General features: G+C 45.2%; 1 protein-coding gene and 3 pseudogenes across 1 annotated transcript; 2 read left to right on the forward strand and 2 right to left on the reverse strand.

Annotated features, from left to right (window-relative positions):
* Positions 1 to 36404: 36404 nt before the first annotated feature.
* LOC146202285 (uncharacterized) lies at positions 36405 to 37342 on the reverse strand. Its single transcript, XM_084584339.1, has one exon. It carries the CDS (start codon positions 37340 to 37342, stop codon positions 36458 to 36460), a length of 885 nt encoding a protein of 294 aa, XP_084440465.1. The 3' UTR covers positions 36405 to 36457.
* Positions 37343 to 38302: 960 nt separating this feature from the next.
* Positions 38303 to 38685, forward strand: LOC146202286 (kinesin-like protein KIF18B pseudogene; annotated as a pseudogene).
* A 9155-nt stretch (positions 38686 to 47840) lies between these two features.
* Positions 47841 to 94742, reverse strand: LOC146202287 (protein roadkill pseudogene; annotated as a pseudogene).
* A 12008-nt stretch (positions 94743 to 106750) lies between these two features.
* Positions 106751 to 113053, forward strand: LOC146202288 (kinesin-like protein KIF18B; annotated as a pseudogene).
* Positions 113054 to 125806: the final 12753 nt, after the last annotated feature.

Genomic DNA, 125806 nt, shown 5'->3' on the forward strand with positions numbered 1-125806 from the left:
AGGGTTTCAATACCCGCTCTCATTGTACAGTGGTGATCCATTTGCTTTTCAACGCAACCCAGATTCAGCGGCTCGTTTAGCCCTCTTGACTCTTCTGAGCCTTTCTCTCCTCTAAGTTCCAGAGGGCAGCTTGCTGTACCATCTAAGCAACTGGTAGACGCAAAGATGCACGGATGTGGCTACAGGCAAAAAAGTACGATCGAAGCTGTGTACGATGTTTCAGCGAACTGCCAGGGGCCACTGCATCCCGAGTCAGACAAGTTACCCGAATGCCGCGACTTGCTTAAATATGAGCTTTATGTGCAAGTGCTTGCAATGAAGCGAGTAACAAAGTACATGTGCGGGAACAAGAATTCGCAAGATAAGCTATTAATGCTGTCGCTTAAAGAAGTGTCCTCGAATCTTTTTAGTCGCGTTGACAAACCGGACTTTTGATAGTGTCTGACGATGATATTATTAGGCTCGAAATAAAAGCAAGAACGCTACCTGGATCTGACCCTAAATAGAACCCGGCTCTCGTCTACTATTCTTTCATTACAGAGGTGCGCCAATTCCTTATAATATAACGGAAGGTTACCCCAATTTGGATAATATCGATAGGATGCAGCTAAAAACTTTCGTTACGAATTTTCACCGTAAAAAATTTGTAACCAGTATTAGGGATCAGCAATATTTCCTTTCTATAGTAAACGGCTGTTTCCCTTTCAATTTCTATATACTCGGCGATTTCTATGATCAGCGGGCACTAACAGCTCACAGGAGATGAGAACGAAGTAAGGGGAATTTGGATGAAGGCACGCGCTACTCTTAAGAAGCTTGCTCCCATCTCAACGCTATGAGCTCGCCATCTTTTCCAGGTATGTGCTGCACCGGACACTTTCCCTGCTGGCCTTGATGTCCCCAAGGACTTCGGCTGGACATGGGCAGCTCCGCAGGACCATGTAGCCTCCGTGCTGCTTTCATTGCCTGTCGGCTGGCGACAAAGTAGACTAGCCCGACGTACCAACTTCTCGACACGCACCTTCTCTTAACCATCCCGGTAGCGAAGGTGGAAGCCCTAATTGAGAGGTAAGACACTGACGCGTCAAGATGAAGTTGCAGGTGCTTTTGTAAATTTCGAACTGCTATTCTGTTTTTCCCGACGCGAAGCCAGACGTTTTTTGCGACGATTCTCCATTGCGCTACTTCGCTTCCACTAAATGAAATGATGCATAAATTAACAAATTAACTGTGTACTGTGTCTCAATGTGTAAATTTACTGGCCAACAGCTAAAAAGCACGGGTCGCAACACAGGAATTCTAGCGACATCTGTCCATGCCTAACTCTAGAGGTTTGGTTTTGTGGGCACGAGGAGAGCGAAGTGAGGGGAGGAAGGATCAAGAGGGCGAGCGTGAAACTTGCTGCGTTGTCTGTGCCGAGAAATGGATATACCGACATCAGTTTGGTATAGCGCACATCTACTCATCGCTTCTGTGCGTGCGTACGTCGAGAGCAAAAGCGGATTCGCTACAAGATTCTTGGATGTGACGTGGCGCCATCTGTCGGCAGCACCCTCGTGACGATGGAATGGGGATCATGTGTGTCGCTCTCTTCATATTTAGTGCGTCTCAAGTCATTTAGGTATGCATTTCTAGCTTCGCTGTCTTTTTACGCTGCACTTTTTAAGCACACTCACCTGTTATACGCACACAACTGCAGCAGTTAGCGTCCAAATGACTGTTTTTCATTACTTTAAAAACGGGCTAAAAAACTCAGTCACAGGCTGCAATAGTGCTAAAGGTGTTATTATCATCATCTTAACGGGTCCACGCCTGTCCCCATTCTTCACTAGCGATCAAACCTCCAAAACTACAAATTAGCTTCTGATAACGATAAATGGATACTGCGTTCCCAGTGTGTTCGCGGTGTTTCATAAAATCAGGTCTTTAATGACAATCTCAGGTGAATGTTATATGGAAAGAGACAGCCCAACAGACTACCTTCAGCGATTCCTCTTCCACACATCAGCAATATAATTGAATTGCGCTGTCTATTCCTCAACACTGGGAAACATCCTGGGGAAACGGCGTAACATCTTTTCATCCCACGTTTATTTTCTGGTTGACAGTGACATTCGGGGACTGCTGAATCTACTTCCGCATTATTAAATGTAGCACAAATGTTCACTCTAATGCTGGGGGTCTGCCGAGGCATCAAAATCGTCTACCCAGCGGGACAGCGGCTTTGACAGTTACCAGTGGCCACATACATAGGAAGACACCAGAAAACAATGATCTCACTAAACGCATTCAATGCTCTCCCACCGATGAGCTTCCTTTCGAATATGAGTACGTTGTGCCTGCTTTGTTTCTCTTTGTAATTCTGTGTGCTTGGGGACGTAGAGTTCTCCACAGTGGAACGTAGCGCATACGAACGACATGGCATTTCTGATGTGCACGGTTCCATGATAAATCCCTACACTTAGGTACATCGGCGTCAAACACATTAAAAAGAAATTTCTCCGCGTTTCAAAATGCGCAGATATGAAGCCAATCTGACGCGCAGTCGACTTCACCGGGTATGGCCAATTATACTGGTATGCCCCTCATCACCGGGAAATGTACCGTAGGGCAAAAAGTGGCGCTATGTAGGAAACGCCTTAAATATAGACACAAACGAAACAAAACTAAACGGACTAAATATGCCAATCAGCTCCACAATTTTTACAAAAAAAGACGTCGTCTCCTTAGAAATGTGAACAAACTACACGATTTGGAGTTTCTGCACCCAAAGCTCCCTTGTCTTGAGACTGCTGACAATAGGTAGAAAAGTAACCATAGCCTTCCGATTTTCTATCTCTCACCCTACAGAAAGGTACGGAGCAGTTCTTGCCTCCTTCCTTTTAGCGCCAACACTTTGGATCGGGACATACTGATCGGCCAGAGCCCGTTTGTCAAACCTCCTTCGCGCTCGACCGCAGTTTTCTGATACTTCCTTGGTTCTAAAGATCCGTTCATAATAAAGCCTATAATATTGAGTTGTCTTAAAAACGCCTTCGTATATGGGTGGCTAGCTCACGCCTAACACATGAACGCTACATGCGGCTAGCTTTTTTTTAAGCGTGTAAAGGCTGGTCCTTCGGGAAGTTTGTGTTCCTTGTTTTTTTTTTTTCTTTTTTGCTCCGTCTATACTTTCAGAGTTCGAAACGAACACCGTGAAGTCCTAAAGACCGCTGTCAGAAGGAGAGTAAAGAGAACCTTCCTGAGGTATGCAAGTTCCAGCGTTCGAGGCACGGCATTGAGCCAGAGAACTTGCAGCTAACAAAGAGGAAAAACAGAAACGTCTTATTTACGTCGATCCGCAAATATGAAGTCTAATTTAGTTATTATTAAGACATGGTAAAATTCCCACAGCACTGAAGAATATTTCGAGTCCACCTTGCGAGCTGTTCATCGCAGTAAATCCACAGTGCACTGACATCACTCGACGTCTTCGTGTCGTCTTGACGGGTGTGTCGAGATTGAAAGCCGGTGCCGTTCGCATTTATTTCGCAATGTACAGCCTTTATCAAATGTGCACAGCCCAAGGGGTCTGCTTCCGAGCGATACTGTGTGGCTCGTAATGCATTCCCAGGTTTCCATACTTGCTGAAGGCAAGAAGAATTTTCGTCCTACCCTCTCCAATGGCTACGACTTCCACTATTATTACATAATTCATAATATACGGCTTAAAAGCAAACCCTCTGGACTGCTAACTTTTGATAAAGGCTGTACGTCCTTGTACTGTACGTCTTTGCCAATGGCAAGCATACCGCTTTTTGGGCCTAAAAAATAAATCGGCCTATATTATCAACATCTTGGCAGGAGGTGGCATACGTGTTTCTAGCAGTGTGCGCAAAAAAAAAAAAAAAAAAAAAAAAACATCAGGCAGAAATAAATTTCAGATTTCTAAAAATCGATAATGGAGTATAGCTATCCGAGAGAAGTGCATTAGTTTTTGATTTTTGTGCTGCCTTATGTTGTCCAACCAACCTTCGCTCTACATCTCAGAGCATCCTGCTTTATTTCTTAGCATTTTCACGATTGCCACAATTCCCTGGTCGTGCAGATGTTTTAATGCCAGCTGTTCTCGCAGGTGGCTTGCCTACATCACGTGGCCCTTGGCGAGGCTGACTCTGAAAGAACCACTAAAGACTCGGAGCCCACTCTACCGCTTTACGTGCCCACACCGCTTGAGAGGCTCGCGCACAGAGAGGATACGAAAATCGAGACGCTCGAATAAAATATATGTTTTATAAATGCATCCTCATCATGTCATTGCTTGTTACTCTGAAGACGTGTCATTGCGCTACGATGACAGGTCAAACCATGCAAACTTGTCTTTCGTGGATTATATCGATATGTGGACGTAAATTTCACAAGTTAGGGAAATTCCTGGTGCGACGCTCATAGAGTATTCTGCGTCACCATTTATGGAACTATGATTTTTCACGGTTTCCAAGTGCACACTAACCTTTTTTCTCGTCTTTGCCTATTCCTAATGCATGGCACTTGAACGTTGATCGGCATGCGGGTATGTTAATCATATGCAGTGTTTTTAGGCCATCGCGCCCATCCCTCTCTGTGGAGGCGTGGCCGATATTTGGTGCTGCTATGGCAGCATGCCCTATCTGAGGAAAATAAAGTGCCGCTTCTACACTCGGCATTGCAGCGCAACTTTGCTGGGTTTTCTAGCTTACTGAGCTGTTTTGCCTGGTTTGCAAAATTAGAACTTCCTTTAATGTGTACAATACTAATTTTTCCGAAGTAAGCTGAATGATTCTAAAATTGCAAAAGAAACAACTTCGAAACATAGACCGCTAGACTGAAATCATAGGTGTTTTACGTGTAACATCGGCTATGGCTGTAACTTCAAGGGTTGGTTCGCCAATGTGCCCCCAGATATCAGAACCGCGCAGATATGGTATGTGCATTAGTCAAAACGTCTAAGAGCGAAAAGCAGATATTTAAAGACCACTGAGGCTTCAGAAGGCGATCTGTTGTACGATTTTAGACCAGAGCCGCACTTCGTGCACGAATAGCAGTCGCAACAAATAGCCGAGTCGCTTGAGGGGTCGCGCTCCACCAATTCTCATAGAACTTAAAATGTACCACATTTTCCTGTATATTTGCTCAAAATTGACGGCCGGAATTCGTCCACCTGGTGGCTTCGAGGGCCTGCTGAGGTAGTATAACGCTGGTTCAGGACATAATTACAAGTATCTGTTCAACGCAACCTTAAATGGTCCGAAGGCTTCTCAAGGCACACGTTGTTTTTATAATTAACACTTTAGGAAAAACTCTTCCGAGCCCACCTGGAGGTCGGTTGGCGCGGCGGTTAGCTTTTGGTGACCCCTACGAGAAATATACTGGATATCATGCCCACTGTCGCCATTCACGACACACCTATACACCGCAAGAGAAGTGCGTGCCATGATTCCTTACTGCCACGCATAAATCAGAGCGCGCCTGAGCAGGTTTCTTAAACAATAGACGGGGTAGAAGGTTACTGAGAAGCATTTGATATTTTGAAATTTTTTTCGTGTGATGTATTACGTATCACGTGCAAATTTAATGAAATATACTTTTTAAAGATTACGAACAGATACTAAACTTTGCTTCTGGACCAAAGTCTTAGTTATGAATAGACAAAATAATAAGACAATAGGCATAAAATGACTCGAAAATCTATGCTGCAGTTCTGAATACTAGCAACAAGCATGGTGAATAAATAAAACAAAAACGAGCGTTCCCCACCACTCGTGCTACGCAGACGTGTAAAACCCTATAAAGCACGCGCACCTGTGCACTAGGCATAACAGATTAACGCAATTAAACGCTACAACCAGGAAGCTCATTCCACGCTCCCACTGCACACATCCCAAAGGTGGATCAGAGCTGCGATATCTGCCACGAGAACTTGCATACCAAATATCGCATGTAGCAGATTGTGGCAAGCTCTCCAAGAGATGGGAGTTCCAATTCACCTCATCTGTCTCCTCAGGAACGTGTATGAAGGGCGAGAGGCCACAGTCAGAACTGGGCATGCTCTTACTGATTGGTTTCCGATTGAGAAAGGAGTGAGGCAAGGCTGCATACTGTCGCCCTGCCTATTTAGCCTATATGCATCATGAGGAAGGCCGGTCTGGACGAGTCTTCAGCTAAAGTGAAGATTGCTGGAAAACGTGTCAACAACCTTAGATATGCGGATAATACCACTGTAATGGCAGAAAGTGAAGTGGAACTCAAGAGGCTTCTGATGCGCGTACAAGAAGAGAGTGAGAAGTTTGGGCTTAAACTGAACATTAAAAAGACAAAGATCATGGCGTCTTGCCCTATCAAGTCCTGGAGCATCAATGGACCAGAAGTGGAAGCCGTGACAGATTTTCTCTTCTTGGGCTCCAAGATTACCTCGGAAGTAGAATGCAGCCATGAAATTAGGAGACGCCTGCTTCTGGGAAAGAGAGCAATGGTTAGCCTTGACCGCCTAGTAAAGAGCAGAGACATTAGTCTGCCAACCAAGATTCGTATAACTTGTGCTATGGTCTTTCCAGTTGTGATGTATGGATGCGAGAGTTGGACTGTGAAAAAGGCTGACCGCCGAAGAATTGACGCGTTTGAATTGTGGTGCTGGCGAAGACTCTTGAGAGTTCCTTGGACTGCCAGAAGATCAAATCAGTCGGTATTGTCGACCAAAAACCCTGACTGCTCATTGGAAGGTCAAATTCTAAAGTTAAAGCTCAGTTACTTTGGTCATCTGATGAGAAGAGAGGAGTCGCTGGAGAACGATTTGATGTTGGGAAAGGTTGAGGGTCGCCGGAGAAGGGGTAGGCAGCGAACGCGATGGTAAGATGGCATCCTCGAGGCACTGCAGATGAAGTTATGTGATGTTAGGAAGATAGTAAGAGACCGGAAAGCGTGGCGTGACATGGTCCATAGGGTCACGAAGAGTCGGACACAACTGAACGACTGAAATGAATGAATGAATGAATGAGATGTGAATATATAACTACTGCATTGCTGCAAACACAATTGCTCGAATATGAACAAGCCTGGGTACTTTGCACATCCCCACTATTCGCTCAATATCTAAACTTGCAAAAGAAACATTAGTTATGGGCATCAATGTGCTTCCAAAACTTTAAAAAGAAACCTTCCGGGTTATATCAGCGCATTCTCAACATTTTCAACAGAAAGCTAAAATAAAAATACACGCAACTAAGCAATGATTACAATGGTTAAAACTGCCAGTGCACCTTAGTAGCGTTTGGTATGGCAAAGTAAATTGGAAGCCTTTCTTCTCGTACATATCCGCCCCCCAGGTATTCTGAGGGGCGGTCAAGTCTTCGATTAATATACCTGGAAGTCATAAAAAAAAATGTCGGCAGCATACGCTGCAAAATTAATTTTCGGAACGAATTGAATTTTATTACTAATCACTTTGCTGAAATTTGCAGAAATGCAAGAAAAATACATTGCCAATTTCTGCTGACCAAAACTAATTACATTGCAAGTTACTCTCGCTGAGTAGTCCAGGTGCTTTAAATTACTTCTTAGTTTTCCTGCACACAAAAACTTACTAAACCTAGCTAACTGAACAAAATATTCTCTCCAGACGCTCCGCACATTTTCTTTTGTCTCCCTTCCAAATTTCATCCCAGAAAACTATTCCTTCCCGCTTACCTTCAGCACGCGCCATTGCAAAGCTAAGACATGCAGCAACAAAGCAACAAACTCAAAAGCATGGTCCAACGTACGCCAATATCATTGCGATTGGGACGGAAACAAGCGGTGAACCCAGCGTCTTCCTGGCCCGGAGCTGGCTTGATCTTTATGAAAGCCCCGAAAAAGCAAGGTTATTTAAAGCTTCTGTGGTCGGAAAAATCAACTTCGCACATATGGTCCAGTAATGCTCACGCCATGAGCCCTTCCGCCTATCTACCCAAACCGTATACCCTTTCTGGACCCGTGATTACATGTGTAACCAGGCAATACTGTGCCCTAGCCGAAGCAACAAGAGAGTTGCACTGCTTGCAAGAAACCAGTTTCCAACTCAGGCCACCTTGCATCATCTGTCCGTTCGGCGGCCCCTTCACGTCTTACATCCTGCTGTTTGGGTAATGGTTGCAACTTGCAACTACCTGCAACACAGCCGAAGTAAATGACCTAGCTACGCAGGACACCGCAGGTCTAACACGAAGAATTGTACGGAGTAATCTCCCCTTTTGCTGGCCTTGTCACACGTCGTTCCTGCTTTCGCGCTCCTGTACTGTGTTGTCTGTTTATACAGCAGTGTTGCATTTTAGTAAACGCAATTGCGAATATATTTCATTATTTTGCTGTAAAATTACTACCTTAAAGTAAGTTATTACATCACGAAGTACCGCGAAAAGTAAGTTAAGCAGGTTAATTCATTACTATAATTCAATTACTGCCACATCTGTCCTTCAGTAACATTTTCCCGCTCCAAGCACTTTATCTCTGCCGACATTTGATTAAAAGATATAAGCTGCGTTCTCGTTTATGAAACATCAACTAAATAAAACGCCTTTTGTTATAAATCGTTTACGGCTGCAGTCTGAAGCATAAAATGTCATCAACTGGTGCTGGGCCTCAGATGTTTAGAAAACCCCTTCGCCAAATATTTAGAAAGGCCCCTAAAGGCTATGTCACTCAAAATGAGAGTAAAGAACTGCGAAATGCGCGGCGTCAGAATGCTCTTGCCGCCTTCACGTGGTAGGCGACGGCAAACACTGCGCGCAACAGTGGCGTCCGGCACAGGCTCCCTAAAGGTCGAGAATTTCACTTGGTTCTCTTGCCCTACCGCCTTATATATTATATACGAATGATAGGCACGGCTTTTAAATGGAGGCATTACACCTATATGAGGACGAATAAGTGCATGAGATCCGAAATCGGGAGAATTCGGGTGCTGCGGATGCCCAACATAGCAACGAAATAGAAACTTTCAAAGAACCGTGCCCACGTCAGCTGTACACCATAATTATAGCTAAATATGGCATAACCTACTGTGGTTAGCCACATAACGCTCGACGCTTGAAAAAAAATCAAAAGTTCAAGAAGAGGAGAATGCGTGGTAATAAGAAGACCGGAAACAGAAAGGTGGCGGGGAACGTCAAGCCTACTGCCGATTTCCTGCGGTCGGATCACCCCGGTGGTCCTGTCTACAGAAAACGGCGGCCAAAGCTCTGTGTTGCCTCCGCTGGAGGGCTTTGAAGGACCAAACACTCGGCATCCAGTCACTCTCCCGGATCCACTTTTCTCTGGACACGCATGCTACGCACGGCTAAGCGCAGCTGCTCGTGTTCCGCGGTGTCACACAGTGCATGCAATCATTCGGTTTAGCAGATGCCCACTGCAGAATTTCAGTATCCTCTGTCGCTGTACATTGGATATCAATTTGCTTTTAAAGGCCACCCAGGAGTCCTATAACAGCAACAAGCACTTGGTTCATCTGTTCGCTTAGCCGCCTTCAACCTCACGAGTTTTTGTCTCTCTACGATCCAGCGGGCAGCTTTTTGTACACCCTAAGCTACTCGAAGGAACGAAGACGTAGGAATAGGCTTACAGGAAGGAAAATACAATCGGAGCTGAGTTCGATGTTCCATCGCATTCGGAGACCATTCGATCCCGCGGGCCAGACACGTTACCTATAGGCCATGCAGACACGTTGTTAGAGATTTTTTAAATATGAGCTTTATACTTACGTTGTGTGATCCTGCGCATACAGTCGTAGCACGCGTGAGATACAAAAAACACAACATAAAGTGCTCGCGACTAATAGAGTTACAAAGTTGATGTGCGTCAAGAAGAGTCCGCAAAATAAGCTATCTACGATGTTGCGTCAAACAAGTGTCCTCGAATCTTTAAAAGCAAAGTTTCAGGACCTAGAATCCCCCACTGTCCACCTGAGAAGTAAAGGAACTCTGCAAGGCTCGGTGCTCTCCCCCTTCCTCTTTAACGTGGTGATGAGAGGCCTTCCCACCGCTCTTAGTCATAAAAGATATAAAGTTCAGCAGTTACGCGGACGACGTTAATCTCTGGATGAACAATGGCAGCGACGGCAGCATAGAGGAACGCCTACAGGCATCGGCGGACACCATTGTGTCTTACGCGGCCGAAAGGGGTCTTGCGTGCTCTTCGCAAAAATCCGAACCTTTCATATTAACCCAAACCCAGTGAGGTGCAAGGGCGGCTTTAACGTAGAAATTAAGGTCGACGGCAAAACGGTTCTAAAAGTCCAGCAAATCAGAATCTTCGGAATTTTTATTCAAGAGGACGGGTATAACGACAGAACGATAAAAAAAAAATAAAAAGAAACTCACTACCTACGAGGGGCAAGTAACAGGGATATTTAGGAGGATTGCATTCAAAGGCAGAGGCCTCAAAGAGAGAAGCCTTTTGAGACTGATGCAGGCGTACATAATAAGCCGAATATGCTATGCCACACCATTCCTCAACATCAGGACCGATGAAAAAGATAAGATAGATGCACTCATCAGGCGTTGCGTCAAGAGGGCGCTGGGTCTACCCATCTCCTTTTCTACGGAATGCCTGATAGAAATGGAAGTGCCTAATCGCTGGACGGAACTTGCTGAGGCGGTGAGAATCGCCCAACATGAGAGATTAAGAAGGTCGATCACGGGTCGAACAATCTTAGAATGGGTGGGTCGAAAAATAGATAGGGGCACAGCCGACATGGTTGCCCTACCGCCACAATGTCGCGAGCACATCATTGTCCGTCCTCTCCCCCGCAACATGCACCCAAAATACCACAAGGAGAGACGGGAGAAGAGAGCAGAAGCACTGAATAAAAGAGCAAAAGAATACAGAGTAAAAGATGTTCTCTACGTAGACGCTGCAAGCGGCCGATCAGGGGTGGCAGTCGTCGCGGTAATCGATAGTAGCGGCGCACCAGTCGTCTCCGCCACCATCCGAAGCAGAAACATAGACACGGCTGAAGAGGTCGCAATAGGGCTCGCTTGCGTCGGAACGAAGGCTAGATTGATCTTTAGCTACAGCAAAACTGCTCTCTGGAATATCGGAAAAGGCAGGGTCTCTCAAGAAGCCGCCCAAATTTTAACAACTGTAGTTAAAATCGATCGCAAAATCACCCTAATTTGGGTCCCAGCACACACATCCGTCCCCGGCAAACTGGCGGCCCATGATTTAGCCCGAGATCTCTACTTTCGGGCAAACGCGGAGCCGCCCGACTGCCCGGCGACGGACGAACGTTTGCAAACCTATAAAGAAATTATCGAAAATTATAGATTAGGAAGACGTCTGATGCCACCACCGGATCCTAGCTTAAAAAATAAATAGGCCATTGCCTGGCGGCGATTACAAGCCGGAAATTTCGCAAACCCTGTCTGGTCGTTTCACACCCAGATAGATAGAGAAAAATGATAAATGTAAGGCCTGCGAAGCGAAGTGGACCCTCGACCATATACTTTGGGAATGCCGTAAGTCTCCGGGCTCTAGGGAAAACATTAAAAGTAGAGAAGCCTGGGTAACCCTCTGCGAAGCGACGTCTCCGCTGACCAGCAAAACGCCGTCCGCCTGGCGACTGAGGCCAGAAATAATCAATGTATATTCGTCAGTCCTTAATCGGGGAGGTTCCAGCCCCCGTTCCTCAGGCCTGCGTACCAGGAGCGGGTAGTAGGGGGCCTCCTAAATCGGTGGTAATTAGAGTTTTAATCAATCAATCGATCAATGAATCGAATCTTTTCAGTCACGTCGACAAACATGAAAGCTTCTAGCGTCTGGCGGTGATACTTGGCTCGAGAGGAAAGGATGACCGGTTCGTCGATCTGAACCTCCGGCGCCTTGACTCATCTTCATCCATTAGAAAGATGTGCCAGTTCCGTATACTATAACTTAACGCTATCTCATCATCGTCATCATCCTCAGCCTGACTATACCCACTACAGGGCGAAGGCCTCTCCCATATTCCTCCGATTAACCCGGTCCTGTGCTAGCTGCATCCACTTGACCCTTGCGAACTTGTTAATCTCATCCGCCCACCAAATTTTCTGCTGCCCCCTGCTACGCTTTCCTTCCCTTGGAATCCAGTTTGTTGCCCTAAGCAACTATCGGTGATCCTTTCTTCGCGCTACATGTCCTGTCCGTGCCCATATTCTTTAGAATGTCAGTGACAATTGGGTTATTTATCTGACCCACTCTGTACGTTTCCTATCTCGTAACGTTATCCTTACCATTTTTCTTTCTCGGCGTTGTCCTCAACTTAAGTAGAACACTCTTTGTTAGCTTCCACGTTTCAGCCGCATAGTTGAGTACAGGTACGCTGCAACTGTTGTATACTTTCCTCTTGAGCGATACCGGTAAGCTGTTAGTCATAATCTGGAAGTGCTTGCCAAATGCGCCCCATCTCAGTCTTATTCTCTTTGTCATGTCTCTTTCATGGTCCGGATCTCCGGTTACAACCTGCCCTAAATATATATTCACCTACTACTTCCAGTGCTTCGCTACCTAATGTAAACTGCTGCTCATTCCCTAAGCTATTGAACGTTACCTTAGTCTTCTGCATATTGATTTTCAAGCCTACGTTTTCATTTTTCCTGTCTATGTCATCAATAATTATTTTCAATTCATCCCCTTAGTTACTTAGCAAAGCAATGTCATCAGCAAATAGAAGAATACTGATGTATTCTCCATCTACTCTTATCTCTATAACTTCTCTCATTCCAAGTCTCTGAATACTTCTTCTGAGCAAGCTATAAATAGTACTGGGGAGATCGTGTCTCCTTGCCTAACACCTTTCTTATTTTGCTTAACGTTGAGTCAATGTTATCTCATTAACGTTATCTCAATATGCATTATACCTTTATCCAGCCTAAAGTTTTATTTTACGAATTTTCGTCGCGAAGCCTTTGCAACCAATTTCAATGATGAGCAATATTTTTTCCCATAGTTAACAGCTGCTGCCTTTCAAATTTGCATTTGCTAGGCGATTTCCAGGATGAGCGGCCACAGATTCCTCACAGAAGAGGAGAACGAAGCGAGGAGAATTTGGTTCAAGGCACGTGCTACAGATTCGAATCTTGTTCTGATTCCGACGCCATGAGCTCGCCACCGAGCTCCAGGCATCTGCTGCGCCGGGAACCTTCCTTGTCGGCCTCCCTGGGGACTTCGCCTCCGCGTGGGCAGCTCGGCACGACGACCAGCATGCCATCGTCCTGCTTTCAATGCTCGACGCTTCGCGACCTCGTGGACCAGACCGACGAAACGTTTAAGCCTCCTCCCCGCCATCGCGGAAGCGAAAGTGGAAGTCCTAAAAGGTAACACACTGATATCTTAAGATAAACTTGCTGATGCTTTTCCCCACTTGAGACTGCTGTTCTCTTTTCCTGGACGCGAGTTCAGACATTATTTGCGACAATTTAATTTTGTGCTTGCTACTTCAGTTGCACTACATTGAAAGGTGATTAAATTGGGTACCATGTCACATAGTGTTGGCTTACCCGCAAACAGCTGAAGAGCACAGGCCACAGGAAGAATGCTTTTGCCGACGTATGTTCGTTCCGGACTCTCGAGATGGCGACTTGTGTACACGAATAGAGCGGTGCAAGGAGAGGTAGACAGAAGGGCGCCAGAGTGAAACTAGCTGCAGTGTATGTGCCGAGAAATGAATATATCTACGGCGATAGCTAGCGCGCTCTACATACCGTTTGCGCGTTTGCATCGAGTGCAAAAGGCATTTTGGTACAAGGCTCGAGGACATATCGTGTTGCCATCCCTCGGCAACACCCTCGTGAAATAGAAGGGGGATCACGTGTGTCGCTCTCTTCCTTTGTAATTCGTCTCAGGCTATTTAGATTTCACGTTTGTAACTTTATAGTTTTCTTACGATGCAGATATCAATACAGCCACGTGATATACTCACAGCTCTGCAGCAGTTATGACTCAAAGGACTTTATTTCCGCGCTTCTATACGAGCTAAAAAGCTCAATTAGCTGGCTCCCACAGTGGTAAAACTACCAATATCCCCTTCATGATTCCACGCCTGTACTTACATCTTCTTTCTAGAAGTTCATCCCTCCAAAGAGAGCATTTACATTCTTATAAAACGTATTAGACGCTCAGTCTCCAGTGTAGCTGGCCCTTCCTTATAACCTTGTCGTAGTGCCAATCTCAGGTTAATAATACGCGGAACCAATCAGCCGAAAAAGATGTTTAAAGCGATTCCTTTTCCACCCACTATCAATAATACAATTCGCTATTTGCTATTCCTCTTCTTCGGAAAATTGCGCAGCGATTTTCATTCATGTTTCCTTTATAGTTACAATCATTTTTTTTTTTCTGCGCTCGCTGTACTTGAGTATTGACTAATGCACGTCCGCATTTACTAAACGTGCGTTCACTAATGGGCACGTTTAATGCAGGGGGATAGCCAAGCCATCAAGCCTATCTACCAAGTGGGACTGCGACTGCGACGGCGACCAGCGGTCATGCAGTACCCAGACTGAGGAGGATGCTGAAAGCAGCGTCAGCACTAAGTGTATCTACAGCTCTCGGACCGACGAGCTGCTGTTCGAATACGAGTATGTTGTCCATGCCTGCTTTCCGTCTGAAATTTTTTGGACTTGCAGACATAAAGTTGCCTAAAGTTGAACGTATTTTCGTACGAAGACACATAACTTCGTATGTGCAGTGGCCCTTGAAAAATCTCTACACTGAGCTGATTAAGCATCACTCCCGTTAAAAAAGTCTCTCCGCATTTCACAAGCACAAATGTGCAGTGAATCTGCCGTGAAGTAGAACCCAGGACAATTAATCTGGTACACGCATCATTCCCGGGGCAAAAAAACTCAGTTTTGTTTTATAGAAAGCGACTGTGTGGACATGCACAGCACACATTTTATTGAGCGCAGAAAGCGGACACGTATGACGATTTCATGCAAGTGTCTGGAGAGACTTAGCGCGCTGCTGAGTACGATGTATAGATACTGGTGAAGGCAGTATGAACCCCTGCAGCGAAACGACATGGTTTGAGAAGATGCGAAATCCATTCAAAGCGTGCAACTTGCAACATCTTTGGGCGGTCCCAGCATGTTCTAAGTCGGTTCTGCACCGCAGTTCGCCTTCAGAAATGTACATAACAGTGATAGCGTCGTCTTTTTATTTCTTCCCAAGGTGTTGCCAAGTATACCGGTTGTGATTTGCTGGCACCTTCGGCGTATAAAATAGTAAAAGGAAGAAATAAGGTCCCGTTGACATTTGAGCTATGCAGAAAAGTCACGACGCAGGATTTCACGACGTTGCTTCCGACTCCCCTAATAGTTCTGTTACGATAGTGCAATTCATCAATAGAATTCCAAGACCAAACTTTTTCCCAGCTTTAAAAGAGCGAGGACAAACACGCCACATTGTGATCTGTCCGACTACACTAATGCAGTGAAATTCTTTAAATGAAGACACGTATTTTTCTAAAATCTTCTTTTCCGGCGCACTTTAAGTTACGAGCAGTCTCTGTCATAAGTGTACCCTTACAAAAATGAGTTTTGAAACTCTATTGTTGGACTATTGACCGCCTTTTGAATTTATTGAATTTCGATAGACATTCAACCCCAGCTGAATGCAATCTTTACAGGGCCAACAGAATTTTCATTGTGTTCTACCCAATAGACTTTTTGTGCAATTTTTTCTATGTGCTTTTTGTTGTCAGTTTTCAACGTTCACGAACAATTAGCGTGTACTGTTCATGCTGACCCATGTTTTTAAGTAGTTTTAGGCACAAATGATAAGAGCATGATGTGACAATTTCGTTATGAATTTTTGGTCTCACTTGTAATCAACTATTGGCCACATTCTGCAAAGGGAAATATAAGAGCAGCATGCAGTTGCGTGCTCGTTCATGTTATATAAAAGTACATATTAACGGTGCACACTTAGCTCAAGCTTCGCAACACAGTGAAAATATGCCCTAAAAACTTCATGATGGCAAAGCCTCCACTAATAATGCAAATACATCGTTGAATGTCAATCAGAATCCGTAATGGATCAGCTTCTGTATGTCGCAGAAGGTAACTTTAGTGGTAGGACATATTTTATATTTATCATAAAACAAGTTCAGTGAGTCATCATACTAACAAACAGGATCCTAGATTGAACCTACCATGTAGGGCAGGACAGAGCTTTTTTAAACCAGTTCCAAAGTTCACTATATATATGCTTCAGGGTCTGACATTCTGCCCAAGCATAGGTATTTTTGCCCGTAGCTTATTGCCGCAAAATGAGGTGCAGTCTGTATTGGAATCCTCCACCGCTCTATGTCTTTGGAGAGTTTTACTGTAATTTTTTCTTTTCTTTCCTTTTTTAAAGTGTACACCATGCTAAAATGAAGTCACTTTAAACATTGAGGGGTTCTAATAATCACCGATTGATCCCACGGATACTATAGAGTTAACACGCATAGCAAAAACATTCGCGTATGAAAAAAAAGAAGAAAAAAACAAGATTGCATGCGTCTTCTAACGGCGACTCTTCTTTTCAAGGACGCATTCGGCCGCCGCCTTGCTTCTGTCCGCATCCCACTTCCCCCGTGCCCCGCGAACGGCGCCAGCATGTCCGGAGAGGTCGAGGGTCGCTTCCTGTCGGCTGGGGGGAAAAAGGGGGGAGGGAGGAGGGGTTGCTCCCACTTGGTCTCCGCTCTGTGCCTTCTCCGTGGTTTGTTTTCACGGAGATGACCTTGGCTTCAGCAGTAGCGCAGTGGGGGTGGCGGCTTTTCACCGAAGCTGTTCTTCTGCGCCCCGTTTTCTTTGCACGCAGACGCGGGTACGCTGAGTGCGGCGATGTGCCAGTTCAGTTGGCGTTTTCCCGCCACCGTGGTCGCATCTTGCACTGTGAACGAAGCACCGTATGTAGGTTTTTCGCTGGTGATTATCACGAAGATCGTTTTGTTCAAATTGGAGCGCGAACGTACGAATTTAAGTCTTCGGAGGACTCCGCTCTTGGGCGGCAGCTTCTGCGCAAGGAGGACGTGTTTAAGAAGTTCAACAGTCGCAGGCATTTTGGATTCTAAGCGAAAAGCCGGCGCGGGCGGAGGGAGCGTCTGCACTTTGGTGAGTGTTTTACTTTTTCCTGTTCGTGTTTGTGCCAGTCTTGTACAGTGTGTGTTACAAGGTGAAGCCCGCATGTAAATATTTCTAGCAGACAAACCAGCCTCGTCGGAAAAAGAAGGAGGGGGAGAGAGAGAGAGAACGAGGCTTGTCTCTACGCGGACGCTGGGGCCGATGGAACGCCAGCTGGAATGGCGACATTTTCTTTCTTTTTTTTAACCGGTGACCGTTCTTGACGGATTGTTCGCCACAGTGCTGTACTCTTTCGATACGCTACTCGTGCTGAGACGGACACATTATCGAGATCATAATATGCCTCTGTCACACATTGTGGATTATTGAATCTGTGCAGCTCCGCCATTTTTGCAGTGTTTGTTTTTGTTTCCACTCATTTTAGTGCCTATAGTTGGTAATTTTGCTTCAAGTTTTCTGGGTAGTAATGCTTGTGACCTGCGCATTTGCTATTTATATTCACAATGGGATCTTTGACGGCAGCATATATTGTTTATCAGGGAGAAATGAACGATGTGGTAGTGCTGCCGAGCTGTGGAGGCGGCGGTCGATGCCGTCTAAGCAGTGAAAGACAGTGACAACTCATTTTAGACAAGAAATTTCTTGAGCTATGACGTGGAGCAGCGCACAAATGCCTTTGCTCTATTTTTAGGTTAGTATATACCGCAGCTTAATTATGATTTATATTGTTTATTTCAGCATCACATGCGAGGAGTTCCCGGACGTATCAGCGTTTTACGCAAAGAACAGCCTGGCGTCATACCTTGCACATGAATTGAAATAAAGCAAATAAACAACCCAGCTCATGTTATGGGTTCACCAAAGATGCATATTTTTTCTTTCTCATTAACGCGCATTTTTTATTTTGTGTTCCCTTTCCGCTGCGGATTAACAGAAAATGCTGCGTGATCAACGGTTAGCCAGGAGCAGGCACGAGGTGGTTTACATTAATGCAAAAGTAGCACAGCACATATCCTTGCTGCGGTCAGTCAACACATTCTATGTTCTGCTCGACCAATCAACAATTTAGTCAGTTTAGTGTAGGTTAATGAGTGAGTAAGTATATTGGGGCTTAAAAAATCAAGATCTGTTTTGTTCTTTTATGCCTCACTATGCTTATCATTAACCAGCACTGATCAGACAGGATTGTTGATTGGTCGGGCAGAACATAGAATGTGGTGACTTATCGCAGCTAGGAGATGTACTGTACTACTTTTGCATCAATGAAAATCACCTCGTGTCTGCTCCTGGCAAACCGATGGTCGTGTACTATTTTCTGTTGTTCAGGAGTGGAAAGGTAGCAGAAAATCAAAAAGCGTCACTTGCAGAGTTTCTGAAGCATTTGAGCCTGAAATCAACAGAATTTCAGTTGCGCGAATTCCAAAAGCGCTCTTAAGAAACACATGGGCCACTATTTCATAAGCGCTCAACAAGAGGTCAACACTGCATCATCCAAGATGTTGCCGATTATCGACAGACTTTCAACAGCGTGTATTGACACAACGCTTTCGAATTTCTATAGAAACCCTACATGCATTTTTGTAAGGGTAGAGCCCAGGAGGGCGGCTTCTGAGCCACTTCGTGCTGCTTTTAATGCATTTTCAATGTTTCGGACCTGTTGATGGTGAGGATACGCTTTGTCCTACCCTCTCCAATGGGAAGGACATCCAGTAATGGTGAATCAGCGCCACTACACGGCTCAGAAGCAGACGCCCGGTCTCTACATTTTTGGCAAAGGCTCTACATTGGCTAAATGGCTAAATGCACATCGCCTACTTCGCTGTAATTAATTTACAAGCATGGTATTGGATGATAACGCCATCTGAAAATTAAATACAATGCAGTCTTAAGATTGGTTGAAAGCGAGCGTAACACAGACCGAGAACTATGCTCATAATATGCTCTTTGCACACGACTGATTCGAAGATTCTATAACGCATCCTATCACCTCCTTTCAACTTGAAAGTATTAACGGACCATGAAGATGTTCTGTGTCCATAATGCTGCTTGGTTTTCACCAGCCGAAGTATTTCCTTGCTCACTTGCATCCCTGACACCAGCTACACAGGTTACACACTAGAACTTCCTCTCACTTTCATACTGAGTCATACTTGGGCCTTTTGTTCCCGTGCAGCAGTGGCTCGGAGTTCTCCATCTGGCGGCTCCTGGATTTTCACCGGAACAGGTCTTTCCTGGCATCTCTGGGAGTGCTTTCTACCGTTGTATTCTCCGTGGCAGCAGTGGCAACTCTCTCGGCAATATGTAAGCCGTCTCATGGTGACTACTTCTGAGAGGAAACAACTTGTTCGGCAGTTTGGGGAAATAAGTGGGTATTGATTGACCTCGTCACCTCAGCCGCATTCGCTCGAAGGTTTCAGAGCTATTCCCAAATTTGAGGATCATAGGCTCACCACTCCTACACTGTATTTCTGCTGAATCACAAGCTGACACGGCAAATAATGCAATCGCGAAACCATTGTGCTCAAGCCTAATGGAATAGAAGGACGACGCCGCTCGGCATTAATGCCATACTAACAAGCTGATGTAGCCCTATCGATGCTCTGTCAGAAGTATTTATTCCACTTTTTCGCGTGTTGAATATGGGCATTCGTATTAGGTCGAGTTACCACGAAACAGGACTCTGGTCATGAAGCCTGTTTATACTTGAAAATTCTGTAGGGTCACTGACCACTTGTCAAAATAGATGGTTGACGTTTCGGAACCCCTACGGGTTCCTTGTTCACAATGAAGAATCGGGCGATAGAAAAGGCGCTTAAATAGCTTCAAAAAGGTGATGTAATGATTTTGCGTAAGCCGGGGGAAGGCTTCCCTTTGTACTGTTGATAGTGTTTGCCGTTGACTGGATAATCAGATTCCAGGTGCAGTCGTGATGACAAGGAACCCGTAGGGGTTCCGAAATGTCAACCATCTCTTTTGACAACTGTTCAGTGACCCTACAGATTTTTCAGCTGTGCTACTACCTAACCAGACGGCGTTCCGTCAAACCTTGGATTACACCTGTTTATACTGTTTCAGATAAACCGGACACGCTGATGGGCTTCTTTTGTGGATGCAGCCGACATAGTTGACATGAGGACGTCTTAGTGCATATCCAACAAGAAGGCTCTCGCGAAAATTATTGCATATGTCTCGCTTTATTATTGATGTTCAAAAATCTAACGTACCGGTTTGTGCCAAAAGTGGAGGAGCAAGCACGAGGCCGAGCGGCAGCGCTATCGTCGCCGTCGGTGGCTGGTGCGTACTCGCGGCGAGTGTAAAGATAGTTGACGTAATTCGGCTTCTTCACTATGTTTCTTGGGATCTTGGGCCGATAAAATGTAAGTGGGTAACATGTGGCCTCTGATTTCACACCTTCGGAGCGCTGTGCTACTGAGAAAGGCCGCTGCTAGCAGCAAAACTCGCTCGATAATCATTTTTGACTGGTGTTGTGAACCATGCGCTCTTTGCTAGAACACCTTGCACGTTTATTATCAGTACGTACCTCCTGCACTTGCAAAACACCTGCTGTTCTCCTGTTAGGAGTGCTTCCAAAGTAAGATGGGGTGCGGTTCTCAAAATATTGATGTGGTTTTTCTCACGATTCCATTATCTTCGGCTCTGACGCTCCATTGAGCGTGAGGAGAGAGACAAGCTAGGCAATATTTCCCTCTGTTTCATGTCCCGCTCTTGCTACATAAGTAAAGTATTGAATCCGCCATTGACGCACTTGGATCCGCTCGCTAAAGCAGAGGAGTACTGTCTTGATGATTGTAACGTCAAACCGATTGCGGGAAAGTTGAGTAGAGAGCATACCTGCCTCAACCATATTAGGCATGTAGCAATGCGTGTTGTATACGTTGATGTGCCCTAACATATGATCCCTAATAATTCATGAAAAAGAAATGTTTTTCTAGTTTAGTTGAATCTCCCGCTTAACTCGATCATGCTGCGGCCAGGGTCTTCGACAAAGGGCGGGAATTCAGGTTCCGAAAATGATTTTGTGCGGCACTTCAAGTTTGCATCCAGCAGTATTTTAAAATAATTACCGATGTCACCACTCTACTAGCGGACACTGCACCAGCACTCAAGTGTCTCAGTAATAAGGAGTAATATTAAACTAGTTCGCAGTCCTTGTCCGGTTTTTTGTGATTTCCGGAACATATTGCTATTATGCTCGGAATATGTTTCCGTAAAGAAACAGCCTCACGTATTATTTCAGTGATGTAAGCTAGAGGCGCGAGAGTGACATTGTTTCTCGCATTCTGAAAATGAGTCGTGCATGTCAACACAAGGTTACTCACGCAAAATGTACTGCGCTCTTTTTTTCACATCATCAGGGGAAATTGAAATGGTTGGAAAACTTGCCTGAATTTTTCTCACCTCCAGCATAAAGGAAAGGAACGCCGACCGAAGGTTGTTGTTAATAATACGAAGACGTTTCAGCTTTTATAAGGTTCACACATAGGAAACTCCAAAGCACGAAGCTTAAGGGCGTCGCAGTAATCTACTCCCAGTAATCTAGCACATGAACCTACAATCCAACCAGACGAGGGTTTGTCAAACGTTAGGTTTCATTTCTCCAGCATAAAGAAGCGACACAACACAGCAGGTCATATACAAAGAAGTATTGCAACCCTAGGAAACAGTGCGTAGAATTTTGGAGATCCGATCAACGCGATTACTTTTCCGATATTCCAAAAGATCAGCAAGGAAAGTATGTGCACTACCGATCCACCTATAGCAGCTGCGTGCTTATATTAAATGCACAAGGTGTTGTATGACGGGCGCAGCTTCACAGCTCCAGCGTAAAAGGAGCGATGAGCAGTTACGCTATTCGGGCGCCCTTCCTTAGAAACACAGCGCCCCAAAGGCGCAAAATCACACGCTGCACACCATTACGCGCTTACCTTTTATACCACAAAAGAGGGTGAGGGAGCAAGCTTACGTCAGCTAGGTCGCCCTCGCTGCCGGGAAGCTGAGGTCAGCGACAGCGACCTTGGCGCACAGAGTAGCATATATATAAAGAGAGGACACTCTACGCCATTTGCGGCTCAGCTCCGAAGTTCTATGACTCCACCAGACGACGTTGCACCTGCAAAAAAAAAAAACGTTTTTTGCTTCAGGACCGTGTGTAATTAAATATAGACTGCAGACAGGTCGAAGTAACGGAATGTAGATCATTTGGTTACTAAAAGTAAAGCAAGGGTAAGTGCAAATAGTATAATAATTGTCACGGCTAGGTGACATGCCCCGCAACTTCCCGTTTCAAATGGTTCTGCTTCTTATCCATAGCCCCATATGCCCGTGCGAACACTTTTTGCGTCCCTGTCATGCCCTATAAAAGGGGCGCGAGAGTGGGTTGATGCCTCCATAGAGTACCTAAAGAACGTGACTGGTCCAAGATTAATGTCTGGTCACTTATTGCGCAGAATGCGATTAAACAAAAAACAAATTGCAGTACGCCAGACGGTTTCTCGTGTACGACTGCATACAAGGAGCAGCAGCTTTCATTATTGATTCCGGTACTGCCTCCGCACTTTTAAACAATGTCGGTAACTTTTTTGCGTAAGTGGTGGAAGCGCCTGTGTATCAAACTACGGGATGCATGCTAAAAGCCGAAAGTAAAATTGCGGCCACTGAGATTTGGTATTTTGAAGCGCCCAGCTCTGAGGCTGGCACGTTTCGCCGACTCCGCTGTGCGCTGAAACCACAAAGTGGGCCGTTGAAGCCCAATGAGAGTGCCCTCTCTTTATATATATCTTACTCTGTGCTTGGCGCAGCGAGTCGGCCCCGCCTGCTTCGACGGCCTTCGGGGATACGCGGTTACTTTTGGCAAAGACGGTACAGAATTTTACCGCTGTGCAGTTCAGTTGTCTTATGCCGCAAATGGCAACCCCTTTTGAACATATTTTTGTTGCAGTTCAGGTGAAGTAATGTAACTCTTACCAGCCATTCACCTGACTTGACACCACGCAACATCTTATTCTTTTGCAGCCAACGTGAACACGCTTGACAGCCTCGATCTGGTGCCCTCGTCTGAAAGGGAATCTGACTCGTCGGAGAGCATTGTTGTCGCCACAGAGCCCATCACAGGTATGCGGTACAGGCTATGTACCGCGTTTCAGCGAGAATGGAAAAATTAAACAGTTCAAGGTCATTGGCAGCACCCGCTTAACACTACAGGGGTCTGTAATTGCTGGTGATTAAACGAAGATTCCTGCAGCAGTCCACTCTTAGAGATCCAGAGCTTATAGCGGGACATAGCATATGCGTCATAACCAAGCCGTTCAAGGGCGTGAATGTTATGAGGGCTATCTGTATGCAATACCCACATGGCCGGTATTGCATACAGATAGCCAAGTAACTTGTCAACGTCTACGAGTGGGCCAGCCGCCAGTAATGATAGAGATTGAGACTTTAGCCAAGTGCCATCAGTAAAGAATTCGCCTGCATTGTGCTGCATGATTTTCCTATATAGTCTCGGCCTTGAGCGCGCTTTGTCAACATTGGCGTGATTCGGTCATGGCTCTCAACAGCGCGCCTACAAAATCGAGGGACCCTGAAAAAGCTGAGGTGGAGAAACGGTAATTAATCGCGTGAATAAAGGCAACGCAAAAAAGAGACCAGCACAACATAACTTGACTGCGCTCGGTACGCAGCTCAAAAAACTTTGACTGTACTCCGATCGAGGGATGCCACGCATGGACGCACCTACCGGAGATTGGATCGTGACGCGCGCAGGAAGACCAGGCATCCGCGCTGGCACCTAAGGACAAAGGCGAAGGAGCACAGTGCATTCCCCTCTCCAGGAGCCAGCTCACATCATAAGAGTGGGGGCCTGTCGCCGGCACTGTCCACCGTCCGGCAGCGAAGTATGTACTATAGCGTTCTAGAATTGAAAAGTCTGCCGTCCGCCACCGGCGAGCTGGTCGTTTTAGTGATGACCACTTTGGGCGGCATGAGAGGGCGCTTTGTGTACGAGGAGCGCAATGAGTTCCGAACAGATAGCTGGGTGAACCGTCTCCGCCACCGCTAGTTCTTCGGACCCCGAAGGCGCGCAACAATAAATTGTGTCGCGTTAGAGTCCATGCGCTTGACTAAGTGTATTAAACCGGTTCTGTGGATGAATAAAATAACTAGTTTCGTATAAAAACGGACGTCATCGGGGAAAATGTGTAAAAGCGGCAAATGTGACACATACAACCAATGCGAGATATATCCAGATCGCCAATTTCCTGACCGTGTTAGGCACTATATTTCTGCAACGTAAACGGTGGGTCCGATGACGAATGTCCTAAGCACATATTGGATAACATATTTTTATGACCACAAATATAATATCGGATGCGCCAGTTTATGTGGGTTACACTGAAGTCCACCATTGACACTTGCTCGCACTGAAAACGCAACGGAGGATGTTTTACGGTAGGCTAGTGTACCTTGTTTGCGTCGCATCTATAATAGAGGTACGCCAAGATTGCTTGGAGATAGAAAAATATGTCACGGGCTGTTGAAAACTTTATTTGAGTGTGGGCGAACAAATATTGTCTTGTGATGTGGTCCGCGTGAACTCCCGGCCAGCCCGGGTGTACTGCGGTACCAAGTATTTTGCTGGTGGTATGCAGCTGCGACCAAGCTACCGCCGCACCGTCATTGGAATCACAAGGAAGAACCACTACAGGCGGGGACACGCAGCTGGCTGATCCCATGTTCACGGGCTCCAAAGTGGGCAAGTGGCGACCACCACAAGAGCAGTAGAGGGAGACGCTCTCCTCGCACGTATGGCATCAAAGATGGCGCCCACCCCCGGCACAATATCCTGGCCCCCCCGGAAGCGGCGATCCAACGATCTCGCCCCGAACACCACGACTCCCAAGCGCCACCGGTAGGGCGCCCAACCATCAGAAAGCGGGCGGGTCAACGTTGCAGTTCGCTTGCGCCCTCTACATGAGCGCGAGTCCGAGACCGCCGCGCTTGGTGGATGAACGGTGCCTTCTTTGACCCCTAGGTCGAAGCGGGCCCTTCTACTTCCATGGGCAGAGGTCGTGCGGGGGCTTAGTCCAACAGAACAAGAATCAAACCTTCATGTTTGATAAGGTTTTTGCTGAAACGAGAGATAACACATGATAAGTCCTTATTTATTTATTTATTTATTTATTTATTTATTTATTTATTTATTTATTTATTTATTTATTTATTTATTTATTTATTTATTTATTTATTTTATCAAATACTGCCGCTGCCCTTCGGCGGCCAAGGCAGGAGTGGGTACAAGCAAAATGCAATAAAAATGCACTATTTCAGTTCACATGAATTGTCCCGCCATGGTGGTGCAGTGGTTAAGACGCCTTACTACTGTGCCGGAGTACCCGAGTTCTATCGCGACCGCAAAACGAAGAGGCGTCTGTGTGCTGTGCGATGTCAGTGTACGTTAAAGATACCCAGGTGGTTGAGATTACTTCGGAGCCATCCACTAGTTCACCCCTAAACACTTTACCCTTTCACTCCCAGCTTCCTCCCTTCCCCCACGGCGCGGTTCAAGTGTCTACAAAACAAGTGTGACAAATGCTGCGTTTTCTCTCTCCTGTGAACCAATTATTGTTGTTATTATTATTGTTAATATTCACATAAAATTTCAAAATGAACAATATTCCAGAATAAAAGAACCTTAAAATTAGTTAAGCAGCACATGGCAGATCTGCTATTAGGACAGAAAATCCGAGCAGCAAAAATTGTGATAAAGCACGAAGGAATCACATGCACAAGCAAACGCACATTCAAAAAGAAACCAAAGAAAAAGTACAGTCGAATGCCGCGGATCGCTTCGCGCAGTTATCAGAAAAAGCACTTTCAGTGATACTTATGTACGCGAAAAACGTTTTGAGATATGATTTACAGATCAGCTCAAAAATGAGTCGATTGATGGCATGTTTACAATTTTAGGTGGATGTGGATTCCATTCTGCTATGGTTCGAGGAAAGAAGAAGCGGTGCGCGTTGGTTCTATTTAGTGGCAAAACTATTGTTTTATCATGTTTCCACCAGGTTTCTCTGATTCTGTTAAACTGTATGTAGGTGTTAGCATTCATTTCTGTTATATTGTTGATTATGTTGTGCCTCATCATCAGCCGATGAATCTTGGTCTTGTTTCCAGTGTTGGAATGCAGTTTCTTTCCGTGAGGTTTGTAACCGATATGTGCCACCCATGCGCGTTGCAGATTAATCTTATCGCTCTTCTCTGGGCACTTTCAATGGAATTATTGTCGAATTCAATGTGTGGGTCTCAATGTCGCCATATTCCAATAAAGGTATCAATGATGTCTATGCTACTAACATGGTCTCAAATGTGCAATGTTCCAGGCGATGTTTCAAGAGCCAGAGCTAGCCGCCGAACCAATATTCTTAATGTGACTACTCTAGTTTAAAGTTGAGGTAATGTGTATTCCCAGATATTTGAACTCAGAGACAGCTTTAAGTGGGACATGAATTATTTTGTAATTATAGGTTAGATTTCGGTGCAATTAAAAGTATTTAGTTTCGTCTGCCACGTATAGCACCAGCTATTAAGTCCAAGAAGTCATTCAGGACGAGTTGGTCTGTGGAAGTTTGTATCCTAAGGTACACTATGGAATCTTCGGCATAAAATCGACAGCGGACAGGTGAATTCACTAACTTACATAAGAAAGAGAAACGGTCCAAGTACCGAACGTTGATGAACCGCGGAAATAACTGATGCTAGACGCGAACGAATATTATTTACCTCAACGTATTGGTGGCGCTGTGTGAGATACCCTTGGATCCAGTTCGCGATTTAGTCATATTTTAGAAGACTGCGAAACTTTGATAATAAGTTACTATGTAATACTCTTTTAATAGCTTTCTCGATGTCGAGGAAAACCATGCCAATTTGCTCACCTTTATCAAGTAGCTCCATCAGTTCATTAGTCATGTGAATAAGTTGTGTTACCGTCGACAGACCACGGCGAAATATATGCTTAGCGCTAAAAAAGAAGTCATTGCTTTTCAGAAATGATAAGTGCTTGAAAACAATATTTTCCGTAACGTTGCTACGACAGCACAATAAGGAGACCGGTCTATAATTCGCTACACCGAGTCTGTCGCCTGATTTGTGAAGAGGTCATATTTTAGCAGTTTTCCAATCTTCTGGGAACGCCTGCTTTTCGCATACCTACGTTAAATATAACAAAAAGATACTTCGCGCACCACTCTGCGTATCTGTAAAAGAACATATCTGGTATGCCACATGGGCTTGAAGACGTCTTAGTGTTCAGGTTAAGTAGGGCTGAAAATGCACCTTTCTCAGTGATGGACACTGGGTATTTCAATTCAAGTCTGATCAAATACATTTACTTTGCGATTACATGGAAGATCAGTTCAGTTCAGGCGTTCAGTCGTGTCCGACTCTTCGTGACCCTATGGACCATGTCACGCCACGCTTTCCGGTCTCTCACTATCTTCTTAACATCACATAGCTTCATCTGCAATGCCTCGAGAATGCCATCTAACCATCGCGTTCGCTGCCTACCCCTTCTCCGGCGACCCTCAACCTTTCCCAACATCAAATCTTTCTCCAGCGACTCCTCTCTTCTCATCAGATGACCAAAGTAGCTGAGCTTTAACTTTAGAATTTGACCCTCCAATGAGCAGTCAGGGTTTATGGTCGACAATATCGACTGATTTGATCTTCTGGCAGTCCAAGGAACTCTTAAGAGTCTTCGCCAGCACCACAATTCAAACGCGTCAATTCTTCGGCGGTCAGCCTTTTTCACAGTCCAACTCTCGCATCCATACATCACAACTGGAAAGACCATAGCACGGGTTATACGGATCTTGGTTGGCAGACTAATGTCTCTGCTCTTTACTAGGCGGTCAAGGCTAACCATTGCTATCTTTCCCAGAAGCAGGCGTCCCTTAATTTCATGGCTGCAGTCTCCTTCAGAGGTAATCTTGGCGCCCAAGAACAGAAAATCTGTCACAGCTTCCACTTCTTGTCCATTGATGCTCCAGGACTTGATAGGGCAAGACGCCATGATCTTCGTCTTTTTAATGTTCAGTTTAAGCCCAAACTTCTCACTCTCTTCTTGTACGCGCATCAGAAGTCTCTTGAGTTCCACTTCACTTTCTGCCACTAAAGTGGTGTCATCCGCATATCTAAGGTTGTTGATACGTTTTCCAGCAATCTTCACTCCAGCTGAAGACTCGTCCAGACCGGCCTTCCTCATGATGCACTCTGCATATAGGTTAAATATGCAGGGCGACAGTATGCAGCCTTGCCTCACCCCTTTCTCAATCGGAAACCAATCAGTAAGACCATGCCCAGTTCTGACTGTGGCCTCTTGCCCTTCATAAAGGTTCCTGAGGAGACAGATGAGGTGAATTGGAACTCCCATCTCTTGGAGAGCTTGCCACAATCTGCTGTGATCTACGCCTGTCAAACGCTTTCGCATAATCAATAAAGCAGAAGTAAATGGGTTTCTGGAACTCTCTTGCTTTTTCCATGATCCAGCGAAGGTTGGCAATTTGGTCTCTAGTTTCTCTGCCCTTGCGAAACCCAGCTTGCACGTCCGGAAGCTCCCGATCCACATACTGCTGCAGCCTATCTTGCAGGATTTTTAACATCACCTTGCTAGCATGCGAAATAAGCGCGATCGTGCGGTAGTTGGAACAATCTTTGGCACTGCCTTTCTTTGGAATGGGGATGTAAACTGACCTCCTCCAATCCTGTGGCCACTGCAGGGTTGTCCAAACCTTTTGACATAATGTATGCAGTGTGTTAACAGCGTCGTGGTTGAGGTTTTGAAGCAACTCAGCTGGAATACCATCAATTCCGCTAGCTTTGTTCTTAGCAAGGCTGGCTAAGGCCCATTCAACTTCACTCTTCAGGATGCCCGGCTCGAGATCAGTAATCACAATCGTCCTATGTTGGGTATGCACATCCGGGTCCTTCTTGTACAGTTCTTCTGTGTATTCCTGCCACCTCTTCTTTATCTCTGAGGCTTCAGTGAGGTCCTTGGCTCGTTTGTCCTTTATCACGCCCAGCTTAGCACAGAAGCTTCCTTTGATATCTTTGATTGTCTTATACAGAGCTCTTGTGTTCTTTAATTGGCTGTTGTCCTCAACTGCTTGACACTGTATGTTCAGGAAGGCATTCTTATCTCTCCTTGCTATTTTCTGAAAATCCGCATTGAGAACCTTGTATCTTTCTCTTTCCCCCATACCTTTTGCCATCCTCCTTTCCTCAGCTATTTGCAAAGCCTCATCAGATAACCAGTTTGCTTTTTTTGCATTTCTTTTGCTTTGGAACTACCTTAGTAGCAACTTCTTGTATTATATCACGAACATCAGTCCACAGCTCTTCGGGCTCTTTGTCTTCTAGATCTAATTCTTGAAATCGATTCCTCACTTCCACAGCATATTCTAATGGAATCTGATCCAGATCATACCTGAGAGGCCTTCTAGTTTTCTGCGTTTTCCTCAATCGAAGCTTAATTTTGGCAACAAGAAGCTGATGATCGGTGCCACAGTCGGCCCCAGGCCTTGTTTTTACTGCTTGTATAGCGCTTCTCCATCTCTGCCGGCAAATAATATAATCGATCTGATTCCTGTACAGACCGTCCGGTGAAATCCATGTGTACAGGCGCCTCTTGTGCTGTTGAAAATGAGTATTCGCTATGGTCAGGTTGTTTTCTTGACAGAACTCTACTAGCCTCTGACCAGCTTCATTTGGCTCACCAAGACCGAACTTGCCTGTAATTCCGGATATTTCTTCACTCCCGACCTTAGCATTCCAGTCTCCTATGAGAAAAACGACGTCTGGTGATGGGGTGCGGTCTAAAAGGCATTGTAGGTCCGCATAAAATCTCTCAACGTCAGCTTCTTCAGCAGCAGCGGTCGGTGCATAGACTTGGATAACTGTTATGTTGAAAGGGTGACCTTGGATCCGAAGTGAAATCATTCGGTCGTTTTTGGCGTTGTACCCTAGCACTGCTTTGCCCATTCTTCTGTTTACTATGAGAGCGACCCCATTCCTTCTCTTGGATTCGTGCCCACAATAAAAGACATAATGGTCGCCGGAGTTAAATTCTCCCATTCCGGTTCACTTGAGCTCGCTGATACCCAAGATATCAATGTTCAATCTGTCCATTTCTCGCTTGACGATATCCAGTTTACCTTGCGTCATAGATCTTACATTCCATGTTGCTATGTGATATATCTCCTTGCAACATCGGACTTTCCGGTCGCTTCCCGACACATCCACAACTGAGCGTCCTTTTGGCTTTAGCCCAGCCGCTTCATTCGTCCTGGAGCTACTAGGAATCGCCCTTTGTTCATCCCCAGTAACATGTGGGACGCCTTCCAACCTGGGGGGGTCATCTTCCGGCACCATATCGATAATGGTATTGTGACTGGCCATAGGGTTTTCTTGGCAGGAAATACTGGAGTGGGTTGCCATTACCTTCTCCAGTGAATCACATTTTGTCAGAACTCTCTGCCGTGACCTGTCTATCTTGGGTGGCCCTACACAGCAGAGCTCACGACTTCATCGAGTTTCGCAAGCCCCTCCGCCACGACAAGGCAGTGATCCATGAGAAAAGTAGTCGTTAAAGGTAGCAACTATAGAATAGTCGTCACTTTCAACACAGTCGTATTTATTGCCCGAACGCAACAGACGTTTGACGCTCCGCTTCAAATAAAGGATTTCAGGCGTGATCTACGGGTCTTGCCTTGTCAGCTTTGTTTCTTAGGTACATATCTTTCGATGCACTCATGCACGATGCTATAAAAAAAAAGCCACACATGATTAACACTCGGAGTTCTAGCGGTTTGATTGTGCTCGAGAATGCTTTCGGCTTGGGTGTTTTGGAAATTTAAAAAAATATATGACTTGGAAGTCTTTCGGGTCCCAGGTCGCATCGTATGGCTGGTCCAAAGTACAGTTTTATGGTCCGATATTCCAGCTACAGTAGTTATTGAGTAGCCCAATCCAGCCATTTTGTCGAAAATCAAAACGACATCAAGTATTGATTTCGTCTTGGAAGTCGTGCGTATGGATGTTTCGACAACGTGTATTAAATTGATAGAAAATGCAATATCTAGCGTCAGTTGACAATGACGCCAGGACGGAGGCGTGCGAAACGCGCTCCAGTTGATTTTGGGTACATGTATTTCCCCACACAAAATAATATGTGAGTAACGCTTGCAGTGCGCCAGCATGAAATCATGCAACGATTCTCATAAACAAACATAGCAATTGGGGGCCCGTACACTAAACCCGTTAAAATACTGCGAGCACAGGAAGGAACCAGTATCCAGAGCATTTCAACACTGGTGATATTTGCGGTATTAATGCGCATCTGATGTCTTTCCTTAGTACAGTTGCGACACCACCGCCTCACTAATTATGGTCGCGGAGAATTATTTCGTGTGATTTGGGTACTACTACTTCATCGGGAATACCATCATGCAGCCATGTTTCGGAAAGGACGGTGGCACCTGGATCATATGCAATAAATAGCCCTTCGAGAACCTCTATTTTATTCGCAATACTGCTAGCACTATTCACCATTACAAAGACTTTGTTGGTGCCAGGGTCAGATGAAATTGCCCTCTTCACAACGTCCTTTTGTAAACTTTCAGCATAAACTGCAGGAATATTTCATCATTCTCGATGAGGAGGTACCATCGCGTTCCGACTATCATTCCATCCGAAATATTTTCCATTTACTTCAACTTTTTCAAAGGAACAGAAAACCTTATCACCCTTGTCTCTGTTTTCGTTCATGCTCATCCAGTTTTTTTCTGTATGTCCTGAACTGGAGGTGAAATGTCCTCTGAGAAACTGTAATCTGAGACTGACTTTGTTACAACTATTATTTTCGTCTTGTCTCTTCCGTCCAGCAATTTAAATATTACAGGACAGCATTTGTTTTCTGCGGCTTTTCCGAGGCGATGGATACGCTCTACGGTAACGTCAGAAACTTTCAACTTGTGCTTAAAAAGGTCGTTAGAAACCATCTCTTGTAGTGAGTCGGGTGTTTCGCCAGTGTACTCCTTGATGCCGTAAATAATTAGACTTTTCCTTCCGCTGCGATTCTCTAAGCCATCTATATTTATGTGAAGGTGGTCTACTTATTCTTGCAGCTTTTCAATCTCAGTGGTTTAGTTAAGAACCTTAGATGAAAGTTCATCAAATTTGCTCTCAATATAATTCAGCTTCTCTACTCTTTCATTTCGACGACGGTTTAGAGTTTCCTAGAGTTGCTTCACGGCTTCCATAATTGTCGCATTCATCTCTGCTGTGTTTGGGCCGGGATTAGACTCAACCTCACCACATGATGTCAGCAGATCGATTAAAAAGTGGTATGGTGTGGAAAACAGCAGAAATCGCTCGTCGCGGACACGACACAAGCAAGAGGCATACCTCGTTACTTTTATAATAGGGAACTAGACTATCGTCTCTCACCTCCACAAGAAATAGAAACGGGTGTTTCAGACGCGTGTCTTCAATGCCTGCGCCATGCCTACTGACAACAGTCCAGGTAGAGCAATTCAGGACATCAATTCAGGTGACGTTGGCATTGTCGAAAGTAATTTGAACTATGTGGCATCATGGTGTGGGTGCTGTGTCGAAAATGCGCTTGAATATCAAGAATTGTTATGTTTAGTCTACGCGAAACCAACAGCCCTTCCACTCCAGTATGACATTAATGACAACTTCCTTAACCGTGTTGATAATTTCAAGCATTTAGGCGTATACTTCTTGTCCGACCGTCCATGAAATAAACATGTAAGCGACTGAGCTCACAAGGCTAGAACTGTATTGAATGTTTTTAGGCGAAACTTCAAAACTACACCCCTTACCCCCAAAGAAGCATTCTGTATCACTAATATACGGCCTATTGTATAACATGCATGCTCAATCTGGGACCAATATACGCATAATTAACAAACTAATACGTATCCAGAACCGCGCCGCACGTTTCGTTACCAACAATTATAACTTTGGCTCCAGCATAACAAACATTAAAACAGAGATGGAAAACAGAGAAACAGAGCCGCAGTACCTAGGAGAAAATTTATTTATTTTATTTTATTTATTTATTTCAGTACCCTCAGGGCCCGAGGGCATTACAGAGGGGAGTGGGGTACAATAAAAGAAAAAAAAAAAGGAAAAGAACAGCAATCAGTATTAAAACAAATTTGAACAGTAATATGGTTGAAACACATAAGCAAGTTACAGCAAAATAAGAATACAAATTATTAGCTATTGACATAGACGTACAAGCAAATTGTATAAGCACACAAAATATACCACGTGAGCAAAACAAACAATTTTACTAGCAGGCAGGAAACAAAGTTGCTGAAATATATCATCATACACGTAATCAGCAGCATGATTTGGGGGGAAAAAGAGAAAAAAAGTTTATAAAAACAGCAGATGAACTAAAAACAATAAACAAATGGCAGTGTGGGAGAATTCAATGTTCTATGTTAACATCAGATTAGCTAAAGCAGATTTAAACGCAGAATGGTCACTCACTTCAACAACCGATGGGGGAAGGCGATTCCATTGTGCCGATGTGTTGGAGATGAATGAGTTGTAGAAGTGATTTGTTTGGCACGAAGGAATACCAACCTTATGACGGTGATCGATCCGAGCAGACATGTAGTAAGGAGGCGTAATGAATTTTCTCTTAAGGATGGGGTTATTATAGTAGATCTTATGAAATAGACAAAGACGGAATGTATTTCTACGTTGAGACAGTAGTGGCAGTGATAAGCTTGATTTTACAGCAGTGACACTAGAATTACGATGATAGAATGAAACGGGCCGCACGGTTCTGAATAGATTCGAGTTCATAGATTAGTGTCTCTTGATAAGGGTCCCAGATGGATGAGGCATACTCCAGTTTACTACGAACCAACGATTTGTAAAGGAGCAATTTTACAGAACTGGAGGAAAGACTAAAGGTACGACGCATGTAGCCTAGCATGCGATTAGCGTTGTTGGTTATGTGATCTATATGAGCCTTCCAGTTAAGATTATGGGAAATAAATACACCTAAATATTTATAACAAAGCACAGACTCTAGGCTACTATTATTAAGAAGGTATGAGGGTAATAAAGTGTTACGACGAGAGACACGCATATACTTGCATTTGTTAATATTTAGTTCCATGTTCCACCTGTTAGTCCATTCAAGGGCATGATGAATATCGGATTGAAGGAGAGCAACGTCAGAATCACTGTTAATTTCACGGTATATGACACAGTCATCCGCGAAAAGATTTATTGTTGAGCATAAGTTATCAGGTAAGTCATTGATATATATAAAAAAAAGAAGAGGCCCTAGCACGCAGCCTTGTGGCACGCCTGATCCAACTGGAGAAGTGAAGGATGATGTGTTATTAGCAGTGACAAACTGTGAACGATCTGTAAGAAAAGAATGCAGCCACCTGAGAACGTTAGGGTCAAGGTTAAGTTTACTTAGTTTCAGAAAAAGCAGTTGTTGAGAGACCTTGTCAAAAGCCTTTGAAAAATCAAGAAATATGCAGTCGACAACGGAACCCCTGTCAAGGAATGAATTTAGATCATGCGTGAAGGTTAAAAGCTTCGTTTCACAAGAAAACAACTTTCGAAACCCATGTTGACTGTCAGTAAAAAAATTATTAGAATCAAGGAATGATGCAAGGTGAGAGTAAATAACATGCTCCATGATTTCACACGGAATGCTTGTTAGTGAGATTGGTCGATAATTATGTGGGGAATGTTTATCTCCGGACTTATGCAACGGAATCACCTTCCCGACCTTCCAGTCCCCCGGTATGCAGGCTGTTTGAAGCGATTGCTGAAATAGGTTAGATAGTATTATTGCGCTGTACACTTTGGTTTTAATCAAGAACTTGGAATTAATATTATCAACACCACATGATGAAGAAATGTTTTGTTTTTCGATTATTTTTTCCACACCAACAGAATCAAAGACAATAGAATCCATTGGCAAAAAGTCAGCACTGGTATATGCAGGGGTTTCAGAACGCACATATTTAGAAAACGATGAAACGAATACACTGTTAAGGACATTTGCACACTCATTTGGGTGGACTAGCTCGTCACTAGAGTCTTTAAGGCTGATGGATGAAGTGTCGTTTTTGTTAACTAAGCTCCAAAATTGTCTAGGGTTATTGATTAAGAGGGAAGGTAATGTGTCATTGAAAAATACATCCTTGGTGTGCTTGAGTGCAGCTTTATATTCAAGGGCCGCGGCCTGATAAGCAGTCCAACGTTCTTGGGAACCGGTTAGTTTTGCAGAGCGGAAAATGCGTTTTTTCTTATTGCAAAGCCGTTTTAACGATTGAGTGAACCATGGTGATTGTCGATTAGAGGTGATGACTAAACGTGGAACATATTTTTCAGTGAGCGCAGCAACGTTTTCTTTAAACAAGCTCCAGTTTGTATTCACGCAACGATCGTGAAAGCTTGGTAAGTAATCATCTAGAGAAACAGAGAGTTCATGGTTAATGGCATCAAAATTAGCATTTTTATAGTCGGGGGTACATTTTTTGTGGTTACTCTGATGAGGTACGGTGCAAGATAAAGAAAAATGAAGCAGCAAGTGATCACTTAGCCCTGGTAGGAACGATAAAGGCTGAAAAAGATCGGGCGAAGTGGTAAGAAATAAATCAAGCATGTTAGAAGTAGTCGACATGATCCGAGTTGGCTGTATCACAAGCTGGGACAAGTTGAAGTCACTGCACAAACTCAAAAATCTATCGCCTTCACTGGAAAAAGGATTACAATAAGAATTTACATCACACCACACAATGTTAGGTAAATTGAAGTCGCCTAGTAAAATGAAGGGACTGTTTGGATGCCGCACAGTAATCATATGGATGACATCATGAAGGTCGTCGGCAAAGGTTGGTGAGCTGGAAGGCGGACGATAGCAAGTACCCAATATCAATTTCTTTGAGCACGTGCGAATTTCAACCAAGACTAGTTCTAAATCGGTTGTACAATGGATAGGAAAAGACTAAATAGCATCACAGACGGCGATAAGCACGCCTCCACCCCACCGAGCACCCCTGTCACATCGATAAATGTTGTAGCGCTTTTGACAGTCAGAGTTCACTGCTATCAACCTTCGCAGACAGCCAGGTTTCAGTAAGGCATACTATGTCGGCATCACAAGCATTGATAACAGAGCAAAGATCGTCGTGTTTTGGAAGTATGCTCCATATATTTGTGAATAAAAATGAAAGTTGGTTACTGACGGGTAACTTTATTCCACTGCCCCTCGCGTAGTGCTAATCAGTGATGGGCTGAGCGGATGAGGTGGAAGGAATAGATAGTGCATGCATGTCATCAGAAGATTCGACCAGTGGCGTAGAGACATTGGAAAGTACATGCACGCAATCATCAAAGGGATTGTAGGTGTAACACGTTTTGTTTATGTACAATTTATTGAAGCGAAGTTTGAAGGTTAATGGTTGGGTTTTGCCAAATTCAACCAGTTTCTTCCTAGCAAGACGAGTAGCGACGGAATAGTCTTCACTAACTCCAATTTTTTCTTCCTTCAGCTTAGAACTGGCGACGAGTATTTTCTGTTTAAGCTTGTAAGACGAAAATTTAGCAATAAGTGGCCTGCATTTATTCGGAGTATACACGCCGAGCCTGTGTGCTCTTTCGACCAGAATTTCGGTGGGTGGAAGTTTCAAACAGGACGAAAGCATGCTAACCAGTTTTTCCTCTGACTGAGCCCAGGATTCGGACTGTGTGTCTGATAGGCCGTAGAAAAGAAGGTTGTCTGGCCGCTGCCTGTCTTCAAACTCAGCCTGCTTAGAGGGCAGTTGAGAGTTTTCAGTTGAAAGACGATCAATCGACTGGCGAAAACGCTGTAGCTCTTCCTCAACTGCCTCAAGGGTGACGGTTTTGCGTTCAACCCCTGTTAGCCTTCTTTCTATATCTGCCAGATTTTCTTGATATTTAGCCTGTGTTTTTTTAAGATCGTCAACAGACTTGATTAAATCATTCTGATCCCTTTCCATTTTTTCAGTCCGCGTGTTCACAGTTTGCAATATTGCAATTATATCGTCCATTTGCGTAGAACCAGAATCTGACGGAGAGTCCTGCGCCCTCGATCTCGTGTTCGGCGGAGGCCCAGGGTTGAGCTCAACATCACCGGACAACATAAGCAGATGGGTTGTAACATCAAAGCATTCACATGAGCACGGAAAGCAAAACTCCCGGGCGTGGGAACAGAAGCAGACAAACGTTATTCGATTTCTTAGCGTATAGAGGTGTAACAGGACTAAGCTGGACGAGGAAGCAGAGCGGGTTAGAAAACCGCATCGTCGTGCTGTTCACACGCCCACTAAAGGCGCCGTGATCCCGCCAGCTCTTCATATAGGCAGCAGAGGGTGATGTTGCCGTCGATCCGGATCTTTGAAATGATGGAGGGATGACCGTGAAAATCCGGGTGTCGTGAGGCCAGGCGGATCCAATTCCGTTGTTGAAATGACAGCGCTTGCTGGCGTCAGTGGTGGGTGAAGATAGCGGTACGGCGCTGAAGTGAGCCCATGCGGTAACCTGGACGAGGAAGCAGAGCGGGTTAGAAAACCGCATCGTCGTGCTGTTCACATGCCCACTCTTCCTTGGATTGAAAATTTTCCAAATTGTATTTAATGGCGACACTGGAATAGACAAAGGTATTTACCTGAAGGCTTCAGCCGCTTCATACTATGTTTCCGCTGAAAATGATCCCCCCAAAACAGTTAGAGAGAGTACTTGCCGCATAAATGTTTTTGCCCATTCATTTTTTCCCTTTAACGGTAAACTAATGGAATCGACTGCCCGAAAATGTAGTGAATTTCCGATTCACCATCTTTTCATTAGCCCTGGTTAAAGTGTGCTTTCTGTGATTTTTGTTACATTTTTCACTGTTTATTGTGAATTTCATTGTATAGTGGATCATTATTTTTTGTTAATGTTCTTGGTGTGCTTGGTTTTTTTTTTTATCTTCGACTTTTCTTATTTATGAGATACACTGTTTGAAATTGCCCACAATAATGCCCTACGGGCGATGTAGCTATATGCATCAGTAAAGTTATTAATTTATTTATTTTTATTTATTTATGCCTGCCTACGGTGCGATGGGTGTGGGCAGGACGTTCACTATGCTCGGCACGGAACACTGCCCAGGCGTAGTGACCCTCATCGTGAGCCACTTGTACGAGCGCGTGGATCAGCTGCGCTCTGAGGGCAGTCTTGCGACGTTGCAGTGGCCTACCTCGAGGCCTACAGTGAGGTGGTGCGCGACCTGCTCTCTGCCTGTGGAGCACCGCTCGTTGAGTGCGACGACCCCGCCAAAGGCATCGCCATCTCCAACCCCTCCTTCCACAAGGTGAAAGAGGTTGACGCTCCTCTAGACCTGCAGCAGAAAGACAACAAAACTCGAACTCAGCGCGACACTGACGCCAACGCTGAATCGTCACGGTCACATGCCATCTTCCAGGTGTATGTGATGCCGACCTAGACAGTGACGGGCACAAGCAAGGGCATCTACGCTTGAAAGATGAGCTTCAGCGATCTCACAGGCTCAGAGCGCGCTGCCGCGCGGTCAACAGGAACATTGGGGTAAGGCTGCGCGAGAGCACCAAGGAAAAACCTGTCCATCCTGGCATTCGGCAAATGCGCAGATGCCCTTTCCAAGAATGGGACGCAGCGGGTTCGTTACAGAGGCTCGAAGGTGACGCAAGTACAAGCAGAAGGTCGACAGTGCAGAGGCGAAGAGGCAGTTCTGGCGGCCAAGGTCCTGGCGCTCGAAATGATCCTGGAGTTGGCGTTGATCAAGAGTGCCGCCTTGCCGACATGTACCTCGCCGGCAATCCGCAGCACTGAGAAAATGAGGCCAGCCACTCCTGTCATGTCGCCCGAGAGATGGCAGATGACCGTGAGATGGTTTAATGAATCGCAGCAAGCCTATCGCAAGGGCCTGTGCCTGCGCCACCGCCCGATTCTTTCTCGTCCGTAATAATACGAATACGCAATTGTATACAAAACGAAATAGATCCAGCGAGAGCTCATACAAATGCACAAAACTACATAGCATCATCATCATCATCAGACGGACTATATCCTCGGTCCTGAGCTAGCTGCATACACTTGACCCCTGCGAATTTCTTAATCTCACCTACCCACCTATCAGTCTGCCCCCACACCCCCCCCCCTTCTACGCTTACCTTCCCTGGAATCCAATGTATACTCTTATAAACCATCGGTTATCACATCTTTGAAATACATATCCTGCATATCCAACATGGACATGTAGTGCACAGCGATGCAAGCATACAATCCTGTGAAGCAAAAACAGCAATCTACTGTTCATGGAATCACACCTGAATCACACCTCTACGTTTTGACTTTCGGAACCACTCACAACTTTCTGCCCTGAGCTTGCGGCAGTTCAGGAGGCACTCTTCTCCATGGCTACCATAACCATGCTCCCTGTGGCCCACGTTGTCATCCGCTCTGACGCACTTGAAGCAATATGTTTGCTCCGTCGTGTCAGCCATTGCCCAAAATATGTCAAGACATCAGCCAACTTGCGGCGCGCATCCCGCAGTCAATACGTGTTGAGTGGGTCTCACGTGACCTTCTGCCTTCCCAAAGTCAAGCAGATTCAGCGACCCACCTCGTGCCTCAAGACTCATGAATGTCACGGTTTCTTAAAGTTTACGACATTAGCATCCTTTAATCAACACCTCCGGCGCCGCACACCTGCTCTTATCCTTCCGTGTGCGATATCCCTCCCCCGCGGTCTCACCCGTGCAAAGGTTGGGCTTAGTTTGATTTGGGTCGGTGTTGCCCTCACACCAGCGGTCACTAGGACGTGGTCTCACTTCCAACACTTATATCCGCGCCCAGGGTGTCCGATCTGTAAAAACGAAAATGTTGAAGCCGACATTCACCACTAGTCGTGGGACTGCCCAGCACTGCAACCGACACGAATCCGAAACCTGACGACAGCTGGCCTTTCAGCAAGCAATCCTGCCTCATATATCGCTTGGACGCAAGTATCTCACCATCGCTCACTCCTGGAGTTCATAAAGTCAGCCAACCTTTTTTCATTCATTTAATCATTTAATCTTTCTTCATATAATACCGTACTGATGCCCTGAGGCAATGAATATTGCCAACAAACTACATATCCTGCCCATCCCCATTTCGTGTTCTTAATTTCGACTAGAATGTCAGTAAATTGAGTTATTTCTCTGACCCATTCTGCACGCTTCCTATGCATCAATGTTAGACCTACCATTTTCCAATCCATAGCCCTCTGCGTTGTCCTCAACCTAGGTAGAACCCTTTTCGTTAACCTCCATGTTTCAGCCCCATGGCTGAGTACCGGTAGGATGCAACTGTTATACACTTTCCTCTTGAGTGATACTGGTAAGCTGGTAGTCATAATGTTTGAGTACCTTCTAAATGCGCTCTATCTCAATCTTATTCTTCTAGTTGTATCCCTTTCGTGGTCCGAATCTGTGGTCACTACCTGTCCTAAGTAGACATATTCGCCTCTTTCAACCCTTCGCTACCTATTTTAAACTGCTGTTCCTTTCCCAGGTTGTTCAGCATCAAGTTAGTGTTCTGCATATTCACCTTCAGGCCTACCTTTCGGCTTCTCCTGTCTAAATCATTTATCATTAGTTGCAGTTAGTCCCCTGAATTAGTTAACAAGGCAATGTCATCAGCGAATCGCCGTTTACTGAGATATTCTCCATCGACCCTGATGACTAACTGCCCCCATTTCATGCCTTTGATTACACTCTCTAAGCAAGCTGCATATAGCACTGGAGAGATCGTGCCTGCTTCTCTAACACCTTTCTTAATTGGAATTTTATCACTTTTTTTGTGCAGAACTATGGTTGCTGTGCAGCCACTATAGACATCTTCCGGTACTTTCACATATGACTCACCTACACTCTTATCTCACAATGCCTGCATGACCGCTGGGTTTCGACCGAGGTAAATGCTTTCTCGTGGTCAATGAATGCTATGCGAACGACCTCAAAACCAGCAGCAGAAAAACGTCACAGCCTATGTGAAAAAAAATAAATAATTCAAGCGTATAGTACCAACATATAAAACACTACGAAATTATAGGAAAATGCCACAGAACTAGGAGCACATGAATGAATTAAGCTGCTAAATTTGAAAACACACAAGACACAGGCAGAGATAATAAATTGAGCCCTCAAAGCCAATTATTTTCATCTCCTCAGATTCGGAGACTTTATCTGTTCTAATTTCGAGCTCTGCTGTTGGTTTAGTGACCTCACATAAAAACGAAATCGCATGCACACATACAATAGCGCTATTGCAAAGCGTCATTTCTGTCATGGGTAGGACATCCAAGCTAGGAGATCCGGGCTTTGCAAAAACACCACAAATTCATGCATATGCTGTTTGCATTAATTTTCCATGAACTGCAAGAACAAAATTTGAAAGGATTTTCCAGCGTATTTACGAGCTAAGCTCCGCAGACGGATAAAGAAGACCTCCACTTTCGAAGTCAGATAAATTCATTTTCTTCTTTTTGGGCCGCGCAGATTTGCTCAAAATGAGATACGCACAGTACTGCATATAAATTTTTTCATGACCTTTCCAGCTACATGTACTGCAATATGAGCACTGGGACTGCGACAACTGTGCAAGGTGACGTAGTTATCATTCAAAGGGCATTCAAAGTAGCTTGAACGTCCTCTAGCCTTCCTTCGTCAACCAAGCGGTCAAGCTCATCAATCGAACTTTAAAGAAGAAGGGTGTGTTCCTCGCTTGTACGGCTAACGTGATTCCCCCACCGTACGGAGACAGTGTATTTCGAGAAGAGCAGGGCTCGAATGGGAAAGACAGCCGAAAGAATGCGCAATGAGCAAAAAAAGGAACAAAAAAGAGAGCGTTCAGGAAGGGTGGGGGGTGAAAGCCCAACGAGACAGACTGGAACTGTGTCTGCGCTCTTTGCAGACATGTTTTCCTTCTTTATCAGTCATCAACAACGCACCATATCCGATGCAACGGAATTGACGCAGGACACGTGTCACAGAAGCCGACGCCCAGAACACTTCCTCTGCGGCGGGAGCGCGTCTGATGCGCTCCTGCGACTGACAGCGCCACCTACGTTTTTCATCGCTCCGGCGACCACTTCGCTATCATTCCCGAGCGCTGAAGCCGGCACACTACTCAATTCTAGAGCACTATACATGTGCCACTCGCGCCCCTCATTAGGAACTTATACCTGTGTCACACGAGCAAGCAAAAACTCTTTCACCTCAGCGGTCTTTTAGCGAGTTGAAAGACTTTTATTCAAAAGGAGTGGCATAGCAGACATGGCCCTGCATATGATCCTCTGATGCTTATTCGTCAAGGCAAGAAAAGTGAAGTCAAAGTCCAGTCTTGCCGAAAGACGACAGTGTCGGGTTTCTTTCGGATCACCTGGTGCCTTTGAAACCCGTGTGAACCGATGCCGTAGCTGTCAACAGCGTCCGCGGCTGGGACGAATTGAAGGAATTCTCTGTTACAGTTGACAGTGAATAGCTCGACATCTCATGTATCATCTAGCAGAGGGAGTAGCTAATGTACAAACCTTAAAAGCATAGGCCTTGAACGGTAATGAAATGGTTTGGCGGAGTCGGGGGAGGCGGTGAGAGAGTGCAACCCCCCCCCCCCCCCCCCCCCCATGCAAGAAATTTCTCATAGGTAGTGGGTGTTCATGCGCGCTTTGTCTGCGAGGAACGTCGTTGAAATACATGATTTAAATGCGACCGCCCGTGTCAATGGTCTCCTCTACGAGCCATCGCTATATACTCTCCTGGTGAACAGTACTATTATTCTCTGAGGCATGTGCGCCATGCTGTCTGCGGTAAGCGACGTTCAGGGACTATTCTGATCGTCGCCTTTCTAGTGATGCTTTTTTATATTTACCAACTGAGAACTATGGCGTTGGGTAACGTTCAGGTGTCTTCCTCCTACTCTCATATCGCTACACTTACTTCTCAGCGTTTCAGATGTATTAACTGATCCGATGAAAACTGTGCCTCTAGGACCTTTGTAGATATGTTATGACGGAACAGCTGGTAATCGCAGTGCAGTCGCATGCTCCCTGTTACTTGGCTGGACAATGTTTCTGGAATAGTATATTCAGGTTGATTTCACGCTGTTTGCTTTGTGTTTCCCCCTGTTGAATTTAAAAAGTTAAGAATTTGATTCGCTTCTGACGCCGCTCTCCCTGTTCTCATTGTTGTAGTTGCCCGTTTTCAACGGAATGGTGATGGATGATGAGTAAGGCATGGTGATGGAGTGGTGGAAGATGGTGTGTTAAGTACTGAGGATCCGCTATGCGAGTGACAGACACATTATCGTTCAACGGATTTCTGGCGAAACAGGCATCGTCAGCCAACTGCAATTCGTGACACTTTGATGCACATTGCACGTCTCCAGAAAGGGTGAAATTTCCCATGCGCAATACATTTACGTTATCTAATCACGTATAGGTCGAGTTGTATTTTTCAAGAATCATGTTCTGAAAACTCAGAGGTCGACCAGTACGAATATCACAGCCAATGTGACGCTAATAATGGTGTTGCGAGGGTAGCGCAATATCCGCCTGCTAGACTTCGAAATTGTGCAAACGATGAAAACCTTTAATTTTTTTAGTTTTGAAATAAGCTGTCGAGAAAGTCGTCAGGTGAGGCTGAAGTGCCATTAGCTTACAATGAAAGGCGCGCAAATAATGATGAATTGGACGGGCGATTCTTATGGAGAGTTATTAAATTCATGGCGCTTTTACAATAAACGCCGAAAAAAGTAGACTTTTTCCTGACACTAAGATACCCGTGAGCTGAATAAATGGAATGCATTTTTGAGCGGATTAATTTATGAATGTTAAGCATATGGCATGAGCACAGACAGCTGCAGACATTCTCTTGTCAATCAAGAGGCCGTCGTACATTCCACTGGAAGGAAATAAAGACACAGTATATCACGGAGCGCATTATCATCTACAATATCAGCGCTGCTCGCGCTGGGGCGCTAATCAATGTTACTTTGGTCTTCTTATTTTCTGCTTCTTCCTGCCAGTGACGACCACGTTACGGCCCCCGCGACGAATCGTAACGTCCTGGACGCAAGGCATGAAGTATCACCCATGCACCTGTCTGCGACCACGGGGACGATGTCATGAAGGACGGCCGTTTTGGATGTGTGCGCACTAGTTGCGTCCAATTGTAGACAGGCGTTCGTGTTGAGAGCGCAGGATTAATTAAATATTTTTGAATGCTTCTTTGTCTCTATGCCTTAAAAGGAACGTGTACTGTTGCGAACCTCTCACAGGTGTCTGATGTGGCTCCCTCTTCACTGCACGGGTAAGTTTAATAGTCCTATATTATAGCGATGACCTGCAGGTCCACGTTTCCATTGGCACACTACACCCTCTATGGTGTCACTGCTCGTGATAGCGACCAGAAAGCACAGCTGTCCCTTCGCTCTCGGCTAAAGCATGGAAACGAGGAGATTTGGCGGATGTCATACAAATTGACAGTGACCAACAGCGAACTAAATGTGCTACCCTCTACATGGCCGTAGGAATCACCCTGAATTCGACTTATATTATGCACGTATGATTATATTCGCGATAAATGCTTTTCTATACGCTTTTTAATCTATTAGAAACCTGTTTCCCTCCCTGTAGTTACGCGGCCGATCATCGCGCGTCAGGAGAGCGCCGGATGAGCGATGGTTTGATTGGCTTTCGTATACGGGAAAAATGGAAGTAGCTACGGGAATGCCACCTAGATGCCTACTCGGAATGCTGTCGAGAGTCGAAAAGGTCTTTTGGATCTCGCCAGAGACGTGAACGACTGTGACCACAGAAACCGCCTCCGTCGCAGGCGTAGCGTCTAGAGAGCATTCTGCAACCGGGCAGCGAAGCGCCTCCTCAAGCATGTGCGGGTATTGCTACTCTTGAAGATAGCGGCACCGATTAATATACTCGTGGCACACTGCCAGGAATCCCGATGAGGGAAGCTTTCCGCAAAACGTCGCTCTTAAACCCCAGCCGGTAAGCCGGAGATTCTTGTTTCGCTATCTTGCCTGTCGTAGGGTTAATTGCCTGCCTATACGTTACCTGCCTACACTCTTACCGCTCTACGTACCTACTTACATACTTACCCTACCTCACATAATTACTTACATACTTACGCTGCCTATGTAAGTAATTCCATGATTCTGGGCGTAACTCTCGACAAGCACTTGAGGTTGAATCGCCATGCTTAATCGCTCATGCTTAAAGGTTCGTTCGGTATTCACATCATAATAAAAACCCGTGAATATTTTCAACCTCACATAATAAGTTCATTATATTATGCCTACATCCATTGTCACCTTATCTACTGTTTGTCTTGTTGGGGAAATACATATTAGACGCACATTGAAAGACTTAAACGCCTCCAGAATCAAGCCATCAGGCTCGTGTCATTCAGTTCATTCCAATCACACTCTCTGCCGCTGTACTAGAGGTTGAATATGCTTCCACTTCAGCATTTATTCAGACTAAAATTGTCCATGATTATCTATAAACTAATAAATCATCATGCTCATATTGATGACATTACCAACCAGCTTGTAAATACTAATCTTAAAAGGTTTAAACAGCGCAATAATATTCTTTTGCCAAAAGTCGGGACTAATTACGGAAAATTTGCTTCCTTGTTTGCCGGCATATCCTACTGGAATTCTTTACCTCCAGAAATTAAAGCATCGCATACTGTTCACTGATTCCATTTCGCAAGAAAGATTATTTAATAAATATGTTACATGTTAATCTTCTTCAACTATTTTAGCTCATTTTTGAATGTGTTATTTTGTGTGTTCTATGCACTGTAGTTGATTATCTGTATATCTATCTTCTTTATTTTCATTGGTGTATATTCTAACGTTGTTTTGTAGGTTGTACTTTTATACTAATTACTTGTTACACTGCTTCCCATTTTTTTAACGTTTCTGTCTCACTTGCTTTTATTTGGGAGGTCCCTCCCCCCTAGTATTGTAATACGGGACTTCCTTCTGTACAACTCTTACGGTATTCATTTTTTGGTTGTATGTATGTATGTATGTATGTATGTATGTATGTATGTATGTATGTATGTATGTATGTATGTATGTATGTATGTATGTATGTATGTATGTATGTATGTATGTATGTATGTATGTATGTATGTATCAATCAATCAATCAATCAATCAATCTTTATTTCAGTTTGTACATGCAAACTGGGGATGGTGAGAAAAAAGCAGTGAATTATGCACCGCTTGACGGGCCTCACCACCCCTACAAGTCAGCAGTAGGCACAAGGCAAAAACAACCACTGGTAAAAAAAAAAAAATGAATACAAGTGCATCTACAGAACAAGGTTGACAGAACATATCTGACAACTGGCAGCAATAATAGACGCAGAAGACCGTGAGGCTATAACACAGAGTGGCACAGTACGTTCAAACACAATTGACATCACTGTAGCATAGATTGCTGAATAAAGCTTTTACGAATGGAAGAAAAAGACATAATATTCACTTGGTCACTCAAAGGGGTATTTAGGAACTTTGGCACAATAAATCTCAACATACAAAACCAATAGTTAGTTCTGCACTTTGGTAATGCAAACCTACTCTGCAGTCTGATGTCGTATGATGAGTGGCGACATGTAATAGGAAGAATTTCAGAAAAAAATGAATCACCCTTTTTTATCGTTGATTTATAGAGACATGCAAATCTGTAGTCAATTATAATGTAGGTAAATGTGTCTAGTAGGCGAATCATACGTCCCGTTGACAATTGCGCGAAGCATTTTCTTTTGTAATGTTTGCAGTTTAATGACATTAGATACCGTTGTATGGCCCCAGACAAGGAGGCAATAGCTAAGGTGCGAATAAAAAAAATGCATAGTATAAAGTAATTTTAGTTTTGATAGGTAGAATATGCCTGTTACGTGAAGTAATTCCGACAATTCTAAAAAGCGTTAACACAATATTATTAACATGGGCATCCCATGTCATCGTACTGCTAAACGTTACACCTAATGATTTGAATGTGTCCACGTACTCGATTTCACTGCCATTGAGGTATAACGAGGGGCGGTAAAGTACTTGTTTTCCTTTAGGAAGGAAGAGTACTGCTTTAGTTTTTTCTGCGTTTATTTTTAATGAGTTGGCTGATGACCATGTGGCAAGCGATAAGAGCGTGCGGTTCGCGGTGTCTGCTAAGCTTTGTACGTCATTGGAAGAAATAAAATATGAATGTATGAAATAAACTTGAAACTTGGAAGCCGCAGGATCGAACCACGGCCCATGGCGGCCGCATTTTGATGGAGGAAAAAACAAGGCGCCCTTGTGCTGAACGATGTCAGTGCAATTTTAAGAACCCCGAGTGGTCCGAACTTCTTCAGCCCTTCAATACGACGACTGTCACATCCTGAGACGCTTTCAGATAATATACTCCAAAAATCAAACCTAACCTTCTTGCATATTAGCAGACTAGCGAGAGAGCACCGTGAGCGAAGAAGACGAGCGCGTGCCAGTCTCCCGAGCTCGTCAGATGGCGGCGCCAGTAAAAACATTGCGGCAATGTTATGTTACTCTATGCAGCCCCACCGGCCGGTAGAGCGGGCACGGTGTAGATTGGCGGCGCTGCGGTCGCCGTCGGTGGCCGTTGCCAGAGAGCAAAGCTGAGACACAAAAAAAAAAAGATTCTCACTCATGGAGGAAGGAAACAGCTTAGGAGAGGCCCTTGCCATTCCCAATGTATTAGAGAAAGTGTGGCGGAAGTGACGTCAAATGGTAGGGTTAGCCAAGTCGGGCCATTAGCAACGGCGACGCTGTTGCTATGAAACCTCGCCCACTATCAACAGCGTTGCTAAGGGAACTAGGTACGTGAGCGTCGCGGAGAAAGGGTAAAGGATGAATTCTTTATTACAGCGCAAAGACGGCACAGAACAAGAGGAGGACACAACAGCGCTGCTGCGTCCTCCTCTTGTTCTGTGCCGTCTTTGCAGTGCTGTTGTGTCCTCCTCTTGTTCTATTCCTTCTTTGCGCTGTAATAACGAATGTATGTAGCCAACTCGCCCAAAATGTTGTGTAAAGGAGGAAGAGAGACGTTGCCGCGTCGGCTTCAAAAAAATGACGTCAGGGCCTCTCCTAAGCTTTCCTTCGTCCATGTTCTCATTGAAGCGCCGCCATGTTGACCGCCATCATCAAGATCATCACCGCGGCCAACACAGATTTTCTTGCTAATCCAGTGCCGAAGGTTTCGGCATAATATTTAAAGTCCGCGGTTGATAAGACATCCTTTACAAATTTTTTTACGTTACCTTGACCGCCATCATCAAGCTCATCACTGCAGCCAACATAGATTTTTACGCTAAGTCAGTGCGGAAGGTTACGGCTGAAGATTTAAGGTCCGCGCTAGATAAGATATCTTTCACAAATTTTTTCGCGCATTTTTCAAGTTTCAAAACATTTTTCAGGCATAATTTGGGGCATAACAAACTGATGTGGGAAAATTATGAACCACACTAGAAAGCAGGCGCTCTCTGAGTTTCGGATTGAAATTTCAATTTCCTACTGCCTCTTCTGCTTGCAGTTGCAAGGTCAGGGCACTTAAATTAAGAAGCCGTTTGCAACAGCAGCTTGCTCTCTCATGCATTGCGATAGAACTGCCGTGCGTTGTATGCAAAGCAAGAGCTCCAAAAGGATCCGACATATAGCGTCGACATAAGCACGTGAGAGTAAAGGTGCAGAGTTGCAATTCCATTTGCAAATTTCGTGACATATTTTACTTTCCACAACGACAGCGTGAATTACGGACTGGAAGGCGTGTGAACAAAAAATCAAAGAGCGCTGCAGAATCTGCATTTGAGAAATGCGAAAGCATGGATGCTGCTGTTGATTGCTTCTGGTTGCTTAATTCACTTCTTGTTTGCCCATTTTACACTAAAATTGCGCTCCAATACCTTCCTATGCCCTTGTACTGCTCTACTTCCGGTGGCGTGACGTCACATTATCTACGTCACATTAATTTACTTGTTTATCCATGTTAGCCTTCGGTACTTTCAAATTGCGCGCCAATCTCTTCCTTTGCCATTTTTCGGCTCTACTTCCGGTTTCATCACATCACTTCCTTGACGTCACCCTAATTGAGTGCCTTCATTAACTACATTTGTCTTCGTTACTTTCAAATTGCACGCCAATCCTTTCCTGTTCCCTTTTTTGGCTCGACATCAGGTTATGTGACGTCACATCCTTGACGTCACCTTAAGTGCCTGATTTAATCAACTATTTTAACATTTGATACATTCAAATGTGTCGCCAAGGCATTGGATAATGAGACCATTTTAGCCCTTACTTTTAAATTTTTTCATCTAATTATTATCTAATTAACTCATTGCCCCGGTTATTTTTTCGGACACAACATTTCGTCACCCTCTATCGATTCACAGCGCTCCTTAACCTCTACCAGTTCTCAATTACAACTGCTGCGGACACTTTTACTTACACGGTCTGCCGACGCGGTCTCCGGACAGAAATCTGTGAACATAGCGAAGTAATGCTCTCGCATTACAAACCTCCCGGCAGCAAATGACAACCCGTACTGAACATTTTAATTCGATTGTATCCTTACAATAGTAGGGAACAGTTGGAGAAGCGGTTCAGCGGTACGCCGTCTCAGTTCGACAGAACACGCCGTTCTGCTCGCCGATTATGAACCTTCGTTTATGAAATAACACAGGGCAAATAAAGTGAACAGTAAATACACATGAAAGCCACCTTTGACATATACTGCATGCAGCACTGCCCATTCAGAATAAGCCAAGCAGGGCCACTGGTGCGGAATTCGTCTCCACACTGCCCCCTTCTATACCCTCCTCTCACATCTTTCCCACTGCTTTTCATTTCCATATGGCCTGCCGACGCAGCTAGATGTTCAAGATGGAACATCTTCCCCATGACTACGCAGCCGATTGGCTAAATCTTCGCTATAGCCAGGCCTAGTAAAGTTTGTAAAGTTAAATTTGCTCAAGCTGAGCTCCATGGGTACAGCATAGAATCGTTCCCATCGGCGGTGCCGGTTTCGGTCTCGAGGGTGAGTGCAGCTGAATGCAGGAATACACACATCACAATGGCTTGGTTCAGGTGTCCACAGAGCAAATGTGAAAGATACTGCGCCTTTTCCTTCCTGTGAACCAATGATTATTATTATTTTCGTCTCCAAGATGGCGCCCAGTAAGGACGCATGTGCGTTGTGCTCTCGTCCGTTCTTTGACAAACAGATGTGTGCACGCTGTGTCCACTGTGTGAAATGTGTACACTCGAAGTGCGCCACATGGACAAATGATGAGCTGCGACTCTTCAAGTCCGGCTCACGGCCATTCGTGTGCAATTTGTGTTCGTCCTCCTCCGGCGGTGCTAGGCTTAGCGACGGTGGTGTGCCGGCAGCTACATTCTTTTGTCCCGTCGCAATCCTCTTGCCTAACTACTCGACCGGTTTTCCCCCTTCGACAGCGACCGGCGAACATGGCCGTGAATTTGCCTCGCTACGGGCTCTCCTTCTCGAGGCGCTTGATGGAATCTCTTTTCTGAGCGATGAAGTTGACCAGCTGCGGGAGGAGTACGAGCGTCTTCGTGGGGAGAACTCGCTGGCTATCGCACAACACGACGAGGTCATTGCCTCTATGCGGGCCGACGTTCGCGACCTACGCCTGAACATTGTGCGGCGCGCAGCTTCGCAGTGAGAGTCCTCTCGTTGAGTGCGTTTCCGTAAAAAATCCTTCCCGTGATATGCGCCCGTCTGTACAGTACTCTGCCGCTCTTCATCCAGGCATGACTCCCGGCGATGTTGCCTGTTCGTCTTCTGACTCTGCTCCTCCCCGTTAGGGTTAACCCACCTAGTGTGATGAAGAAGCACCGAAACTCTGCCATCATAAACGCATCGAGCTCATCTGTCCTGACAGTTGCCAACCAAAATGAGCGTCCGAAGACAATTTTCTTCTCTAAGCTCAGTGCCGAAACCACATCTGCAGACCTTAATAACCATATAAAGACATTTAATGTTGCCCCCATTTTATCCTGGCAGCTGAAAACAACGTATGATTCCTGAGTTCGTCCGTCCATATTGCAGTTGGTGAAGAATAACAGTAAGCTTGTCGAGCCTTTGATGAGGCTGATAGACTGCTTTTACAAAGATTTTCGTGGAAAGCTTCACGACGATATGCACCATCCTTTAAAACTGACACTGAAGTGCTGTGGCCCCTAATTTGGACATCTGTTGTCAAAACGCCCGATGTCTTCAGACTAAAGGATCTGAATTGTTTTCTTGCGTTTTGCCAAGTTTTTGCACCGCAGTTGTAGTTACCGAAACTTGGTTGTCAAGCAATATCCCTTCGAATGATTTCTTTTCTAATAATTACTGCTTTTGAAGAGACCTCCCTGAAACAGGAACCGACAAAAAAAAAAAGATGTGGGAGTGCTCATTGCTATTGAGTGCAGTTCTCTGCCGTGTGTTCGACGTTCCGATCTGGAAACTTGAAGAATGAGTGTGGCTTGAGCTCAATTTAAATGCATATGAAAAACTTTTACTGGCAGCTTACTACATTCCTCCTTGTCTTCCTCCTCCTGCCTGCGATGATGTCTTGCTCTCAATCGAACATGTTATGTACGTTTCTACTTCTTATAGCAGTCATCAACTGCTTAATTTAGGCAACTTTACAGTGAAGGTATCAACAGGAACTCATTTCTCAGAACAATCATTATATATTAAAAAAAATGTAACATGCTACTTGATTTTTTATAGCCTTTAACGTTTTGCTGCATCCTATTCCATTGAAAATTGGTGTGGTAATAATCTTGATAGCTGTCTATAGAATTTTGGAAGTGTTCGAGTCTCGAGTTCCGACATACCACTGACTCGCTGTGACAAATTTTACCCTCCACTTCTGGCTACTACTTCTGTCTCTGCCTCACCTTCTGATAATTTAGATCGGGTGGGGAATTCGCCCCATTTCGCGTATGCACGTGGTGACTATGTCGGTCTATTCAATTTCTTCTCTTCCACCGACGGGTCCCTTTTAAAGGACATTAGTGATGCTGACGGACAAGTCAGTCGCTTCACTGAAATAGTTCTTCATGGAATGGGTCAGTACACTTCTGCATACTCCTACCAAAAGCAAGATTCCTTTCTGGTTTTCAAGGGAGCTAAGAACGGCATTAAAACTTAAGGAGCGGGCCCATCGTAAAGCGAAACACCCTGGGTTTCACAATTGGGCAGATGAATTTCGCCGCTTACGTTATCTTTGCAAACGCTTATACAAGCGGAACCAAGACTCTTCTACTGAATCTTTAGAGAGGAGTGCGTCAAATCGTCCTAGTCAATTCTGGCGATACGTTCGCAAGCGTTCTATTAAATCGGATTCGAGAATCAACTTAGTTGGCTCTCAGGGGTCGGAAATTCAAGGTATTGCCGACTGTTTTGCCCTACATTTTTTCTCCGTATACAAATCTCCACATGGCGATTCCGTATGCCTCCCATCTGGTGCACCATGTAGTTGCGTTATCTTTGACGAGGAGTTGATAACTGCCACTCTTAAGCGTCTGAGACCATTGTCTCCTGGACCTGATGGCATTCCAGTCGCCATGGTAAAAGCCTAAAGCCTTCAGTAGTATCTTTGTACCAGTATTGACTACTATATTTAATAACTGTTTGAAACATGCTGCCTTTCCTTACGTGTGCAAAATGGCGCGCGTGTTTCCTGTCTTCAAGTCAGGAAACAAATCTGATGTTTCCAATTATCGCCTGATTTCTCTTCTATTTACAACATCTAACCTTTTCGAATTAGCTTTGCATAATGTACTTCCCTTCCATCTCAAACATATTATCATACCGAATTAACTTGGCTTCATATCCGGTTGCTCTACTTCAACAACCTAGTCACGTGTATGACGTATGTCTCTGCAGCAGTCCTTCAGAGAGGTCAGGTTGACACTGTGTACTGTGATTTAAGCAACGCTTTTGACATTGTAACTCACTCATTACTTCTTCAAAAGCTTCTACTCTCTGGCGTGAAGTCTCAATCGTACCCCTCCTACATAGCTATCTTCTTGATCGCTCCTGCAATGTCAGTGTCAATGCACAGACCTCCTTCATTTGCCCCGCAACCAGTGGATTTCCACAAGGTTACGTATTTGGCCCGCTTCTCTTCTCCATTTTTATTAATGATGCTTCCTCCCTGGTCAAGAACTCCCCGATTCTCCTTTATGCTCATGATATAAAAATATTCAAGGTCATACATTCTTTTAAAGATTGCTTGTCGTTGCAATCGGACATATCTGCTTCCTCTAAATGGTATGCGATGAATGGAATTACCTCAATTCTTCCAAAACTATGTTGTCTCATTTACTCCTAAAAATCCCAGGTTGCTCTATTATTATTCTGAGAATTCTGTGCTGTTGGACAGGGCTAATGAAATTAATAGCCTTCGTATACTTTTTGTCCGCACCCTCAGTTTATTTTCAAATACTAAACGCAATGCTCTGCAGGCTATGTGCACTCTCCGATTCATCTGCAGACTTTCGAGAGAGTTCCGTACTCCACTTCCGTTCTCAAAGGTGTACCTGTCCTTATGCTTGCCGCTTTTGGAGTACGCGTCGGTTGTTAAAAATGGCACTTACAAATCGAACTGTGACAAGGTCGACAGAGTACAGGAAAAAAGTTTACGAATATTTCGATATGGCTTTCCTTGCGCAACTTCCTCCTCTCGCTCCACCGGGAGTATCCCACTACATCTTTCCTATCTTAAATGCCGTCTTGTCAAAGTTGATATAATTTTTCTGTACAAAATCCTCCATGGCCACATTACGTTCCCTCAGCTCTTAAGAGTACAGCCTACAGCGCGTTCCGCGGAAGAGCATGAGAGAATTCAGACCGCTTCTAGTTTCTCCGTTTCTGCATTCGCATTCCCTCTGGACAGAATTGGTTGGTTCACAGGAAGGGAAAGGCGCAGTATCTGTCACACTTGCTTCTGGAGGAAGGTGGGACTGAATATGGATAGAGAGAAAGCGGTGCCGTAGTGGAGGACTCCGGAGTAATTTAGACCACCTGGGCCTCTTTAACGTGCGCTGACATCGCACAGCACACGGACGCCTCTTCGTTTCGCCTCCATCGAAACGCAGCCGCAGCTGTCGGGTTCGAACCCTTTACTCCGGCACAGTTGTCGGGCGTCTTACCACTGCACCACACCGGCGGGGTTGTTTTTTGTCTTCACTTTGACATCTTGCAAAACTCGCTCTCTTAATTTATATTAGATGTTCGTACCGTTGTAATCATTACAGTACTTTACCGGTTATGACTTCCACTTTCTAGCCTAAATATCGTATTTACTTCACTTTTGCTTTTTCTCCTGTTCGATGTTTTTTTTTTATCTTGAACTGCTTTTTGTCCGTTTCTTATTAATATTTTAACCTCGAACTTTATATATGAATCTTACCGCCCCGCGGTCAATTGTATTTCTTTATTGTATTTTCCTGTATTTCTAGCCTGTGTTAGAGGTACCGCACACTTGGTGTACATAGAATGCTTGTTAATTTTATGTATATTTTTATATTATTATAGTCAATGACTGTTTTTTGTTATTTTTCTGTATCTATCGCTCTTTTTTTGTGATGTGCTCTAGAATTCTTACACTGTGTCTACAAGACATGCTACTCACTGATTTTATTATCTCAGTGACTGTTTGTGTCTCAATTTCATTTCATGTGTTATTTGTTTGCTCTTGTGTGTGCCATTTGCAAGCGTAAAACGTGCGTGTGCATTTCTTTTTGTTATTTGTGCTGCAGCACACAGACCATATGGTTGTTTCTGCGCATAATAAATAAAGATTGATTATTATTATTATTAATATTATTATTATTATTATTATTATTATTATTATTATTATTATTATTATTATTATTATTATTATTATTATTATTATTATTATTATTTTTATTATTATTATTATTAATATTATTATTATTATTATTATTATTATTATTTACTTTTACCTTTTTATTCTTTTTTATTTCTTTTATTTTTTTTCCAAGATGGCGCCCAGTAAGGACGCATGTGCGCTTTGCTCTCGTCCATTCTTTGGCAAACAGCAGTTTTTACGCCGCTGTGCCGACTGTGCGAAACGTGTTCACACGAAATGCATCACTTGAGCGGATGATGAGCTGCAACTTTTGAAGTCCGGCTCTCGGCCATTCGTGTGGAATTTCTGTGCGTCGTCGTCGTCTTACGGTGCTAGGCTTAGCGACGGTGGTGCGCCGGCAGCTACGTTCCTTTCTCCCTTCGCCCCTCTCCTGTTCAACCACCCGACCCGATTTCCCCCTTCAACTGCTTCAACCGCGACCGGCGAACATGGCGGTAAGTTTGCCACGCTACAGGCTCTCCTACTCGACGCGCTTGAGGGAATCTCTTATCTGAGCGATGAGGTTGCCCAACTACGGGAGGAAGACCAGCGCCCGTGAGGAGAACCCGCGGGCCTTCGTACAACAGCCGAGGTCATTGCCTCTCTACGTGCCGATGTTCGCGGCCTACGCCAGGAGGAGCTTGTGCGGCGCGCTGCTTCGCAGTGTCAGCGTTTTCTCGTCGAGCGTCCTCTCGCCGTTTTCGTGGGCAATCCTACCCGTGATGAGCAGCTGTCTGTGGACTACTACGCCGCTCTTCATCGAGGGATGACTCCCGGCGATGTTACCTGTCCATCTTCATGCTCTGCTCCTCCCCGTGCGGTTATCCCACCTTGTGCGATGAAAAAGCACCCAAGTCCAGCGATCACTGGCGCATCGAGCGCATTCGTCCTGAACGCTGGCAACTACCAAAAGAAGCGTCGGAAGACTGTTTTCGTCTCGAAGCTCAGTCCCGAAAAAACATCGGTAGACCTTGCCAACCATCTAAAATCAATGAATATAACCCCTATTTCCTGCCGGCAGCTGAAAACAAGGTACGACTCTTACTCGTCCTTCCATATTGAAGTTGATGAAGAATCCTACAGTAAGCTTGTCGAGCCTTCGATGTGGCCGAAAGGCTGCATTTACAAGGACTTTCGTGGGAACTTCACGACGACATGTTGAATTCCTCCGAACTGACGATAATTTGCAGTGGCCCCAAAATTAGACATCTGTTATTAAAACGCCCGAGGTCTTCGGACTAAGGGTTCTGAATTGTTTTTTAGAGTTTTAGCCAGTTGTTACACCGCTGTTGTAGTTACCTAAACCTGACTGTCCAGCGATATCCCTTCCGTTTTTTCTTTCCTAACAGTTACTTCATTTTTAGGAGCGACCGCCCTGAAGCAGGACCCAAACAAAGAGATGGGGAAGTGCTCATTGCTATTGAGTCAGTTCTCTCCAGTGTGTTCGACGTTTCGATCTGGAAGCTGTTGAATGTGTGTGGCTTGAGCTCACTTTAAATCGACATGAAAAGCTTTTACTTGCAGCTTTTTACATTCCTCCCAGTCTTCCTCCTCCTGCCTATGATGATGTTCTGCTCTCAATCGAACATGTTATATCTCGTCATAGCAAACACAAACTTCTCATTTTAGGCGATTTTAATACTCCAGGTATGAACTGGAACTCATTTACTTGTTCTCACAATAATAATTATACATTAAGTAAATGCAGCATGCTAATTGATTTTGTAGCCTTCAACTCTATGCAGCAACACAATTTCATTGAAAACTGCTGTGGTAATATTCTCGATATCTGTTTATCGAATTTATAAAGTGCGCGTGTCTCGAGTTCCGACATAACTGCCTACTCGCTGTGACAAATTTCCCCCTCCACTTCTTATGACTTCTGTCTCTGCCTCATCCTCTACTAATTCAGATCCGCAGGGAATTCGCCCCGTTTCGTGTATGCACGTGGTGACTATGTCGGTCTCTTCAATTTCTTCTCTTTTGTCGACTGGTCCCTTTTAAATTACATTAGGGATCCCGACGAACAAGTCAGTCGCTTCACTGAAATAGTTCTTGATGGTATGCATCAGTACATACCTCTGCATACTCCTACTCGTAGAAAGTTTGTCGTGTTTCGTCGGGGAACAGCTGACGAAGGCCCGGTGGGTTGGTAACCGAAAGTAGTTTATTCCATCACAGCTTGTAGTGGAATGCGGCCCGGTGCCCGAACGACGTAGCTTATCTCATAGCCAACTCTCGCGATAATCGCGCCACCGCTATCGCGCTATCGCTATAGCCGCGATTACACAACAGTTTCCTTTCTGGTTTTCCAGAGAACTGAGAACGGCGTTAAAACTTAAGGAACGGGCCCATCGTAAAGCGAAACGCCCCGGGTTTGACAATTGGGCAGATGAGTTTCGCCGCTTGTGTTCTCTTTGCAAACGCTTATACAAGCGGGACCACGACTCTTATCTTGAGTCTTTAGAGAGGAGGGCCACTAATCGTCCTTGTCAGTTCTGACGGTACGTTCGCAAGCGTTCCATTAAATCGGATTCCAGTATCAACTTAGTTGACTCTGAGGGGTCGGAAATTCGGGATGTTTCCGACAGTTTTGCCGAGCATTTTTCCTCCGTATACAAACCTCCACACTGCGATTCCGTATGCCTCCCATATGGTGCACCCTATACTTCCTTTCTCTTTGACGAGAAGTTAATAACTGCGAGTCTTAAGCGTCTGACACCATCCTTGTCTCCTGGACCTGATGGCATTCCAGCCGCCATAATAAAATCCTTCAGTTGTATCTTTATAAGACTTGAAATTTCTCCAACCAACACATTTATTTTATAAAACCCGACGTTTCGGAGCCGGCTCGGCTCCTTCTTCAGGGGTGCATGACGCGGGGCTGCGTGCAGCTATAAGTAAAGGAATGGTCGAGGGGGAGAAGAAGGTGGGGGGGGGGAGAATGGGGAGGGGGTGGAATGTGTGTGAAAGGAATGAGAAGGAAGGAGGGGGGTTTAGACGAGTGAGGGTGCCGCAGGTGCAGGTGTGCTCGCTGGCGACTTTTTTCTTTTCTTCTGTGAAGTGGCCAGGAGAGAGCGAAGACCTTGCAAGTATACAGTCGCTCTCTCCTGGCCACTTCACAGAAGAAAAGAAAAAAGTCGCCAGCGAGCACACCTGCACCTGCGGCACCCTCACTCGTCTAAACCCCCCTCCTTCCTTCTCATTCCTTTCACACACATTCCACCCCCTCCCCATTCTCCCCCCCCCCCCCACCTTCTTCTCCCCCTCGACCATTCCTTTACTTATAGCTGCACGCAGCCCCGCGTCATGCACCCCTGAAGAAGGAGCCGAGCCGGCTCCGAAACGTCGGGTTTTATAAAATAAAAGTGTTGGTTGGAGTAATTTCAAGTCTTATTTAGTTATCAACCCAACCAGACAGGCAAATCTGTCGAAATGTTTGGCTTTCAGTTGTATCTTTGTACCAGTAGTGACTGCTATATTTAATAACTGTTTGAAAAATGCTGCCTTTCCTCGCGTGTGGAAAATAGCACGCGTGTTTCCTGTCTTCAAGTCAGGAAACAAATCTCATGTTTCCAATTAACGTTCGATTTTTCGTGTATGTACCACTTCTAAGCTTTTCGAATTAGCTTTGCATAATGTACTTTCCTTCCATCTCAAACATATCATAGTACAGAATCAACATGGCTTCATGTCGGGTTGGTCTACTTCTACCAACCTAGTCGAGTTTATGACGTATGCCTCTGCAGCAGTCCTTCAGAGATGTCAGGTTGACACTGTGTACTGTGATTTGACCAAAGCTTTCGACATTGTTACTCACTCATTACTACTTGAAAAGCTTCTACTCTCTGTTGTCGAAGCCTCAATCATAGCCCTCCTACGCAACTATCTTCTTGATCGCTCCTGCTTTGTCAGTGACAATGGACAGACATCCTTCGTTTATCCTGCAACCAGTGGAGTTCCTCAAGGTTCTGTATTAGGCCCGCTTCTCTTCTTCGTATTTATTAATAATGTTTCCTCCGTCATCAAGAACGCCTCGTTTCTTCTTTATTCTTATGATATAAAAATATTCAAGTTGATACATTCTTTTCAAGATTGCTTGTTGTTGCAATCGGACATATCTGCTTTTTCTGATTGGTGTGCGAAGAATCCATTTACCCTCAATTCTTCCAAAACTAGGGTTGTCTCATTTACTCGTAAAACGCACAGCTTTCACTACCATTATTCTGTGAATTCTGTGCTGTTGGACAGGGTTCAAGAATTTAATGACCTTGGTGTACTTTTTGACGGCACCCTCAGCTTCTCTTCTCATACTAAACGCATTGTTCAGCGGGCTACGCGGACACTCGGATTCGTCTGCAGACTTTCGAGAAAATTACGTACTCCACTTCGATTCCTAAAGCTGTACCTGTCCATATGCTTGCCGCTTTTGGAGTACGCGTCGGTTGTTTGGAGTGGCACTTCTAAATCGAACTGCAGCAAAGTTGACAGAGTACAGAAAAAATTTTAAGGATATTTCGATATCGCTTTCCTTGCTCAACTTCCTTCTCTCGCTCCACCAAAAGTACCCCACTGAATCTTCCTTTTCTTAACTGCTTTCGTGTCAGTGTAGACATAATATTTCTTTACAAACTCCTCCATCGCCACATTATGTACCCTCAGCTCTTAGAGTACAGTCTTCAGCGCGTTCCGCGAAAAAGCATGAGCGAATTCAGACCATTTCAAGAGTCTCCGTTCCTTCATTCCCATTCCCCTCTTGACAGAATTCAGATGTTGTTTAACTCTTTTTGTCTTCACCTTGACATCTTCCAAAACTCGCTCTCTTCATTTATATTGGACGTTCGTAGCTTTGTATTCCAAACTGTATTTATCACATATAACTTCCACTTTCTAGCTTAAGTATCGTATTTAATTTACTTCACCTTTTGCTTATTCTCCTGTTCACTGCTGTTTAAAGTATCTTGTACTGCTTTTTATTCGTTTCTTATTTATATTTTAACTTTAAACCTTATTTTCGAATCTTATTGTCCAGCGTTCAATTCTATTTTTTTTTATTGTATTTCCCTGTATTTCTAGCCTTTGTGTTTTAAGTACCACGTACTTGTCGTGCTTGGAATTGTTGTTTATTTTATGTATATTTTTCGTTACTATAATCAATGTAAGTTATTTGTTTTTTCTCTGACTGTGTATATAAGATATGCTAGTCATTGATTTCTTTCTTTCCGTGACACATTTCGTCTCAGTTTCATTTCATGTTATTTGTTTCTTCTTTTGTATTCTATCTGTGTGTGTAAAACTTCTGTGTGCATTTTCATTTTTTTTTTGTGCTGTAGCACAAGGGCTACATGGTTGTTCCTGTGCACAATAAATAATATTGATTGATTGATTATTATTATTTTTTTATTATCCTTATTATTATCAGCATTAATTCTCTCATTCCTCGCAATGTATCTAGAGTGTAAGTTTGCTAACAGTCCATCTCTTGGAAACAGGCTAAGCAAGTCAAATAAAAACATGGAAGAACTCCAAAATGCGCAAGCTGGCTGCAACGAACGCAGCTGCAGTCATTAGATCCACTCAGGGGGATGGCATAATGTTTATAAGTAATAATGCGATTAGTTAATGCTTCAACGGCTTTATATTTGCTACAATGGTAGGACGCTGTAGGCTCGTGCGGAATAAAATTAAACTAGAGGATTTGATTGTGTTAGCCTAGTTTTTAATTTTGTAGGTGCCAGCAGATAGATCGATAAGCGTGCCAGAAAGTAAGCTGCCATATTCCAATCTTCGTTACGGTGGCTAGCCACCCTAGCTCCGTGTTCTCACAGGAACCGGTGCTAAAACCAAAGAATAAGTTAAGATGTCTACCAAATGCCAAATTGGCATTGTAATGAATAAGAAGAACAGCTAAAGGACAGGCGTCGCAATGACACCCCATTCTTCAATGCGATTTCAGATCGTATACGTAGCCCTCACCGGGTTAAGTGACACCACGGTTAATATCAGCGCAGAAGGAACATGTAATGGCATTGTAATGAATAAGAAGAACAGCTAAAGGACAGGCGTCGAAATGACACCCCATTCTTCAATGCGATTTCAGATCATATACGTAGCCCTCACCGGGTTAAGTGACACCACGGTTAATATCAGCGCAGAAGGAACATGTTCGTCCGTGTCAGTAGAAAGGTTTCCTGGTGTTAAATGCTGATTTCATAGACTATTTGCTAAAACAATTTAAGCTTGTAATAAAATATCGCACTCCGTCGTACTTTTTCACACGAAAGCGTTAAGGGTCCGCATTAACATCGGTGTAGTGCTCGGACGTGAACAAAACATGTTGTTACATGGTGGCATGACAAGCGATGGAACACGGCGACACAACAGAAACAGAACGACGTGATGACATGACGATGAAATATGCTTTAATGACCAGCGGGCCTGGCGCGAGCGCTCCGCCCAGCGCCACTGCCCGCTTCGTCATCTTCGTAGCATTACTCGGAGCCACCGAGCCATAGTCCCGATCGATTGCTATGCTCGGAGACACTTTTTCTTGGCAATGGAGCCAAAGCTACGGAGCCGAAACGCATCATCTTCCTGCGCAGCTGACTATAATCCCTAGTTACCTGAGCAATTTCTGCAAAAACAAATTGAAATCATAGTGCTAGTTGTTCACGGTATATTTTTTATCACGGAAGCAATTTTCCGAAATGAAGATGTTATGCCTAAAGCACTTTTCTTGGTCCCACCGGGTTTTCTCGTATGATGTCTGCCGCGGGTTTTCGAGGCTCCGCGACTTTACAAACAAGATGGCGACAGCCGCCTGTTGGGGTCGTTCTGCTCGTCTACTCCGCAAGGGTTGGAAGCGTTTTCACCAGACAAGATTCGAGTCAAGTTCAAGAGACGTTGGCTATCGAAGCAAACGAAGAAAATGATCTGCAATGTCTATGCAGACCAAAAGCTGTGCGGTCGAACTACATGGCGGAGTGACAAGTTTAAAGATGCCCCGCCTCCCTACCTTTGCGCACATTGTCAAGAAAAAGTGTCCCCGAGTATGCAAATCCAATGGATGACGTGACGATGAACACAGACACAGGATTGGGACATGAAACCCTGGACACCACAATGAATGCGAAGATGGGAAGAATGCTTGCACCGGAGCATCAAGTCCAATCTTCACCGTTTGCCGAAGGCCGAGGCTCATGGACACGCCGAACGGCTTAAAAACAACGTAGGATTTATCCCCCTCCACACAAGGGTCTAAATGCACAAGAAATGCGGGAATGGAGACAGCTCCAAACCAACACTTACCCCAACCTACATCAATACAACATAATGTTCCCAGAACACTACACAGATATATGCCCTTGGTGCAACGACCAGCCCCCCGCCTACCACGTCACATGGGGGTGCAGAGGCCCCAAACCTCCACACATAAACATGCACCATTCGGAGGCGCAGTGGGAGGCAACTCTGCAATGCTATGATCTAGAGACCCAGCGTAGGCTGGTAACTAAGGCAAGAGCGGCAGCCCAGGCCACTGGGGTCTTGAAATGAAGACTCCACTCACTGCCCTCCCCCCCCCCCCCTTTTTTTCTTCTTTTTTTTCTGTTTTCATTTCTTTTTCTTTTTTTTTTTTAAATAAAGTTTTCTCTCTCTCTCCCGAACGGCTTGCGCAGGGGTGCTGTCTTCGCTCGAGTGGTCGTGAGGTCGCTTCGTCGTGGGGTCGGTAGGGTCGGCTTTGGTCTTCCTGGTCGTCGTGTGTTGTGGTCAGGGCTGGGGACAAGGCTGGGGACAGCGGCTGGTCGGGGCTGAGCGAAAAGGGCTGGGGCAGAGCTGGGCGGCGATCTCCATGGGCTTTCGGCAGATGGACCCGGCGTACGGTTGGCTTCGACGGGACAAGGCGAGGATGGGGATGAACCCCACCTCAACCAAATGTTACATGGTAGCATGAAAAGCGATGGAACACGACGACACAACAGAAACAGAACGACGTGATGACATGACGATGAAATATGCTTTAATGGCCAGCGAGCCAGGCGCGAGCGCTCCGCCCCACGCCATTGCCCGTTTCGTCATCTTCGTAGCAATATCTCGTTGAACAACAAAATTCAGAAACAATTCTAAAAAGTTCGGATTGTCGCCAGATCACTGGGGGAGGTCGATGTAACTAAACAAAAACCATCGCTGGTTCGAGAATGATGGTAATTTAGGTGAGAGTAGAAATCTTGATAGCTCGCACAACTACAAAACAAAAGTTTATTCTTACTTTCTCTCAGCTCACCAAGCAAGGGTTTGCACCTTTATCTACTCTTATTAGGTTGGAGATGCTAGTGTTCTGAAATATTATTTTTATCGCCCCATAACCCCATAACAACAAGTAGGCTGTGGTTTCTCAAAATATTGCAATCTAGTGTCTATATTTATTTTTCGATGACTGTAAGGCAGTCGTTCGCTCAAGCTTCATATTCTCATTATATTGATGTGTTTCGATAAATATATTTTTTTATTCCTGTACTGATGGAATTTGCATTTCGATAATTCTTTTTATATAGGTCCACGCAGCCTGTCGACTACCATGAAGATTTCCAGATGCACATTGAACTGAAGGGACCGGACAGTGGATGGGTGGCGCCACCTTACGGCGGTCCCTTCTTTACGGGAATGCGCTTACTCCAGATGGCGGGCTCAAGTGCGAAGTCTTTCGTTGGTCTGGGTGTTTCATTCGATGCTCTTAATGCTTAGATGGTATTTTGCGAGAGTATGTCGGATGAAATGAATTCCGGGCAGACATGTTGCGTTTTTTGCTGCACTAACAGCTACACTAGCTCGTCAGACGCTTGTAAGCCGTTTCATTTCTTACTAGTTTCCACCCCAACGGTTTCCGCACCAACAAGAACGGCGGGCGAGCTGGCTACATATAGTTTCAAGAAAGAGGCACGTATCTGCAAGCTTGATTACTGTGTGGTCGTAGAAACTATGCGGCAGTAATTAATAGCTGATTGCCCCTAAAGCTTTGTGAATTCCGTTGCCCGGCCAAGAATGACGATACGGAAACCTGAGAGTCGAAGCCGCACACTCGCATCTGTAGTCGCTATTTTATCGACAGTCAGAAGAATGCAATGGCCTAGTTGAAAACCCAGTATTTTCTCCCCTGTGGTACAAGAAAATGCCGGCACAGAAAGGGAAAAGGCCGCCACCGTCGTCGCTCGAACCGTATTGCGATCTTCAATATGATGCACACCAACAATTCTTGCGCACTTACTTATCTCGCGCATAGTTATAGCGTATTTACCTTGCCTCTTAACAGAATATAGAGACCCTAACATTTGCGGCTCCCATGAGATGCTTGCCCTTTTTCCTCTCATCATTTATCGACCGATGCCATGCTCTGACACTGCGTGAGCCTGGATTTAGTCAGGTTTGTCTATGACATGCTTTTCTCACGCAATAAAAACATTTAGTGAAGAGTTCAGTCAATATCACATGGCCACAAAAAGTTTCTATCGGCGTCGTTTAACATGCGAACGATAATAAAAACGAAATTTAATTTAATGAAAAGGAGCATTAATGCAGTTTATTTGCCCTTCCAAGGCACACAGACAACCAACCGTTCGTAAACGTTGACAGGTCCTGCGCACATTTCTTCTCGACTAGAAAATATTTCTGTTTCGTATTCTTGTTTCACTTGACACCGGTCTACACAATTCTCCGCAGCGCCCATTTAGACGGAACTTCTCATAGGCATTTCAGTGAATGCGAAATTTCATTATTAGAACGTAGTAACACTATGCCCTTTTATCTCTGAGAAGTAGCTATTATGTCTAACGCTGTAAACAGATTTAATAGCACTCCTACGTAGATTACTACTCCTACAAGCCTCGGTGTTCGAGTGAAGTGATATAGTGAACGGTAGACTCATTTTGATCGCCAGGGACTCTCAATGTTTTCAATACAAAACTGAATACATAGGCGCATATTCCATCACATATATCGCTATGCGGCTACCACGGCCAGCAATGAGGGCAGCAAACTCGGGGTGTGTTAAGAATACAGACCTTCGGCGGACGAGCCATCATGGCGAGTCCATTAGGCCCACAGGACGACCCCTTCATCATTTGGGGGCGTATATCACCCCGCATCACGCATTTTATTGTTATTTGTTTGCACTTTTTGTGTTTGAGATTATATCGGGCCACTGCCTTCAAATACAGTAAGCAAGTACTGTCAATCGCGATGTTGGGTAGTCACAGGGCCAGGTTTAGTGAGCTACTTAAGCATTAATCTGCAGAGAGTCTCGTAAAATTGGTTTTTTAGGCCCACTAAGAAATCATTTATTTACTTTTGCCTTCTTTGATTTTGTTTTGCATTTCTAGCCCTCGTTGCAAGGCAGAAGCTAGAAACGCATCCGCTATCGTTTTCATTTCCTCAAAATCAATTGCGTCCAACGCCAAAAGCGGCGGGAAACTGGAAAGAGGAATCTTCCAGTTCATCAAGCACCTGAAATCGTTGCAACCGCGACAACTGAAGCGTCATCGCTTCACGGCTTGGCGGCATTCGACCTCCTGGCAATTTTCGACAAAAAGAAAAGAAGATCAAGGTGTAGCCCAGCCGTAGGTCGTGTAGTTGAAGTCGCGCTCATAAACGCCTTACGACAGAGTTCCCAGCACACAATACAATCGCACGAACGGCATTTCCGAGCTTATCGGAAATACCACGCACCGGAAGGGTTCCAAGACAAGCACTCCCTGCCGAGGACAACTCCCCCTTTTCAACATTGCGTCCTCGAAAACAAATCCCTGCGGTTAGCTTAGCTTTGAATGGCACGTGGACGTCTCGCCGAGCACAACCGGCTACGCCGCTCCGCCCCTCGGCATTCCGCTGCCGAGCGTTTCGCCTCTGGCGGGACTCTTTCGCTGGGACGAAGGTAACGCTATACAAGTATACAACGGTCACCCGGTCCCTATACAGGTATCATAGGCAGTAAGTTCATACAATGCTCTTACTGCCTATGATGTTCCAGGAATACTAAAGAAATCAATGTTGCCAATTAGTGGACTCAAACCACTTACTCTGGCGCACATCTGGTCAGAATATCCTAATTATATTCACGTATACCCCTATGGATCTGTTTCAGCACAAGCATCTGCTGCATCTTTGGTCATACTAGCTCAGAAAACGACTCAACATTTCCTTTTGGGACGTACTTCTACATCAACCGCTGCTGAACTAGTAGCCATTCAGAAATCTATTCGCTACATATGTGGGGAACCACCTAAAAAATGGTGTATATTCACGGACTCTAAGACTGCATTGCAAATTTTAGAGAACTTCTTACGCCACACTGCCTACCAGTCCATGGCACTAATCACCAATGGAGCTCCTCACATCTGCCCAGCTGCAAGGCCCCAGGATATTGTTTCAATGGATCCCTGCACACGTCGGGCTCCATGGGAATGAACAGGCCGATGTTGAAGCTAAAAGCGCACTCATCAATGGCCTCCAAACAGCTGTGCCTTTTTCAAGAGAGGATACCAGGTGCCTTCTTACGAGTTGTATGAAGAATGCTACAGCAGCTTACTTGACCCAGCCAGACGCCCGACACATTCGTCTAAGAAGGTTCGATCGAACATTGAAATTTTATATTCCGCGTGATATTTCGTGTCATCAGACATGCTTGCTACATAGACTTCGTTTAAACGTGGCTTTTACGTGCAAGTACTTACATTTAATTGGACAAGTGGACTCGCCGGAATGTTCAACTTGTGGCATCCCAGAGATTGTGGACCATATATTATTGGTGTGCCCAGTGTATGCGTGCGAAAGAAGTGTGCTAGCCGCTTCCTTGAAGACTTTGAGCAATAGGTCTTTGTCGAAGGAACTCCTGCTTTGCGCTTGGCAGGACAAGGGACAGGGTGTCCAGGCAGTGCATGCTATTTGCCGTTTTTTGTACTCCAGCGGACTTGATTCGCCCTTATAAAGCAAGCTGCTGTCCCTGTATATGTATTTCCGATGCCTTCTCCCTCATCATCACCCAGCATGATCTTCTTTCCTCTCTCCTTCCCCTTCCCCAGTGCAGAGTAGCAGGCCAGATTTGAGTTATTCCGGCTAACTTATCTGCCTTTTCCTTTTAATAAATCCATCTATCTATCTATCTTGATACAATGCTGAAGCAATTAGTACAGGAAGGAGGAAGTTTGAACCTAATGCATACATTTTCTCTCTTAGGTGCAGGGGCTTAGGAACGCTAAAACCCCAGCACGTTAGGCGATAATTACACGTGACATATTCAAACATCTCTTGGTTACCTTCTTTCATTTTCGTGCTTTACACAACACCTCTCGCGAAGGATGCCTGAAAGCACGCAGAGAACACGTTATCGGGAGGGGTGCGAGTTGTAGACGCTTTATTTCAGTTCAGGCTTCGGAACAACTCCTTCAGTGGATTGAGGGGGGGGGGGGGGGCGGTGTATGCCACCATTCTGAGCCAGCCAGCACTAAGCACGTCTCGAAACCTTCTCAAAACCGTCAAACAGTTCTTACAAGTTGTCGTCCTTTTCCAGCTCACAGACAGCCATCTCGGGAAGTATTCGAGGAAGTCTGGTGTACTGTGATGTGGCACAGACGTTTCGAGTTCTGGAGATGATGACATCTCTTCTGGCTTGTCCTCCAAGTCCGGTGCGAGCTGTAGGAGGAGTATGTCCTCTTCTGGCGTGTCATCCACTACTACCAGGCTCTCACCTTCGAACAGGTCGTACTGGTCATAAGAGCGGTCGAAGTTAGGATGCATGGCCTCAATAGAGATGTTTTCAACTCTTTCCTCGGTGCTTTCAGTGGCCCCGTCGGGTGAGGCGCAAGCTGGTGCGATGTCCGTGGACTGGAGTAGATTGGTGACATTGCTGATCTCTGCACCGAGAAGTTTAGCGCCATCACCCGAGATCTCCTCCCTGGGAGATTCCTGGTAGTCAGCGTTGCTTCTTCCTTCACCGCGAACACCGGCAGAAGTGGCAATTGTGATGCTGCATATTGCCTGCCGTCTTGATTCGCAGAGGTCTTACTCGGCCTTTACAATTAACACATCATTCCCTAAAGGCGATGTCCTCTCGACTTCAGTGACACTACGATTGCTTCGGTCTGGCACGCTCATTGTGGCTGCAACCTTGGTAGAATCAACGTCCATGGTGACCGATAGGACACGGTCAGAGATGCTCTGAAAGGAAGAAGATGCGCGCGAATTCAAAGCGCGAGATCAAGTACTCGGCCGAGTCTACTTTAAACGATTGATTATACGATTTCAGTACCTCGCGCTGCTTTTCGTGGCGGATTTAGTGCGTGTAGATAGCTTTAACAAAACAAACGATCTTACGTTATAGCAAATCTTCATGATGCATATTTCAAAATAATTTCTAATCAGTATTTTTCAAAGTTACGTATAGCCCTCAAGCAAGTGCTGAGTCATGGCGTCAGCTCTGCGCGACGATGAAGAAGAGAGCGTGCATTCCCTGGTAAGTTGGCACCTATTCCACTGAAGAAGTTAACGCGGTATGAACGCATACACAAGAGGCCTACACTGCGCGAAGTTCTTCATCGCACGCCGTCCTGTGCTGGCTTTTCCTTGTGTGCAGAGGATAAGATTTGGACGCATCGCGCGAACGACGACAGCCCGACGCTGCTATGCCAGAACAGGAAAGAGTTGAGAAAGCATGCAAAAGCGAGGTCTTCGTCAGCTATAGGCCTTTCTGGTTACAGCAAAGCAACCGTTGATAACCATCGACTATTATGTGTCAGAGCCTCGAGAAGATGCGACCAATAGTTTTTTACCTCCTGCGTAAAGATAGTGATACCCAAAAAGACAACACATTTACGATAAGCAGTCTGGTATGGCTAAAAACGAGTTGATGTCAGTTACTACAACACCAGAAGAAATAGGGATGTCCCTTAATGGTGTCATATATATTTAGTAAAACGGTAAAATGATATCGAGACGCTGCACGTGGCCTAGCTTCGCACTTGGGAACACGCGATCACACCTTTATAAAGCCACCTAATATATAAATCACTAAACAAACGCCATCACAATTCTGCTATTGAACTATTTTCGCGAGGATGCTCGGCATGAAGCATTACAGGCAAGCAGACGATGCTCGTCACGAAAGCATCATGAGTACGCATGCTCATTACCTCTCCTGATTTCTGCTCTGCTCCGCAACGGCAGTTGGGGGCAACTCATTCTGCCCCTTGTGACATAAATGAGCCCACCTTCCTTTTTTTTCCTCCCTCGCCTTCAACCATTTTTCACCAGGCTTTCAGTGTCGTCTTTCGTTTCCTCGAGAATGCGCAGCTCGCGACGCGTTTCAGAGCTCCGAACTTAAAGACCATCCGCCACAGACACTCTATCCAGCTCTCTCTTCGCTTTCTTCCTTTTACACGTGCACCGGACCTGCATCATCACTGTACATTCCCCCCCCCCCCTCTCCCTCTCAGCAGTGACGTGCAATGGCGGTGAACTTGTTGTAGTAGTTAAACGCTCAGCGTTCCTCCTTTCCTCCCATCATCATTTGTAATCGCATTCACTCCGGGCAGTCGGCGGTCGCACGATACTTTATAAAATGTGCCGGCTGTATGTGATACTGCAGCTCGGTTCTTCTCAAATGTATGAAGCGAAGTCGGTCAATTATTGAATATGAATTAACCTTAGCAGTTTTTCTTTAATGAACTATTTCATTAGTACTTTGCCACTTAGAAAGAGAAATAAGACAGGGTAAACCTAAGAGCTTTAGGTATTCTTTTGCCAGAGGGCAGAGGGGGGCTAACACCACATCCGTCGTTGAGAAAGAAGAGTTGGCAGAAATGATGCAAGGAAAAAAAGTTTCACCAAGACTGATATCGTACCTGCAGAACACAAAGCTATAGAAATGTACAGTAATTATATTCTATTATTTTAAGAATGTTGCCTGCAGGACATATTTAAAGTCTTCTTTACCGCATGTCACTGGTTACAGGCTACAAAACACGAACAGAAGACCAATATACCCCAAACTTTCAAACTAATTCTCAGAAAGAGCTTTCAAATGTATCTTCTTCTTTTCGCATCTAGTATAACTCCATAATAACAATCAATGTATCCAGAGAGCGTATTTCGGCACACTTATAGTTTCATTGCTATTTTTTTTCTAAAACACTTTGGTCTTCTATAGCATTCTTGACTACTCGTTGTAAGCGAGGATAAATTTTCGAAGAAAAATGTTGTAACGCATCGTAAGCTTAGCACCGTTACATGAATATGTTCATAAACGCACCGGACAATAAACCACAGTTGGTCCACAGTTATTTCAAAATCTTGCAGGTCACTTTATCTGCACCTTAAGAATGAAGAGCGATAACGCCCTCTTCTTTCTCTCATTGTTTTCTTTTTTGACGTCAGCCAATTGCCAAATAGAAATCACCACCCCGGTTACACTGCACGGCGTACACCACCATTTACTCACATGAATTATACGCCACTGCAGTACCCGTACATGAATTACGCTACAAGACATGCTACGCAGATGCTAGGCCACTGCATTACTCCCACACAAATTACACTACATGACATAGTGCAACACTGCAGTAATGATACGCGTATTGCACTACACGATATACTGCGCCACTACAGCGCTCATTCATGAATTATACAAGGCGTACTACACAACTACTCTAGTCATACACATGCTACTACATAACGCAGAGAAAAAAGCCTCCCCATTTAAAGAGCCGTTCACCTGAGAACCCGGCGTCCGCGTGGTGAGCGAAGTATCACGTGCACGACCCTCCCACGTGGTAGCTGGCAGGCAACATCGCCGGGAGCACACTGGTCGTAGGGTTGTGCGACTTCACGCGACCACATAACATGGCTGAGTTGGCACAGAACCCAAACTTGCACTTCTAAATTCAGATGTGAGGTGAACAGGAATCCAACCCTGCCTGCCGAATTAAACCTGCCATACCATTGGCCACACAGGAACCTTCGTACTGAGTCGGCTTGGCTATAAACGGGGCTTTATACCTTCTTTGCGAAGTGTTCCACGTACCCTGGTAGCTAACGACGGTATGCAAATGAGTGTTGGAGAGGAAATAAAGGCAAGAATTTGAGAATCACTGATATACGAGCCGCAAAACGCACATATAGGAGAACGAGAATGCTTAAGAGGAGCTGTCAAAAGGAGCAGCTGGCTCATCATACCCTTAACAGTAGAACTATAGACTCGCCTCCCCGCCCCCTCCAATTTTGTAGCAAAAGGTGCACTAGGGTAGTCAGCGGCGCATTTCGTGTAATCGTTGCTAGTCGCTACTGCACATGCGCCGTAACCATGCAAATTAGTTGTACCGAGCCAGAGAAGAAAAAAAAAAGGGAATAGAGAAAAAGGGGGAGAAGAAGATAAAGCCGGTCAAAGGAAGCAAGCAAATTCGGAAGACGGCAAGAAGAAAAAGACAGAAGAAGGGAAGTAGAATGAAGACGGAAAGAGTGAGAAGAGTGAGGACGAGACGAAAAAGCCGGTCAAATTGAGAAAGCAGTTTCGGGGGACTCCAAGGAGACGACAGAAGAATGAAAGAAGAATGAACATGGAAAGAGGAAGGAAAAGAAGAAGCCGGTCGGATAGAGCAGGCAGATACGGAAGGCGCCAACAAGAAAACAGAAGAAGGAATGAAGAATGGAGACGGAAAGAGGCAGAAGAGGAAGAAGAGGGATTAGAAAACGAAGAAGCGGTCAACTAGAGAAAGCTGATTCGGAAGCCGCCAAGAAGAAAAGTCAGAAGAAGGGAACAAGAGTGAACACGGAAAGAAGGAGAAGAGCGAGGAGGAGACGAAGGAGCCGGTCAAATAGGGCAAGCAGATTCGAAAGACGCCAAGAGGACAGAAGAAGGAAAGAAGAAAACAGAAAGTGGGAGAAGAGGGATGGATGGATGGACTAAACTTTAATGTCCAACAGATAAGGTGATCTACCCACCCCCCGACACGCGGGGCAAGGGGCGGGTGCCGCCGCCTCAGAGGCAGGCCGGGAGGTCTTGGGTCCCAGCAGCCTCTTCAGCCAGTTGGACGAGTAGGAGCTGGAGCTCAGGGTCGGAGCTGCGCAGCAGGGTCTCCCAGGTGTCTCTACAGCTTATATTGTTCGTCCTCCTCGGAGAATACGGGCATTCCCATATTATGTGGTCGAGGGTCCCTCTCGCCCCACAAAGATTGCACTTGTCACTCCTAGCCTCAGGGAACATGTGGTTCGCCATAACCGGGTGCGGATATGTATAACTTTGAAGTCGCCTCCACGTCACTGCTTGTCTGCTGTTTAATTTTGGGTCTGGTGGGGGTACCAGTCTACGATCCAATCTGTAGTGCTGCGTGATCTCCCCATATTTTAGCAAGCGCTCTCCGCTTCCTCGGTCATCAAGTGGCCCTGTAGCGGCTCGGCGGTAGAGATCTCGAGCCAGCTTGTGGGCCGCCTCGTTGCCGGGGACGGCTTCGTGCGCAGGAGTCCAAATTATTTGAATTTTCCTATCCAACTTTTCCTGGCCTAGGATTCTGGCTGCTAAGGGCGAGATCCTGCCCTTGCTAAAATTTTGTATGGCAGTTTTGCTGTCACTGATGACAAAATTCGCTTCCATTCCGACGCAAGCTCACGCGATCGCACTTTCCTCGGCTATTTCTATGCTCCGCCCGCGCAAAGTAGCAGCTGTCACGGGATTGCTCCGGCCGCTGACGACCGTTGCTACCGTGAAACTGCCACCACCTCCCGCCGCGTCTACATAGGCCACTTCATGTTCCGAAATTTCGCCGAATCTAATTTCTAATGCTTCGGCTCGTTTTTTCCTCCTGTCTTTGTTATATTCCGGGTGCATGTTTTTTGGCAGCGGGGGAATCACCAAATTTTGTCTGACTTCTCTAGCTACCTCCACCTTGACCGTGGGACCCCTATCCGGATTTATTCCAACTTTCGTCAAAATGACTCTTCCTGTCTTCGTGGTGCTAAGTCTCTCAATTTGAGAGGTTCGCACCGCTTCCGCAAGTTCTGCCCATGTGTTGTGTACCCCTAGAGCGATCACTCTCTCTGTGGATGTGCACACCCAGCGCTCTTTTTACGCATTTTCTCATTAGTGACTCAATTTTTTCTTTTTCCACCGCTTTCAAATCTAGATACGGCGTTGCGTAGCTCACTCGGCTGAAGATGTAGGCCTGTATCAGTTTCATCAAATTTTTTTCCTTTAACCCTCGGCCTCTGTTGGCCACCCGCCTTATTAGGCTCAGGGTCTGCATCGCGTGATTCTCTAGCCTCTTGATGGTCTCGCCATTATGTCCGTGTGACTGGAGAATCAAGCCCAAGATTCTGGTTTGCTCGACTATTGGTACCTCGTTACCCGCCACTTTAATTTTATCTCCGACGGTGCCTTGCACCTTAAGTGCTTCGGATTGTATATAAACAACTCTGATTTCTGCGGCGAGCACGCTACGCCTCTCTCTGCCGCGTAATCGACTATAATGTCGGTGGCGGCTTGGAGCAGGTTTTCGACGCACGAATCACTTCCCCGGTTGACCCAAAGGGTGATATCATCCGCATATATACTAAATTTTAATCCTTCGAGCTTTGCCAATTGCTCGGGGAGTTCCCTCATAGCCACGTTGAAGAGTAGGGGGGACAGCACTGATTAGGGGTGTGCGAATAGTACTTTTTCCAAACCGAATCGAATACGAATAGTGCACTCTTGCTATCGAATCGAATACAAATAATGTAGCTAAAAAGCGAATCGAATACGAATCGAATAGTGAAAGCAGCGAATCGAATACGAATCGAATAGTAGAGCGCTATAGAGCGCTCTACTATTCGTTAAAGCGCTATTATAGCGCTGCGGTAGAGCGATATAACTCGTGGAGTAATAGATCTGACGGGAAAACGCTGATCTCCTCTAGGGGGCGCAACTATTAATCTCTACGCACATTGTCAGTTGCTGGTTGTTTTTATCTACAACAATTACGTTTGAACGAGTTTATTTAGTGAACTAGATTGCATGATACAATATATCAGAGATTACGAATGGCTGAGCGACGCTTTCGTCCGACTTGCGTCCGAGTAACCCGAGGCCATAGAGTTGCGCTTCCCCTGCTGTTGGCTCTTCGAACTAGTTATCGCCGAGCGCGTGATCTCTTCATCTTCCTCTTCTTTTCAGTGACTTTCTTTGCTTTCTTTCTTTCTCAATTAGCTCGCGTGCTCCCCTCTAGCTGGCGCTAGGCGATTACAACTGGCGCTAGGCGACCTGAGATATATAGCGGAGAGTTGTATGAGCATGAGCTGACAACATTCATGCAACTCTCATGTCATGCGCCACTCGCATAATAAACTTAACCTCAACTATTGATGATGAAAGTGAATGAAATTTTTAGGAATAAACATGTAGCGTTACTTCCCGGCAGATTAGAGACGTGTGAACTATGACACGACTACGAGAAGTTGCCTCCGCGATTCGTGATATGTCCAATCTTTAAGAATGTTTCCATGCGAATGGACCGTGTTGCGGCCACGCTGAAGCATGTAGGCTCCCTAAACGGTGATCTCTGCTTCTCGCGTAGGTTTATTGCGGCAGCAAGCTGTGCCTGCTCGGAGCTGACGCTGCCTTCGCGAGAATGGTCGGAGGTAACCGAGACGTTAATTCGTGCCAGTTATTCGAAAAGTATTCGAAAATTATTCGAAAATTTGCGAAGATATTCGAACAGTTTCGAATAATTCTCAATTTCCACTATTTGATTCGTTTAACGTATCGAATATTATAATATTCGATTCGATATTCGAAAATTTCGAATATTCGCACACCCCTAGCACTGATCCCTGGGGCGTACCCTTACTCCCGAGCTCTATTGCGGGGGATTCCAGCGTCTGGAACTTCATGCAGGCCGTTCTACCCGTCAGAAAGTCCCTGATGTACCGATATGTCTTGGTACCTACATTAATCTTGTTCAGCCCTTCCAGGACCGCCTCATGTTTTACGTTGTCGAAAGCCTTCGTGAGGTCGAGCCCCAAAATTGCTTTCGCATCTTTAGACTTTGAGTCTATTATGTCATGTTTGATTTGGAGCATGACGTCCTGCGTACACAAGTGAGGACGGAACCCGACCATCTCATGTGGCCACAGATCACTCTGCTCCATGAAACTCATCAGTCTGGTCTGGACGACGTGCTCCATCAATTTCCCCACGCATGAGGTTAAGGAAATTGGTCGTAAATGTGCTAGTTGAGGAGGCTTCCCTGGTTTCGGTATTAAAATAATGCTTGCCGTCTTCCACTGTTGTGGGAGCTCGCCTTTTTCCCAACATTCTTGCATATACTCCGTTAGATACCTAATGGAGTCATCATCTAGGTTCCTGAGCATTTTGTTCGTTACTCCGTCGGGGCCTGGAGCCGACTTCGTTTTAAGTCTTACAATCTCCGCCTCACTTCCGCTTCTGTGATGGGGGCGTCCAGCGCCTCATTAGGCGCTCCACCATAGTCAGGAAGTGGGGTCGTGAAGTTTCCCCCACATACGTCTCAATTAATTTGTTCATGAAATCATCATCGTTCCCTTCGAAAGCGTGCCTCACTTTTGGCAATCTTATACCAGATTGCGTCTTCGAGTTGTCTGGGTCCAACAAGTGCCGGAGGAAGCTGCACGTCTTGGAGAGGTTCATGCTCCCCTCCCTGTCGTCACACTTGTTGTCCCAGTTTTGTTCGCATAATTTGAAAGTATAGTCTTCGATTTCCTTATCATGTCGCGCAATCCTTCTTCTGAGGTTGCGGTTCCATTTCTGCTTTTTGAGACGACGCTCCATGCTCTGCTTAGCTTCCCACATATGCAGAAGACGGCTGTCCGCAATCTCCGGGGCGTTATCACCTTCGAGCAATTTTGTTGCCTCTCTAATGTCCGATTTAAGCGCCGTCGCCCATTCCTCGATGCTTCTGATGGGCTCTAGTTCCTGAGCCCTCCTGATATCTCTAAATTCATCCCACTCAACGACGGCCGGCGCGCGAGCCCGGCGTGTTTTAACGCCTTTCCTAAGTGTGGAGACAATTATGTAGTGGTCGCTGCCAAAATTTTGATCCGAATTGTGCCATTCTAGACCTTTTACGTTTTTCGAGAATGTTAGGTCTGGGGATGTATCCTTACTGACGCTATTGCCCACCCTCGTTGGGCTCTCGGGGTGCGTGTGCAAAGTGAGCCATAGGTCATGCGTATCCTCCCACAGCTGTCTACCTTTTGGGCACCGGTGCGGGTACCCCCATTCCTGGTGATGTGCATTAAAGTCCCCCACTATCAACAGTGGCTGGTTGTTTGAAATTTTGAGGGCCTTGCGAAGCAGAGCTTTGAACCTCACCTTCCTTTGCCTGGATGAGCTGTATAAATTTAGAATGAATAGACTAGGGTCTTTCTGTTTTCCGGTTAAAACTTCTACAAACACGTTCTCGATCTCTCTTGACTCTAGATCGTGTTCAATGGCTGCAATGTTTCTTTTCACGAGTGTTGTGACCGAGGATTTCTCTCCCCTGCCACTATGAAATGCCTGATATCCTGACAATTTTGCGGGCCCCCCGGTTTCTTGCAGAGCAATTGCCAATGGAGTCTCATCTAATAGCAAAAGATACTGTTGCAGAATCGGCCGCTTGCGCCGGAAGCCGCGACAGTTCCACTGCCAGATTTGATTTTCATTTGCGCGCCTAGCCATTTTGCAGTTGCGAAACGACCTGTTCTATATTTTGTTGCCATCCGTTTATGGCGGCCAATTCATTCCTTAACCTTTGGCATTCCTCGGCCTGTTTCTGAATTGCCCCGAGGACAGCTTGAATTTGAATGTTGATATGATTCATAAATTCACTCATCTTGGCATCTAACCTTTCCAAATTTTCCATCCTTTTCTCCATAGCCTCAATAGGGTCGGTGTCTTGAATTTTGCGTTTCACCGGTGGTGGGAGGGACGGCTCTGTGACCATCTTATCCTGTCCCTGCGGCTGTTGACGTACCGCTTGGGAGGTCGTTTGTCTAGTGGGTTGTTGCGGAGGAGGTGTTGCCTGCCTCTGTGATTTCTTTAAGTTTTGGATCTCGGACTGCTGCGATTCGACTATCCCCGTTAAGTTTTCGATCATTTGCTTTAATTTCTCAATTTCCTCGTCTCGTTTACCCCTGTGATTATATTCCTGGGAGACCTTGCCCGCAAAACTCACACCCTTACGTTCCTTGCTCCTACCTCATCTCCATGCGTTGGCAGTATCCCTTGAGCTTGAGCGTCCCCTGGACTGGCTCCTGGCACAAGAATCGGAGCGGTCTCTGGGCGGCGGTGGTGGTCTGCCTTGTTTCGTTTCCAGAATCGGGAAAGAGTCCTCGCGGAATTCGAAGTCTTCTTTTACTTTCGGTTCGCTTTTCCGACTCTGATGTCCCCCACCAGTCGTCGCTGCATATTCCATCTTCTCCCAATGTCGCTTCTTCACTTCGTAGGGAGTGCGGAAAAGTTCTCGACACTTGGGGTCTCCTAGTGCATGACCTTTGCCGCAGAGCTGGCATGTTGGTTCACATTTGTGTTCTCTTGACGGGTTCTCGAGGGCGCAGCCACGGCACTTGACGTTCGTCGGATCCGGGCACACGTCCTCGCGATGACCGAGTCGGCCACAGGCGACGCATACTTCGTATTTTCTGCGATACAGCTGGCACCTGTGCGGCGTCCCGTTGAGATAAATCCATCTTGGCACTTCTTTCTCCCTGAAAAGAATGAAGATCGACTTGGAATCTTTGCCCAGCCTGCGGACGCCTCGAATCTCGGGGTTGTCCTTGCGATCTAGGCGGTATAGAATTTCTTCGACACAATATCCAAGCGGAACCCCGTGGATGACTCCCTTGCCGCAGTGCTCGGGGGTGGCCACGTAGGTAGAAGTGTCCACTTTTTCACCGTCGAACATGAGGTATTTCACGCTCACGTACTTCAGCTTCAGCTTCCTCTCCGCACTTGTAGTGATGACCAGAACGGAGTGCTGCTTCATATTTGGAATTATTATATCTTCCTTCTCTTCTCGTGGATTGATCCCCGCCGACATTTTGATCATGTCAGTGAGATGTGCTGTTCCATATTTGGTAAGCCTAAGTAGGCCTCCACGAGGTCGGAGAACAATTTTCTCGGCGCCATCTGGAATGCGCGTCTGCTGACGCTCGATCAACTTGGCCGCCATTTTCCTGCGTGCTTGCTTTTCCTGGGCTCGCTGTTTCGCAGTTTTCTGCCCGCTCTTCTCTAGCGGCACGTACCTTCCTCCTTCGCTCGTGAACCATTGTCCTGGTTCCGAAAATTCCTCCGGTGTAATCGTGGTTCCTTCCACAATATCCATGATTCACAGCTTTCGCACGACCACGAGCGGCAAACGATCCCCCGGTAGGGACGCCGTGGGCCCGGTCGGCCGTTTTAGGCTTAGCGCCGTTAAGCTCAACTCAGCTACGTGCTGCGTCGAAAAAACAAAGTCAAAAAATGGCAAAATAAAGTCCCACTTGCCAAAAAAGGAAAAGAAGCTGGTTAACTAGAGCAAGCAGATGGGCAAAACGCTAAGATGATGAGGGCTGAAGAACGGAAGAAGAATGAAGACGGAAAGATAGATAAAAAGAAGAAAAAGCAGGTCAAATACAGTAAGCAGATTCGGAAGATACCAAGAAGAAGGGAGAAAGAAGAAGGGGAGAAGAACGAAGATGTAAACAGGGGGGAAAAGAAGAAGTCGGTCAACTAGAGTAAGCAGATTCGAAAGACGCCAAGAAGAGGAAGAGAGAAGAATGGAAGAAGATGAAGTCGGGAAGAGGGAGAATATGGGGAGGAAATCCAGGCGGTCAGTTAGAGCAAACAGATTCAAAAGACGCCAAAAAGGCAGGAGACGGGAAAAAGAATGAAGACGGAAAGAGGGAGAAGAAAAAGCCGGTCAAATAGAGCAATAAGATTCAGAAGATGCCAATAAGACACGCTGAAGCGTGATTCCGTTCTCCCAACGGTATGGTCCTCTAGGCAGCGTGACCTGACGACAAACATCTGAAATATTGTTAAAACGAATAATAGCGCATTTAAAGTCCCGCATTCCGGTCCGTTCTGTGGCGCAAAGGATTAATGCCACTTATCTCAAACCTCGAAACATATCTGTTCGGATCCTCTGAGAGCAATTCTTTTCGGATATTTGTTTTTTACAATTAACAACACTCAAATAAAGTTACAACACCTTGCTGTGGCGTGTTTCCCTTTAGCTTGCATTTTGTGATATTTTTTATTCCTAATAGCTGCAAAACCAGCCATGAACAGAGCCAGGAGGTGACGGTACGACAGCGGTTACTCTACGGAATTACCTTCACCGTATTCATCCGTTCAGTCGTTCAGTCGTGTCCGACACTTCGTGACCCTATGGACCATGTCACGCCACGCTTTCCGGTCTCTCACTATCTTCCTAACATCACATAACTTCAACTGCAGCGCCTAGAGGATGCCATCTAACCATCGCGTTTGCTGCCTACCTCTTCTCCGGCGACCCTCAACCTTTCCCAATATCAAATCTTTCTCCAGCGACTCCTCTCTTCTCATCAGATGACCAAAGTAGCTAAGCTTTAACTTTATAATTTGACCCACCAATGAGCAGTCAGGATTTATGGTCGACAACATCACTGGTTTGATCTTCAAGCGCGTCAATTCTTCGGTGGTCAGCCTTCTTCACAGTCCAACTCTCGCATCCATACATCACGCCTGGAAAGACCATAGCACGAGATACACAGATTTTGGTTGGCAGACTAATGTCTCTGCACTTTACTAGGCGGTCAAGGTTAACCATGGCTCTCTTTCCCAGAAGCATGCGTCTCCTAATTTCATGGCTGCAGACTCCTTCCGGGGTAATCTTGGAGGCTTGTCCCTTGATGCTCCAGGACTTCATAGGGCAAGACGCCATGGTCTTTGTTCTTTTAATGTTCAGTTTAAGCCCAAACTTCTCACTCTCTTCTTGTACGCCCATCAGAAGTCTCTTGAGCTCCACTTCACATTCTGCCATTAAAGTGGTATCATCCACATATCTAAGGTTGTTGATACGTTTTCCAGCAATCTTTACTCCAGCTGTAGACTCGTCCAGACCGGCCTTTCTCATGATACACTCTGCATATAGGTTAAATAGACAGGGCGACAGTATGCAGCTTTAACTCACTCCTTTCTCAATCGAAAAACAATCAGTAAGACCATGCCCAGTTCTGACTGTGGCCTCTTGCCCTTCATACAGGTTCCTGAGGAGACAGAAGAGGTGAATTGGAACTCCCATCTCTTGCAGAGCTTGCCACAATCTGCTGTGATCTACGCAGTCAAACGCTTTCGCATAATCAATAAAGCAGAAGTAGATGGGTTTCTGGAACTCTCTTGCTTTTTCCATAATCCAGCGAAGGTTGGCAATTTGGTCTCTAGTTCCTCTGCCCTTGCAAAACCCAGCTTTCATGTCCGGAAGCTGCCGATCCACATACTGCTGCAGCCTACCTTAGTGAATTTTCAACATCACCTTGCTAGCATGCGAAATAAGCGCGATCGTGCGGTAGTTGGAACAATCTTTGGCACTGCCTTTTTTGGAATGGGGATGTAAACTGACCTCCTCCAATCCTGTGGCCACTGCAGGATTGTCCAAATCTTCTGACAATGTATGCACAATGTTAACAGCGTCATGGTTGAAGTTTTGAAGGAACTCATCTGGAATGCCATTAATTCCGCTAGCTTTGTTCTTAGCAAGGCTGGCTAAGGCCCATTCAACTTCACTCTTCAGGATACCCAGCTCGATATCAGTATTCACAACCGTCGTATGTTGGGTTTACACATCCGAGTCCTTCTTGTACCGTTCTTCTGTGTATTCTTACCATTTCTTCCTTATCTCTGAGGCTTCACTGAGGTCCTTGCCTCGTTTGTCTTTTATCACGCCCAGCTCAGCACAGAAGCTTCCTTTGATATCTTTGATTGTCTGCTTGGCACTGTATGTTCAGGAAGGCATTCTTATCTCTCCCTGCTGTTTACCGAAAATCCGCATTGAGAACCTTGTATCTTTCTCTTTTCCCCATAACTTTTGCCATCCTCCTTTCCTCAGCTATTTGCAAAGCCTCTTCACATAACCAGTTTGCTTTCTTGCATTTCTTTTGCTTTGGAACTACCTCAGTAGCAATTTCTTGTATTATATCACGAACATCAGTCCACATTTCTTCAGGCTCTCTGTCTTCTAGATCTAATTCTTGAAATCGATTGCTCCCTTCCACAGCATATTCTGATAGAATTTGATCCAGATCATACCTGAAAGGCCTTCTAGTTCTCTGCGTTTTTTTCAATCGAAGCTTAATTTTGACAACAGGAAGCTGATGATCGGTGTCACAATCGGCCCCAGGCCTTGTTTTTACTGCTTGTATAGCGCTTCTCCATCTCTGCCGGCAAAGAATATAATCTATCTGATTCGTGTAGAGACCGTCCGGTGAAGTCCATGTGTACAGGCGACTCTTGTGCAGTTGACAAGGTATGGTCAGGTTGTTTTCTTGACAAAACTCTACTAGCCTCTGCCCAGCTTCATTTGGCTCACCAAGACCGAACTTGCCTGTAATTCCAGATATTTCTTCACTCCCGACCTTAGCATTCCAGTCTCTTATGAGAAAAACGACGTCTGATGATGGAGTGCGGTATAAAAGGCATTGCAGGTCCGCTTAAAATCTGTCAACGTCAGCTTCTTCAGTAGTAGTGGTTGGGTATAGACGTGGATGACTGTTATGTTGAAATGGTGACCTTGGATCCAAAGTGAAATCATTCGGTCGTTTTTGGGGTTGTACCCTAGCACTGCTTTGCCCATTCTTCTGTTTACTATGACAGCGACCCCATTCCTTCTCTTGGATTCGTGCCCACAATAAAAGACATAATGGTCGCCGGAGTTAAATTCTCCCATTCCGGTCCACTTGAGCTCGCTGATACCCAAGTTATCAATGTTCATTTTGTCCATTTCTCGCTTTACAACATCCAGTTTACCTTGCGTCATAGATCTTACAGTCCATGTTCATCATCGTCATCATCATCATCAGCCTGATTATACCCACTGCAGGGCGAAGGCCTCTCCCATATCTCTCCACTTAACCCGGTTCTGTGCTAGCTGCATCCACTTGACCCCTGCGAACTTCTAATCTCATCCGCCCACCTAACTTTCTGCCGCCCCCTGCTACGCTTTCCTTCCCTTGGAATCCAGTTTGTTACCCTCAGCGACCATCGGTTATCATCTCTTCGCACTACATGTCCTGCCCATGTCCATTTCTTCTTCTTAATTTCCACTAGAATCTCGTTAACTTGAGTTATTTCTCTGACCCACTCTGCACGCTTTCTATCTCTTAATGTTACCCCTACCATTTTTCGTTCCATAGCCCTCTGGGTTGTCCTCAACTTGAGTAGAACTCTCTTGGTTAGCCTCCACGTTTCAGCCCCAAAGGTGAGTACAGTCCATGTTACTAGGTGATATATCTCCTTGCAACATCGGACTTTCCGGTCGCTTCCCTACACATCCACAACTGCGCGTCCTCTTGGCTTTAGCCCAGCCGCTTCATTCATCCTGGAACTACTGGAATCGCCCTTTGTTCATCCCCAGTAACATGTGGGACGCCTTCCAACCTGGGGAGCTCATCTGCCGGCACCATATCATTAATGCTATTGTGACTGGCCATAGGGTTTTCTTAGCAGGAAATACTGGAGTGGGTTGCCATTACCTTCTCCAGTGAATCACATTTTGTCAGAACTCTCTGCCGTGACCTGTCTATCTTGGTGGCCCTACACAAAACAGCTCACGACTTATCGAGTTTCGCAAGCCCCTCCGCCACGACAAGGCATTGATCCATGAAGGGGTCACCGTATTCATATCCTACATTTACTGAGTGTCTGTTACCTTAATTAAGAGTGCGTTCAGAGGCCACTCTGGGCAACTTAACTTGCTAAGAGACAACTAGACAGGAGAAAGAAATTGCGGGGCCCTACCGTTGAGAGACATAATTTCGCCGTACCGTATCGCAGATCACACTTGCGGTTTGCAGCCAGCGCATCGGCGACGAGAAGATTCGAGTGGGACTATGTGAACAATCCTTTTAGTAGCTTTCGCTACGCATATCTAGTGTCTACCGAGTTGAGCCACCGTCTTTTTTTTAAAAATCACAAGATAAACAAGACACAATACCAGCATAAATTGATAACTATATTCAGAAAGTTATTTCAGGTATTCGGGATGTAAGTATTGCCCCTATTATCGGAAAGATTGTGGACGCTCGGTGAAAAAAAAAAAAAAAAAGGAGAGAGAAAAAGTCGTTCGATGAAGAGTAGATATTTGGGCATGCCTGTAATAATCCACGACGTAAGAGGGAGCGCAAAAAAAGGGCGACGGACAAAGAATAGAACCCACAAACCAAAAACGCCGGTGGCGCGTTTTCTATCCTTTGTACGCTGTTCTGATTTTGTACTCTGTCTTATACGTCATAGCTACGTTATTATTTTAGAGAAGCAGGGGACGGGAGGGAGCATAAAGGCCCAGCGAAACTTTGGGGCATGCAGATGGAGTTCGACAACCACTCGGCTGCATTTCCGCTCTATATGACGTGTGGGGATTATCAATAACAGGCTCGACATTGAAAATAATGGTCTAGCGAAAGTGATCAAACTGACAAGACCGCAAAGACTGGTGCGCGAACTTCACCAGTGGTGCACACGGCTCCGGAAAAAAACATTACCGAGGGTTTAGCTCAATTAGGTATGAATATAAATGCAGAGGTATGGCTGAAATTGATTCCTTAATTTGTAGATCAATTCTCTCCCATACAGTGGTGAGCTACACTAGACTAGACGAAGAACATGAATACGATTAGATGCGAAGCGCAGCATGAAATAATGACACCTTAGCACATCAAAAGACCGGCTACTGAAACCAGCGTGGCGGTTCTTTGTCAAGCTGCGTGGGCGGAAATAGCAGCCGACCTGAACGGGAAGCTCTACAGAGAGCTGACCAATGGGCGCAGAGCAGTCTTCGCGTTAAGGGCTGGGGAGCGATTAGGGTCATGTCCTTCGTATGGCTTGCCTCACACCTGCCCGACAGGGGGAAATATTGGCAAATTCGATTTTGACGCCAAGACGCCGCTTTAGGTGAGTACCACTGAGGCTATTTTCGCGCGGTCGTGATGCACCATTTGAGCTCCCGGCTTCAACGCCTGGTACACAGCTGTCTTATGACGGAATACGACTGCAGAAGCACTCCAGAAATGTCCACGTTGTATTTAAGGCCCCAAATAGTACGGGCGAATGCGTGTCTATGAATGCAGTGCCTCCTTTTGAAAGGTGTCGGGTACATTACTGAACAGAAGAGGTCGATTGTTTTGTCTTACAGCAGTTTATTGTCACTTCACAGTGATCAGTGACACCCGTATTCTACGTCCTCGGTTCTCCCTTCAATGAACTTATTTGACGTGCTTAGTTTAAGCTTCTCGTTGGTATGATGCTCAATCAAAATTAAAATATATATATATATATATATATATATATATATATATATATATATATATATATATATATATATATATATATATATATATATATATATATATATATATATATATAGGGAGGGGGTTGAAGCTCAAATGGGTCCGGTAGGGCATAGACTTAAAGTAGTTGACACACGGTAGAAAAAACAACACTTTATTCCGACGTTTCGGCCGGGGTCCGGCCTTTGTACATTCCTTGCTACATTCCTTGACAAAGGCCGGACCCCGGCCGAAACGTCGGAATAAAGTGTTGTTTTTTCTACCGTGTGTCAACTACTTTAAGTCTATATATATATATATATATATATATATATATATATCATGTCTTGTAAAAGTGGTGGTGAACATTTTCGTAAATGTATTTAATTTCATTACAAAAATAAAATGAGATGGCAAAGTAGTCTAGCGTTTTGGCCAGTGACGCTGACCTGTTTGCCTCGGCGTGAGTGCGCAACCTACTGGCGGCGAGAGTTTTTTTTTTTTTTTCCTCTTTTTTTTTTTTTAAAGCGGTTGCTAGAGGCCTGCTTCAAATTCACCTCTCTGAATTCCAAAAATGCGGAAAGTAAGTAATGCGTCTACATTGAAAGGCCGATAGCTGGCGTTGAATTGCAATTTAAATTGCCACGAGAATTCAGACGACGGCTTCAATGGAACTTTCAAGCACGGAAATGGCGTTAATGGGCATTACTCGCTGGTTAAAATCCGAGCGATTCCGTCCATTTCGACATTTTGTTCCAACCATTACTGCTCCTTAGTCTGCAGATGTTTAACACGGATTGATGATAAATGCTTAATGCCTTTAATTCAAATTTGAAGCCGATAGAGATTGAAGATATGGGCGAAAACACCCATGCCAAAATAAGTTTCCAATTTTATAAAAACTAGGACACAATAGGAGAAGACCGAAGAAGAAGGCGGGGTTACGCTGAGGACTCAGGGAAAATTACACATTATTTCATTCAGCTGAAAATGAAGTTTTACAGAAAAAAAAAGTTCGTTTTTAAAGAAGAAATGCCGTTATCCCATTTTTTTACTACGAAAAGAGTCAGCACGAAAGTTTTGCGTAGAACAACCCCCGGACATCTCGTGTGCGAAAATTGATAACAAAACATGACCAAATTGATGCGGCTCCTCGCACTTGGCACAGCCATATGAAGCTGTTCATATGAAGCTCTTATAGAGTCGGACAAGTGAACATTTTTTTGGACATCTCATTTGCGTTTGGTAAGGAAAACAGCAGAATATTCAGAGCCGTAGTGACCGTTCATATAGGTTACCACTCATCTCTCAATCAATCGCCATCTTTCGAGGTTTTTTGCGTCCTCCACATCTTCGCCATACTAGATCTATTGAGGCACTCCCTCTAGGCTCAATGTAAAAACAAAATCGCCAATCAAATAGCCTCCATTTTCAGTCGACAGATCGGAATGTTATCCGCTGTTCTGGAAAAATGACAAGGCGCACCTGCTTCCCCCCGAGAATAGGGGTGAACTGAAACAGATGGATGAATGTGGGGAAAGATGTTTTTCGTTTCACTGGCGGGAAATCTTTATTTTTTTTCTTCGGGTCACATGACTGCTGAATTCGCATTATTGAGCAGTAGACGCCCATTCTACATATTTGTCTTAATGAAGAAACAGATATAGAGAGCCCTATCGTATGAAGGCGAATAACATGAGTCGAACTTATCCCTGCGCTGTCGCATCGACAAAAGAGAAGCGGTTATTAGAGTAGGACAGCCCTCCGTAGTATTAGACGGTTTTATAACGGCAAGCTCAATTCTCCGTATATGGTCTAAATACGCCAAGCAAGCTTAATTACTAGTTTGGTTCACTTAAAGGGCAGAACTGGCGTTATAGAACATTCTCTAATTTCACTCAAACTTACAAGGTTCGTTCTCTTGAGTTTCCTAGTCATATTTACCGAATTTTCCTTTGCTCTCACGTTTGGTTTCAGCAGAAATGAATTTTGAACATTTCCATTTCGTCGCTGAAAACCGAAAGATTTCTATGGGGTAACATTAGATGTGTGACGTCAGTGCATGCATGACCATCTGTAATAGCTTTTCATTTAGTGCAGGAAAAAAATAATTCTCCCTCAGCCACTTCAGACAGTGACGCCAGCTCTCACTTTGTCAACCAACTCGCACAAGATGTGTATTGTCGTCGCATTCTTGATGGCTTAGGTTTGGTATTTCGTGGCGTCATGCAAGTTCGTCTAGGCTGCTGTCAGTTTCGGTTTCCAGGTTTTGGTTCATTTAAAATGATTCTACTCTGTTTTTTTTTTCTCGTTTTTCAAAAAGAGTTTTTTCGTACCGAAGAGGGGGGACAGTAAGGAATAGGATGCAATTCTGAAGTCAGGATATTTAAAAACCGCCGCAGTGACTCATTAAGAATGCACCATTTTTATAGATGGTTTTATGAGATACGGGGCGACTCCCAGTTTTCATAGCAAAAGTTGTAGTGCCCATCTAACGTGCTAACTTCATTGCCGACGTCTAGCTTTGTGGGAAACTTTTTTATTTGCAAGGGGACTGCGTGATATTGTACGATAGTGTTATTGATATGTTGATGAGACTGTCTAAGCTTCCGATGCGCAGAACAAAACTTACTTTTAAAGTTTTTCCTGCGAACGTACCGAGAAGTTATGAGCGCCACAAAAAAAAAAAAAAAAAAAAAAAAAAAAAAAAAAAAAAAAAAAAAAAAAAACCGCCATGGGCTGCGTTTTTTAATAATTGTGATGTAATTGTGGAATATTTTAAGATGCGTTTACGAACACGTATAACTGCTCTAAGCTGCGCGCCCAATGAGTAATGAAGACTGCCACGGAAAACGCATATTCTCTACCCTGTTTTCCAGCCACTGACGAGACATAACAGAGAGACGTAAAAGTTTCGACTACACGACAACTTGGTCTGTTTTCTCAAGTCAGTCGTGTGCAAAGAGTTGCGAAGCAGGCGTGCCATCAGCAACCTTTAGTAACCAGTGCCTCTATGGTCGTTACGCCGCTGCCTTACTGGCGGAGACTGAAGGTGCAATACAGATGTCACCAGTATATGTATATGATATTCATGACGATGATCTCATTCCGCCGTTTTATAAAATGTTTCGATGGAACCGACCCACGAACGATGATGGCGTTGCCATTGTGGCAAGGTCAGACGTCGAAGCCTCGCTCCTGAGAAACGTACCTGACCGTTTGTGCCTAAAATATCTATTCTTTGAAAGGTCCTCATTTTGTCTGCTTCTTACAAACCACCAGACTCAGCACCCGATTTCTTGATAAACTTGCAGGCTCACATTACTGGTTCTCGCCGGCACAAAATAATTTTTGGGTGTTTTAGTCTTCCCGGTATTGATCAGGAATATTTTTAATCAGGTTCCGAGTCGTTCAGAGACGGGAATATCACCTTTGATTTAATGCTTGATCACGATCTTGTGCAAAGTGTCTAAAATACGACGTTTGTTTCCAGCCTATTTTCTGATATCCTTGATCTGGCTTTCTTTCCCCAATCCCATGCTGAGGGGAAAGATTCTATCGACGACGGATTTTGTGACCTCCAAAATGGTTGCCATTTCTTTTCGTTATCTGCTCGACATTCCGATAGATCGCCTGCCATGAAAATGGCCAAAGATTCTGCACACGCTGATGATATCGGCATTCTACATTTCCTTGATGCTCAGTTTGAAAAATTCAACAGTAATTATGTAGGCTTATTGTGAGATATAATCAAAAAGATATGCTTTTTTGTCTCTATAACTTTATTTCGAATCGTGTTACGAAAACGAGTAAATCAACACATTGGATTACCAGAGGTATATACACCTAAAGTGGAAGGCAAAGCGGTTGAGTAAGAAGGGTTTTGCCACCAATGCATTTAACACCCCTTCTCTTGCTTTGTCTCAAGATATTGCCCGAGCTAAGCACATTATGTTTTAACACCACTCTTCCAAACTTCATAAAAGAGAACCCTCATTTTTTTTTTTTTTGAATTTCTTAAGACAATGAAATAAGCCAGTTGGTGAAATAGTTCACTATGCCGTGCTCCTAAATATTCCATAGCAAATAGCGCACCAGTTTTTAATATCATTTTCACAGTGTTTCTGCTCTTTCCACTCATTCGCCTGATGTAAACACCCTTGTTAACATGTTTCTTAGGTTAAATGTTAAATCTTCACCCGGCCCAGACAAAATACCCAATGCATCCTTCGGCGATATGCAGAGGGGCTAGCTCAGTTCCTCGTGGTTATTTTCCAGGTGTCACTGCGATCTGCGACGTTGCCAGACGACAGCAAGTCTGCACGGATTTTATATATCCTAAAGATAGGCGACCATCATTCAGTCTATAACTACCACCCAATTTCTATATTCTTATTTTGCAAAACGTTAGAACACCCAGTTTCGAATTACATCCCTGACTACTTAAAAGAACCTACATATTATCATCCTGCCAGCATGGCTTTCGAAAGGAATTTTTCACTTCACTCAGCTGTCAAATGTTGTTCAGTTCCTCAGCTCTGCGCTTGACATATGCGGTCAGGTGTCTTTATATTTTAGTAAAGCCTTCGACCGTGTGCCTCACGCTAACTGATTACGAAACTACAAGCAATTTGTCTTTCTGATTTTGTGATTACCTCTTATCTTTCCATCGTACTCAGCATATAACCATTGACAATTGCAGCTCGCCTAGTCTTCCTGTTATATCTGCTGTACCACAGGAAAGTGTCTTAGGGCCTCTTCGGGTCCTAATATTTTGTAACGATATAGTAGACGTTATAACCTAGTGCTTAAAAACTCGGTTGTTTGAAGATGATTGTGCCCTTTTTAGCAAAATCAACTCAGAAAACGACCAGCTTACAATAAAATCGGCCCTGAATTCTTTAAGCGACTGGAAGACAAAGTGGGGCATGAAACATAGCTTTACTAAATCGGTATTTCTTCGCGTCTTAAGGAATAAACGTCCTAATCAATTCGCGTATGCAATCCGGGACAATCATGTCGCTGAAGTCATCGAATTTAACAAGAATAAATGAACTGAACTGGAAACACAGATTAACAATATTCCTCCTTAGCCTTCTGCAAACTCTGCTTATTACTGCACAATCTTGAAGCCGCGAGGCTACAAGTGAAACACCTAGCACATGCACCTCTCATCCGTCCGAAACTAGAATATGCTTGCGTCATTTGGGACACATTTACTAAAAACAACGTCGACGCAATACAAAGAATTCAGCGCCGAGCTGTCCCGTTTATTCACTCTGTGTACGGTCGTACAGATTTCATATCTCCTCTGATGGCGTCCAACAAAATTCACGCGCCCCATTCAAGGCGGAACTTCTTGCGCAAAAATTTTTTGTACTTGCTATTGAATCGTAAACTGGCCTTAGACCCAAATGCACATTTAACTCCACTCAGTACGCGACAGGCCCGTCATAGTCATTCGCTTCCATTAACACCTTTCTTCGCGAGAACCACTTCATTCGAGAGCTCATTTTCCCCCCTTACTGTATCAGATTGGACCAAGCTACCCAATAACTGAATTCAGTCTTTGAGCATAATTGAAGCATACATCATGAACAGCGCGTAGTTGTCATGTAATGTCTTTTTTTTTTATCCTGCTTGTAATTTTCAGTTTCTTTCACAGCGTTTTCCATCCCGTCATGTGTACTTCGCCGTGTCATAACTACTATTTAAGTTCTGTGTGCTCCATATTCCATTCGAGACCAAAGGCTTTTTTTGCGTGTTTGTAAATGGTTCAATGGATGTTGTCAACTTATTCTTGCCTTATATGCCCCTCCTGCTTGGGCTGAGGCCTCTAGTATTCAGTAGATAAATAATTAAACAAGCCACTGCTTTTGCCATTTTCGAGCATGACGTCATATGACGTCATGCTCGAGCATGACGTCAATGCTATACTATCATATTTTGTCCGTAGTAAAAGTTCATTGTAAACGCCCTAGCTGTGCTGACATATCTATGCCAGCAAAAGATGTGAAAAGTTGAATTTGAAAATTTTCCAGCTTCTATATTCCAATTCGTGACAACAACACCCACAGGGACGCCATGGGACTCTTTCGGAAGATAACAGTGATTATGGATAGGCACAGAACGCGGCACCGAAAACGTTCTGGGCGCACAGCAGTTAGCTTGCGAGAACGGCCAGTGATGGTGAAAATTTCGTGCCATTTTTGGACTATTCCTACAGGTTATTCTAAGCATCATCAGCACCACCACGAGCCTAATTATGTTCACTGCGGAACAAAGGCCACTTCCACGTCATTTCAGGGAAGCCTGCCCAGTGCCAACTGCAGCCACCTGATCTACGCGAACATCCCGATATTATTCGCCCACCTGAGTGTCTGTCGTCTCTGTGCCTCTTGTCATTTAATGGAATCCTGTTCGTCGCCCTTAACGGCGATCGGTTCTCTTTCCTCCGCAGTAAAGGCACTACACTTGTCCGCTTCTTTTCCTGGTTATCATGTAATTAAATGAACTTTGTCTCTTGGCTCACTCTGCCTCTCTTCCCGCTTCTTATTAGCACCTATCATTTTCAGTTGTTGTTGAGCCCTCAGGTAATGGCACATACCCACGAGGGGGATTGGTCACACGTGAAACTAATAATAAGGGAGTTATGCAGTTAGATACGAGAAGAAAAAAAACCTAATACCTACTTATTTGCAATAGGACAGGGCAATACAGTTCCATAGCCCGCTGCGTTGTCTTTAATTTGACACGACTTCATTCACCTCCAAGCTTCTGGCCCATTCATGAGTACCGGAAATATGCTTTTCCAATCAACGTGCCACTTTCTCAGTGAACGCAGCATCCTAGTTACTTGCAAGCAATGCTCTATTCGTAAAGAGTGATTTAAATTTATCCCCAGTTTCCTATCAGAACTGTCCAAATTAACACTTTTGGCCTACAATTTCGTATTTCGAACATAAATGTTTTTCCTGGATATTATTTTATCTATATCGCCCGGTAACTACGCAAAAAAAAATATATTGCTTGCAGTGCAAGTACTTATGGATTTAGAGACATGGTGTCACAGTCGGACATCAGCGCTCAGTGGGCGTAAATGCGAAAGAGAATCGCTTTGGTTACCGCGAGTCACAAAGAAGGGAATGAAAATATGTTTAATTTTGAAATGTTGAGGACACGTAATAAGCAGTTTATTTACTTGTGTAATCTGTAGTTCACTATATTGAACAAATTCCAAGTTCTATATAGGCTACAAAAAAATTCAGTCTCAAATGCAGCCTCGCCATCTCTTGGCCAAAAAGAAGAAACAACGCGTTTGCGCGCGCATTTTTTTTTTTTTTGTGATGTTTATTTCCTCGGGGCGTAAAAGGAATAATATGAAGGATGAAGGGTCTGGTCAAACAAATGAAAAACGGTTGGCTCATGTAATGAAGTCCAGTAGTGAACGATGATGCGGTCCCTGCGTCCAAGCGGCATACGACGGCTTATTATGGGGGGAGAGGCGCGCTGCCACTAGGTGCCGGATCGGAGTCGGCTTCAGCGCACATTATATTCACCAGATGCTTAGTTTGAGCTAGTTGGTAATAACTTTTCGAAACCACAGCGCAAAAAAGACACGGACGACTCAGAAGTAACGGGACAGGCGCTAACTTGCAACTTTATTTTAGGAAAAACCACCACGTCGAAAATATAAGAGCTGATAATCATCAGCCAGCGAGCATGCGCAAAGAATAGCACTACCAATGACAGCGCGTGGAAAAGAAAAGAAAGAAAAAGAAATATGTATAAATCACGGTGCCGAATGGACAAAACCACAAAGGTTGGAATGAGAAATGCATTAAGGAAGATTAAGAAGAAACGGGAAATGTAACGGCTATAAAACATTAATTGTAACGCAATAAAAGCATTGAATGCGAGAAAGTGAAGACAATCCTAGTTCAAATACAACCGGAAAATTTCTTGAGGGAAACACCCCTGATGAAATGGTTAACACCGACAAATGTCCGTCCAGGAATGTAACCTTACTGTGAAGTAAATTAATAGAAGGCGTGCTGACGCACATCTGCCCGGCCTTTCTTATGAAATACCCCTCCATGACTTCGGGCTCTGTTTTTCCTGTAGCGGATCTTATAAATTCTGTATTATTTATATCTGGATAGCATTCATTATCTCCCTCTGTTTAACATGATTTAGAGTGGTCGGCAAGGTTGCTGCCTGATTTATTACGTACGAACAATCTATGATGTCTCGCCCTTTAGTTAAAGCATCTTCCTCTCTGCCCTATGTAATGAAGCCCACAGCCGATAGAAATCCTGTACACAACGTTAGCCTTGCATACCGTGAATTCCGTTTGATGTTTCCTCGTGCAAGCTTCTCGTTCTTTCCCTTCCTTAGTGTTGACCTGGGAAAGTTTGCATGCAGCAAAGAAAACGACGTTTACGTTATAACGCGCTGCCAGCTTTTTGAATTTATGCGAAAACCTATGAAAGCATGGCATTACTTGAACAGGAGTCTTGAGTTTGTTAACTTCTGTTCCCTGCTGGATAACTTGATCATTTGGGGCTTTCAGTTTTTGAAAAACTCTCACAAACTGCTATAGTGCGACATCCACGGGGGAACCTGCCTCTTGAAGAAGTCTGAACTGCTCTTGATTGCTATCGGCCATTCGATGCGTGCATGATTTAAAGTCACGGCTCCGTGAAGACAGGAAGACGCGATCCCCCGCTTAACAACCTTTGAGTGTGTGCTGTCAAAGCGCAAAAGACGCTCCTGGTTCGTGGATGGTACATCCAGCAAATATTACTGTCGGTGAAATTCAATTCAATATCTAAGAACAGCATGCGGCCATCTGTAGATGCTTTCCAAGTGGAATTTAACCCGGCACCGTGCTCAGAAAACATGCTCAGCACTTCCCGACAGATTCACATTTTTTTCGCATGGTATTTACTAAAAATAATCAAGATATTTTCAACGTATCTCAACACTTTTACTACAGGAAGGTGAGAAAGGTTGGCTTGAATGCGCTTGTCAACAGCGGATAAAAATATGTTGAATAACACAGGTGCAACCGAAAAACCTATACAAATGGTTCTTTTTTTAATATAGAAATGGCCTTCTGAAATGATAGCTCTTGATGAAAGGTAGAATTCCAACAGGCTTCCCACGCTGTTTTGGTAGGTGATATCCCCGCTTTCAGAACTCGCATCACGGAGCACCAAGAAGGATTCCCGGAATACCTGGTGGTCCGTGTTGGCGAACTCCAATCTCTTCCGCTGCACTTCCAGCTCGTGTTAGAACATGAACGCAAACACAGGATAGCGGGCGACAAGGATAGCTTAGTGGGCGTAGAGCTCCTGTCCATTGACACTCAGGACGACTTCGCTGAACTTCTGGCTTTCAAACAAGTGACAACATCATCGACAGCCGGCACTGAGGGACCTTGAACTTCTTTATGTTCTTCTGTCCCGAAATGTTCACCAGGTCCAAAACAAAGCTCATGTCACAATATAGTGTGAGCTTGTCCTCATCGAGGAGTTCGTTGCCTTCTACAGCAATACATCTCTCCCAATGAATTTCTTGAAGCCCCAATCTTTGCCTTGGAAAAAATGATATGCCATTTTACTCGCCATAACCTTGGTCTCTTCCCGCTTGGCATTGAGGATGGAAAATGTGAACTAGGCATGTACCTTACTTTTATTGCTGGACACCTGTAGCAGGTACAGGGATAGGTAATCCTTGCTCTTCTCGTCCAGACCCTTGGGGTTCTTCCTTAGGTACAACTTCAGTCTATCGTTGGCCGCGGCAGAAAATGTTGAGCTTTTTATCATTTCCCCCACTTCCTCTCGGTGGAAACTGAAGTTGTTGATCTTCCACATGAAGGAAACATTGATGACGTTCACGTATGTGAAGCCCCAGTTCTCGGCCCCGGGCGTGTTGACCTCGCTCAGCGGAGCCGAAGTGGGCAGGCAGGGAATGGCCATGCTTCTATACGACTCCGGCAGGATCTCACCGCACGCAACGACGGTGGCACCGGCTGCGGCAGCCACGACGCTGAGCAGTTCGCCTTGAGAGGGCTCTTCCTCCCAGTGGGTGCCCTGGCGTAGTGCACACAGATACCCTTTCCTAGGGATGAACCTCCTTAGCGAAGACGGACGGAGTGACGGTGTAAGGTGGTCGCAAGGCGGCCCCAAGAGCCACGAACGGATTGGCCTCGGGTATAGTAGCCGCCTAACATTGTTCTTGCCAGGACACAGCCGTATCGCCAAAACGTCTTCCTGGCCTCCTTGAGAGTACCTCGAGGCTTCTTCCTCCCGATGGCGGCCTTCGCGCAGTGCCAGCAGATACTCTTTCCTCAGAATGAACCTCCTTGGCGAAGAATGGCGTAGTGACTGCGTAAGCTGGTTGCACGGTGGTGCAATGAGCCGCGAGCTGAGTGACATCGGGTATAACAGCAGCCTTACGGTGGTCATGCTACGCTGCATGGCTGCCAAGTCGAGCAGTCTTCCTGCCGGCCCCTGCAACTTTAGGCCTGTGTGATGAGGGCCAGCATTCGTGTCGTCGCATTAGTACCGCCAAGATCCGGGTGGCGAGGAAAGTGGGAATCCGACCTCCGAAGGGAATCACTAATATTTTAAATGCGCCTTCTTTTTCACCTACCGGCACAAGTGCGTGCCACGAGACTGCAAAACGACATTCGTTTTCTTTCTTCTATTGTATTCGTGGCGAGAGAGCAATAACGGCTATATGAGAAATTCTCGACTGTGATCATCATATTCAGCGTATGCTTTGGATCTGCAGAAGCCGCCCGAATTCTAACAGCTGAAGCTAAAATCGATCGCAAAATCACCCTAATTTGGGTCCCAGCACACGCGTCCGTCCCCGGCAACGAGGCGGCCCATGATTTAGCCTGAGATCTCTACTTCCGGGCAAACGCGGAGCCGCCCGACTGCCCGACGATGGACGAACGCCATCATCAGTAAGCTCCAGCTTCAAGACCGCGGCAACACTATCCGCATCAAGTGGTTCCCGGCGCACGCGGGAGATTGTGCATCCTCACCGAATCACAACGAGACGGCCCATTCGGCGGCGCGAGCGCTTACCTTCCGCGCCCCCGAGAAGGACCGTTCCGAATGGTGGTTCGAAACAAAAGACAGAATGACCAGTTACGAGGAAGTGACAAAATTTTACCGCCTAGCTCGACGGACAATGCCGCCGCCTCACCCGGCACTTAGTCGGGAGGAGGCGGTCATCCTAAGGCAAATGCAAACCGGGTCACTCCTAGCCCCGGCAATGCTACACGTCCTCCACCCAGACATCTACACGAGTGATATGTGCAGTGTATGTCAAGTGGGTCCGGCGGACCAATGGCACATCATGTGGGACTGTGCCAGGTTCCCGACAGAAGCTGCATCCAGGACATACCCGCCGGAACTTCAAGATGCTGTGCAGAATACAGACAAGGACATGCAACTATGGGCCGTCCAGCAGGCCCGGGGTGCGCTCGAAAGGCACAAGCCTCACACCCACCACAAACGGGTCAAATGAGGTAGTGCAGAGTAGGGCTTAACCCCGGGTAGACGCTTGGCCAGCGTCACGACGCGTTAACCCGTCGTTTGCCGGCTCCCTAATAAAGTTATACATACATACATACATAATCGAACATTATAAATTAGGAAGACGTCTGATGCCGCCAGCGGATCCTAGCTTAAATAATAAAGAGGCCATAGCCTGGCGGCGATTGCAAGCCGGAAATTTCCCAAACCCTGTCTGGTTGTTTCACACCCAGATAGATGAGAGAAAAAATGATACATCTAAAGCTTGCGAAGCGAGGGAGACTCTCGACCATATATTTTGGGAATGCTCTACGTCTCCGGGCGAAAGGGACAACATTAAAAGTAGAGAAGCCTGGGTAACCCTGCTGCGAAGCGACGCCTCCGCTGACCAGCACAAAGCCGTCCGTCTGGCGGCTGAGGCCGCGAATAACCAATGTATATCCGCCAGTCCTTAGTCGCGGAGGTTCCAGCCCCCGTTTCTCAGGCCTGCGTGCCAGGAGCGGGTAGTAGGGGGCCTCCTAAATCGGTGAAAATTAGAGTTTTAATCAATCAATCAATCGAATCTTTTCAGTCACGTCAACAAACGTGAAATTTTTTTGCGTCTGGCGGTGATACTTGGCTCGAGAGGAAAGGATGACAAGTTCGTCGATCTCAACCCCCGGTGCCTTGACTCCTCTTCTTCCATTAGAAAGATGTGCCAGTTCCGTATACCATAACTGAACGTTATCTCATCGTCATCATCATCCTCAGCCTGAATGTACCCACTGCAGGGCGAAGGCCTCACCCATATTCCTCCAATTAACCCGGTCCTGTGCGAGCTGCATCCACTTGACCCAGTCGAACTTCTTAATCTCATCCGCCCACCAAAGTTTCTGCCGCCCCCTGCTAGGCTTTCCTTCTGTTGGAATCCAGTTTGTTGCCCTAAGATACCATCGGTTATCCTTTCTTCGCGCTACATGTCCTGCCCATGCCCATTTCTTCTTGAGTTTCATTAGAATATGCCAGTGACTTGAGTTATTTCTCTGACCCACTCTGCACGTTTCCTATCTGTTAATGTCATCCCTACCATTTTTCGTTCCATAGCCCTCTGAGTTGTCCTCAACTTAAGTAGAACCCTCTTGGTTAGCCTCCACGTTTCAGCCCCATAGGTGAGTACAGGCAAGATGCAACTGTTGTATACTTTCCTCTTGAGCCATACCGGTGAGCTGTTAGTCATAATCTGTGAGTGCTTACCAAATTCGCTCCATCCCAATCTTATTCTTCTTGTTATTTCCTTTCCATGGTCCGGATTTAGGTTACTACCTGTCTTGAGTAGACATGTTCGCCGATTACTTCCAGTGCTTCGCTACCTAATGTAAACTGCTGCTCATTCCCTAGGCTATTGAACGTTACCTTAGTCTTCTGTATACAGATTTTCAAGCCTACTTTTTTACTTTTCCTGTCTATGTCATCAATCATTCTTTTCAATTCATCCCCTAAGTTACTTAGCAAGGCAATGTCATCAGCAAATTGAAGAATACTGAGGTATTCTCCATCTACTCTTATCCCTACAAATGCTCCCATTCCATGTCTGAATAGTTCTAAGCGAGCTGTGAATAGTGCTGGGGAGGTCGTGTCTCCTTTCCTAACACCTTTCTCATTTTTCTGAACGTTATCTCAATCTTATCTCATTAACGATATCTCATTATGCATTATACCTTTATGAAGCCTAAAGCTTTATTTACGAATTTTCGTCGCGAAGCCTTTGCAACCAATTTTTAAGATCATCAATATTTCCTTTCATAGTTAGCAGCTGCTGCCTGTTCAACTTGCATTCACTCCGCGATTTCCAGGATGAGCGGCCACAGATTTCTCACAGAAGAGGAGAACGAAGCGAGGAGAATTTGGTTCAAGGCACGTGCTACTGATTCGAATCTTGCTCTGATTCCGACGCCATGAGCTCGCCACCGACCTCCAGGCGTCTGCTGCGCCGGGAACCTTCTTTGTCGGCCTCCCTGGGGACTTCGCCTCCGCGTGGGCAGCTCGGCACGACGACCAGCATGCCATCGTCCTGCTTTCAATGCTCGACGCTTCACGACCTCGTGGACCTGACCAACGCAACGTTTAAGCCTCCTCCCCGCCATCGCGGAAGCGAAAGTGGAAGTCCTAAAAGGTAACACACTGACATCTTAAAATGAACCTGCTGATGCTTTTTCCCACTTGAGTCTGCTGTTCTCTTTTCCCGGACGCGAGGTCAGACGTTCTTTGCGACAATTTGATTTTGTGCTTGCCACTTCGTTTGCACTACATTGAAAGGTGGTTAAATTGGGTACCGTATCACATCGTGTTGGCTTACCCGCAAACAGCTGCAGAGCACAGGCCACAGGAAGAATGCTTCTGCCGACGTCTGTTCGTTCCGGACTCTCGAGATGGCGACTTGTGTACACGAATAGAGCGGTGCAAGGAGAGGTAGACAGAAGGGCGCCAGAGTGAAACTAGCTGCAGTGTATGTGCCGAGAAATTAATATATCTACGCCGATAACTAGCGCGCTTCGACATACCGTTCGCGTGTTTGCATCGAGTGCGAAAGTCATTTTGGTACAAGGCTCGAGGACATAGCGTGTTGCCATCACTTGGCGACACCCTCGTGAGATCAAAGGGGGATCACGTGTGTCGCTCTCTTCCTTTGTAATGCGTCTCAGGCTGTTTAGATTTCACGTTTGTAACTTTATAGTTTTCTTAAGATGCAAATATCAATACAGCCACGTGATATACTCACAGCTCTGCAGCAGTTACGATTCAAAGCACTTTATTTCCGCTCTTCTATAAGAGCTAAAAAGCTAAAAAAAAAGCTCAATTTGCTGGCTCCCACAGTGCTACAACTACCAATATCCCCTTCATGATTCCACGCCGGTACTTACATCTTCTTTCTAGAAGTTCACCCCTCCAAAGAGAGCATTTACCGTCTTATAAAAACTATTAGACGCTCAGTTTCCAGTGTTGCTGGCCCTTCCTCTTAACCTTATCGTAGTGTCAATCTCAGGGTTATAATACGCGCAACCAATCAGCCGAAAAAGATGCTTAAAGCGGTTGCTTTTCCACCCACTATCAATAATACAATTCGTTATTTGCTATTCCTCTTCTTCGGAAAATTGCGCAGCGATTTTCATTCATGTTTCCTTTGTAGTTACAATCAAATTCTTTTTTGCGCTCGCTGTAATTGAGGATTGACTAATGCACTTCCGAATTTACTAAACGTGCGTTCACTAATGAGCACGTTTAATGCAGGGGGATAGCCAAGCCATCAAGCCTGTCTACCAAGTGGGACTGCGACTGCGACGGCGACCAGCGGTCATGCAGTACCCAGACTGAGGAGGATGCTGAAAGCAGCGTCAGCACTAAGTGTATCTACAGCTCTCGGACCGACGAGCTGCTGTTCGAATACGAGTATGTTGTCCATGCCTGATTTCCGACTGAAATTCTTCGGACTTGCAGACATTAAAGTTGTCTAAGGTTGAACGTATCGCGTACGAAGACACAGAACTTCGTATGTGCAGTGCCCCTTGAAAAATCTCTACACTGAGCTGATTAAGCATCACTCATGTTAAAAAAGTCTCTCCGCGTTTCACAAGCACAAATGTGCAGTGAATCTGCCGTGAAGTAGAACCCAGGAAAATTAATCTGGTACACGCATCATTCCCGGGGAAAAAGGACTCAGTTTTGTTTTATAGAAAGCGACTGTGTGGGCATGCACACCACACATTTTATTGGGTGCAGAAAGCGGACACGTATGACGATTTCATGCAAGTGCCTGGAGAGACTTAGCGCGCTGCTGAGTACGATGTATAGATATTGGTGAAGGCAGTATGAACCCCTGCAGCGAAAAGACATTGGTTGAGAAGATGGGAGATTCATTCAAAGCGTGCAACTTGCAACATCTATGGGCGGTCCCAGCATGTTTTACGTCGGTTCTGCACCGCAGTTCGCCTTCAAAAATGTACATAACAGTGATAGCGTCTTCTTTTTATTTCTTCCCAAGGTGTTGCCAAGTATACCGGTTGTGATTTGCTGGCACCTTCGGCGTATAAAATAGTAAAAGGAAGAAATAAGGTCCCGTTGACATTTGAGCTATGCAGAAAAGTCCCGACGCAGGATTTCACGACGTTGCTTCCGACACCCCTAAAAGTTCTGTTACGATAGTGCAATTCATTAATAGAATTCCAAGCCCAAACTTTTTCCCAGCTTTAAAAGAGCGAGGACAAACACGGCACATTGTGATCTGTCTACTACACAAATCAAGTGAAATGCTTTAAATGTTGCTCGGACGGCACGTGGTTTTCTAAAACCTGCTTTTCCGGCGCACTTTAAGTTACGAGCAGTCTCTGTCATAAGTGTAGAGCCCAGGAGGGCGGCTTCTGAGCCACTTCGTGCTGCTTTTAATGCATTTTCAATGTTCCGAACCTGTTGGTGGTGAGAATACTTTTCGTCCTACCCTCTCCAATAGGAAGGACATCCAGTAATGCTAAATCAGCGCCAATACACGGCTCAGAAGCAGACGCCCGGTCTCTACATTTTTGGCAAAGGCTCTACATTGGCTAAATGCACTTGGCCTACGTCGCTGTAAATAATTTAAAAGCATGGTATTGGACGATGACGCCATCTGAAAATTAAATACAATGCAGTCTTAAGATTGGTTGAAAGAGAGCGTAACACAGACCGATAACTATGCTCATAATGTGCTCTTTGCACACGACTGATTCGAAGATTCTATAACGCATCCTATCACCTCCTTTCAACTTGAAAGTATTAACGGACCATGAAGATGTCCTTTGTCCATTATGCTGCTTGGTTTTCACTAGCCGAAGTATTTTCTTGCTCAGTTGCATCACTGACACCAGCTACACATTTTACGCACTATAACTTCATCTCACTTTCGTACTAAGTCATAGTTGGTTCTTTCGTTCCCGTGCAGCAGTGGCTCGGAGTTCTCCATCTGGCGGCTCCTAGACATCCACCGGAACAGGTCCTACCTGGCATCTCTGGGAGTGCTTTCTACCGTTGTATTCTCCGTGGCAGCAGTGGCAACTCTCTCGGCAATATGTAAGCCGTCTTATGGTGACTATTTCTGAGAGGAAACAACTCGTTCGGCACTTTGGTGAAATATGTGGGAATTGATTGACCTCGTCGCCTCTATTCCCAAATTTCGACGTGACCGGCTCACAACTCCTATACTGCATTTCTGCTGAATCAAAAGCTGGCACGGCAAATAATGCTATCGCGAAACCATTGTACTAAAGCCTAATGGAATAAAAGGACGACGTCGCTCGGCATTAATGCCATACTAACAAGCTGATGTAGCCCTATCGTTGCTCTGTAAGAAATATTTATTCCACTTTTCACGTGTTGAATACGGGCATTCTTATTAGGTCGAGTTACCACGAAACCGGACTTTGGTCATGAAGCCTGTTTATACTGTTTCAGATAAACCGGGCATGCTGATGGGCTTCTTTTGTGGATGCAGCCGACATACTTGACATGAGGACGCCTTAGTGCATATCGAACAAGAAGGCTCTCGCGAAAATTATTGCATATGTCCCGCTTTATTATTGATGTTCAAAAATCTAATCAACCATTTTTTGCCAAAAGTTGAGCAGCAGGCGCGAGGCCGAGCGGTGGCGCTGTGGTTGCCGTCGGTGGCTGGTGCGCACTCGCGGCGAGTGTAAAGATAGTTGACGTAATTAGGCTTCTTCACTATGTTTCTTGGGATCTTGTCAGGTAAAATGTAAGTGGGTAACCTTGTGTTGACATGCACTACTCATTTTCAGAATGCGAGAAAATGTAAGTGGGTAACATGTGGCCTCTGATTTGACACCTTCGGAGCGCTGTGCTACTGAGAAAGGGCGCTGCTAGCAGCAAAACTCGCTCAATAATCATTTTTGACTGGTGTCGTAAACCATGTGTTCCTTGCTAGAACACCTTGCGCGTTTATTATCAGTACGTACCTCCTGCACTTGCAAAACACCTGCTGTTCTTCTGTTAGGAGGGCTTCCAAAGTAAGATGGGGTGCGGTTATCAAAATATCGATGTGGTTTTTCTCACGAGTCCATTATCTTCGGCTGTGACCCTCCATTGAGCGTGAGGAGAGAGAAAAGCTAGGCAATATTTCCCTTGGTTTCTTTTCCCTCTCTTGCTACATAAGTATTGAATCCGCCATTGACGCACTTGGATCCGCTTGCTAAAGGAGAGGAGAACTGTCTTGATGATTGTAACGTCAAACCGATTGCGGGAAAGTTCAGTAGAGAGTATACTTGCCTCAAACATATTAGGCATGTCGCAAATTGCGTGATGTATACGTGGATGTACCCTAACATACGATCCCGAAGAATTCATGAAAAAGAAATGTTTTTCTAGTTTGGTTAAATCTCCCGCCTAACTCGATCATGCTGCGGCCAGGGACTTCGACAAAGGGCGGGAGTTCAGTTTCCGAAAATGATTTTGTGCGGCACTTCAAATTTGCATCCAGCATATTTAAAAATAATTACTGATGTCACCACTCTACTAGCGGACACTGCCCCATCAATCAAGTGTCTCAGTAATAAGGAGCAATACTAAACTAGTTCGCAGTCCTTGTCCGGTTTTCTGTAATTTCCGGAACATATTGCTATTATGCTCGGAATATGTTTCCCTAAAGAAACAGCCTCACGTATTGTGCATTTCAGTGATGTAAGCTAGAGGCGCGAGAGTGGCATTGTTTCTCGCATTCTGAAAATGAGTAGTGCATGTCAACACAAGGTTACTCACGCAAAATGCACTGCGCTCTTTTCTTCGCATCATCAGGGAAAATTGAAACGGCTGGAAAACTTGCCTCAATTTTTCTCACCTCCAGAATAACGTATATAAGAAAAGGAACGCCGACCGAAGGTTGTTGTTAATAATACGAAGACGTTTAAGCTTTTATAAGGATCATAGAGGGGGAACCCCAAAGCACGGAGCTTAAGCGCGTCGCAGTAATCTACTAATCTAGCACATGAACCTACAATCCAGCCAGACGAGGGTTCGTCAAACGTTAGATTTCTTTTCTCCAGTATAAAGAAGCGACAGAACACAGCAGGTCATGGGCACAGAAGTACTGCAACCTCAGGAAACAGTGCATAGAATTTTGGAGATCCGATCAGCGCGATTACTTTTGCGATATTCCAAAAGATCAGCAAGGAAAGTATGTGCACTACCGATCCACCTATAGCAGCTGCGTGCTTATATTAAATGCACAAGGTGTTCTATGACGGGCGCAGCTTCACAGCTCCAGCGTAAAAGGAGCGATGAGCAGTTACGCTATTCGGGCGCCCTTCCTTAGAAGCACAGCGCCCCAAAGGCGCAAAATCACACGCTGCACACAATTACGCGCTTACCTTTTATACCACAAAGGAAGTGAGGGAGCAAGCTTACGTCAGCTAGGTTGCCCTCGCTGCCGGGAAGCTGAGGCCAGCGACAGCGGCCTTGGCGCATAGAGTAACATATTGTTACGATACGGCAAGCCGATGAAAACAGGAGAACAGGGGACAGAGAGATGGCCGATGACAGTGAGATGACGTTTTATGAAAATGTTGCCGGGCCTAGCGCGAGCGCTCCTGTCCGCTCCACTGCCCGCTTTTTCTTCCTTGATGTCGTCCGTAACAATATATATAAAGAGAGGACACTCAACGCCATTTGTTGCCAAGCTGCGAACTTCTACGACTCCGCCAGACGATGTTGCACCTACAAAAAAAGCGTTTTTCGCTTCAGGACCGTGTGCATTTAAATATAGACTGCAGACAGGTCGAAGTAACGGAATGTAGATCATCTGGTTACTAAACGTAAAGCAAGGTTAAGTGCAAATAGTAATAATTGTCATGGCTAGGTGAAATGTCCAACAACCTCCCGTTTCAAAGGGTTCTGCTTCTTATCCATAGCCTTTTTTCGTCCCTGTCATGCCCTATCAAAGGAGCGCGAGAGTGGGTTGATGCCTCCATAGAGTACGTAAAGTACGTGGCTGGTACAAGATCAATGTCTGGTCATTAATTGCCCAGAATGCAATAAAAGAAAAGGCGAATTGCAGTACGCTAGACGGTTTCTCGTGTTCGACTGCATACAAGGAGCAGCAGCGTTCTTTATTGATTCCGGTACTGCCTCCGCTCTTTTAAACAATGCCGGTAACTAATTTGCGTAAGTGGTCGAAGCGCCTGTGTATGCTAAAACGCATGCTATAATCCGAAATTAAAATTGTGGCCTCCGAGATTTAGTATTTTGAAGCGGCCAGCTCTGAGGCTGGCACGTTTCGCCGACTCCGCTGTGCGCTGAAACCCCAAAGTTTGCCGTTGAAGCCCTATGCGAGTACCCTCTCTTTATATATATCTTACTCTATGCTTGGCGCAGCGAGTCGGCCCCGCCTGCTTCGACGACCTTCGGGGCTACGCGGTTAATTTTGGAAAAGACGGTACACAATTTTACCGCTGTGCAGTTCAGTTGTCTTATGGCGCAAATAGCAACCCCTTATAAACAGATTTTCGTTGCAGTTCACCTGAATAGTAATGTAATTGTTACCAGCCATTCGCCTGACTTAACACCACCCAACATCGTTTTCTTCTGCAGCCAATGTGAACACGCTTGACAGCTTCGATCTGGCGCCCTCGTCTGAAAGGGAATCAGACTCGTCGAAGAACATTGTTGTCGCCACACAGCCCATCGCAGGTATGCGGTACAGGCTATGTACCGCGTCTTCAGCGAAAATGGAAACATTAAACAGTTCAGGGTCATTGGCAGCACCTGCTTAACACTACAGGTGTCTGTCCTTGCTGACAAATAAATGAAGCTTCTTGCAGTTATCTACGCTTAGAGATCCAGAGCATATAATGTGACATAACATATGCATGAAACTCGAGCTGTTCAAAGGCGTGAATGTGCTGAGATCTTCTTTGAGCAATACTGTGCATGGCCGAGAACAGCGTTGCTTAATGTTCTATATTCATTCGTACGTCCAAATGACAAGAGAAGACAGCGTAGAGTTGAGAGCGCACTCACATGGCCGGTATTGCATGCAGATAGCCAAGTAACTTGCCAATGTCTACGAGTGAGCCAGCCCCGAGTAGTGATAGAGATTGAGACTATAGCCAAGTGCCATCAGTAAAGAATTCGCCCTCGTTGTGCTGCATGATTTTTCTCTATTGTCTCGACCTTGAGCGCGCTTTGTCAGCATTGGCGTGATTCGGTCATGGCTCTCAACAGCGCGCCTACCAAATCGAGGGACCCTGAAAACGCTGATGTGGAGAAACGGTGATTAATCGCGTGAATAAAGGCAACGCAAAAAAGAGACCAGCACAACATAACTTGACTGCGCTCGGTACGCAGCTCAAAAAACTTTGACTGTACTTCGATCGAGGGATGCCACGCATGGACGCACCTACCGGAGATTGGATCGTGAGGCGCGCAGGAAGACCAGGCATCCGCGCTGGCACCTAAGGACAAAGGCGAAGGAGCACAGTGCATTCCCATCTCCAGGAGCCAGCTCACATCATAAGAGTGGGGGCCTGTCGCCGGCACTGTCCACCGTCCGGCAGCGAAGTATGTACTATAGCGTTCTAGAATTGAAAGTGTGCCGTCTGCCACCGGTGAGCTGGTTGTTTCAGTGAGGACCATATCGGGCGGCATGAGAGGGCGCTTTGTGTACGAGGAGCGCAATGAGTGCCGAGCAGATAGCTGGATGAACCGTCTCCGCCACCGCTAGTTATTCGGACCCCGAAGGCGCGCAACAATAAATTGTTTCGCTTTAGAGCCCACACGCTTGACTAAATGCAGTAAACTGATTCTGTGCGTGAATAAAATAACTAGTTCCGTATAAAAACGGACGTCGTTGGGGAAAATGTGTATAAGCGGCGATTATGACACATACAGCCAATGCAAGATATATGCAGATTGCAATTTCCTGACCGTATTAGGCACTATATTTCTGCAACGTAAACAGTGGGTCCGATGACGAATGTGTAACATATTTTTATGACCACAAATAATATCGGATGCGCCAGTTAATGCGGGTTACACTGAAGTCCATCATTGACGCTCGCTCGCACTGAAAACACGACGGACGATGTTTTACGCTAGGCTAGTGTACCTTGTTTGCGTCCGTCACATCTATAATAGAGGTATGCGAAGATTGCTTGGAGATAGAAAAATATGTCAGGGGCTGCTGAAAACTTTATTTGAATGTGGGCGAACGAATATTGTGTTGTGATGGGGTCCGCGTGAACTCCGGTACCAAGTATGTTGATGGTGGTATGCAGCTACGACCAAGCTACCGCCGCACCGTCATTGGATTCACAAGGAAGGACCACTACAGGCGGTGACACCCAGCTGGCTGATCCCATGTTCACGGACTCCAAAGTGGGCGAGTAGCAACCACCACAAGAGCAGTAGTAGGAGACGCTCTCCTCGCACGGATGGCACCAAAGATGGCGCCCACCCCCGCCACAATTTCCTGGCCCCCCCGGAAGCGGCGATCCAACGATCCCGCCCCGAACACCACGACTCCCAAGCGCCACCGGTCGGGCGCCCAACCATCAGCAAGCGGGCGGGTGAACGTTGCAGTCCGCGTGCGCCCTCTACATGAGCGCGAATCCGAGACCACCAGTGTAATGCGCGTGGTGGATGAAAGGTGCCTAGTCTTTGATCCCAAGGTCGAAGCGGGCCCTTCTACTTCCATGGGCAGAGGTCGTACGGGGGACTTGTCCAACAGAGCAAGGATCAAACCTTCATGTTTGATAAGGTGTTTGCTGAAACGAGGGATAACACATGTTACGTCCTTATTTATTTACTTATTTCTTTATTTATTTTATCAAATACTGCCGCTGCCCTTCGGCGGCCAAGGCAGGAGTGGGTACAAGCAAAATGCAATAAAAATACACTATTGGAGTTCACATGAATTGCCCCGCCACGGTGGTGCAGGGGTTAAGACGCCTGACTGGTGTGCTGGAGTACCCGAGTTCTATCGCGACCGCAAAACGAAGAGGCGTCTGTGCTTTGCGATTCAGTGCATGTTAAAGATACCCAGGTGGTTAAGATTACATCGGAGCCCTCCACTATTCACCCCTTTATCACTTCCCCTTTCACTCCCAGCTTCCTCCCTTCCCCCACGGCGCGGTTCAAGTGTCTACAGAACAAGTGTGACAAATGCTGCGTTTTCCTTCTCCTATGAACCATGCAATTGTTGTTGTTATTAATATTATTGTTACTATTGTTAATATTAGCATGAAATTTCAAAATGAACAATATTAATATTCAGAATAAAAGAACCTTAAAATACGTTAAGCAGCACGTGGTAGATCAGCTATTAGGACAACAAATCTGAACAGCAAAAATTGCGATAAAGCACACACAAGCAAACACACATTCATAAAGAAACAAAAAAAAGTACAATCGAATGCCACGGATCGCTTCGCGCAGTTGTAGAAGGAGCACTTTCAGTGATACTTATGCACGCGAGAAACGAGGCAATATGACTAGGCGCGTTTTGTGAAAATTAACAGAGCGGTTGAAAATTAGTCGATTGATAACATGCTCACAATTTCAGGTGGAACTACATTCCTTTCTGCTATGGTTCGCGGAAAGAAGCGGAGCGCGTTGGTTCTAGTTAGTCGCATAACTATTCTTTTATTCTGTTTCCATCTGGTTTGTCTAGTTCTTTTAAACTGTATGTAGGTGTTAACATCCATTACTGTTATATTGTTGAGTATGTTGTGCCTCATCAGCAGCCGATGAATCTTGGTCTTGTTTCCAGGGTTGGAATGCAGTTTCTTTCCCCGAGCTTTGCAACCGATATCTGCCACCCATGTGCGTTATAGATTAATCTTATCGCTCTTCTCTGGACACTTTCAATGGAATTATGGTCGAATTCATTGTGTGGGTCCTAAATAATATCGCCATATTCCTATAAAGGTATCAATGATGTCTATGCTACTAACTTGGTGTCAGATGTGCAATGTTGCAGGCGACGTTTCAAGAGCTAGAGCTTCTTAAAAGCCGCCGAACCAATATACTTAATGTGACTACTCTAGTTTAAAGTTGAGGCAATGTGTATTCCCAGATATTTGAACTCAGTGACAGCTTTAAGTGGGATATGAATTATTTTGTAAGTATAGGCTAGCTGGTTCTTTTTGCGAGTTAGGGTCATTTCGGTGCATTTAAAAGTATTTAGTTTCGTCTGCCACGTATCACACCAGCTATCAAGTCCAAGACGTCATTGAGGACGAGTTGGTCTGTGGGAGTTTGTATTCTAAGGTACAGTAGGGAATCTACGGCATAAAATCGACAGTGGACAGGTGAATTAAACTGCAGGTAATTGACTCACAAAAGAAAGAGAAACGGGTCAAGTACCGAACGTTGATGTACCGCGGAAATAACTGATGCTAGATACGAAGGAATACTTACTCAACGTATTGGTGGCGTTGTGCGAGATACCCTTGGATCCAGTTCGCGATTTAGTCATTTTTTAAAAGACTTCGAAGCTTTGATAATAAGTTACTATGTGATACTCTTTCAAAAGCTTTCTCGATGTCGAGGAAAACCATGCCAATTTGCTCACCTTTATCAAGTAGCTCCATCAGTTCTTTTGTCATATGAATAAGTTGTGTTACCGTCGACAGACCGCGGCGAAATCTATGCTTAGCGCTGGAATAGAAGTCATTGCTTTTCAGAAATAAGTGCATGAACAGAATATTTTCCGTACATTTGTTGCAACAGCACAATAAGGAGACCGGTCTATAATTCGTTACACCGAGTTTGTCGCCTGATTTCTGAATATGTCCTATTTTAGCAGTTTTCTAATCTGTGGGAACCTCTGTTTTTCGCATACCTTCGTTAAATATAACAAAAAAGATACTTCGCGCACCACTCTGCATATCTGTAAAGGAACATATCTGGTATGCCACATGGGCCTGAAGACGTCTTAGTATTCAGGTAAAGTAGGGCTGAAAATGTACCTTTCTCAGTGATGGACACTGGGTATTTCAATTCAAGTGTGGTCAAATGCATTGACTTTACGAATACATGAAAGATGCACTGAAGAAAAGTAGTCGTTAAAGGTAGCAACTATAGAATAGTCGTCACTTTCAACACAGTCGTATTTATTGCCCGAACGCAACAGACGTTTGACGCTCCGCTTCAAATAAAGGATTTCAGGCGTGATCTACGGGTCTTGCCTTGTCAGCTTTGTTTCTTGGGTACAAATCTTTCGATGCACTCATGTACGATGCTCTAAAAAAAAAAAGCCACACGTCATTAACATTCGCAGCTCCAGCGGTTTGTTTGTGCTCGAGAATGCTTTATTCTTGGCCGGGTGTTTTGGAAATTAAAAAAAAAATTACTTGGAAGTCTTATAGTAGTTATTGAGTAGCCCAATCCAGATATTTTGACGGAAATGAAAACGAGATCAAGTAGTGAGCTCATGTTGGAAGTCGTGCGTGTGTATGCTTCTACAACGTGTATTAAATTGATAGAAAATACAATATCTAGCGTCAGTTGACAATGACGACAGGACGGAGCCGCTTGAAACACGCTCCAGTTGATTTTGGGTACATTAAAATCCCCACATAATATATGAGTCACGCTTGCAGTGCGCCAGCATGAAATCATGCAACGAATCTAATAAACAAACATCAGCATTTGGGGGCCTGTACATTGCACCCATTAAAATACTGCGAGCACAGAAATGAACCAGTGTCTAGACCATTTCAACACTGGTGATATATACGTTAATAATGCGTATCTGATGTCTTTCCTTCGTACAATTGCCACACTTCCGCCTCTTGCATTACTGTCGCGGAGAAATATTTCGTGTGATTTGGGTACTACTACTTCATCGGGAATACCATCATGCAGCCATGTTTCAGAAAGGACGGTGACACCTGGATCATATGCAATGAATAGCCCTTCGAGAACATCTGTTTTATTCGCAATACCGCTAGCATTATTGACCATTACAGAGATTTTGTTCATGCCAGGGTCAGCTGAAATTTCCCTCTCCACAACGTCATTTTGTACACTTTCAGCATGATCCGCAGGAATATTTCGTCATTCCCGATGCAGAGGTACCATCGCGTTCCGGGCATCCTTCCATCCGAAATATTTTTCATTTACTTCAACTTTTTCAAAGGAACGGAAAACCTTATCCCCCTTGTCTCTGTTTTCTTTCATGCTCATCCACAGTTTTTTTTTTCTTATGTCCTGAACTCGAGGTGAAATGTCCTCTGAGAAACGGTAATCTGAGACTTTGACGTTGTTACAACTGTTCATTATTTTCGCCTTGTCTCTTCCGACCAGCAATTTAAATATTACAGGACAGCATTTGTTTTCTGCGGCTTTTCCGAGGCGGTGGAACTTGTGCTTAAAGAGGTCGTTAGAAACCATCTTTTGTAGTGACTCGGGTGTTTCGGCAGTGTACTCCTTGATGCCGTAAATAATTAGACTGTTCCTTCCGCTGCGATTCTCTAAATCATCTTTATGTAAGTGAAGGTGGTCTACTTATTCTTGCAGCTTTTCAACCTCAGTGGTGTAGTTAAGAACCTTAGATGAGAGATCATCATATTTTCTCTCTACATAATTATAATAATTAATATAATTAAGCTTCTCTACCGTTTCACTTCGACGACGGTTTACAGTTTCCTAGAGTTGCTTCACGGCTTCCATAATTGTCTTATTCATCTCTGCTGGGTTTGGGCCGGGATTAGACTCAACTTCACCACATGATGTCAGCAGATCGATTAAAAAGTGGTATGGGGTGGAAAACAGCGAAAACGCTCGTCGCGGACACGACACAAGCAAGAGGCATACGTCGTTACGTTTATAACAGGGAACTAGACTATCATCTCCCGTCTGCACAAGAAATAGAAACGGATGTTTCAGACGCGTGTCTTCAATGCCTGCGCCGTGCCCAGTGAGAACAGTTCAGGTAGCGCAGTTCAGGACATCAATTCAGGTGACGTTGGTACTCTCGAATGTGATTTGAACTATGTGGCATCATGGTGTGATATGTGAAAAATGCGCTTCAATATCAAGAAATGTTCAGTTCACGCGAAACCAACAGCCCTTCCACTCCAGTATGACATTAATGACAACTTCCTTAACCGTGTTGATAATTTCAAGCATTTAGGCGTATACTTCTTGTCCGACCGTCCATGAAATAAACATGTAAGCGACTGAGCTCACAAGGCTAGAACTGTATTGAATGTTTTTAGGCGAAACTTCAAAACTGCACCTCTTACCCCCAAAGAAACATTCTATGTCACTAATATACGGCCAATTGTATAATTAGCATGCCCAATCTGGGACCCATATACGCATAATTAACAAAATAGAACTTATTCAGAACGGCGCCGCACGTTTCGTTACCAACAATTATAACTTAGGCTTCAGCATAAAAAACATTAAAACAGAGCATGGAAACAGAGGAACAGTGCCGCTGAACCTAGGAGAAAATTCCTCGGATTGAAAATTTTCCAAAGTGTATCTAATGGCGACACTAGAATAGACAAAGGTATTTACCTGTAGGCTTCAGCCGCTTCACACTATGTTTCCGCTGAAAATGATCACCCCAAAACAGTTAGAGAGAGTGCTTGCCGCATAACTGTTTTTGCCCATTCATTTTTTCCCTTTAACGGTAAACTAATGGAATCGACTGCACGAAAATGTAGTCAATGTCCCATTCACCATCTTTTCATTAGCCTTGGTTAAAATGTGCTTACTGTGAGTTTTGTTACATTTTTCACTGTTTATTGTGAATTTCGTTCTGTAGGGGATCATTATTTTTTCTTAATGTTCTTGGTGTGTTTGGTGTTTTTTTTTTTATCTTCGACTTTTCTTATTTTTGAGATACACTGCTTGAAATTGCCCTACAATAATGCCCTACGGGCGATGTAGGTATATGCATCAGTAAAGTTATTTATTTATTTATTTTATTTATTTATGCTTGCCTACGGTGCGACGGGTGCGGGCAGGACGTTCACTATGCTCCACACGGCACACTGCCCCGGCGTTGTGTCCCTTATCGTGAGCCACTTGTACGAGCGCGTGGAGCAGCTGCGCTCTGAGGGCAGTCTTGCGACGTTGCCGTGGCCTACCTCGAGGCGTACAGTGAGGTGGTGCGCGACCTACTCTCTGCCTGTGGAGCGCCGCTCGTTGAGCGCGACGACCCCGCCAAGGGCATCGCCATCTCCAAACCCTCCATCCACAAGGTGAAAGAGGTTGATGCTCTTCTAGACGTGCTGCTGAAAGGCAACAAGAATCGAACTCAAGGCGACACTGACGCCAGCGCTGAATCGTCACGGTCACATGCCATCTTCCAGGTGTATGTGACGCAGACGTAGACAGTGACGGGCACAAGCAAGGGCAACTGCGCTTGAGAGATGAGCTTCATCAATCTAGCCGGCTCAGAGCACGCTGCCGCGCGGTCAACAGGAACTTTGGGGTTAGGCTGCGCGAGAGCACCAAGAAAAAACCTGTCCATCCTGGCATTCGGCAAATGCGTAGATGCCCTTTTCAAGAATGGGACGCAGCGGGTTCCTTACAGAGGCTCGAAGGTGACGCTCATACTGACGGACTCTCTCGGTGGGAAGTACCGGAAAGTGATCGCCGCTGTGACGCCGTCGAAGCTCAGCTACACAGACACGTACAACACGCTCAAATATCCTGCGCGGGCGATGGAGATGGAGCTGGAGACCAAGGAGAACATCCTGAAAGTGAGCGTGCACGTGTCGATGTAGAGAGCACTGACTTAAAATTACAAGCAGAAGGTCGATAGCGCAGAGGCGGAAGAGGTAGTTCTGGCGTCCAAGGTCCTGGCGCTCGAAAGGACCCTGGAGTTGGCGTTGGCCAAGAGCACCGCCTTGCCGCCATGCGCCTCGCCGGCAATCCGCAGCACTGAGTAAATGAGGCCAGCCACTCCTGTCATGTCGCCCGAGAGACGGCAGATGACCGTGAGATTGTTTAATGAATCGCAGCAAGCCTATCGCTAGCGCCTGCGCCACCGCCCGCTTCTTTCTCGTCCGTAATAATACGAGTACGCAATTGTATACAAAACGAAATAGATCAGCGAGAGCTCATACAAATGCACAAAACTACATAGCATCATCATAATCATCATCAGACGGACTATATCCCCGGTCCTGTGCTAGCTGCATCCACTTGACCCCTGCGAATTTTTTAATCTTATTTACCCACCTATCTGCCTGCTCCCCCCCCCCCCCTGCTACGCTTACCTTCCGTGGAATCCAATGTATACTCTTATAGACCATCGGGTATCCCATCTTCGAAATACATATCCTGCATATCCTACATGGACATGTAGTGCACATGGATGCAAGCATACAATCCTGTGAAGCAAAAACAGCAATCGGCTGTTCATGGAATCACACCTCTACGTTTTGACTTTCGGAACCACTCAAAACTTTCTGCCCTGAGCTTGTGGCAGTTCAAGAGGCACTCTTCTCCATGGCTACCATAACCATGCTCCCTGTGGCCCACGTTGTCATCCACTCTGACGCACTTCAAGCAATATGTTAGCTCCGTCGTGTCAGCCATTGCCCAAAGTATGTCAAGACATCAGCCAACTTGCGGAGCGCATCCCGCAGTAAATACGTGCTAAGTGGGTCCCACGTGACCTTCTGCCTTCCCAAAGTCAAGCCGATTCAGCGATCCACCTCGTGCCTCAAGAGTCATGAATGTGACGGTTTCTTAAAGTTTACGACATTAGTACCCTTTAATCAACACCTCCGGCGCCGCACATGTGCTCTTATCCTTGCGTGTGCGATATCCCTCCCCCGCGGTCTCACCCGTGCAAAGAAGGTTGGGCTTAGTTTGATTTGGGTCGGTGTTGCCCTCACACCAGCGGTCACTAGGACGTGGTCTCACTTCCGACCCTTATCCCCGCCCAGGGTGTCCGATCTGTAAAAACGAAAATGATGAAGCCGATATTCACTACTTGTCGTGGGGCTGCCCAGCACGGCAACCGACACGTATCCGAAACCTGACGACCGCTGGCCTTTCACCAAGCAATCTTGCCTCATATATCGCTTGGACGCAAGTATCTCACCATCGCTCACTCCTGGAGTTCATAAAATCAGCCAACCTTTTTCCATTCATTTAATCATTTATTCATTCATGATATCATACCCTACTGATGCCCTGAGGCAATAAATATTGCCAACAAACTACATATCCTGCCCATCCCCATTTCTTGTTCTTAATTTCGACTAGAATGTCAATAACGTGAGTTATTTCTCTGACCCATTCTGCACGCTTCCTATGTATCAACGTTACGCCTACCATTTTCCATTCCATGGCCCTCTGCATTGTCCTCACCCTAGGTAGAATCCTTTTCGTTAACCTCCATGTTTCAGCCCCATGGCTCAGTACCGGTAGGATGCAACTGTTATACACTTTCCTCTTGAGTGATACTGGTAAGCTTGTAGTCATAATGTTTGAGTACCTTCTAAATGCGCTCTATCTCAATCTTATTCTCCTAGTTGCATCCCTTTCGTGGCCCGAATCTGTGGTCACTACCTGTCCTAAGTAGACATATTCGCCTCTTTCAACCCTTCGCTACCTGCTTTAAACTGCTGTTCCTTACCCAGGGTGTTCAGCATTACCTTAGTCCTCTGCATATTCACCTTTAGGCCTACCTTTCTGCTTCTCCTGTCTAGATCATTTATCATTAGTTGCAGTTAGTCCCCTGAATTAGTTAACAAGGCAATATCATCAGCGAATCGTAGTTTACTGAGATATTCTCCATCGACTATGATGACTAACTGCCCCCATTTCATGCCTTTGAATACACTATCTAAGCAAGCTGCATATAGCACTGGAGAGATCGTGCCTCCTTGTCTAACACCTTTCCTAATTGGAATTTTATCACTTTCTTTATGCAGAACTATGGTTGCTGCGCAGCCACTATGACATCTTCCGGTACTTTCACACATGACTCACCTACACCCTAATCTCGCAATGCCTCCGTGACCGCTGGGGTTTCGACCGAGTCAAATGTTTTCTCGTGGTCAATGAATGCTATGCGGACGACCTCAAAACCAGCAGGATAAAAAATTCGCAACCTATGTAAAAAAAATAAATAAATAATTCAAGCATATAGTACTAACATATAAAACACTACGAAATTATATGAAAATGTCACAGAACTAGGAGAACATGAATGAATTAAGCTGCTAAATTTGAAAACACACAAGACACAGGCAGGGGTAATAAATAGAGCCCTCAAAGCCAGTTATTTGCATCTCCTCAGATTCAGAGGCTTTATCTGCTCTAATTTCAAGCTCTGCTGTTGGTTTAGTGACCTCACATAAAAACGAAATCGCATGAGGATATAAACCAGCACTATTGCAAAGCGTCATTTCTGTCATGGGTAGGGCATCCAAGCTAGGAGATCCGGGCTTTGCAAAAACACCACAAATTCATGCATATGCTGTTTGCATTAATTTTCCATGAACTGCAAGAACAAAATCTGAAAGGATTTTCCAGCGTATTTACGAGCTAAGCTCCGCAGACGGATAAAGAAGACCTCCACTTTCGAAGTCAGATAAATTCATTTTCTTCTTTTTGGGCCGCGCAGATTTGCTCAAAATGAGATACGCACAGTACTGCATATAAATTTTTTCATGACCTTTCCAGCTAGATGTACTGCAATATGAGCACTGGGACTGCGACAACTGTGCAAGGTGACGTAGTTATCATTCAAAGGGCATTCAAAGTAGCTTGAACGTCCTCTAGCCTTCCTTCGTCAACCAAGCGGTCAAGCTCATCAATCGAACTTTAAAGAAGAAGGGTGTGTTCCTCGCTTGTACGGCTAACGTGATTCCCCCACCGTACGGAGACAGTGTATTTCGAGAAGAGCAGGGCTCGAATGGGAAAGACAGCCGAAAGAATGCGCAATGAGCAAAAAAAGGAACAAAAAAGAGAGCGTTCAGGAAGGGTGGGTGGTGAAAGCCCAACGAGACAGACTGGAACTGTGTCTGCACTCTTTGCAGACATGTTTTCCTCCTTTATCAGTCATCAACAACGCACCATATCCGATGCAACGGAATTGACGCAGGACACGTGTCACAGAAGCCGACGCCCAGAACACTTCCTCTGCGGCGGGAGCGCGTCTGATGCGCTCCTGCGACTGACAGCGCCACCTACGTTTTTCATCGCTCCGGCGACCACCTCGCTATCATTCCCGAGCGCTGAAGCCGGCACACTACTCAATTCTAGAGCACTATACATGTACCACTCGCGCCCCTCATTAGGAACTTATACCTGTGTCACACGAGCAAGCAAAAACTCTTTCACCTAAGCGGACTTTTAGCGAGTTGAAAGACTTTTATTCAAAAGGAGTGGCATAGCAGACATGGCCCTGCATATGATCCTCTGATGCTTATTCGTCAAGGCAAGAAAAGTGAAGTCAAAATCCAGTCTTGCCGAAAGACGACAGTGTCGGGTTTCTTTCGGATCACCTGGTGCCTTTGAAACCCGTGTGAACCGATGCCGTAGCTGTCAACAGCGTCCGCGGCTGGGACGAATTGAAGGAATTCTCTGTTACAGTTGACAGTGAATAGCTCGACATCTCATGTATCATCTAGCAGAGGGAGTAGCTAATGTACAAGCCTTAAAAGCATAGGCCTTGAACGGTAATGAAATGGTTTGGAGGAGACGGGGGAGGCGGTGAGAGAGTGCAACCCCCCCCCCCATGCAAGAAATTTCTCATAGGTAGTGGGTGTTCATGCGCGCTTTGTCTGCGAGGAACATCGTTGAAATACATGATTTAAATGCGACCGCCCGTGTCAATGATCTCCTCTACGAGCCATCGCTATATACTCTCCTGGTGAACAGTACTATTATTCTCTGAGGCATGTGCGCCATGCTGTCTGCGGTAAGCGACGCTCAGGGACTATTCTGATCGTCGCCTTTCTAGTGATGCTTTTTTATATTTACCAACTGAGAACTATGGCGTTGGGTAACGTTCAGGTGTCTTCTTCCTACTCTCATATCGCTACACTTATTCTCAGCGTTTCAGACGTATTAACTGATCCGATGAAAACTGTGCCTCTAGGACCTTTGTAGATATGTTATGCCGGAACAGCTGGTAATCGCAGTGCAGTCGCATGCTCCATGTTACTTGGCTGGAAAATGTTTCTGGAATGGTATATTCAGGTTGAGTTTACGCTGTTTGCTTTGTGTTTCCTCCTGTTGAATTTAAAAAGTTAAGAATTTGATTCGCTTCTGACGCCGCTCTCCTTGTTCTCATTGTTGTTGCCCGTTTTCAACGGAATGGTGATGGATGATGAGTAAGGCATGGTGATGGAGTGGTGGAAGATGGTGTGTTAAGTACTGAGGATCCGCTATGCGGGTGACAGACACATTATCGTTCAACGGATTTCTTGCGAAACAGGCATCGTCAGCCAACTGCATTCGTGACACTTTGACGCACATTGCACGTCTCCAGAAAGGGTGAAATTCCCCATGCGCAATACATTTACGTTATCTAATCACGTATAGGTCGAGTTGCATTTTTCAAGAATCATGTTCTGAAAACTCAGAGGTCGACCAGTACGAATATCATAGCCAATGTGACGCTAATAATGGTGTTGCAAGGGTAGCGCAATGTCCGCCTGCTAGACTTCGAAATTGTGCAAACGATGAAAACCTCTAATTTTTTTATTTTTGAAATAAGCCGTCGAGAAGGTTGTCAGGTGAGGCTGAAGTGCCATTATCTTACAATGAAAGGCGCGCTAATAATGATGAATTGGACGGGCGATTCTTATGGAGAGTTATTAAATGCATGGCGCTTTTACAATAAACGCCGAAAAAAGTAGACTTTTTCCTGACACTAAGATACCCGTGAGCTGAATAAATGGAATGCCTTTTTGGAGCGGATTAACTTATGCGTATTAAGCATATGACATGAGCACAGACAGCTGCAGACATTCTCTTGTCAATCAAGAGGCCGTCGTACATTCCGCTGGAAGGAAATAAAGCCACAGTATATCACGGAGCGCAATATCATCTAGGATATCAGCGGTGCTCGCGCTGGGGCGCTAATCAATGTAACTATGGTCTTCTTATTTTCTGCTTCTTCCTGCCAGTGACGACCACGTTACGGCCCCCGCAACGAATCGTAACGTCCTGGCTGGCGAAGGACGCATGGCATGAAGCATCTCCCACTCACCTGTCTGCAACCACGGGGACGATGTCATGAAGGACGGCCGTTTTGGATGTGTGCGCACAAGCTGCGTCCCATTGTAGACAGGCGTTCGTGTTGAGAGCGCAGGATTATTTAAATATTTTTGAATGCTTCTTTGTCTCTATGCCTTAAAAGGAACGTGTACTGTTGCGAACCTCTCACAGGTTTCTGATGTGGCTCCCTCTTCACTGCACGGGCAAGTTTAATAGTCCTATATTATAGCGATGACCTGCAGGTCCTTGTTTCCATTGTCACATTACACCCTCTATGCTGTCACTGCCCGCCGTAGTGACCAGAAAGCACAGCTGTCCCTTCGCTTGCGGCTAGAGCATGGAAACGAGGAGATTTGGCGGATGTCATACAAATTGACAGTGACCAACAGCGAACTAAATGTGCTATCCTATACGTGGCGGGAGGAGTCGTTCTGAATTCGACTTATATTATGCACGTACGATTATATTCGCGACAATTGCGTTTCTATATGCTTTGTAATCTGTTGTAAACCTGTTGCCCTCCCTGTTGCTACGCGACCGATCATCGCGCGTCAGGAGAGCGTCGGATGAGCGATGGTGTGATTAGCCTTCGTATACGGGAAAAACGGAAGTAGCTACGGGAATGCCACCTAGATGCTTACTCGGAATGCTGGGGAGAGAGGACAAGGTCCTTTGGATCTCGCCAGAGACGTGAACGACTGCGACCGCAGACACCACCTCCGCCGCAGGCGTAGCGTGTAGAGAGTCTTCTGCAACCGGGCAGCGATGCGCCTCCTGAAGCATGTGTGTGTATGGCTATTCCTGAAGATAGCGGCACAGATTGAAATACTCGTGGCACACTGCCAGGAATCCCGGTGAGGGATGCTTTCCGCAAAACGTCGCTCTTAAACCCCATCCGGTAAGCCGGTGACCCTTCCCTTGTTTCGCTGTCTTGCCTGTCGTAGGGTTAATTGCCTGCCTATACGTTACCTGCCTACACTCTTACCGCTCTACGTACCTACTTACATACTTACCCTACCTTACATAATTACTTACATACTTAGTTACATATTTACGCTGCCTATGTCAGAACCTTCGAAGATTCTGGGCGTAACTCTCGACAAGCACTTAAGGTTGAATCGCCATGCTCAATCGCTCATGCTTAAAGGTTCGTTCGGCATTCACATCATAATAAAAACTCGTGAATATTTTCAACCTCACATAATACGTTTATTATATTATACCTACATCCATAGTCACCTTATCTACTGTTTGTCTTGTTGGGGAAATAGATATTACACGCACATTGAAAGACTTCAACGCCTCCAGAATCAAGCCATCTGGCTCATGTCATTCAGTTCATTCCGATCGCACTCTCTGCCGCGGTACCAGAGGTTGAATATACTTCCACTTCAGCATTTATTCAGACTAAAATTGTCCATGATTATGTATAAACTAATAAATCATCATGCTCATATTGATGGCGTTACCATCCAGCTTGTAAATTTTAATCCTACCAGGTTTAAACAGCGCAATAATCTTTTTTTGCCAAAAGTCGGGACAAATAACGGAAAATTTACTACCTTGTTTGCCGGCATATCCTACTGAAATTCTTTACCTCCGGAAATTAAAGCATTGCATACTGTTCACTGATTCTATTTCGCATGAAAGATTATTTAATAAACATGTTACATATTAATTCTCTTCAACTGTTTTAGTTCATTTTTGAATGTGCTATTTTGTGCGTTCTATGCACTGAAGTTGATGATCTCTATATTTATTTTCTTTATTTTCATTGGTGTATATTCTAAACGTTGTTTTGTAGGTTGTACTTTTATACTAATTACTTGTTACACTGCTTCCCATTTTTTGTTACATTTCTACATCACTTGCTTTTATTTGTGAGGTCCCCCCGACAGTCTTGTACTACGGAACTTCCTTATGTTTAACTCTTCCTGTATTCATCTTTTATGCATGAATGAAATAAACTTGAAACTTGGAAGTGGCAGGATCGAACCACGGCCCATGGCGGCCGCATTTTGATGGAGGAAAAAACAAGGCGCCCTTGTGCTGAACGATGTCAGTGCACTTTTAAGAACCCCGAGTGGTCCGAATTTCTGGAGCCCTTCAATACGGCGATGTCACATCCTGAGTCGCTTTCAGACGATAGACCCCAAAAATCAAACCTAACCTTCTTGCATATTAGCAGACTAGTGAGCGAGCATCGTGAGCGAAGAAGACGAGCGCGTGCGAGTCTCCCGAGCTCGTCACGTGGCGGCGCCAGTAAAAACATTGCGGCAATGTTGTTACTCTATGCAGCCCCGCCGGCCGGTAGAGCAGGCACGGTGTAGAGTGGCGACGCTGCGGTCGCCGTCGGTGGCCGTTGCCAGAGGGCAAAGGTGAGACGCAAAAAAAAAAAGGTTTTCATTAAAGCGCCGCCATGTTGACAGCCATCGTCAAGCTCATCACTGCGGCCAACATAGATTTTCTCGCTAAGTCAGTGCGGAAGGTTTCGACTGAAGATCTAAAGTCCACGCTAGATAAGATATCTTTCACAAATTTTTTCACGCATTTTTCAAGTTTCAAAACATTTTTCAGGCATTATTTGGGGGGGGGGGGGGGGGGGGGAGGGGGGAATTGTGAACCACACTAGTAAGCAGGCGCTCTTTGAGTTTCGGATTGAAATTTCAATTTTCTACTGCCACTTCTGCTTGCAGTTGCAAGGTCAAGGCACTTAAATTAAAAAGCCGTTTGCCACTGCAGCTTGCCCTCTCATGCATTGCGATAGAACTGCCGTGCGTTGTATGCAAAGCAAGAGCTCCAAAAGGATCCGACATATAGCGTTAAGCACGTGAGAGTAAAGGTGCAGAGCTACAATTGCATTTGCAAATTTTTTGACATATTTTACTTTCCACAACGAGAGCGTGAACTACGGACTGGAAGGCGTGCGAACAAAAAATTAAAGAGCACTGCAGAGCACGGTGTTAGAAGTAGTACTTCTAACACCGTGCTGCAGAGTCTGCACTCGAGTAATGCGAAAGCATGGATGCTGCTGTTGATTGCTTCTGGTTACTTAATTCCCTTCTTGTTTACCAATTTTAGTATTTGGTACACTCAAATTGCGCTCCTATCCCTTCCTATGCCCTTGTTCGGCTCTACTTCCGGTGCTGTGACGTCACATCCTCTAGATCAGATTAATTCACTTGTTTACCCATGTTAGCCTTCGGTACTTTCATATTGCGCGCCAATCTCTTCCTTTGCCATTTTTCGGCTCTACTTCCGGTTGCATGAGATCACTTCCTTGACGTCACCCTAATTATCTGCCTTCATTAACTACTTTAGTCTTCGTTACTTTCAAATTGCGCGCCAATCCCTTCCTGTGCCCTTTTTTGGCTCGACATCAGGTTGCGTGACGTCACATCCTTGACGTCACCTGAAGTGCCTGATTTAATCAACTATTTTAACATTTGATACATTCAAATGTGTCGCCAAGCCATTGGATAATGAGACCATGTTAGCGCTAACTTTTAAATGTTTGCATCTAATTATTATCTAATTAATTATTTGTCCCGTTTATTTTTTCGGACACATTTCGTCACCCTCTATCGATTCACAGCGCTGATTAACCTCTACCAGTTCTCAATTACAACTATTACGGACATGATTTTGCTGACACGGTCTGCCGACGCGGCTTGCCGGACAAAAATCTGTGAACATAGCGAAGTAATGCTTTCACATTACAAACCTCCCGGCAGGAAATGACAGCCCGTAGAGAATATTTTAATTCGCTTATATCCTTACAGTAGTAGGGAACAGCTGGAGAAGCGGTTCAGTGGTACGCCGTCTCAGTTCGACAGAACACGCCGTTCTGCTCGCCGATTATGAACCTTCGTTTATCAAATAACACAGGGCAAATAAAGTGAACAGTAAATACACATGAAAGCCACCTTTGACATATACTGCATGCAGCACTGCCCATTCAGAATAAGCCAAGCAGGGCCACTAGTGCGGAATTCGTCTCCACACTGCACCCTTCTATACCCTCCTCTCACATCTTTCCCACTGCTTTTCATTTCCATATGGCCTCCCGACGCAGCTAGATGTTCGAGATGGACAAGGAAGGAAATAGCCTTCCCCATGACAACGCAGCCGACTGGCTAAATCTTCGCTATAGCCAGGCCTAGTAAAGTTTGTGAAGTTAAATTTGCTCAAGCTGAGCCCCATGGGTACAGCGTAGAATCGTTCCCATTGGCGGTCGGTTTCGGTCTCTAGGGTGAGTGCCGCTGAATGCAGGAATACACATATCACAATGATGTGGTTCAGGTGTCCACAGAACAAGTGTGAAAGATACTGCGCCTTTTCCTTCCTGTGAACCAATTATTATTATTATTATTTTTGTCTCCGAGATGGCGCCCAGTAAGGACTCATATGCGTTGTGCTCTCGTCCGTTCTTTGGCAAGCAGCAGTTTTTACGCTGTGTCCACTGTGTGAAATGTGTACACTCGAAGTGCGCCACTTGGATGAATGATGAGCTGCGACTCTTGAAGTCCGGCTCGCGGCCATTCGTGTGCAATTTGTGTTCGTCGTCTTCCGGCGGTGCTAGGCTGCAGTCATTAGATGAACTCAGGGGGATGGCATAATGCTTATAGGTAGTAATGCCATTAGTTAATGCTTCAACGGCTTTATATTTGCTACAATGGTAGGAAGCTGTGGGCTCGCACTGAATAAAATTAAACTAGGGGATTTGATTGTGTTAGCCTGGTTTTTAATTTTGTAGGTCCCAACAGATAGATCGATAAGCGTGCCAGGAAGTGAGCTGCCATATTCCAATATCCGTTAGGGTGGCTAGCCACCCAGCTCCGTGTTTTCACAGGAACCGGTGCTAAAATCAAAGAATAAATGAAAATGTCTACCAAATGCCAAGCGGCATTGTAATGAATGAGAGGAAGAACAGCTAAGGGACAGGCGTCGCAATGACACCCCTTTCTTCAATGCGATTTCAGATAGTATACGTAGCCCTCACCAGGTTAAGTGAAACCACGGTTAATATCAGCACAGAAGGGACATGTTCGTCCGTGTCATTATAAAGGTTTCCTGGTGTTAAATGCTGATTTCATTAACTATTTGTTAAAAACAATTTAAGCTTGTAATAAAATATCGCACTCCGTCGTACTTTTTCACACGAAAGCGTCAAGGGTCCGCAATAAAATCGGTGTAGTGCTCGGACGTGAACAAAAAATATCTCGTGAAACAACAAAATTCAAAAACAGCTCCAAAATGTTCGGATTGACGCCAGATCACTGGGGGAGGTCGATGTAACTACACAACAACCGTCGCTGGTTAGAGAATGATGTTCATTAAGGCAAGGGTACAAATCTTGACAGCTCGCACAACTACAAAACAAATATTTATTCTTTCTTTCTCTCTGCTCACCTAGCAAGGGTTTGCACCTTTATCCACTCTTATTAGGTTGGAGATGCTAGTGTTCTGAAATATTAATCTTATCGCTCCATAACCCCATAACAACAAGTAGGGAGTGGTTTGTCAAAATATTGCAATCTAGCGTCTATTTTTATTTTTCGATGACTGTAAGGCAGTCATTCGCTCAAGCTTCTTATACTCATTGTATTGATGTGTTTCGATAAATATATTTTTTATTCCTGTACTGATGGAGTTTGCATTTCGATAATTGTTCCTTATAGGTGCACGCAGCCTGTCGACTGCCATGAAGGTCTTCAGATGCACATTGCACTAAAGGGACTGGACAGCTGGATGGGTGGCGCCACGTCACGGCGGTTCCTTCTTTACGGGAATGCGCTTACTCCAGATGGCGGGCTCAAGTGCGCGGTCTTTCGTTGGTCTGTGCGTTTTATTCGATGGTCTTAATGCTTAGGTGGTATATATTGTGCGAGAGTATGTCCGATGAAATGAATTCCGGGCGGACATGTTGCGTTTTTTGCTGCACTGACAGCTACACTAGCTCTTCAGACGCTTCTAAGCCGTTTCATTTCTTACTAGTTAACACCCCAACGGTTTCCGCACAAACAAGAACGGCGGGCGAGCTGGCTACAGACAGTTTCAAGAAAGAGGCACGTATCTGCAGGCTTGATTAGTGTGTGGTCGTAGAAACTATGCGGCAGTAATTAAAAGCTGATTCCCCCTGAAGCTTTGAGAATTCGGTTCCCCGGCCAAGAATGACGATGCGGAAACCTGAGAGTCGAAGCCGCACAATCGCATCTGTAGTCGCCATTTTATCGACAGTCAGAAGAATGCAATGGCCTAGTTGAAAACCCAGTATTTTTTCCCATGTGGTACAAGAAAATGCCGGCATAGAAAGGGAAAAGGCCGCCACCGTCGTCGTTCGAGCCGTATTACTATCTTCAATATGATGCACAGTAACAATTCTTGCACACTTACTTATCTCGCGGGTAGTTATAGCGTATTTACTTTGTCTCTTAACAGAATATAGAGACTCTAACATTTGCGGCTCCCATGAGATGCTTGCTCTTTTCCCTCTTTTCATTTATCGACCGATGCCACCTCCTGACACTGCATGAGTCTTTGGATTTAGTCAGGTTTGTCTGTGACACGCTTTTCTCACGCAATAAAACCACTTAGTGAATAGTTCAGTCAACATTGCTTGGCCACAAAAGATTCTATCAGCGTCGTATAACACGCGAATAAAAACGAAATTTAATTTAATGAAAAGGAGCATTACAGCAGTTTATTTGCCCTTCCAGGGCACACAGACCGCCGTTCCGAAACCTTGATAGGTCCTGGGCACATTTCTTCTCGACTATAAAATATTTCTGTTTCGTATTCTTGTTTCACTTGAAACCGGTTTACACAATTCTCCGCAGCGCCCATTTAGACGGAACTTCTCATAGGCCTTTCAGTGAATGCGAAATTTCATTATTAGAACGCAGGAACACTATGCCCTTTTATCTCTGAGAAGTAGCTATTATGTCTAATGCTGTAAACAAATTTAATGGCACTCCTACATAGCTTACTACTCCTACAAGCCTCAGTGTTCGAGTGAATATATATATAGTGAAAGGTAGACTCATTTTTGATCGCCAGGGACTCTTAATGTTTTCAATACTAAACTAACTACATAGGCGCGTATTGCATCACCTCTATCGCAATGCGGCTACCATGGCCAGGAATGAGAGCAGCAAACTTGGGGTGTGTTGAGAATGCAGAACTTTGGCGGACGAGATATCATGGCGAGTCCATCAGACACACAGGACGACCCCTTAATGTTTTGGGGCGTATATCCCCACGCATCACGCCTTTTATTGTTATTTGTTTGC

The sequence above is a fragment of the Amblyomma maculatum genome, chromosome 1 (assembly GCF_055883805.1).
Source record: "Amblyomma maculatum isolate TAMU_Amacu chromosome 1, ASM5588380v1, whole genome shotgun sequence".
NCBI classification, from domain to species: domain Eukaryota; kingdom Metazoa; phylum Arthropoda; class Arachnida; order Ixodida; family Ixodidae; genus Amblyomma; species Amblyomma maculatum.

Excerpts from the sequence above, each read along its gene's own strand:
- LOC146202285 (XM_084584339.1), bottom strand. The coding sequence starts at position 37,342 with ATGTTGTCCGGTGATGTTGAGCTCAACCCTGGGCCTCCGCCGAACACG.